This window comes from Cricetulus griseus, chromosome 3, assembly GCF_003668045.3.
Source record: "Cricetulus griseus strain 17A/GY chromosome 3, alternate assembly CriGri-PICRH-1.0, whole genome shotgun sequence".
Classification (NCBI taxonomy): Eukaryota; Metazoa; Chordata; class Mammalia; order Rodentia; family Cricetidae; genus Cricetulus; species Cricetulus griseus.
Window position 1 is genome coordinate 49028954 of NC_048596.1, and position 121524 is coordinate 49150477.

Genomic DNA, 121524 nt, shown 5'->3' on the forward strand with positions numbered 1-121524 from the left:
AATTTTAAGAACATATACCAAGAGCTGGTGCAGTAGCTCGGCAGTAGAACACTTGAGTGGTACACACAAGGCCCTGGGTTCAATCTCCAACACAACTGAGGAAAAGAGTCATTTACATATATGGACATGTTAACAAATCCTGGAGAACGAAAACATCAGATTTTTCTTGCATTTTAAAATTCATGTTCAGAATCATCATATTATTTAACTTTCTTATGTCTACTGAATCTGAGAAAATAGTTTTGCTTGGCTTTTGAACAATGTTTAAGAGTTCATGCCATTCAGCCATCCTGCCTTTTTTTCTCATTCGCCTGATCTCTGGAACCACCAGCTAAAGGTTGATTTTCTGCTCTTGAATGGCAGTTAATAAATCTGCCCCCCCTTTAAAGGAACTAGTTCAAATTATTTTCAAACTCTTACAAAAATTGGAATGAGAAGGATACACTTCAGAATCCCTTTTGGGAGCTAGTGTTTTTCTTATACTAAAGCCGGACAAAGATATTACAAGAAAAGGGAAGTAAGGGTGAAATTCCTGAGAATGTAATTTTAAAATTCTTTAACAACATACTAACATACTGAGTATGGCAGCCCGTAGGAAAGAGTACTCAGCATGGTTAAGTGGCATTTGTTCAGAGATGTAAATGTGGTTTAATACATGCCACTGAGAAAGTATGAATTCCCTTTATTAATGATGGCACAAATCCAAAACAGCCATTCCTTGCTATTTTTTATTTCTTGACCAATATCTTGCTTTTTTTCTTCAAGGGTCTGACTCCCAAATTTTCTTTTCACATTAAAAATACTCATTTGCTATCATTAATTTTAATGATATAGATTTATGCTCATACCTGTCTTTTCTCAAAACTTTCTAGATATCACATAGGGAAAGGGACAAGTCTATGCATTTACACATGTCTTAAATCACAGGTCATTTGTTACCAGGGCTTTTCCCATTGGAGTTTTTCACATGCATTAAATAGTAACACTGCAGCCATTCCATACTTACAAACTGAACTGACAATGTCTTCCTCTTCTCTGAGCAGTTTGTCATCTCTGGAATTCTGTCTGTCATCACAGAGAAGAAGATGACTAAGCCTTTGGTGAGTAAAGGAGCCATAACCTACAACCAATGAGGATGGAACCTAGCGAGAACACTTCCGAGCCAGTTTCATCATATTGAGAGCTAGAGGCTAAGTTTCAAACAGCTGTTTCTTTGCCTTAGGAGCCAACACTTTCCAGAGTGTGTTCTTCCTATCATGGTGCCCCAAATCAAAGTCTGTATGATACTCATGATCGGTGTCTAGGAATCTCACACAAAAATTCTGCTTCCGTATGCTGCTGTTTCATAGGTAACAGGTCTGGTGGTTCACTTTGGCCATCATCTTTATTGCAGTAGGGCACACGGAGAAGATTAGGCATCACACCTCCGAGACCATTCTGAGCATCCAGATGAGAAAGTGTCAGCTTTTTTCTCTTTTATTTGCCACAATGTCAGATTTTCTACTCTGCCAACTCCTTTCTACAACCATGGGTTGAACCTGTGAACCCAGGAGCCAAAATGTTTCATTTCTCCCTTAGATTGATCATATGAGGCATTTTCGTCAAAAATCTTCCTAAAAAAATCAGTTTTTTTTTCTTTTTTAGTAGTGGCACAAAAAGGCTTGTAGAAAAGGTACGTGTGTTGTGGATTTGCTGTATAATTTCACCTACTAAATTAAAAACTTAAGAAAACCAGATGGGATTTTATTTCTTCATGAGGAGTTTTCTTCCATATTTGATCTATCACATATGAAATATGCTTTTGTCAGGGCTCACTTTCAGTGTCCAGATTGTGGACATTGATCAAGAAGTCCAAGGATATGACTTGTTACTGTTCAAAGCAACAGAACTAAGTGACCTAGTATACTCTAGTACCTTCATACTCATGTCCATAACTTTTAGAAAGGTCTTAGCTCAATTCTCATATTCTATAAGCCACTCAAGAAAAAAACTGCTTCCAAGATCAGTTTATTTATCTCCCTACCTCATGAATGTTATAGAGATGAGATCTAGGGTGACAGTTGGTGGAAAGTCACTGAGGAACTGAGTGTACAAGGACACTGGGAGTCTGGGGAAATCTGGTCCTGTTTCCTTTTTCATCATGCTATTTCCAAATATTGTGTTGACAAAGAATACAGCCTTCTGTACCTGACCCTTAGTAGAGCCAGTCATATGGGTAAACACAGTTCAGGGCTTGGCTGATGCTAAGAACCATGTTATCACATTCCTGTCTAGGTGCATGTGCTTTTGAGAGAGAGAGATAGTATACCAGCTTAACTACTTTACTTGCCAGCCCTGTGTGTTCCTAAAGGTTTCCTGGGTGTTTCCAAGTGTATGAGTCAGTTTTTTTTTTTTTTTTTTTTTTTGCAACAAAAATATGGGATGAACACGGGGAAGGGCCTAGGCCTATCCCAAAGGATATGACAGACTCTGAAGATCCCCCATGGAAGGTCTTACCCTCCCTGAGGAGCAGAAAGGGTGTGGGATAGGTAGGGTGTTAGTGGGGGGCAGGGGAGGAGGGGAGGGAGAGGGAACTGGGATTGACATGTACAACAAACTTGTTTCTAATTTAAATAAAAAATGAAAAAATAAGGGATGAATCAGTTTATGAAGAGGAAAGGCTTATTTGGGCTCACATTTGGGGCATGGATGTTTGGATCTGTTCCTTTGGAACCAGTAGAGAGGCAGAAGCAGGTCGGGAAACACAATATGACAAACCTTCAACCAGGCTACATTTGCTAAAGGCTCACATTATCACTCACCTGGAAATTAGGTCTTCGCCACGTGGGCTTTGGGGGCATGTCAGATTCAAATTATACTACAGAAGGTGTTGAGAGATAGGGGAAATCTGGCATCTACCCTTCTACCTTTGGCTACATTCTACTGGGGATCTTTCAGACTCGCTTCTTGGGAGTCTGCTTGAGGTTGTGAAAGAAGCTATTAGGAAGACTATTTTTTCCCTGCCTCTGAAGTGCTGTCTGGGATGGGATTCTATTTATCTAATCACAGTTTACCTTCTGGGCTCATATATTTGTAGATACTTAGATGACATAGAGAAGTAAACAATTATGTTTTTAGATCCTGGAGCAGACAAACAGCTGGGACTGTTGCACTGAAAAAGAGGCTTAAAAGATATATGTTGTCATTGCAGGTTCACAGCAGCCTAGTCCTGAGCATCTTGAGTGCTCTCTTTGCTCTCATAGGCATCATTATCCTCTCCACCAACCTGGCTTCTTTAGACTCTGCCTTGCAGCAGTGTAAACTGACGGCAATACCAAATCTAGCCACAACCACAACATATCACCATTTCCTTCGCCCATATCTATCTGATGAGAACTGCTTTAAGGCCAATGATACTTTGACTGTAAGTATTTCAAAATGATATGTTCCAGTTTTTAAGGATTTTTGACAGCTGATTTCTTCTGCTCCCAGATTGGAAACTCTCTATCCATTCTCTGTTATTGTTTCTATGTTAAAATAATTAGTTTTAAAACAAAGATTCAAATTAGTTGGTTTCATTATGGCATTTTCATCTGCATTTTGTTTTTTTAATTTTAATTCTTGTTTGTGTATTTAGGTTAAAGCCAGAGCCATGGAAGACAGAGGCAAGAATGAAAATATTATTGAAATGCTACACAAAGGGGTCATGTAGTAATAGCAAAATGTTAGGTAAAATTACCAAATTAAGTAGATGATAAAACTATATAGACCACTTTTTCATTTCTTAAGGGTTATAGAAAATACTGCAATTTTAGAGGTATAAAAAATGAGGTTGTTAAACAAAAGTCTTGATTTATGGAGTGGTGAATGAAGACAGGCAGACATACCAGAAATAAAAAAGCAGGTGATCAGGAGATGCCAGTGAGGGAATCTGGTGCATGTGCATGGTACAGGCTGTGGAACGAGCTGAGCAAATCTCAGCCAGTCACTGAGAGAATGGGAAGTACAGGGCTTGGGAAGGTGGGGGTAGACATGTCAGGGATTCTACTCCCTCCAGTAATTATACTAACTAGGAGCACCTAGATTTTGTGGAGGTGATCTCACTGCTGCTTCCAATAGAGTTCAAAGAGTTGAGATTTATTAAATGAGGAGAAAAGAAATACAGAGACTCACAGAAGAGTAATTGACAGTGATGTGAAGGAGTGCCATCTTATTTAGAAGAACATTCATTGTCCCCTTTTGATAAAAGTCAGATAAGCCAGAGACACAGTGGGAGGAGGACCAGACAGTCAGGTCTGGTCAACCTCAGGCTTTCTCATTTCCTTATGGAGCTGGGCTCAGGGTGTCTTCCTTAGTTAAGAAACCACAATAAGAAAGGGTATACACAGATTAGATGCAGAACAATGGGAGTAAATTACCATCTGGAATCACTAAGCCTGACTTTAGAAGCCTGAAGCACTGAGGAGGAAACTGTGTGGACCACAAAGTATGAGGGCATGATGGGATAGTTTCACATTGTGAGTCAGAGTGGGCTGAGTGTGTTTGCTGGGACAGTGTCTAGATAATGGAGGTGTGCTCCATTTCCATCTTCAATTCAAGCAGCCTTCATAAATATCATCTCAGGATGGAAGTCATGGGCTCTGTGTTCTTAACCAAGGCCCTTCTTCCAGCTGATGTGTGGTGTTACAGACTGTAGAAACTGGGTTGTTTCACCATCTTAACGATCACACAGAAAAAGCCCAGAGAAACACATCCCAAGGAAGAAGATTCTATCGATGCTAACTTTTACAAAGAGTCAGAACCTCACTAACCCTCACAAGACTCTGTGGAGGAAATAAATATTACACACACATGAGAAGGTAGAGAAGCAGAGACTTGCCCAGCCTCACAGTAAGACAGCCAAGAGCAGAAGCTGTTGACTCTGTCCTGGCAGTTACTTCTCCACTCTGCTCCCTCACTGAGTGAACAGTGTGGTCAGGGTTTCCTGCCCAAGATGGGTGAGAAGCAATGGCAGAAATGTCTTTGTTGATTTAGTTTGTCTTTCTCACCCATTTCCCCTCAAGGACTGAAGGGGCCAGGCATCGATTTAAGCCTAGGTTTGGGAGGATTCATTTTCCTTCTGGATGGTGTCCTTTCTTCACTCTCTGATAGTGGAGATGCTTTCTTCTCTATAGTCACTTCCCACCAAAGCGTGTGGGCGCCTCAGCTGACTCAGTCACTCCGACCTCTCCTCTCCTGAATCTAGGGAACCCTTTCACTGATGCTGATCTGCAGTGTGTTGGAGCTTGGCCCGGCTGTGCTCACTGCCATGCTGTGGTGGAAACAGGGTCACTCTGACTTCTCTGGGGTGAGTATGCTAGAGGCCTCCCGGAATCTTGTCTGGTGTTTCTCTGGCATATATTAATTAATTAATTATGAATATCAGACAATATAGTCAGCTATTTTGAAATGTATATCATGTGGTTTTCATAGTGAGGGAACCCCAGTGGATAATGGAGAGAGGAGACAGATGTATAGACGATGAGGTATACCTGGACTAGAACTGGTTGTACATTACATATGTCTCGGTTCTTTCTTTCACAAATAAACAATAAGATGTTTGGGGAAGTTAAATGTATCTCATGGCATTACACTGTGTTTACCTGTGTTCAGAATGCTAGAGCTTAGCTGCCTCCCTTTGGATCAGGAACACTTTTTCTAGGAGTGAGGATCCTCTGACCCTCCTAGCATTCTCATCTTTGAATAGAGATGACGTCTATGTAAAACTTCAAAGGGAATTATATTTATATCTGTATCTATTTATCTGTAGGTAAAGATAGATGCACATCTATTCAGTTAAATTTGAGGAAAGTCTGAATGTTGATGTATTTTCTTTTTTCTAGAATGTGATTTTCCTGTCTCGGGACTCAAAGAATAAATTCAGTGTATCCTCACAGTCACTTTGTAACCCTGAATGTGAGAAAGTACAGGTTTCTTAATAATTAAGCAGAAATTACACAATAGAAGATCAGTCTTTAGTATAATTTAGAAAAGCCATACATCGAATGACAGCAAAGCTTGAATGTCTTAAAATGTGTGTTGGTTATTCAGCCACTATGAAAAACGTGTTGAATGGCTGGGTTCAGTAACATGCTCTTTATTTTGTTTCAACCAAAGCTCAGACCTGCACCTTCCAATTTTATGTACTGGTCAAAGAGCTGCACACATTTCTCAGAAAACTAGCAAATGTTTCAGAGGCTCACGGTGGGGCAAAGGGGCAGCATTTCTCCTTATCCTTTGCACTTGGCTGCAGGAGGTACATGTCAATGCCTGTGATCTGAATCTGTGTACATGGCATGGGACTTTGCCATATCTATTTTATTCCTAAGTGCTATGAAGTCTCAAAGAACATACATGCTGTTGGCCTCAAAATAAAGTCTATATGTAATTGCATATTTCACTTGTATGGTTTGGTTTTGCTTTTTAGCACACAGCATATCACTAGTGATAGGCAGGTCAAGATATAGTCTCTTTATTCCCCACCAAATACAACCAAAAGTTGCAAAGAAAAGCTAACTAAGAATACCCATCATCTACTAAGAAAGAATCAGGGTATCTTTTTTTCTGATTTCAAACGACAAAGGAACAGTTGTATATTTTAACGTTTTCCCAGTGTTCAAGCAAATGTTTGTTCTCCTGCTCATGCATATTTCCCCTATTTCTTTTTCTATTGTAAATTCTATCCTCAAAACTGGAAGAAATGCCATCAAGATAAAAATGTGGATTAAAATGAATCTGAATGAACATCCAATATTTAGCAATACTGGGTACCAGGTAGGATACTTGATTCTGGGATCACCAGAGTTAACACGATAATATTCTTGGCTTCAAGTCATTCATAGCCAAATACTGGAAGTGGAGTTAACAATAAACCTAGGATTGTATAGTCCAGGGCATTTATTCAACCTTTGTCTAGGATAAAGTCTATTTATTCTGCCCATATAATGTAGGAATTAGGGAAAGAGGGGGTAAGAGGGAGAGAGAAGGAAAGGAGAGAGAGAGAGAGAGAGAGAGAGAGAGAGAGAGAGAGAGAGAGAGAGAGAGAGAGAGAGAGAGTGTTGGACAGTGTGCAAGTCTGTGGAGCATTTTCTTGATTGACTATTGATGTAGAAGGTCCAGGCTCACTGTTGGCAGTGCCACCTTTGGCCAGGTAGTACTGGATAGTATATATATATATATATAAAAAAGCAGGTTGAGCAAGCAACAGAGAAAAGCCAGTAAGCAGCATTCCTCCATGGCCTGTGCTTCAGTTTCTGCTTCCATTTCCTGCCTTGTCTTAACTTCATGATGGACTACAACTGTAAGTTAAAATAAACTCTCCATTCCTCAAGTTGCTTTTGGTAATGATATTTATCACAGAAACAGAAACATAATTAGGACAGTATCAACCCACTCATCCACCCCAGTCCTCTTTCTCCCAGCTTCCTCCTTCCCAGTCTCTAATTGTTTCATCCTATTTACATATCACTGGGTCTTCTTTTAAAACACAATTATTTTTATTCTTTGGGAATTCTACATCATGCACCCCAATCCCACTAATTCCCCAGTCCCTCGGTATCTGCCCTTTACCTTTGTAGTGGCCCTCCAAAGGAAAAATAAAAAGATAAAATACAAATAAGGATAGTCATTAAAAAACAAACAAAACATAACTAAAAATAATTAAAAGCAAAACAAAACAGCAAACAAAAACCCACTTCTTTCCTCCTCCTTTTCTGTGTCTCCATCACCTCTTCATTCATCTCAGTGGCACTGGGAGCTGCTGTGTATCATGTAGTATACCCTTTGGTCCAAAGAGTATTACTTGCAAATGTTCATTGTGTAATGTCTTGTTGGTACCAGGCATTTGGCTTGGTACACCATCAGTCATAGACCCTCACTGAAACTCCTCTTGGATATCCTGCTTTTGCCCCTAATCATGGAGATCTGAGACGGGCCCCTTCATGTAATCCAGCAGGTCATAGACGGGGTAGGTGATGGGGTGAGCCAACTCAAAGCCCTGGATGTGTGTCTAGGTGGTAGCTGAGTTGGTCTGGCTGGGCCACTGGGGCCACCCCTTCAGTGTGAGGGGCAGAGCCATCTTCCTACACTCCTGGTGAGGGGTGGTGCCAGCTTTCCCAAGAGGGAGCAAGGAGAGAGGGCAGATCTCCTATTCCAGGCAGGGCCTGCTCACCAGTGCCAGGGTAACTGGATTCTATTATCCCAGAGCCAGTGAGGGGTCAGCTATCTGGAACACAGGCCCCAGCTGTGACAGGACTATGGATTTCAGCAGCAGCAACTTGGATCCAGATGTCACCACGGTTCTTGGTGGCAGCGCAGGCCTCTCAGATTGGCATGTGGCTAGCAGAAGTATGATCCCTGGACTTAAACATGCCACCAGGTGGCAGCCCAGACCCTGGGCAGAGGCATTGCCTTTCATGGCAATAGGAGCTATGAACCTCAACACAGATCCTGGCTGTAAGCAGGCCCACAGACATGTAATGCCAGTGAACTTGGGGTGGTGGCCACACTTCGGGGTGTGACTTCAGGTGTGTGGATGAGACCCCTTATAAGAAAGAGGAGTCACTGGCTCAAGCTTGTAGGGGAAGCTGTAGCCTCTTTTAGACTAAAAGGGGAATTGTAGGGGAAGCTGTAGCCACGCCTACTTAGGGGCTGGCTACAGCTTCCCCTACACAAGCTCTCTTGGGTTGTGGTGAAAGGATCCTGAAGGGCAGAGGCTGCATCTCCAGGAGCAGCAGGAAGACCACCGCAGTTATTTCCCATTATTGTGTGAGTGCTCCCCTAACAAATACCTGTTAATTCTTTATATGGGTAATTGTGGACTTTAAAACCACCTTCACAGACTCAGACATGGCCCTGGGCAGCAGCCCAGGACAGGACCTCACCATGACCCTGGGTGTCAAACAGGTCCCCCACATCAGCCCATTCCTTACTGCCTTTGCCTCTTCAGATCTGCCTCTCCGTATCCATAAAACTAAAGAAAAGGGAGGAGTGAAAAATGCCATGCCTAAAATCTTGCTGTGAGTTAGCAATTAGCATTATTTTTAATCTGAGAGGAAATCACAGGTTTTTTTTTTTTAGGTTTAAGATTATTGCTTTAACATTCACATTGCTGAGGTCAGGCACATAATCATGCATGATTTATTTGAGCTGGTGTTGTACCCAGACTCTCGACCCCAAACCACCAAGAGACCAGATCCAATGCAAAAGCAAAGAGTCTTTTTAATTTATGAGTTAATTCGGGTCCTCTGTCTGATACAGTGGGTGGAGTAGGAGGGGACCCTGAGCAGCAGTGGGGCAGGACATATATTGGGGGTAGAGCAAGGGGTATGGGTATCTGGGAGCCTGCTAGTTGCATAGTAACAGTCTCAGGATTGGTGCCCTTCCAGGCTGGGGAACCTGTGTTGAGTTGATTGGTCAACTGTAGCTGCAGAAAGGTTGCTGTGCCTGGAGGCCATGTTGCTGCCTACTGCATTCCACTATTATCAGTAAAGCACCTCCAAAGGTCCCCAGCTAACTTCTGAGTGGTTCTTTACCACATGGAGGGTTTCTGGCAGTTTCTTCCCAGTAATTAGGGCAAGGTGGGTGGGTCCTGCTGGGTCAGGAGCCAACATTTTCCTGGATCTTTTCTGCAGCCTGTCATGGCTGCCAAAGTAGGATCCTTCACTGGCTTCTTGGAAAAGCATAGGAATTAGGCTACAAGGAATATACAGGACGTCTTTAGTTAAAACAAGTAGAAATCAGATATGATTCTATCCTTAGAAACTACGAATCTCTTGAGGCTTTATATTAGCATTGATGGGAAATGAGATTTGAAAGTGGTCTGAACTGATAAATGCTTTTTTGTCCCTGATAAATGCTTTTGTCCCAAAGTAGCAGCTACATATGCAAGGACTACACAAACAAGGACTACTACTCACAATTTCCCATGGAGTGAGAAGGACTTTCAACTAGGTTAATCTTTCTGAAGGGGTAGGCCCTGGTTGTGGTGGTGAGCATGAGAACAGTGTGTAAGATTGGGAAAAAGCCCAGGAATCCACAAGGATGACACCAGCTAAGGCTCCAAGTAATAGTAGTGAGGGTGCCTGAAATAGCCTTCCCTTATAATCAGATTGATTACTACCTTAATTGTCATCATAAAGATCTAGTTACTGATGGAAGCAGATGCAGAGATCCACAACTAAGCACTGGGCAAAGCTCCCAGAGTCAAATCAAAGAGAGGGAGGAGCAATAATATGAGCAAAGGGTCAAGACCATGATGGGGAAACCCACAGAAACAGCTGACCTGAGTGGTGAAAACTCACAGACTCCAGACTGACAGCTGGGAACCTACATAGGACCATGTTAGGCCCTCTGAATGTGGGTGTCTGTTTATGGAGCCATTGGTAGTGGGACTAGGATTTATCCCTAGTGTATGAACTGGCTTTTTGGAGTCCATTCCCTATGGAGGGATATCTTACTCAGCCTAGGTACAGGGGGAGGGCCTTGGTCCTGCCTAAAAGTGAAATGACAGACCTTGTTGATTCCCCATGGGAGGTTTCGCCCTCTCTGAGGAGTGGATGGGAGGTGGAGTGCAGGGGAGGGAAAGTGAGGGGGTGGGAGGAGGGAAAGGAGAGAGAACTGTGATTGGTATGTAACATTAAAAAAAATAAAAATAAAAAAAAGATTGGGGAAAATACTACTTCCTGGCTAAACTATGGTGACAGGTAATTTTAGTTTTATACATCATTAATTTGGTGTATACGGACCTAACAAATCCTAATATGATTGGCTGTCTCAACCTTGAAGGGTGTCTGCAATCAACGTGAAGGCACGACTGAAAAAGAGTAGTATCCTATAAATTGGTACAGAAATGTGTGAGAGGGTCCTGACAAAATGATGAGACTTAGGACATTGAACTCTCAGATTATGATGGGTCTATTCTGACTGAGGAACTGACTTTTCACTCTTAGTAGATTCCCAGCCTGACTGGAGTCCTACTGTACCTGTGTGTTAAAGAATTAAACAACCATTGTCTGCAGAAATAGCAGTAAGCTTTCCTGAAGGAGATCCAAGGAAGACAATGCTGATTTTCCACAGGTGCACACTCACAACCCAGTTTTGTTTCTAGATATATAACCAGACTAGTGAGTGTGTTTCCAAATGCATCCAGTGATTATTTCCTCAGTTGCTATGTATAATTGGAATAAATGTACTGAGGAGCTGGTAGAATCTCCACATAAGTTCTGTGACCTGTGGAGTGTGGTATATTGTGGTTAGAAAGGCCAGTAGAAGCTATTGTATGTGTTTCTACTTGGGAAAATAGTGAGTCAAGGTCAGTAATCATATCCTTGGAGAAGCTATGGAGAGAGTACCACCACCATTAATGTAAAAGATGCAGGGTAATGGTTTCAACCACATCTCCATTTAACTTTCCTGTTTGGCCTGTGTAGAAGACCAACAGACCTTAGAGCATGACAGCTATGTGTAATGAGATGGTGTATTAAACTGCTGCTGCTGCTATACATTGTGATTTCCTTTTTTTTTTTTTTTTCAGTTTAAGTTATCTCCTGGTACTGCATGCAGCAACTGATTTGGTAAATACTTTTTTTCCCTCCATATCTGTCTGTAAGGTCTACCAGAACCAATTTACTTTCAGATGGCAAAGCCAGCAGTATAATTCCACTGTCCAGTCTCAAAAGTCTATTAATTGTCTCAGAATCGATTTCTCTTTGCACTTTGTGTTTTCTGAGATATGGTCACTTTTGCTGTTTTAATGTTAGGTGTCTGTCAGTCTTTGTTAAGGTTATGCTGCAGTGTTAGTGTTATCTGAAATAACAGCTTAATAAGTGAGGTGTTGGAGACTTCTAGTGAATGCACCCCTTATACATACATTTACTTGTCAAGCTTGACTTGTTCAATTATTTTTGGGATCTTGGTGCAATTCCAAATGGGGTCCATGTGCATGCACAGGAGCATACACACACACACACACACACACACACACACACACACACACACACACACACACACTGTAGTCAAACACTTTTGTTAAGGATGTTCTCTGCTACAAAAAAGAAAAAAATACTCTGTATATTTCTAAGAGGAGTTTGTTGTTGTTGCTGTTGTTGTTTTAAAGGAGAAGCTACTGTTTTTCGTTGAGGGAATTTTATAGGTTATTTTTTGAGATTCCTAGTATTGTGTTCATTTGGGTACCTGAGTTGAACTCACATGGTTCTGAAAGAAAACCCCGATAGTGAGCAGATAGTTCAGATGCATAGATAGATACACAGGTATTTACTAATTCGTAAACTCTTTAACTATGTAAATTAGAATGCAAGCATAAACAATATGACAACAATAATATTTAATTTTATAAAAAAGGCATAGCACAAAACTTGAAGGAACATGTTTACATTTTAATTTATATAAAAAGTTGACAGCTTGGCTTAAACATGAGAATATTATATGTGAGAAAAATCAGCTAAACCCATGCCAACTTGAGAAATTATTGACAGTGCTAAAAAGAAGTACGAGTTTTAAAAAATAGAGATTTGGGGGCTCAAAGCCTCCTGATGCCACCCACAGGAATGCTGCCAGTGCCAACATGAGGCTGGCTATGAGAAGGCAGAAAGGAGGTCCCACATGATATGGTCTTTGCCCAGATTGTGATTGACACTATGACAAAAGAGGCATTGACAGAATAGATGTAAAATGTACTAGAAGTGAATTTTTCCATATCTCTCATTTCATTTCATGTTTCTGCCTTTGATATCTGGACACTAAACTCATAGAATAAGATGGGCATGCCCCATACTCTTTTTTAAAAATTTATTTGTAAATGATTGGTATATTTATCTTTAAATATTGAAATTAATTCACCTGCAAAGCACTCTGGGCCTAAGTTTCTCTTGTGACTATTGCTCCAATGCCTGTACTTGTTATATGACCATTCATATTTTAAATTCTTTTATGGTAATTATTATTGGGTTGCTTTTCATTATTTTATCTTCCTATTATTTGTTCTCATTTCATTTAATAGTATAAACTACACAATGGTGTTCTCTGTGTGACTTTAAGTCCTATTAGTTTCTGTAGAGTTGGTAATGATGTCTCCTTGCTCATAATAGGTTTAGAAAGTTTGATACTAACAGTGATGGCTGAGCTAAAGTTGGGGATGCACTGATGAAAACACCAACTATGATTTCTAGGGGGTAGGCATTCCTTCCTTTCCTGAAACAAGTTGAGTTACATGACTGCAGTAGACAAGGGTTGGGAGACATGTCTTCTTTCTGCTTTTAGGCAGAAAATAAGAATAAGTGTACTTTATTGTAGACTCAAATAGAATAGATCTTATACAATATGATACTAATTTTACTGTCATCCCCTACTTTCAATATTTTATTACAAGTTTCTTTCTAATATGTCTTTATGTTCTACACATATTTTACATGGATGTATGTCTGTGCGCTACGTGCCTGTCTAGTGCCCACAAAGACCAGACGAGTGTGACAGATCATCTGGAACTGAAGTTACATATGTTTCTGAGCTTCCATGTGGGTGCTGGAAATTAAACTCAGGTCTTCTACAGGACTAATCTGTGCACTTAATTGCTGAGACATCTCTCAAACCTCCTATAAGAAATGAAGAAATGTCTCTTATTTGCTCTGGTAATTATAGAAATAAGTATGTGATCTGGCACCTGAAAAATATGTTGTTAAACTTTGAATGTTCATTCAGATTCAGTTTAATACATGAACACTACAATACTCTCTCTCTCTCTCTCTCTCTCTCTCACACACACACACACACACACACACACGACAGAGATATATGCCTAGTTGTCTTTTCCATGCCTTTTTTTTCATTAAAAGACAACAAAGGGATATCAAAATAATGTGTTTATGTGTCACAGGGAGCTTGATCTGTGTTCAAAGGCAAAGCAACAACAAAAACCCTTACTAATAGAATTCACAATCACAAAACACTTTATTTTTAAACCAACATGTATAGTTATTGAGACTTCATTGCAGTTCACTTGTTTCTATGTATTAATGAATAAAATTGAAATAATGAAAAACCCATGCCACCACAGGGATTCTGAACACAGGGATAAAATGGTTGACTATTGTTGTTAATGGCAGGGGACAAGACAGTGTTGCCCCTTTGCTCCATCATGATCCCCTAAAACATTCTGTTAATTTTCCGACAAATATCTGGGGTTCTTTGGCCACTATTTGCAGGTCCGAGCTTTGGTTGAAGCCAAGGTCATGAAAGTCAAGAGGATGTCACTGGACACACCTATTCACCACATTACTGGTATTCAATTTTTAAACAGCCATATTTTAGGAAACATAAGCATTGCTGCCTTGTGATGGTTGGATTTTCTGCATTATCATGAAGACAGGCTCTCCGCTGTATATTTCCATTTTTTTTTGTTGTTCTTAAGAAACTAATTGTTCCGAATATGCAGGGTTACAAAGTGACTTTGTTTCCATGCTGGGTTCATTATTTGAGTTGTGAGACATGAAAATCACATTCTAGAATAAAGAAAATATGTTGTTTCAAACTACAAATGAATATATATGTGCATATATATATGCACACAAGCATATATATGTAATGCAATAAGAAAGTAGATAGATACATAGACAACTGTATATACATGAAAGAATTCCATTTGGTGTTGAGCATAGAACTTATTGGTGTTCTAAGATGAGAATAACACCATATATATATATATATATATATATATATATATGGTTTTTTGAGACAGGGTATCTCTGTGTAGCTTTGGAGCCTATCCTGGCACTCACTCTGAGGACCAGGCTGGCCTTGAGCTCACAGAAATTCACTTGCTTTTGCCTCCTGAGTTCTGGGATTAATGGTGTGAGCCATCAATGCCAGGCTGAGAATAACACATTATTAAGTTATGCATATATTTGATGTATATCACCTAATCTCCTTTCTACACTCTAAGTAAAAATCTGGCTAGAGTAAAGCTTTTGGTTCAGTTACTGAAGACATGCACCATGAGAGCTGGCTGAGAAGGCTTACATGCAACTACTAAACATCATTGCCTTAATATCTTTGATTCAAGAAAAAAATTAAGATCAGAAGGAATGAAGTAGAGCCTAAGATGTTGACTAAATTACGTTCAAGTGTACAATTTGTCTTTACCAAGTCAAGGCTTTTAATGAGACTAGTCTCTGTAGGAGAAAGTAGTCCTACTAAGAAGAGAAGCAACCAGGCTCCAGCATCCTGAACACAGGCAAACCTGATGTGGGATGTCCTTATGTATGCTACAAATATGTGTTTCTATTATCGGTTGTTGAATAAACTGTTTCAGCCAATGGACAGACAGGATTTAGCCAGGCAGGAAAACTGAACGAAAGCTAGAGAAAGGTAATAGGCGGAGTCAGGAGACACCATGTAGTCACTGGGGAGGTAAGATGTCTGATCATTCTCCGAAAAGAAAAGGCCACATGAAGATACACAGATTAATAAAAACGGGTTACTAATAAAGAGAGAGATAGCCAGTATAAGCCTAAACCTGTGGCCAAAGAATTAGAAATAGATATTAAGTCTCACAGTGGTTATTTCATAGTGGCTGCGAGGACCCAATTGGGTGGAGAGAAACCAGTCCAGTGGGACCAAGACTAAACAGAGGAAAATCTCCTTTCTGTACAAACTCAACATCATTCCAGGTGATACATTTCACTTCCCAGAGTCTCAGTTCCATTGTTTGCAAAATGGAAGAACCAGGTGAAGTGTTAGGGTCACCTATTATCATGTTCAAATAATTCTTTTCAGCTACACAATTGCCTTCTATGCCTTCATCTACTCTCCTACCTGACTGTCCAAACCACCTACTGCTTATATCGTGGGGACTGATTATTCTATATGCCATTCATAGCAGCAAAGATCAGCACATCCCAGAGAAACACCAGACAAGATTCCAGGAGGTCTCTAGCATACTTACCCTAGAGAAGTCAGAGTGACTCTGGTTCCACCACAGCATGGCAGTGAGCACAGACAGTCCAAGCTCCAACACACTGCTGATCAACATCAGTGAAAGGATTCCCTAGATTCAGGAGAGGAGAGGTCGGAGTGACTGAGTCAGCTGAGGCGCCCACACGCTTTGGTGGGAAGTGACTATAGAGAGGAAAGCATCTCCACTATCTGAGAGTGAAGAAAGGACACCATCCAGAAGGGAAATGAATCCTCCCAAACCTAAGCTTAAATCGATGCCTGGCCCCTTCAGTCCTTGAGGGGAAATGGGTGAGAAAGACAAACTAAATCAACAAAGACATTTCTGCCACTGCTTCTCACCCATCTTGGGCAGGAAACCCCGACCACACTGTTCACTCAGTGAGGGAGCAGAGTGGAGAAGTAACTGCCAGGACAGAGTCAACAGCTTCTGCTCTTGGTTGTCTTACTGTGAGGCTGGGCAAGTTTCTGCTTCTCTACCTTCTCATGTGTGTGTAATATTTATTTCCTCCACAGAATCTTGTGAGGGTTAGTGAGGTTCTGACTCTTTGTAAAAGTTGGCATCAACAGAATCTTCTTCCTTGGGATGTGTTTCTCTGGCCTTTTTCTTTGTAAAAGACAGTGAAACAACCCAGTTTCTACAGTCTGTAACACCACACATCAGCTGGAAGAAGGGCCTTGGTTAAGAACACAGAGCCCATGACTTCCATCCTGAGATGATATTTATGAAGGCTGCTTGAATTGAAGATGGAAATGGAGCACACCTCCATTATCTAGACACTGTCCCAGCAAACACACTCAGCCCACTCTCTGACTCACAGTGTGAAACTATCCCATCATGCCCTTGTCCTTTGTGGACCACACAGATTCTTCCTCAATGCTTCAGGCTTCTAAAGTCAGGCTTAGTTGTTCCAGATGATAATTTACTCCCATTGTTCTGCATCTAATCTGCGTATACCTTTTTTTATTGTGGTTTCTTAACTAAGGAAGACACCCTGAGCCCAGCTCCATGAGGAAATGAGAAAGCCCGTGGTTGACCAGACCTGACTATCTGGCCATTTTCTCGTTGTGTTTTTTCTTATCTTACTTTTATTTCCATAAGCAGATGAATATTCTGCAGTATCTTTATTGTTATTTTACCTAATTTTCTCTTTATGTGTTGTGGGCCAAATGTATGCTCTTGGATGTTCTAATTAATGGCATGTTATTACTGTTATTCATTTTGCATTACTTTCTTCCAATAAGATGGAATTCCTTCACATCACTGTCAGTTACTCTTCTCCATGTCTCTGTATTTATTTCTCCTCACTTAATAATCCCACGTCTTTGAACTGTTATCAAAGTAGTAGTGAGCTTGCTTCCATACAGGCCTGCTGCTGGTTACTGTGATTACTGGAGGGAGTAGAGGCCCTGACAAATTACACCCACCTGCTGCACTTCCCACACTGAATCTCTTATTTCTTGGCTGAGGTTTGCTCATCTCATCTCATCCCTGTATCACACACATGTACCAGATTTCCTCATTCCCATCTCCAGAGCACCTGAGTCTTTTTGGTATGTTTTCCTATCTTAATTTACCAATCTGTGGACCAAGACTCTTGGATCAAGCTCTCATAATTTATGCTTCTAAAATTGAAACATTTTTTTCAATTCTTAAGGAACTCTAATGATATTTTGGTTTTACCCACCTACATTATTTGGTAATTTTCCCTCATCTCCTCGCTATTACCATGCAACCCCTTAACCTAGACTTTTAATTCCTTGCTCTTACTTACCTTTGCTTTATTCAGCCTTGACCTTTTCCTAAGATCTCTAACAAGATTGAGTGGAAGATTTTCAAAAGATAGGCAAAAGATCATTATTTTCCAAAACCAGACATTTTCAATACAGACTTCATAAATACTTACAGTCAAAACAGCCTGGGGGGCAGAGCAGGGACTTCTTTGAACATGGAAGTGATAGTGGTAGAAACTACTTTCAGTTGGTCTAAGTGCCCAGCTCTTCTCGCACTCCTCTAAGGCAGGATGCAAACCAGCCAGGCTGACAGTGAGGATAATGATGCCCATGAAAGCAAATGAAATACTCAGGATGTTCATAGTCAGGCTCCCATCTACCTGAAATGAGTAACAGCTTTCACTTATACCTCTTTTCCAAAATGTTGCACCAATTCTCTTCATCTTCATCAGCAGCTGAAAGATTAATAATTCATTTCTCTATTCTCCCTAACTCATAATTGTGATCACTAGAAAGAGGAGAGGTCCTTGTTTTTTACCCTTATTTTTCCTAGACTCCATTTCCTAGATGATAATTTCTCAGACCACTTTACCCAACCTCTACCATATGTATTAGGCCCAAAGAATGTCTAGGAACACATAAATGGCAATTGAGTGGAAAAACAGTATTTCAATGATGAGAAAGAAAATATTCCCCTGGAGAATTCACCTATGACTTTTAATGGAACCCTGTAATGTAAAACTGGACAATTCTCAAGACAGTGTGAGTAAAGGAGGAGGTGCAGACACCAGCTGTGTTCCCTGTACCTCAACATTCTCAGTGCTATAGTTTGGATTTGATGGGGCCTGAGACCCACATGTTAAAGACCTGATCCCCAGGTAGATGATACTGTGAGATGTCAGAAGCTCTAGGAAGTGCATCCTGATCAAAGGTTCCTCATCAGAGAAGAGCCTGTGAAGAGGGAATATCAGAAATAGTAACTTCATCTTACCCTGTCTTTTCTTTCTTGCTGCTATGACACATACCTTTGCTCTCTTTAGCATGAAACATGCCTATCTACAAGCTCAGAACAACAAATGGATCCACCAAAAGCATGCACTACTAAACATACAAAATATGAGCCCAAATAAAGCACTCCTCTTTTTGAGTAGAGTTATCCAAGAGTTGATCTTAGACACCAATACTGGCTAATTCGCTCAAAATACCATGCCCTGCCCATAGCCCACACATGGATGTATCAACTACACAGAAAAAGCAGGTGAAGTAGTTCATTCCTTACATACTACTCAGAAGTTCATATGATCAAAGGTGTTGGGACTTTGTTCTCATTTTCAGTAGGATTATGATTGGCAATGACCAGGGCCATGTGGGGATGGCTATAGATGGAAATATAGACACATGACTAAGGATGTTGTCATTTGTGGAAACAGCATGAGGCAGAAAGAAACAGGATGGAACTAGATGTTGGTAAATTGATGCCATGGTGTCAGAGTTCCTTGATCTTTCATTGTTCTTGAGTACATAGTCCCAATGTTCACTTTGGATCTCATCTCTACAACATTTATAGTGTCAGTGAAATAAATAAACTTTTCTCAATAGTGACTTCCTTTCTTCCTCAACTTATAAAAAAAATGAAAATTGAGCTAAGACCTGTCTGAAAGTCATGGTTACAGGTAGGTGTCTCCAAGGTGTACCCAGCTATCTTGCACTGGAGTGATATAATTTCAGCCACTTTTATTTTAGACTGATTGTATAAATCACTCAGAATTTGGTGCTTTGGGGTGCTACTTTCTACACATAGTGACTAAAGTTAAACTCTTGGACTCCTCTAGCAATAGTTGTAATCAGGATGCTGGTCTGATATATTCTTAGAAAAACTATGTTTATTCTAGCTGTCATTCTTCTTTAGTCTCCCATGGGATGAAAGGAGCATTCTTCAGCATATATTAAGTGTCTTTCATTCTTATTCTACCTCATTCTACCTAGAGACTACCTATATCCTTGGTTGCTTTTAGTCATGGTATTTTACCACAGCAACAGAAAAGTAATTAATGCTCTATGTATTTGAAAGACTGGTTTAGTCATATCTCAACAAGTAAATTCTCAGGCTATTGCATTACATGATGTTCTCTCATGACTTCCTGGATCAACTCCTTGAGGAATGTGAGTTGACTGATGGATGAGTCGGTGAATCTTTAAATATCTCAAAAGCTTCCTCCTATTGTCCATCTTTCTTCTCCCAATGACTTCAGTTTTCCCTGGAAACTGGTAGGTAAAACTGAACTCTTAGCCAAAAACAAATAACTGAATTTCAGAATTCAAATATTCTGCTTCTTGGTTCAAAAATGTATGCTCAATCTCAGCAAAATCATTACTGTTATGGAGATGTAGATGGAAGATGGTTCTCACGTGCACATTTTGAGATTATATAGGATATCCACAACAAACTTAACTCTTTATAAGTAAGGACATTAGCTTCACTACTGAAGAGTAAAATTTGAAAGGTTTTTGTTAGACTTTTCATTGGTATGACAAAATGCTTCACATAAACAACTAAGCAACAAAATATATTTGGCTCACAGTTTCAGAGTCTTGGCATACCAGAGTGAGGCTGGTGTGGCAGAGAAGAGCAGTTCACAGCATGGTGGTCATAGCAGAGGTCATTGAAACATGGTGAGAGGATATCTGTGCCAAGCACATGTCAATTTCTCCTGCCTACTCCATCTGAGTCTTCATCTTAAGGCATGACACTATCACATTTTGGAAATAGAACAGCCTCAGAGGTATGCTTTATTAATCTCCAAGGTGTTCCTCAATCACCTCAATCAAGTTGTTGATCAAGATTAATTATCATAGCCTGTGGCCTACAAAATAGAATCGTAAGAAAGCAGGAGTTTTACGTGAGATTCCTTGGCACTGGTCTTGGGCCTAAGGCACAGTAAGATTTCGGTCACTGTGACAGGAAGAATGTGCTCTATATAGGGATATTTAGAACCCAGAATCAGCTCACAAATAGAACAAGTAATTACTGAAGGGCTTAGCTTGCAACTTCAGTGTGGAAGCTGAGCCCTGAATAGTTCTCTCTGGGTTCCATCCTCATCAGTTCGGGGTTATGGATCTTGTACTCACCAAAGACTTCTTTGACTTTGTCTCCGTAATGACTGTCAGAATTCCAGAGATAATAAACTGCTCAGACAAGAGGAAAACATCGCCAGGTTAATTTCTATGTACAAAGTGACTACGGTATTACTCTCTTGGCTTTATGAGAAATTTCCATGGGAACAGCCCAAGAAACAAATGACCAATGATACACTTAGGCTCCCATAGGAGTCCATGTACTATTCAGAAAACACAAAAAGGTAGACAAGAGCAGAAATCTATCCCATTAAAATAATACTTTAAAGGTAGTAAAAACGTATCATGTTAATTGGAAAGGAAAAATTTGGAATTAGATGATTCTAGATCCTGAAGCATTGGTCTACAGGGAAAGAGAATAGAAAATAGGTTTGGGTTATTTTTTTTATCATCCTCAGTGCCTTCAACAAAGCCAGATTCTAAGAATGAAAGTGCTCCTTCCTGCCAGGTAGTCAGTCCACTGGGTGTCACTACATTATATAGAAAGCTCTAGATCACATGGATCTCATTTTCTGGATGTTTTACTCAACCTATAGAGGCCACTAAATTCATCATAGCTCAATAGGTGGGAAGAAAAAGATGATATTCGCAAGAAATGCTTATTTGAACTAGATGAATAGCATCTTCAGAATGGTGTAACCTCTGCCCTAATACATTAAGACTTTCTGTGGATGACACACAGAAAAAACAGATCTACCACCCACCTCTTTCTCACAGTAGACAGAAACTGAGCTAGGTGATAGCTCCCTCCTCTGTTCTCCCATCTCGCTCCACACAAAACTCTACTTACAAACAAGGATCCTACAAATGGGTAGCCAGATTTTAACAGGAGAGAAAACACTGGGGTAAAGTGTATGGTGTTTGGAGTAGATGCCAAAATGATGCCCAGACACAACACCATCACACCACACATGATCTGGATCGCCTGTCAAAAGAAGAGAGATGGGAGATTAAAACCAGCACTGAAAGAGGAACCTCTCCCCTCCTCCGGTGGTACTTATGTATTGCCACCTTCTACAATGTCACTGTAACACACAGACACTGTAAAAGCTCTGGGGTGAGAGGAGGGCAGTTCATTCTGAAGGGGAGGTGGCTCTGCTACAGTCTCAGGCCACCTTCAGGTGTTTGTGTTCATGAACCCCTGGCATGCTCAAAAGACCCTAAGATCTCCTGGCTGGGGCTGAGCTGTGAGTTCATGGTTAGCAAGTCTCCTGCTCCCTCTTGTGGTAGGAAGAGTAATCTGAAAGCCCTTCAATTGACCTCTTGCCACATCTCCCAGAGCCCACAGAACACCACCATGAGCTAGCCTATCTGCCCAGCTCCACAACAACTTTAATCTAGGTGTCCATTCTGGGGATCCTTAGCCTCTGTATTAAAAGGGCAATCGTGTCTTTCTGTCATCCTCATTCACCCATAGACTCTCAGCCCTTTTAAGTTTGGTTAAGCAATTTAAAAAGTTTTTGTTACATGTACTTCAAAGCAATTCATATGATTGTATGCACAAGGTAAGGCCATTGGTTCTATTAAGCTCTGAAACTGGGTAGCACAGAGGCCCATGTAGATAGTGTTGGCAGAGACAACACTGAAAAACAGCCTCGGCTTTCTTCACAGCACAAAGTATTTGTTCTTTCTCATTTCCTCCCTTTACCCAAAAAAGTCCCTTTAGTAAATCTGGGATGAGAGCAGAAAAGCAAACCAATGTTTTTTTTGTTTTGTTTTGTTTTTGTTGTTGTTTTTTTTTTTTGTACTGCCTCTTCTCCCTAAAGAGGAGAAAGGTATTTTACACCCAGTGAGCGCCTAGAATGTATCTACAATTTATTTCTATAAATAAAATACTAGCAAGTATTTTAAAATACTTTAAAAATGAAAACAAAAAAGAATTAAACAACAAAATCTCAACGATTCATATTTGCAATAAGGGAAAAAATATTTGTTAGTTGTGGAAAGTCTTGGAGATACATGCAGTCTGCCAAGGACTGGTCTACAGACCACTCTGTGATGACTTTGTCAAAATTGAAGACTTTCCATACCCCAAATCTATTTCTAGTCCTAAGACACAGTGTCTCTTCCTTCTGCCCTCCACCCATCCCAGAGCAATTTGACTTGCGTTTACCGCCATCACTTTGATTTCTGCCTTTAGATATTTCTTCAGGCTGTCTTGCTTCTGCTGGGCAGGCTGGGGTTTGTCTGTTTGGGGAAAGTCAACTCCATTTGTTGAAATCACTGTGACAGTCTCATTGGTCACGACTTGTGGGATCATAATGGAGCTTCCACAGCTGGAAGAGAAAATGAACTCAACTCTTAAAAGGAACTGTTCTCACTGTAGCAATTTTTGTTGTTTTGTTTGTTTTGTTTTGGGCTGTTTGTTGAGAGAAAGAAGGTATGAAATTGGATGGGAAGGGAGGATCAGAATATATTGTATGAATTTTCAATAAAAAAACTAAATGCTTTACTCTGAATACAAAATGTCCAACCAACAAACAAAACGATATAAGCTCTGCTCCCAGGTTCTGCTGCCACCTCCCAGACTGTGTGCCTTCCTGTATGCTTGATCTGTTTTCTGGTAGATGTAACTGGTAGTACAGAGAAATGAAAACCTAACACACCTTGGGTTCCTCAGGTCTTTCCCAGTAATGTTGGACTGATTTTAGATAATAAACACATTGTAGGTAGAGATAGCATGAGTCTCTAGAGGTTCCTGTGTCCATACCTAAAAGTTCACACAAAATTTGCAAAATGTAGCTGAGCTCTTTCCTCAATTCAGCCTATCTTAAGTGCATTTTCTTTATTCGATGACATTTACCCTCAAGTTACTCTGCTAGTCATAAGATATTAAAATGCAATCTTCAATGTTTTCCAATTCATGCTACATACCACTCAAAATACTTAATCCCATTTGTCTGTGAGTCTAATAGTACCATTTTTAGAGTTAGCACTTCATATTTTATCATATTTAATAGAAGTTATCTCGCAGTGTTTTTAATCCTTGAAAAACCCTTCCTGTTAATTAATAAAATCATAATCAGTAAGAAAATTCAGAGTCAAAAGTTTGATATACATGTGGAAGTAATTCGCATTTTGTTCAGGGACATAAAGATCAATGTTAGATAAATATTTAGAGTTCTTATTATATTATCTATTGCTATTTATTATAAACAAATTATTTAATATTATATTAATAGTAATAATACATGATTATTAATCAGTTGCCTACACACAGTTGGGTGTTGGACCCCAGCTGTCTCTGACTCTGCTTCTTCTCCCCATTTCCTCCCTCCCTGCTAATGGCAGCCCGTGTCTGAGTCTCTTCAGTATGGAGAAGCAGCTGAATGCACTGATGTGAGAAGTCCTGGAGTCATAACCTGGGGTTCAAGGTCAGAACTCTGTCTTTGTTAGTTGGAAAGACTAAGTTGCCTATGGAATTGGTTTCCTAGCTCAGCTTGGTGTTGTGGGATATTTTGATGGCACTCTGATACTCCAAAGACTTCCTAATAAAGTTATACCTTGAACCTGGTGGTGGAGTTGGTGACTAGCTGATTGGAGTTGGCCACAGAGAAGCCAGCAATTTCGATATGGAAGACACACAGGAAAGAAAGGACAGGGATTGGAGTATGAGCTTCCTCTTGGTTCTGGGACAAGGAAAGAGAACATGTCTCGCAGTATTTCTGGCCAAAACTCAAGGTCAGCTAGTTGCTACTCAGTCTCTCTGAGCTAGCAGGTTTTCAACCCAGTCTTTGACTTCTGAGTCTTATTAATAAATAGAATAATAGAAACTTAATTCAAACCTACATATTGTGGTAGTAACAGAGCCGGGGCCATGGGACCAGAAGCCCCACCAGGCCATGGCCTGAGTGGCCGGCAGGGTGTGGCTGAGGGGCCATGGGATGGTAGATGATAATTAAAGAATCAGTAGATTCATGTGTCACTGCTAAACCAACAGAAAAACTTCAGCTTGGCTCTCTTTCCTCTGTACCATTCTCAGCCCTTAGGCTGCCCAATCAGCGAATGACCTGAGAACCTTGCAGTACAACAGTACTGATCCCATGGATCACATGGCCTTAGGCCAGTGACCACCAAGATCATGCAGCTAGGGACAGCAGGGACAGAGGTAAGTCAGATGCCTCTTCCCTTTCCCCATTTAGTTCTGAAGTGCCCAGGATCTCCACCGCTGTCACAAGTATCAGAACTTTCCCGTAATGAAGTCCAGTATAGAGTGCTGTACAGGGGAGAGCCTCTTCAGGGATGCCTACCTTGCCTGTGTGCCTCCCTGTCTCCCCAAGCTGGGCTCTCGGGAATCTCAAGATCTTTTAATGATCGGTTGGTTCTTTCAGTCTGATTCTTGGTTCTTAGTTGTGAAGTTCTGACTGGCCCAGCCCTTCTTCTTTCAGTGTTCACTACCACACAGGATGTGATGCTTACAGACTGTAGACACAAGAAGGCAGTTGCACTTCCTATTTCAGAAACTCCCAGTAGTTTCAGAAAAATCACAGTACTGGTAGAGTGTGGGGTGGTGAGCTCCAATAGTCAGCAGCTCCATGTAATGACCAAGTCCATGTTCTTGAACCTTAGTTGTCTAAGTGTTAGAGAACAGCAACAAGCTGGGGAAAGCCATGAAGATGAGATAAAGTGTCTTTGAAAGGCCTGCCTTGCATCTTAGGATTTAGCGACCTGCCTTGGTTACTAATGATATTTCCAGTCACAGTAATATTGATGAATAAAACATTTCACAATATACAATAAAGTATAATGATAGTAGTAATAATTATACTTAGGCTTTGAGGGAATGTTTAATAATATATAATCATTGTAATAATTGAACATATTACAATACTTATGGTACTTGTTTATTTATGCTTTGCTGGTTTTTTTTGTTGTTTTTACTAATTCCCCAGCCTCTGAAAAAGCTACAAGCAGCCATTCAGTAATCAAAGATTAATTGATACCCACTTTAGAGCCCTTCTGATTTTCTTCTTCCAACCCACTTCTAGACCACGGGACTTCTCTAACAATGGAGGTGCCCAGGCAATAACTGGACACTACTAAGAAAGTAACAGATCAGGAGAGAAGCACGTGGGAAAGTTTCAACACACAAGAATGACTTCAACTATCCCGCAGTCAGGATGCTGTCATGAAGACAGCTGTCCTTGTGACTTTCAGGCACAGTTCAGAAGCTGACTGATGATAATTAATTGTACAGGAGAAACAGAGCCACATTCAGCAACTCCACAGCCACACTCTGGAAACTTCCTTCTTCTTTTCCTTGAAGTCAGCCAGTAAGAACTCAGGGCTCCAGCATGAGCTGTCCCCGCCACATCAGAGGGATGTGGATTCTGCAGCTCCCGCATGAACTCTTCTGATGAAGACACAAGAGAGGACATGTCATTTCACCTTTTGGAGTCGCCTTTGTTCTCAAGGCCAGATCCTCACAGAAATAGATAGAGCCCTGCTTCAATTTACAGAAGATTGAGAGACCAGATTCTCTAAGACAACCATGGAAATGGGCTTTCTGGTGTTGGGTCTCCTTTCCCAGGAAGACTATTGTCACTGCCCTTTCCCATCATGCCCTGCGTACTCATGGCTGCCTCAGGACCCAGTGAATTAGTGAGGTGCAGTGACTCTTCTGAGCTTTGACAAAGTAGAAGTGAGGCCTTTTGAGGGCAGCCACACCCACCTTTGTCTCCAGGAGAATTTGCTAATAAACAAATTAAATCTGTCCACCCAAGATTCCCTCTCCTCTATCTTTCCTCTCCTTGCTCTCACAAGTTTAAATGTACTTAGAGACATTTAATAGAGTACATGAAATAATGCCTGGAAGACTACTCTAACGAAGTCCTTCAAAGTGACCTGAGTGGTATTTTTTGCCATACTACCCCATGTCTTCCCCATCCAACTCTTCCCACCATCAATCTCCTCTTTTCCCCAACATAGGGCTTTTGTGTTTTATTTGGAGAGGGGACTTCTACACTCTGAGCAAAAAGCTGCTCTCCCTAGTCTCAGCTTAGATCCATCCTGCCCTTACACCCTCAAGTGTTCCCAGAGTCTGAGTCTGGCACCTGTACCTGGAGACAAAAGACTAATTAACAATAGCACACTCTGCTTAGTCATCTGGGACTCTCTAGTCACAATCTCCTATTCTCTCTAAGCACCTTTGCAAATGTTCTGCTCCTTTGGCCCACTACCCCCGACGCCAGGAAACGCCTCTTCATATTTTGCATTCATTTAGGATTGCTTTTTTCTCCTATTTTTCCCAAGCCAACGTGTACAGTCTCTGGTGATCAATTATTTTCTCTTTGCTTAACTTTCTCCACCATATGCTACCTGCTCTCTGATCTTTTGTAATACTCTCTTCTGACCAATTTTTATGCTTTCTGGATTTGATCCTTTCTTTCCCCTTCTAAGTATAGGAGTTTTGTTTTTTGTTTTTTCTTTTTGTTTTGTTTTTCTGAGACAGGGACTCTCTGTGTAGCTTTGGAGCCTATCCTGGCACTTGCTCTGGAAACTTGGCCTCCAACTCACAGAGATCCGCCTGCCTCTGACTCCCAAGTGCTGGGATTAAAGGCGTACGCCACCAATGCCGGGCTTAAGTATAGGAGTTTAACCTGCCTTAATTCTATCTCAAAATAGTTCTCCTATTCACTCTTATAGTTCGTTTAATCACTCTTATAACCTCTCAGAATTAAAGTCTAAGAATAAGCTTATATATGTAGTTTGCCTCTGCTACTCTTCCACCATTCAGATTTCTATATTACTGCTTCCCTTTCCCACAATGTTATTGATATTCAGTTTTATTAAAGACTCAAAAACTCAATATATCAGCCAACTGTTGTCGGTTTAACTATCTTTTAAGGTGTTAACAACTTGAACCAATTTTCTCTTTGGTCCTTTGATGTAGGATCCTGTGTAGCCCAGGTTGACTTCTAACTCACTATGTAACAGAGGCTGACCTTGTACTGGGATTCTAGGCATTCATGCCCAGACCTACCAAATTTGTAGTAGATATTTATCTACATGTATTATACATGACCTCTTCTTGTCATTTCCCTTGACTGCTTTTCAACTCATCTTCAATTTATTCATCATCAATTTATTATTCATTTACCACATATGTCTTGCTGAACTACATATACACTCATAGTTTTCCTGATTTTACCTATCCATTTCACTAGACTGAATGACTGAATACCTGCTACTGCAACTCACTAATTGATAAACATCACTGAACAACAACTGTGTTAGTAAATGTACTGATAAATCAAACAATATGCATCGTTTTTGTAAAACTTTATATCTTTGAAAAACCATTATCATTGAGGATGCAAAATATTTCCATATAGAAAATTATTTATGTTAAATATATATATATATATATATACATATATATATGTAGAGAGAGGTGGTTTTAGTAGATTATAGATGCCCAACTACAGCTGTTGAAGTTTCTAAAAAGAACAATGTGCCAAATATTGCCAGATTAAGTTTAGTTAAATCCCCAGCCTACTTCCTCATTTTACTTTTGTTCATGGTTGCAGACACACAATAAAATCTAAATTATTCCTCGATTACTTCAAGAAGGAATGTATGTAAGACTGTGACACCAAGCAAGAAAATAGGAGTAGACTCTGGAATTACTCAGAAACATTTTTGAGATGCTTCTTCTCTGTGTGTAATTTCCCAGTTAAACCAGTTCACTGTTTGTCCTTTAGAACTCAGCATCTCTTTTTGCCCTGGTCACTGAAGAACTGCAATCGCACCAGTGGGGAGACAGTAGGGTTCCAACACTGTGCTGTCTATTTCCTGTCATTTTTCTGTGTCAGATGAGAAAGAAAACAGTCTTTTAGACCATGTCACCATGGTCCAAGCATCTCCTTTTTTGAGAGAGAAGCACAGAATTGTGTTTTCTTCGAAGCACACTTCCAGGGTAAGAGTGAAGACAGGATAAGAAAATTGAATGAATTCTTTACAATTTTAGTAAATGAAACCTTGTAGGTATAGAAAAATGTTTTCCTTTCCTCTGCTTATACTTTCTATTCTCTTGGTAAGGAAAGAACAAAAGAAAAAACATGCTTCAAATGGAGAAGGAAAAATGCATTACTTTGCAATAACGTTGGTCTTGTTCATAATGTCTTGTGGCTAAACTGTGATTGGGAAATAGGAAAGATGCAATTGCAAATGCAGCCTGACCACCTGCTCCTGTGTCGGCCAGATTCAGAGAACAAAGGCTGAGAGTGTAACATAAGCACTTTCAATACTGACTGGGATGTCCCATCCTTAGCTGAGAACTCACTTCCCATAAGGAGAAGAACAAGGAAGTGACACAAAGAACAAAGAGAGAACTGCTTGAAAGGAAACAGAATTGAGCAAAGTGTTGGGATTCTTAGTGAGTGTGACACATTACAGACCAGAAACACATCTGCAGCTGTGTCTGACTCCAGAGGCATTTGAGTAACCCCAGTAAGGGAAAATGTCTCATTTTCTTACTTGAAACAGTTTCAAATCGATCATTGTCTTATTGGTACTGGTCTTAAAACGATTGCTTTGTGTTTTTGTCTGCATCTATGGACACTAGCATCATTCATGAGTGATCTGCTCTCCTACCTTAGACACCCCATAAATTCTCTGTAACACTGGAAGTTAGAATATCAACATCTGAATTTAGGGATATATTTCAAAGACATGGAATATTTTACAAAACAGTCAATCCATACTAGCCCTCTAAATTACAAAACAGTGCAAGAACAGATACAAAATGAAACCAGAGTGAGAAATGGCCCAAGCATCTAGATGATAGCACTCTTAAAAGACCAGAGAGGCAGCTTTATTTATAAGCCAACCATATTGATTTGAATATATGAGTAAATGTAAGATATATTCTAGCCAAATTATATATAATATACATATAAGTTGTGAACAGTGGTGTAAATTTAGTAGGGATTTTTTAAAAGATTTTATTCATTTATTATGTATACAACATTCTGTTTCCATGTATATCTGCACACCAGAAGAGGGCACCAGATCTCATAAGGGATGGTTGTGAGCCACCATGTGGTTGCTGGGAATTGAACTCAGGACCTCTGGAAAAACAGCCAGTGCTCTTAACCTCTGAGCCATCTCTCCAGCCAAGTAGGGATTTTATACTAGATTATGTTAATAAACTTTGGAATGTACTACTGATAATAATAAGTAAGTATATTAATTACGTTCCTGATCACTCCAGTCAAAGTACAGATGAAAGGCAAATAAAAAAGTAGAAGTTTACTTTAGCGAATGGCTTCTGCAGGTATGGTGCCACTGGGAGGAAGAAATGGTGGGACAGCAGTCACATGTGACAGAGTCTCTCAGTGAGGCTTGCCCCTAAGCAGAAAGCTCATGAAGAAACGGAAAGGCAGTATGTACTGGTGGCCATGCCAGAGGAACAGCAGGTGGTAATTGAAGTTCAAGGTGCCAGCCCACCAGGTGGAAACTGTCTGATGGGCCAATCTCAGACAGGCGAAGCTCAGAGACCACAGACCTCAGAATGTCTTTTGCTTCTGCTGTGCCTTTACCTGTGTAGTGCTGCCATCTATTTCTGGTATCTGGCATGGTGTGAATGGGTGAGGGGAGATCCCCACTGCCTGTAATGTAGTGTGTTTATCTCATGGAAACATCCTATGTAATAATCATCTAAGGGAGATGAAAAATATGTTTTTGTCTATATTCATTATAAATATACTGGGCTTTTTTTTTTTAACCTGTGGATTATTATGAAGGTGATTCCTCCCTAAGCTGTATTGTCTAACTGATAATAATGTTAGCTTATACAGAGTTTTGATAAATAAAAATAAATACAAGGAAATGTTACACAGCTAAGGCCTATGAGTTGCATTTAAAGAGCTGCATAGATTACAGCTTAAGTTAATGGTTAAGGAAAACCACTGAGTCCCAGGAGCCAGACTGGCTCAAATTCCTTTCATCTTAATGCTGAGAGATGCAGTCACAGGTTTCAGGGTGTATCGTGAGATGAAACAAAGCCTTAAATAACTTCAGGTTATATCAGATATTTTGATAATAGCTTTAAGATGAAAAACCCCAGAAAATAATCTAAAGTTCACAATGACAAATAGTTGAATTATAAATTCATTAGATTAAGGTCAAAAATATAAAGTATCCCAATTGTTGCTAGCTGACATACTTTCCTTGCTAGGTTTGGTTGGTGATCAAAGACGATGATTAATTCTTTGTACCCATTCCTGCCCTCCTGATATAAAAAAAATCATTGATGAGTGAATATGCACCCTAAAGCCTTAAAGTACAGCTGACTGAGTGTTTCTTATGTGAAAAAGTTCAGGTTTGTGATTTCTTTAAGACTCCTTTATTAATTTTCAAGATAAATAGTAAGATAATTGATTCTTTTCTTTTTGTGTAACCTCAATATGCAGTATGCCAACAAAAGAGTTGTCTGAGAAGAAATACTTCCTGTTTGCTCATGTTCTGTTAATCTGTAACAAGCCACCTAGATGTAAATGTATATTGGTTATTGGGGTGACTTTGTTTTTAATCATGTAAGGGAGATGAAAAATATGTTTTATCTATATTCATTATAGTCATTCACGTGAAAAGTAGAATCTAACCACATTGTAATCCATACATATATCCCAAACTTTGTTGGGCTATATAAGCTTTAGAAAAGAAGTACATGGAGGAATAAAAGAAGAAGGATACTATTAAGAGAGGGTGTAAATGTCTTTTTCCTTAACCCCCTTTGATAGAAAAATCTAGTATACACCGATGCCTTGATTCCTTTTGAGCCTTGTGCTATCTGGAGGCTGGTTCCCCAGCAAGTGGAACCTCTTCAAAGCCAACCTTTAGTGACTTGCTTTCACAAGTTAGACCTCATATCTGAAAAATTCAGCAATCTCTCAGAAGAGCGGCACCATTTTGAGACCAAGTGTTCAAACATGTAAGCCTGTAGGGGAAAGGTGTGTGTGTGTGTGTGTGTGTGTGTGTGTGTGTGTGTGTGTGTGTGTGTGTGTGTATTAGGGATCAGGTATTCTGATTTCAATCACTTGTCTTCACTGTAACTTTTCACCATACCAATTAAAGTGTACACTATGGTATTCTGTGATGCACATGCACATAGAGATTTAAATTGATTGTTTTAGTTAGTGATTTAATATGCCTGTTGTCTTATATACTTTGTCTCTTTACATGATCACGAGTAACTAAATCTACTTATTTAGCAAAAGCCCCAAGTAAAATGTGTACCGTAGTCTTCACTTCTTGAAGAACTCATTTCACTAACATGTTTTTTTTTCAGTTCACATTCAAAACTTCTTTGCCAATTCAATATCCTGTACATACAATAAATGGAAGATATTCAGGTATTGTTGGCCTAGTAAATGCTTGGGTTTATTTTTTTATAGCAGATCTGATATTCACACCAACATGCAGTGCAGTGAAGTGTCAATTTCTCAGGAAACAAGTAATGAGCGCACATGTGTGCGCACGAGCACACACACACACACACACACACACACACACACACACACACACACACACACACTTAGAATAGGAATCTTTCTCCAGTGGGATTCTTGTATAGATTTTCTGGAACATTTCTTTCTTGGTATACTGGTGGTACCAATGGTTGAAGTATCACAGGAGGCACTGTTGCTGGCACAGCAGGATTTGGTGGTAGAATTACAACAACCTGTGAAATGAATCAAAATGTCATTGAGTCACCCAATATACCCAGCGCTTCCTTTTCCTTACCCCATGATGTCACCTTTACCAGTGTCTACAATGTTGCTACTGAGAACAATCACACATCACCCCTGTTGGTGTCTCAGGCACCACTTAGATCAGGTATTGGACACATAAGATACTCATTCTATGGCAGAGTTTGACCAGAGAAGCTGATGTTGGCAGCTACATCTTGGAGTATCAATTTTCCAGGCAAATGGCTTAAGTGAAACAAGGTGTTATGGGAAATGATAATAGTGCTCTTTCAAACTAGTTTACTCCTGCAGATAGCATCACATCCAGACCTCGATGTGACAGCCATGAACAAAGCTCTGCACATGTGACAGTAACCCAGAATGGCAGAAGTATCATGAGACTTGAGAAAATTCTGTCCTTCACAACTCAAGAGATGTGGGCAGTGATAGAATGAAGAAAATGTATGCACTTAAGCATCTTGTGCCCCTAGGCCCCTGCTCTTGTAGGTTAACTCAGAAGCTCATCAGGAGCAGCAATGCTCAGATCTAGGGAGAAATTACTGGGTTTCACTTTCTCTACTTGAAGCTCTGAAGCTTTGAGGACACATGGTCTACTTCCTGGTCTGTTTCTCCTGAGTCTGTCACTTTGTTATGTGACCTTCTTTCTTCTCAATGCTCAAGAACATCTGCTTCAGTCCTTGGGGAAAGACAATGACCAGGTGTGCACAAACTGAAATTTTCTGATAAACAACAGCCCAGTCAACTCCCTGAGCACACTTTATACAAGACAATAGGGCTTGGAGTGGAGAAAATGGGGCTGGATTTGATCAAAGCACATTAGATACAAATATGGCATTCTCAAACAATAAAAAAGATTAGCACATGAAAGAAACTTGTGTACAGAAGACTGGAAACCCTTCTTCATCTGGGTTTCACCTAAGGAACATAGCGTGCTAGGTTGGGACGATTGTCAGTGAACCATGCGATACAAACAAAAAAAATGCAGAGTCTGTAACAGTCCTGTAAAGGATGCTACATTCTGTAGTTGGATGCCTTCCATGTTCTTTCTACAGCTCACAAGCCCACTTCTATTCTTAGAAATACTTCTTTTAATAAATGATCTCTATTTCTATTTCTAAGCATGAGACTCTGGTACAGTCTTTTGCTTTGCAAAGCAAGGATCTGGAATTGGGTAACCTCTGAGTGCAAATCTGTGGCTTGGCAATCCTACACATGTTTTCCCAGACTCTTTGGGTTTTCTCGATCTTTCTCTCATCTCCCCTCTGTCTGAAGGCTGCATGGATTTTCAGATTGTCTTTCCTGTTGTTTTGCTCTCCCTCAAACTGTCATAAAAATGTTCTTGAGCTTCCTATTGAGTCTGATTCTAAACTCTTTTATTAATAAAACTAAGAACCACAAAGGGAATCTCAGTTTCCCTGGTAACATAGCCTTTTACATCTGAGCAGGGGACCCAGATAAGCTGTTGTTGGTCTTGACTTGAGAACGCTAAGAGACATGAAGATGTGTCTTTGAAAGCTACTAAATTTGTGTGACTGATTACAGAGCAATAGAAACCTACTAAAAATCATCCAACAAGGACTGTTACTTACATCATTGGAGTTACAGCAGGATGCTTTACATCCAAAGGCAGAGATGGATACAGCAATGCAGAATTCTAGCATATTTAAAATGAGCATCAAAGCATCTATACCCTAAAAACAGATTTATACAAAGGAATGTGAATAGTGAGTGGAGATGATAAGTTTGAAATATGCAACCCCCCCCCCCCGACTACTGTTCCAAAAGAGGAAAGACCCTGGCTAGGGGTTTGGAAATCAAGCTTTTGATATGGCCCAACATTTAACACAATTTCCTGGACTCATGAATGTCATTTATTTTCTCACCTTTTTTTTACTAATAAAAATTATCAGAGACCCCAGAGCCTGCTATGCTCTGATGTTAGAAATTTCACAAGGAGAAAACAATACTATTATTTCACTTTTGAGGAGAATAGTCTTTCACGTTGGCTTTCTAACCAAGCTCTGGAATGGGGAGATCCTAGTTTTCAGTGGGAATGAAGGTTGTTTATAGACAATCTAGGCAGACGATCCTAGCCTCTGCAGGGTATCCAAGTTATTATAGCATCTTCACAAGTAGAAGCAAGATGCTGAAGAATCAAAACCCAAGTGACTGAGGATGCTGTAGTGCTAACCTTGAAAATTGAGGACAGAATGATGAGCCAAGGGATGTAGGTGGAAATACATGTAGATGGGAGGTAGAAACACAAAGGCCAAGAAAATTAACTTTCCCTAAATCTCCCAGGAAGGACAACAGCCCTGACAACATTTTGATTTTATGCAATTGATACTCATTTTGAACTTCTGTCATCTTGCAATACCTCTGGATTATGCACTAATTTGACAGCAGTTGCCACAACTATGGTAAATGATTGGAGTGTTGAACACCATGTTCTTTAGTATTCAATGTACTTGACTTTGTTTGATTCTTCATTAAGCCACAGGATCAAAACAGAGGAACAAAAGGTGTCTTATTTGTTCTGAATTCTCTTGCCTTGAACTGGTGCCTGGAATTGTTGGGTTTGAATATTCTGTCTTTTCCTCTCAGTGATCAGAAATGCTCCCTCTCCTATGAATTAGTCAGTTGATCAGGATCTTGGCACATTAGAGATACTGACTCAGTGGGCCCTGAGAATATTTGCATTTGTTGTTTTTATCCTTGTTCCTGCCCCAACAGATCCAGTAGCCTCCGTGTTTCAGGCATTGTGTGATGAGGGATGTCCTTCTGTATATGATTCTCTTATTGGGTTGATGATTAAAACACTGCGTGGCCAATAGAGGCAGGAAGTTAGGCAGGGCTAGGAAATGAGGAGAATTCTGGGAAAGATAGGCAGGGAGGCACCAGAAAGGATTACCACTGAGGGACTGGGAGGCTAGGACACACCAACCATTCTTTGGTAAGATAAGGCCATGTAGAAATACATAGAATAGTAGTTATGAGTTAATAATTAAGACAGAGCTAGCCAATAAGAAGCCCTAGCCATTGGCCAACAGTTTTATAATTAATATATGTCTCCATGTATTTATTTGGGTGTGAACTGACTGTGGAACCACACTGGAATGAAAAACCAGTAACAATTGTGGCAGGCACAAGTGGAGAACAGCAAGTAAAAGAGATGGTAGCCTGGTCCTCAGAAATGTGACCACCTAGATAGGCAGATTAAGAGTGTCTTTGAAAGTCAGAGAGTACAGAAGTTAGGTCTGTATGCCTCAAATTCTCCCTTACAAATATTTAATCACTCTCATATGATCTATAAACAGTATCCACATAACATATTTTAGTTCACATAAACAAGTACAGACTGGGCCTGGTAGCTCAGTTATATTATATTCCCAAGACTAAGATGAGATGGTAGTTTTTAATCCAAGGGCAGCCCAGGCTATAAAGCAAGACACCCCCCCTATGTCCAGAAATATCAAACAAACACACAAACTGAAAATAGCAACATAAACCAAACAAAAGGAAGATTTTCAACATGAGTAGCAGGTGTATATGTAGGAATTGTTATTTTTCTAGTCACTTTGGCTGATCATTGACAATTTCATGTGGCTTGTCTGATGGTTCCAGGTAACAAGTACACTATCTGTTCTTTCTTACAAAGAACTCATTGTTTTAAACCTGTTTTGTAAAATCATAATCTGTACAATATATCTTTTCTCCCAAGAGTTTTGGAATCCCCACTATTAGGAACTTGGTTTTATTTTGGGTCTCTTTGGGGTGCCAACTCAAGGTCGGACATGACATATGGGATCCTATGTGTGTGAACTATTAGCGGTTTTCTTTTTACTTAGTTATAGACAGAAGGGAAATATTCCAATGTCACCTGATCCCTAAATAACTGTTCTACTTCCCAATCATTCCCAGCTCCCCACAGTGATTTTTACAGTCATAGTGCTGATTGTCTTTTTTTTTTTTTTTTCAGGAATCAGTGAGCCCTTGCCTCCACTTTGCATCCCAACAGCAGAGGAAATACTTACCACAACAATTTTACCAAGTCTTTCAGCTACACTAACAGTCACACTGATGGCACTGATTATACTTGTTGCTGCAGCCACCACAGAACTAATGATGTTCAAACTTAGACTGCCGGCGACCTAGAAAGGCATAGGAGTCAGTTCATTCAACAGCATCCTTGGTATATAGCTCCATCAATATTGAAACACACCATGACTTTTTTTAAATGCATTTCATCCTCTTTTTGCCAAAAGTAGATGTGTCTTTCCTTATGGTATCTTTACTTCCAATCCCTTGCCAAAGTAAAAACATTTGGTTGTTCCTAAGACTAAATCCCCCAGACAATTCTCAAGGACACAAGATGCTCTTCAGATTTCCTAGTGAAAATTTCAGTCTTTGACACGTTATCTGGAAAGCCCCATCTGTCATTTCCCACCACACTTTGCTACAAACGCCGAGTGTTCGCCTTGTGTAATGCTAATAATCACTCACAGCCATATCCCTCTTGCGTATTTCCCCCTATGCTGTAGATCTGGCTCCACAATTTTCTTCCTGTTGTTCAGTAAAACCAGCTTTACTAAGAGAGGTAAAACCACTCAGAAAACTGAAACTTGCTGTGTCTCTAACTTGAGGTACATTTTAATGGTCAAAGCTGGTTAAAGATGCTAAGGAGGTAGATAGGAGCCCAGGTATAGAAAGGTCACTTCTACATCATGCTACAGAAGTTGACATTTACCTGTTGCAGGAAGGGAAATTCAAATTCATCTTTTAGCTAGTGAAATAATTGTTGAAATCCTGGCTATTGTATTTTATCAGTCTTTTGACAGAAATCCCATTATAAATGTCTTTTTGAGATCGTTTATTGTTTTATATGTATAAGGGATTTGTCTGCATGTACGTACATGCCTGGCGCCCACATAAGTCAGAAGGAGGCTTCAGATTCCCTGGAATTGGATTTCTATGAGCCATCATGTAGATGCTTAGAATCAAACCCAGGTCCTCTGCTCTTAATCACCAAGATATCTCTATGCCCTCTGTAATTAAAAACCCTATTGTTTTGGATACATTTGTAGAAGTCATTTTAACCTGTCAGTCAGTGATATTTCTCCCCTGAAAGTAGCTGGTGCCATTGTCACAGGATAGGTCTGAAGCTTCAAGGTTCACCTGTCTAACACAACTTGACATTCCTTCTCCAGAATTCACTTCACCAGAACCAATATTCTTCTAACAACTGCCTTGACGAAATATCCACTCAGATGAGACCCATTATGAAACAGTAGCTCAGCTACACCTTCGAAAGTCAGACCCTTCTAAAACTCATAGCCTTGACCTTAAGAAAATAGAATCAACCACTTTTACATTTTAGTAGAATATGCATTGATGAAATCATTCTCATTTTATGGCAAAATAAAACAAAATACACACCAGACTCTCCGTAGTTATCACTGCTGCTGAAATTGACAAGGCTCCTGAGAGTAGGAACTGGTCATAAGAGGAAAAATTAGGGTTAAATATCTTTAAATAATTATTATAAATTATAGCATGCTAAACTTACTTCTAAATCAACTAGATCTGTTAAGGTGATCAGTTGTCCTCACAGCAGTTTCAGTTGTCACATACTGTCCCCTTACCCACAAGAACTGAGGACTGAAGTCAGTCAATGGAAGAATGAGGGTTTCTTTTTTAATTACACAACTATCGTCCAATCAAAATTGTTAAAGAGCAATCCTTAAAACAAGATTTTGCTCACATGACTCCCAAACAAAAACAGAACAGAAATTATTCATGCTGAAAATGTATATTGGAAGCTATAAATAAAATAATGGCAAAAATTAAATTCTATATTAGATAATCACAAGAACATTGAAGCTCATTTGAGTCTATCAATTTGGCAATTATTTTCAATTTCTTCCTTTTTTCATTTACAACATGGTACTTATTAAAATAACATAGTCATAATACAAGGAGGAGAACATGTGGGTGGCTAAAGCAAATGGGTCTCTTATACACTGCACTGCCTGCTGAATTGACCTCTTTAAACTATTTAGTTGGATACATAGATGCCTGCATTTCTTTTCAAATTTTTGTTTAGAAGATTTACAAGTTAATGGGAGCATCAGTAGGATCACATCATTGAAATGAAAACTAAGATATAAATGTAAAGCTGGGGAGATTGCTGCCAACCAATTGTTTCACATGCAGGTCTGAACCCTTATAAAAAATTGAGCCCTTGGGTTCGATCCTCCATCATGAACTGTGGAAGTTGGTTTCCAAGTAGAGCAAAGGGGTCAAGACCACGCTGGGAAAACTCACAGAAACAGCTTACCTGAGCAAGTGGGAACTCAAGGACCCAAGTCTGACAACTGGGGAACCAACATAGGACCAAAACTGGCCTCCTGAATGTGGGTGTCAGCTAGGAGCACTGTGTAGTCTATGGGGCCTCTGGCAGTGGAACCAGGATGCATCCCTAGTGCACGATGGACTTAGGGAGCCTGTTGCCCATGGAGATAATCTCTTAGCCTAGATACACGGGGGAGGGCCTAGGTCATCCCCCAGATGACTTGACAGATTTTGACGATCACTCATAGAAGGCCTCAACTTTCCTGGGGAGTGGATGGGGGATGGGATGGGAGCTTGGTGGGGGTCATGTGAGGATGGGAGGGAGAGGGAACTGGGATTGATATGTAAAATAAGATTGTTTCTAATTTAAATAAAATCTATAAAAAAGACTTCATAGTAAAAAGCAAAAAACAAACAAACAAAAAAGAAATAAAGATAAAAGCACAAAACATTGGTGAGGAGATATATGAGATTCTGAGTCCTCATTCCTGGATTGAATACATCTTGAGTATATTAACCTTTCCTAGTCTCATTTTTGTCATTTATACAATGATGATGAAAGCAAATCTCTCAGAAGTTGTAGTAATTGGTTGAAGCAGAACATTACATACAAAAACATTTAGCAATATGTCCAGATTATAGTGCAGTGAAAGCTGTTACTGGTGTTTTGGGTGGTATTATCATAATCATTGATATTATTATTGATATGTCAAGTGCTGTGCAACTTTGAAAAGTATGGGAGCCTGTGGCATTCCTTAAATCTTTTTTATTTAAATTTAAAAAATTTACATGCCAGCCCAAGTTCTCCCTCCCTCACCTCTCCCCCACCTCTCCTCTTTCCACACCCTACTTTCCACTCCTCAGAGGGGGAACGGTCTCCCCTGGGGAATCAACAAAGTGTGGCATACTAAGTTGAGGAAAGACCAATCCCCTCCCCTGTGTATCAAGGCTGAGCAAGGTATTCCACCACGGATTGGGCTCCAAAAAGCTAGTTCATGCACCTGGGGTAAGTCTGGTCCCACTGCCAGAGCCCCCTCCAACAGATCAAGCCACATTCATAGGGTCTAGTTAGGTCCCATGCGGGTTCCCCAGATCCCAGCTATTGGGAGCTCAAGGACTATGGACTGACAGGTGGGGAACCTGCATTCCTCAAATCTTAAACACCTGTTGTAAATAGGAAGGGCACATCAAAGTGCCATGTCTACAAAATAGCAATTTTCTCATTCTCACATTTATCAATAACTAGAACCCTTATAACAGTTGAATGGGATTCTCAATTGTAGAATAACCAAGTTTATGCATTTTATTTTCCATTTGTCTGCTCATAATATATAGGTAAGAAAATGTTTGATAATTCATACTTGACACTCTGAACTCTAAAGAAACTCTCTTAAGTTTTATTATAAAGAAAGATTTTTTATCTTTTAAAAATTCTTATTCAAATTGTTGATTAGTTATTTTATTGAAAAATTGAATCAAAATTTATCTAGTTTTCCTATTCTCTTAAGATAAGCATTTACTGAGAGTTGACTAGCCAGACATTGTTAATCGCATGCTCAGCTTTGTCTCCTCTTCCTTGCTAACAACACCCTGATTTCATCCCTTTTTTCATGATCCTTTCCCAGCTACAGAAGTCAGTCTCAATTTCCCCAAGTTAGAGATGTGAGCTAATTATCCTTGACTTAAGAATACACTCATAAAATATTTATGAGCAGTGAAATAGATACATCAACAGGCAAAGTGCTCTGTCATCAAGAGGCGCTACCGAATAACCAACCCTAGGAATGATTAGCCTCCAGACTCCTGATGAAATTAGTTGTGCCAATGTTTAAGTAACTCTTGTGGGAGTCACAGTACATGAGTACATGATGTCACGGTATCCTAAATGGCATATTAAATAAGCAGGTCACCTAGTTTATGTGAATGGTATGTTGAAACTGCAACACAAAAAAAGGAAAAAAACCTGAATAAGGTTTAGATACACTGTTCCCAAACTTATAGACTACTTGAAAGAGCAGACTGAGGATTCCACCCAAGGTTCATGGAATCACAACAGAATGTTATTATCTCCAGTTATGTAAGATGGCATGTTACTCACCACGATTGAACCCCAAACTGGGGCCCATATGTGCATTGATAATGGAGAATGAAGAATATGAATATCTTTTGTATTGTTCACTATCATACCCAAGCTGAAGTAAATGAGAGCAATCATAACTTGAACAACCTAGACACAAAAAAGTGAAACATTATCCACCACAAAAATGATGTCCATGCTAAGTACTATCCAACCACTAAGTTACCTTTGTCTCCACCTTTAATATTCACAGATGAATTTTGAAATATTATTCTCTTGTCAATAATTTTCATATACAGATGGGATGTACTAACATAAAAATTTCCCTTAGAATCTCTCTCTCTGTCACACACACACACACACACACACACACAAACATGCCTACATTCCCCCACACACACATCCCCACCACACACTTGTTTCAATAATTTCAAGCTTAGAGGGGATTTATAAAGTTCTTCCCAGAGGTCCTTTTATGATACCCATGATGCATCTCTACCACTGAATTATCCTTTGTCACATGCTTACATATGAAAGACTCTGGAATTAGGAAGAAATTATTCCAAAAAGAAGCAACTTGAAGAAACAAAATTAGATGCAGAGTGAAGAAAATATGAAGAGCACACATGATCTTCTTTGGGGACTTGGAGTATGAGGAAGGGTTGTAAATATGGTGATCTAAAAACAGGAGAACCCCCATAATAAAGACTAAAGAAAATATAAACAACTTTTGAAGATGTGTGGGAGGAAATGAGAATGGCGCATAAAAAGAAATGCATAGGGCTATAGAAAAAGATTGGAAAAGACATTTACATATTTATGTATGTATATATATATGTTCATATGTATGTATACTTGCAGCAATAATGTTCAAAGAAAGAGATATCATGATTATGAAAAGAAATGGACAGCTGGTAGAAGAAAAGAGATGAGGGTAAGCTTATAATTCTATTTTAATTAATTTTTCAATGAAAAAAGACAGATCTAAACTGAGTTAATTTTCCACACTTTCATTTGTGGGAACCCCCAGAAAGGACAAGAATTTAATCCAAAGGAAAAATAAAAATAGAGTGAAAACCGCTAGAATTCAAAACAGGAAATCAATGTAGAAAACTTACAAAACCTAGGTTTATTTTCCTTTAAAGATAGATAAAATCAATTAGTTGCTAGGCAAGATAACTAGGAAGACAAATGATTAATACTATCAGAAATTGTCCAGGGAATAGCACTGTGGAAACCCAAAAGAAGAGGCCAACAAATCCAATATACTTAGAGGAATTACCTGAGAATACCACATACAAATCTCAGGGGGAAAAAAAGCCACTATGAATGGTCTTATATCACAAGATAGAACAATTAAAAGGAATTAATATTGCATGATATTACTATGATTTATTTTAATTAACACTTAAAGGAATTAATAGAAGAACACAAGCGCTAACCAAGCTCTCAGCACTGGGGAGTGGATACTGTAAACATAAAACTGCTCTCAATTTAAAAATTCTTATTGATATATTTAAAACACACAAATTCCATGTGAACATGAAACATGTATCATGAAAATGATCATTTTTCAAAATTTACAACAATTAGAACAGAGAAGTAGAAAAGAGACAGGTGTCTGTCTAACGACAGACCTTAAACCTGCCTAAGATGTTATTCCTTGAAGTTCTCTATTTTTTTTTAGGCACACTCTTCTGAAGACAGAAGTATGTGGAAAACAGAGGATTTCTCAACATCTGACTAGCAGGAGAAAGAAAGACACTGGAAATATATAAAAACGGTATGGGTTTGCCAGCCAGTGGGTAGGTGTGGGGCTGGACCACGGCAGCAGCTTGCATAGCTTTTTGTCTGCATTGAATTAGATGATCATCGTGGATGATCCACAGCCTAGAACATACCTGAAGTTTCTATATTTTAAACATAATTAAATTGAAAGTCTGGTGTGATAGGATAACATATCCATTTTCAAATGATAGATTTGAAAAACAAATGCTAGTGACCCCGGGATGTGTTGAAGGAACATGAGGCTCATGGGACAGAGTACTGGTGTTAGTTTTTTTTTTTTTTTTTTTTAACCATTTATATACTTATAAAATCATTCTCCCCTCAGAGCAAAAAAAAAAAAAAAGTCTTACCCCAAGGACTTTGGGTTCCCCCTTCAAGAATTTCTCTGCATTCTCTTTCCACATCTGTGGCCTTAAAATAAACCTCTCCGAAGTCTGAGCTCCTCCAGGGGCCACCTCTGTGGTGGTCTGTTCTATTCCTTTCATGGGTGTCATGGCAGCTGAAGCAGTGCTGAAATAAGAGAGCAATTTTGAATGAACTCCTTGAAATGACTCAATGCCAGGTTCCTGCCTTAAGGGTAAATTCCAAACTAAATCCTCCTATGATACAATAAAAATTTTAGCTTAGATAAGTTACACAAACAGTTTGAATCTCTTGGTAAGAGAAGCTCTTGTATTGTTGTTTTCTTAGCCTTGTTTTGAATGCTATGTTCAAACTATTAGAACATAGATAGCCATGACTTTGGACTTCATTTTCAAATCAGTTGTTGGAGCATTTGTACAAGTTGACTTCATTTTGGGGAGGTTTCCCCCAGCTCCCTATCTACTGCACCAGGACAAAGAAATCCACCACTCTTCTCATGCGTTCTCTGGTTTCCATCAGATACAACTTTTCCCTGCCTGTACACTACTCAAGGCAAGAGAGGATTCACGCAGCCTTGGTACTTCCTTTTCATGTTCCATAAGGCAAAGGTCTTCTTAAGGAAATGCAAGGTGAAGGGTGTAGTCCACTCCAAGGCAGGACTCATTCGCTTTTTATAAAGGGCCTTTGTGATGCCTCTCAGAAATACCTTCAGACCTCTGGGAATGCTGACTTTCTTGGTTGTCTATTAACATTCCCCTTGTGAGTCAATGACTAAAGAGGAAGACTAAGGGGAAGAATCTAAAGAGTGAGCCTCTCTTTTGTTAAATAGAAAACACACACACACACACACACACACACACACACACACTCATAAATCTCTACAATTTTCTGATAATTGATGGTGATTAGGAAATGAAACATGAGCAGGGAAAAGCCTGGCCTGAGATCTGAAAAACCTAGCTCTTACATGAAGATGTGAATTTCTGGTTATTAAGAGTCTCTGGATTACTTTGACTGCGCGCCTGTGTAAGAGTGCATTGGGCACCATTGTTTCCAAGCTTCTTTCTGATCTTCACACTGCTAAAACTCTGCTCAGTGTCTTCCACTGACAAACATTTGCATCAGCAACCTCATCTCATGGCCTGTGCCCCCCTAAAGGAAGCCAGAAATGCTAGTCCTGGTCACAGGCCAACTCAGGAGCAGACTAAGCATATCAGACTGGGCACTCGGGCTCCATCCTCTGTATCTCCACCAAACTCTGCATGGAACAGATACTGTCTTAACTGATGGATTTTCAAGATATATGTAGGAGATAGAGATGAATATTATGGAAGAATGTTATTAAGAGTGTGTGAAATGATCAGTCAATAATTTGGATTTTTGATGCCCTGGGACTAGAAAAAGAATAGAAAAGAAGACAACCTCACACAGTGCCCAGTTGGGACCTTTATCTTTTCTTTTACTTTCTTTATTTTTTAAATGTCACTATTTTATTTTTGAGAATTTCATACTTGAGTACTGTATTTACATCATTTACACCTCATCCTCTCCTCCCTCCAACTTTTCCCGTGTTCCCCCACTCTCTTTCATATTTATGACCTCTTTTTATTTATTATTGATATATTTGCATGATTATATATAATACAGAACCATATATAATATAGACATACATATTTATAAACATACAACCTGTGGGGTCCATTTAGTATTGCTCGTACGTATATTGTTTAGGGATAACCACCTAGGAGTGAATAACCCATCAGGGAGCTCATTGTTGGAGAAGACTGATTCTGCCTCTCTTAATAGTCAGTAATTGACCGGGTGGTAGTGGCACACGCCTTTAATCCCAGCACTTGGGAGGCAGAGGCAGGCAGATCTCAGTGAGTTTGAGGCCAGCCTGGTTTACAAAATGAGTTCCAGGACAGTCAGAACTACACAGAGAAACCCTGTTTCAAACAAACGAACAAACAAACAAAAAATAGCCAGTGATTGTCTGCAGTTCTTCATCTAAGGGTGAACATGGCAAGATATCCTCAGGGGTACAATAGTGGCATGTATGCCTTGGGGGTAGCCAAGAGCTGTCTAAATGGCTTTACAGAATACTCAATAGAAGGAAATTCATATCTGGTACTGTAAACCTAGCCACCTACCTGTGGCTGGTGAGGCCATAGACCCGGAGAACAAAATATTGCTGCCACTTTACCAAGCCTTTGTCTTTTCTTTATCCTTATTCTTTGCATTGAAAACTGCCTCCCCAGCTACATTTAAATGTCTGCTCAACTCCAAATCAAAATACTAGTGTGTGCAGTGAAAGGTGATCTCATTTTTTCCATCTAGATGTCCTATATTCATCTAATTAAAAGTCCTATATTCATCAAATTAAAAGTCATCACGTGGAAAGCCTAGGAAGCCAAATCCTTGCACCTACCTTCTTCCAGCCTGCAATGCCTGCATCTGTGTCTGCTGAAGGCCAGGCTCAGGGAAGTACCTCAGTCTTTGCACAGACCTAGTGCCCACACCACATGCAGCACCTCACTGAGATGAAATTTGCATGCTGCTTCTATCATCTTTCTAGATCATAAACACCGTGGTGTGGGTTTCTGAAAGAAAAACAGCTACTTCCTTTTTTTCTAAATAGAAATGGTTAACTTTCTATTTCTCAATTAGGGTGTATATATTACTGTAAGATACACTCAAAAAGAGTGGCTGACAGTTTTCCTTTTCCACAAGAAAATAGTAATGTTTATTGTGGTGATAAGGATGGAGACTTACTCTTTGTAAAACTCTGTCAAAGGAATATAAACAAAATGCTATGATAACATGAAAATATTGCATGACCCATTGTTTTGTATATTAAAATTAATAAAAGCAAAACTCAAACTAAATAAAACAGAAATACCAAAGTATAACAAATATACAATTTTAAAGACAACATACTCAGGCTAATGTCATTTAGATGGCCTTTCAACATCTTTTTGCAAAAAATTATACATTGCTGTTACTGTGCTTTTCTGTTTATATAGAATTTAAATGTACTAAGTGTTCATGAAACTCACTTTTGTTGTTGAGTAAAGGTATTTCAAAGTAGAATTGATGTATAGGTATATTGGCAAAGCTCTGTCCTCCATAGGGATGACAAAACATCTGGATAAGTTTTTCTATTGGTTGAAATAATGACACAGGTATTGAGAACATACATTTCTAATCTAAACTCATATGGGAATCCCTAAGATTATATCTTTATTAGTGTTTTGAAACTACAATCAGATTGTCAAAGATTCCATGACTATTTTGGGGCTATTTTGGTTTTTTTTGTAATGCAAATTCGTTTTTTTGTACTTCATACATCAGTACTGCGTTTATAGTATTTCCATTCTTTCTATCCCCGCTCTGAATCCTCTCATGTCCCTCCCAGGCCCTTTCAAATTGCGACTTCTTTAATTATTGTGAAACACACACACGCACACACACCCACCCACCCACCCCCACACACATACATATATATATATATATATATATATATATATATATATGTATGTGTGTGTATGTATATGTATATGTATATATATACACATACACACACACATAATGTGTATGTATATATACTCTGCTGAATCCACAGTGAGGGTTCCTCACTTAATCTGGCAGTTCAAGTCAGATATTGTATTTTTGTTTGGGCCTAGAAGAGAGTGAGTATTATAGATGTCTTCAGTTTTCACCAGTGTTCTCTTTCTCTCTTTGTGCAAGATTTATACTTTTTGTTTGTCTGTTTGTTTGAGACAAGGTTTCTCTGTGCTGCCCTAGAACTTTCTCTGTAGACCAGGTTGTTCTCGAACTCATAGAGATTCTTTCACCTGTCCTGCTTCCTGAGTGCTGGTATTAAAGGCTGCACCACCATCACCTGGCAAGATATATACTTTTTGTTCTTGATTTAATTTTCATATCAGAATATATTATTTACTCATTCACATATGTATTATAATTAAAATATAATTACATTATTTTCCCTTTTCTCCTCCCAACCCCTCCCAAGACCTCTCTCTCCAATCCTCTTGCTGCCCCCTCACTGTCTCTCTAATTCACGTTGTCTTTTCTTTAATAATTATTTTTGTAACAATATAGCATAAGTATATAAACATGATGTGTCAAGTTCATTCAGTGTTGCTGGTATGTGTATGATTTCAGGACTGACCACTTAGTATTAGATAACCAATTAGGGGCTCCTCCCTGGGGAAAACTAATTCTCCCTCTGCTGTCAGTCATCGGTTGCTGTCAAGAGCTTTGTTATGGGTGGTGGCCTGTGTGCCTCTTCCCAATCTGTGCTGGAATGTTGACAGGTTTGATCTCATGCAGGTCTCCAACAGACAAACTCAGTTGCAGTGAACTCATGTAGACTCCAGCCCTGTCATGTCTAGAAGGCTCTGTTTTGCCTCAGTTCTCCCAGACGACTGGCTCTTATGGTTTCCTGATCCTACTTCCACGGTGTTTCCTGAGCCTTGGTGAGAGGGAGTGTGATATAGATGTTCCATTTGCATCTGAGCACACCCAGAGACATTTGTTGTCTGTACTTTGACCAACTTTGGGTCTCTATATTAATCGCCGTCCACTGCACAAAGATGGGGGAGGGTAATAGAAGAGATGTGATATGAAAGCAGAGTGGGAGCCATGGCGGAGGCCTGGGATGGGGGGAGGTCAGGGGACAGGGGAAGAGACAGTGAGAAAGATAAATAAAAACCAAGTCTGAGCCGGGCGTTGGTGGCGCACGCCTTTAATCCCAGCACTCGGGAGGCAGAGGCAGGTGGATCTCCGTGAGTTCGAGACCAGCCTGGTCTAATAAGAGCTAGTTCCAGGACAGCCTCCAAAGCCACAGAGAAACCCTGTCTCGAAAAACCAAAAAACAAACAAACAAACAAACAAACAAAAAAAAACAAGTCTGTATTGGGTGCCCCAAGAAACAATCTGTAATCCGTAAGGTTGAGATATCTTTATTGAGATAAATACCAGCCAAACGCAAGCCAGAGCATGCCAGGGGCAGCCGAGCAGCAAGGCCAGAGGGAAGGGGCAGAAGAAGGGGCTTCCATGCGCTCTGTGGTCCCTTAAGAGCCCATGCTGCGTCATCCTGACCTCACCTTGACCATGCCATCACAGGCGTGGTCAGGCACACCTGTAGCCAGCTTCTAACAGGGGTGGCTTACTGTCCCCTACAAGTATGTATGAAAATGCCACACAAATCCCATTACCTTATATGCTAAATGTTTAAATGTATAAAATAAATTTTTGAGGCACAATATGTGACAACCAAAGCACTAGCTATTCTACCTGTGTTCTGCCAAATTACTACAGGTCAGTGGTCTAGGTTCTTAGTCATCCCTTGAAGAGGTGTGAGGCACAGGGAGATTTGGCTGTATTTCTGTTGTTTTCAGGGGTACAAGAGAGAAAGAGGGGGTATCTCAAGATGAAAACTCATGGTGTGATGTACCCGAAACCCCTCATTCTATTCCATTTTCTTTATTTCCTAACCTTAAAACTTAGATTATTTTCTCTAATATCTCATCCGAATTAGCAGATAACACATGGATGCAATGGTTTCTAACTTGTTTGTTCTGTAATCAAAAATAAAACACACTTAATGCATATCTAATAAATATGTCTAGCAATATTCTGACATTCATGGCATCAGAAAAGAGTTTAATTAGGTATCTTCCTGCTTAGTAGGAAGATAAGGGAGATAAAAATGAATTAAATCTTATCTACATGTCCTGATGTACATTCACTTAGACAGGGGTAGACATTGACCTTGATAGTCTGTGCTACATTTTTTATGGCATACAAAAGAAGCGGGGGCGGGGAGGAGAAGCAAAAGTCACATTTTTCATTTCTTGAAGGAAAAAAGAAACCACAGCCTTAAATCTGTTGCTTTAAAAAAAAAAAAAACAAAGTTACACAAACAGGAAGAGCATTAGACAAAGTAGCAGAAATGTGTAGTCAGTGTGAAAATCTAATGTGATTAAAATCATTTCACCCATTTACTTCAAAACCAACTTTGCTGATTTAAAGCACTTTTAAATTGTCATAAGTATGAATAAAACATGTTCAAATGCTATTTAGCTAGTAAATGGATGATATATGTATTGCTTTCTGATAATCTTATGAAGAGCCAGTGGAATGATCTATCAAGTTCCTGGGGAAACATGAGAGCATGTCATTGGAAACTTACACACACACACACACATACACATACACACACAAATACACAGGTATCCATATCAGAGCTGGAGTCTTGTGCTTCCCTGTGTGTGGTTCTTGAAAAAAAAAATCAACGCAGATTTCCTGGAACATTCTTTTCTTGGTGTGCTGGTGATACCAAACCTCCTTAAAGTGATGTAGGATATGCTGTTTCTTTCCTGGGAGGACTTGATGGCATAATTATCACGACCTGTAAAGTCAATCAGATGTTATTACATTATTCACAGACCCTCAGGGATTCCTTTCTTTACCCACATATTGTCACCATCACCATGCTCACCCTGTCACTACAGAATTGAATCTCACATCAATCTGATGGACTTCTCAGGCATCCCTTAGATCAGGCTACACCTAAGACACACATTCAGTTGTAGAATTTTATGCTTTAGGAACTTTGAATGTTAGAGTGGAACACTATGAGGTGTGAATGAAAGTACCCATGAGTTTGCTTAAAATGATGTTTTATAGAAAACACAGAGCTCTTTTCCCAAACCAATTTGCTAGTGCTGATGGCAGCAGGATACACAAACAATGACTTGGTTGCCATACACAAAGCAATGATAACTGGACTGGCTCAGAGTGTCAGGAAGCAACTTGAAAGCACGAATAAGTCTCATCCTTGTTCTGCAAAGTCGTCTGACATAGAGTTTGATAGGAATAGCTGAAGATCCTGGAGATTATTAGACTGACATTATATGTTACTTGCCATTGCAAGTCTAGACTCAGAGAACTTGGGAGCAATGCTTCTCAGCTTTACTACCATTATAGTGTTCACAAGAAGCTCAGACTTCCAAATAGTAGGTACTAAGGTCTGAAAGGTATGAAGGAGTTTGCCTATCCAAAAATGCTTCATCACTCAGTGAAATCACAAAATCTTCTGTGATACCCAACATACTTACAACTCTAGGACCTGAAATTGAAAACCTATTATACACTTCTCTGTGATCTAGTCCAATGCTCTTCTTTAGGCTGAGCCTGTGGATATGTAGATGTGGTGTTGCCTAGGAGCTCCCAGAAAGAGGAACAGAAAGATACAGATGAGCACCCAGTGATCTCATCATTTTATCATCACATTATTATTGGCTGTGAGTCCTGTCCATCACTTGGCATGTGGGCAATAAGACTATTGAGCGGCTGTGGGGTTTTACTACTACTAAATCAGTCTAGAGCCCTCAATATTTAGAGAACACAATGGTCATACTCTTGTGCTTGCCTACTTCTGTCTCTGCTCCTATTACCCACTCTTTGAGATCATCTTTCTGAACAGAAGTCAGAAGGATCTTATACAAGTATCAGGGTAAGCCAATGCCCAGGTGAGTACCAAGTGACAGAGAGGCCTTATTTCCAATGTTTCTTTGTAGCCAGAGAAAGATGCTATGATAAAAGAGTGGAGTAAATCTGGTACCCTCTGTGGACTTCTAAGATGTGAATTGTTCTCTGGTCTGGACTCTAAGGGGTTGTCACTTGCAAGAAAAAAAGGTAAAACCATACTATGTAAAACAGAATGTAAAACAAAAATCCTAGATGTCTTTCAGTAAGAATAGAAGAGCATATCGTTCCTATGAGTAGGCCATATATCAGTTGACTTTGAGCTAATTAACAATTAACAACATTCTAGATGAACCTGTTCAACTTGTGTGAATCAAAAGAACTCAAGACATCTGTCCCTTGGTATCTTCAAAGAAGTGACTATCCTACTCTCTATACTTAAGAGGATATGAATTGTGCCATGTGACTGTATAAGAGAAGCTTGAAGCTTTGACAGTTCAGATGATCCCACAGATCATCCAACTGCACAAACATGATCTTTCGAGACCTTGAATAGGAAACTCAGCTAAGCTGTGCCCATACTCCCCCCATGGGAGCTGAGAGGTGATGAGTGAGAACTGTGTCCAACTTTCATGTTCATGTGACTTATTACAGAGTGACAGAAAACATGAAGAGACATATTCAAATGAAAGCCAAAACTTACCCCACCAGGGTTACAGCACATCACTCTGCATCCAAAGGCAGAGAGAGACACACCAATGCAGAACTCCAGCACACTTAAAATGACCACCACAATATCCAGACCCTGTCAACAAATCACAGTGCAAGCATGTGAGGAGTTGGGGGGTCACATTCCAAACATTTCTACACTGAGAGAGTGGAGGCACTGGCCAAGAACATGATTTCTGGCACAGCCTGATCCTTAGCCAGTTCTTGGCTTTCTAAATGTTGCATATTCTGTCATTTTTTTTGAAGCACATACATTAGATTAGGCCCAATGACCCTGTTGTCTTTCAATAACACCTGTAGCTGATTCTTGCTAATTTCATGTAGTACAGTCCAGTTATTTCACATAGATATTTACCTGTTCTTTCTTACAAAGAACTTTCTTTACCTAACCTTTTTGCTTATAGTTTCATGCTTCATAATGTATCTTTTCTTTTTCACAAAAAGATGAGGGCTTCTTGAATTAAGAGAGCTGTTTCTTAACTTTCACAGTACTAACCCTGAGATCTTACAGAAATTATGTGCTCCAGAGACTTAGAAGATGGCTTAGCTGGTAAAATGCTTTCTATGGAATCATGATGAGCTGAGGTTAGATCCATAGCACCGCATAAATGCCAGGTGGGCATGATGGCCTGCATTCAATACCCACATGAAGGCAGGAGGTTCTTAGAATAAAACAAATTGCTAGACAAGCTGAATCTGAGAGTTGTGGGTTGAAGTGAGAGACCCTGCCTCAAAGTGGAGAGCAAGTAAGAAAGACACCTAACGACAATCTTTGGCACACACACACACACACACACACACACACACACACACACACACTGGCACACACAGAGACACTCATGAGAACATGTATGCATATATTCACATATAACACACAAACATAAAAGTGTGTGTGTGTGTGTGTGTGTGTGTGTGTGTGTGTGTGTGTGTGTGTGTGTGTTTCAAGGTCTGTGGAATAATGTCACTGGTTCCCAGATAGGAACATACTTGACACTTCAAGAATAATGAGGCCCTTCCTTATGGAGGACCTCTGATGGCGCAGCCATATCTGATGGGAACAGCAAAAGTCAATAGGCCAGCACAGCCACTTGACAAAAGTCCAGCAAAGCTGAGCCACATGATGGCTGTCATGCCTGTTAGGATAAAACATGGGTGACCTTGTTGGATTCCATGGAAGGTGAGGGGACAAACAAGCCAGTCAGATGGAGCTTTAGTGAAAAGTTTTATTAGAAAGTGAAAGGGGGGAAGGAATGAGAAAAGAGGTAAAGAGACACAGAAGGAGAGAAGGGACAGAAGAGAAGAGGGAGACAGGAAAAGTCCTGTCTGCCCCAGGGGAACAGTGGGAAAGAAAGAGCAGAAGGAGAGCATAAGTGGGTGGGGGTCCTTTAAAGCAGTCCTTTGCACCTGCATGCTGACCAGGGTACTGCCTGAGTGCATTCTGTCAAGTGACAGGGGCAGGTCAACATAATGCCTGAATTCTTACAATGCCACCTTTGCTTTTCATCTCTACCTGTTGCATATTTGGGTGACTTAGTATTTGTTACAATTTGGGGATATTGGATTGATGGAAAATTTCTTATGAATCATTTATGCCTTCTCCCAGGAATGCTGTTTCTAAGCTTCCTCAGGAAAGTCCTGAACATACTTTTCTGCTTTAGGGAGATATCCTTATCTGCTTGAAGGTCTTCCTTATGCCTTGGAGGCTGTGACACACATAAAGAAGCCAGAGGTCTCTTTATGAGGCTACGAGGCATTCTTGAAACATCTGTCCCTGTACTTATGCAGGAACAAGATATTCAAAATGAAATAAACTCAAAAAGGTCAATAAGATTCAGTGGGCTACAGGACTTGGCCACAGTTCAGATTGCAAGCCTTTTCCCACTATACGCTCAGGCAATTAATTATGTGGCATATACAGTGACAAAATCAGATTGGCTGACGTTACCTCTGCTCTACACAGAGACTTATATTAATGAGCAAAGTATGGAGTGGAAAGATGATAAAATAGTGAGATGTCAGGACCTTGCTTTCTTAGAAAAGTTAGCACATGCAAAGCCACTGTGGTGTCATATGACCAAGAAACAACAGAACACCAGGATTAGACATGTAGACAAATTCTATAAATATATAAAATGTGAACATTGTATTACGCCAGAATTTAAATAATAAGTACAGCAGCTTTGGCCTGAGAATATTTCTTGGGCACTCTGACCATTAAGTGTTAATAATACACTGCTTGGGACAGGAGATATGCCCAGGATGTCTTGGAGATTATTTTGGTCTAAAGTCCTTGAAGCCATAAAAGCTACCAGCTTGAGAACAGGCTGTTTATGTGTCTCTAGATTCTTAATAATTGGGTTATGGGGTTAATGAGTAAGAATGATTATAAAAGATAACTGTTCATCAATGATGTCAAAACTTGAGGGAAAATGATTAAAAATGATAGCTCTTCTGTCATAGTTTATTAATGAACAAAAGGAAGTGAACCACATGTCTGAAAACAAAAATGATACGATTTATGTTTTGGAACAACATGAATGTATCCCTGCTTACTAAACTCTGTATAAATAAAGATGCACTCTGGCTGCTGGATTCTCCCCACCACCATGGCCTGACTCCCTGCCTCCCTTGCCTACTCTTTACATCCCTTCCTGAGTCTCCATCTGGGATGAGCTTCCTCTCTGTCCGTCTTTCCTAAAATGAAAGAAGTGTCCTGTGTCTGATTTCTCCTGTCACCGCTCTTGAATCCACCCATATTCAGATGCTGCCCTCATCCAGAGCTGGACTCGGGCACTCTGATGTAAGATGAAGCAGGAATTAAAAGAAAAAAAAAAAGATTCACACCATTCAGAAGACTTCGTGAGCATAACAAGAAGATGGCTGATTGTGATGAAAGATGATTCCTTTGTACAGTGTGAAGAAAGCAGCAGATTTTACAGCAAGCACAGAGCTCTTTTAAGCAAGAAGTATTGTGTGAGGTCACAGGCCCTATGGCCAAGAAAGCTGCCTTACGCAGCTTTCAATTCTAGAGCTATGTTCATGTCATTGCACCCTGGAGGCCTATGAGGTAACAGGCCTTCAGAAATAGCAAGCAAGATTCTTCATCAGAATAACTACATAGAATAGGTAAATTATGGGCAGGAAATTCCAGAACTTATCTTTGCCAAGTTCTGAGTGACTTTGGAAAATTGTTTCATCCGCTAAACATTTGTATCTCGTTTTGCTTGAGTGCCTGGCGGTTGAAATGCTTACTATAAAGACTTATAGGATGTTCAAGGGGGATAATTAGTTATCGATGGCCTTCATGCAATTGTGCTGATGTAAATAAATAGGGCCTAATATTCATGAACTTTAACTTGGAATCAAATGGACAATGCAGTTTGTTTTGCATAAGGAGGGAGAATGTTGATTCCTTATATTTACCTGCATTTTCTTCTCCTTTGGTCTCATTGTACCCAGGGATCTGAGTGTGAGATGTAACTCTCATTCCTAAACAAAGGCTTGATTTGTTTCTCTATGGTTTCTAACTTCTTAGGGGGATTCTATAATCAAGGAGTGTTATTCTTGGTTTTGTTGAGTCAGTTTGCTCCAGCCTTGCTTCAACCATAATCCCATGAAAACAGAAACCACTCACCATTAAAATGAGCACGGTCATGTTGCAGCTTTCCGAAGAGCTTCTATATGTACAGTAGTAGTAATGGAAAGAATGAATGCTTGGGCTCAGTGAGCTGATTATGATCCCCGAGAAGGCAAACACAGAACTGGTGATGTTCAAACCTAGGCTACTTCGAACCTAGAAAGAATAAAATTGATTAATTCAGTATCCTCCAATATCCTCAAGTTTATCTCCACCCATCACCTTAAACTCTTTAATTCTTTCCTTACACATTTCATCCTCATTGTTTTGACTAATTCAAAAGTATTCCAATTTGTCTCTACTGTTATTTTCAACTAAAATCTCTTGTTGAAACAAAAATGTGAATGTCATTTCTACAATTAAATCTTTCAGATTACCCCTACAGACGCATGAAGCATACTCCAAATTTCTCCTACCAGGGATTTCAAAACTATTATATTTATTAAAAATAAGTTTATTTATTTGGATGTTTGTGCCTGCAGAGGTCAAAGAACTTTTGGAGTTAGCTTTCTCCTTCTTCTGTGTTGGGGTAGGACATTCTCTTGTAATTTCTGAAGCTTCATAGCTCAGCTCACCTCCTATATGTCCTGGGGCTCAAACTCAGGTTATAAGGCTTAACACCTTCACCTGCTGTGCTGTCTCCCTGGGCTGTCTATCATACTCCAGCTGAAGCAGGAGATCTCTATATGTGTCTCTTACCATTCTCTGTTACAAGATAACCCTGACTTCTGCTTAGATAAATGCTGCTGAGCGCTCGTTGTCCATCTCCTTTGCACATTTCCTTCTCTGCTGTTTATTCGTTTCTTCAATTCTTTTCTAGTATTGAAAGTATATCAGCTTTTCATAAGAAGCAAATCTTCCCAGGAAAGATTTGTATCTTGTGAGTGGTTTGGTGAGAATGTAGCACGGCAGGTATATACTAATGGTGAAACTACCAGATATGATGTGGCACAGATTTAGAAGTGTTTTAAACACACTCTAGAGTTTAATGCATCTCTTTTGAGTAAGGATATGCAAATATGGTCCTAGCAAGTATCAAGCTTGTTGAGATCTTGGTTTGGAGCCTTTTTCTTGGCTCTGTGACAGATATCCTGGCATGTTATATTTTAAATTTGTCTCTTCCTGAGAGATAACTCATTGTGAATTTGTTTTATTGAATATCCAAAATCTTTTCTAGATACAATTAGAACACACATTTTGATCAATCAGTTAATAAATGCTATGTCTCTAAAATGTTGAGTGCCAGGCTTATGGGCGTGGACAGTAAACTTCAAGGTAGAGTTGATTCATAGCCCTTGACTTGTTCTCCCGAATCTCCACATCTGTACCAAGATTCTCTTTGAAAATCACTGATACATATTCAACCTGTAGTCAGAACTTAGCTAATGTTTTGACTAAAAAATTTAAGAGGCAGATTCTTCTAGATGAAATAAAAACTCTCCTGGAACTAGCTCTCGTAGACCAGGCTGGAATCACAGAGATCCGCCTGTCTCTGCCTCCTGAGTGCTGGGCTCCTTTGCTTTTTAGAGATTAAGATTTTTTTTACATCCTGGTAGAACAGATACTTGGATTATATCCCTCCTCTTTTGACACCAAAATAGCATTAAAAAAAACCTCACCAAGCCTTTTGTAGTTCTTCTTCCTGCTACAATTGAGAATGATCCTGAAATAATAAACTAGAAATAAGAGGTAAAATCCAGGTTAAAATACTTTATACATTATTGGAAATTATAATATATTAAAGCCTACTCCTAAATTTGGTAATATATGTGAAACAGATCGATTATCTTGAAAGAACCACAAAAGTTAAGGAAGTTTCCCCCCTTTTCCTAGAAAACAGAAGAATTCTACCAGACAGGTAACTGGTACAATTCATCAATGTTCTCAATTCTTTGACAATTTCATCCATGTTTATATTAAGTGATGGTCACTTCACCTCCCCACCCCATTACCCTTTCTCATTTCTTCTTTTCTACTGAAGCTCTTCTTCCCAATAGTTTTTAACTATAAATAGACACACACACACACACACACACACACACACACACAGAGAGAGAGAGAGAGAGAGAGAGAGAGAGAGAGAGAGAGAGCGCCCAATGAACATCACTGAAGACTGAATGGAAGGACTGTAGGAGCTAAAGGACAGGAAGGAATGTGATGGAGTATAGTATTCTGGATACAACATGGCCATTGCAACCATGAACACATAGAATCTGTGAATTCCTATAGAGGCCCTAGAAAGTAGAATGAAAGGGAGTGAGGAAGGGAGGGAAGGAGGAATAGAGGGAGGGAACAAGAGTGAGACAGAGAGAAAGAGCAAAGACAGAAAGAAAGAAGGTGGAAGACTAGTTAGAGGAAGGTAGTTGTTAGTTGTGTGAGAGGGATGAGAGAGGGGAGTGCGGGGGCAGATGTAAGTACAGTGTACTATATACAAACATTCTATCACCTATTTTTCAAAATAATTAAATAAAAAGAGATAAGAGCCCTCTAATAAATTAATAAATACATTCAGGATCTTAAAAACAATGCTATGCTAGACCCACTTGTAATATAAGATATGCAACTCACCATCAGAGATCCCCAAATTGGGTACCCTATGTACACTGAAATAGGGAGTGCATCATTGTATGGCACAGTGGTGCTTATCATCATGATGCCTATGGCGAGGTTCATGAGGGCAATCACAATCTGCACAACCTAGATGTGACAGCAAAGAAATAAGAAAAGATCATTTACCACAATGTGTGCCTATGTTGCCTCTTTTACAACCACTAAGATACTCTCAATCTCCATTTTTGATACACTAAGATGCCGTTCTGGATAGTCTTCTCTTGGTGTTTTTGTCCATGTAGCTGTGGTTATAACAACTTATCAAAATTGTCTGACAGGAAGTCTATCATTATGCTAGTAATTTTAAAGCTAGAAGGAATATCCCCAAGTTTTTTCCAAGATGCATTTTCTGATACTCAAGGTGCTACTGACACAACTTCTCTCCTTAGTCCTATGCTCAGACAAGGGTGATCCAAGAATTAGTAAATAATGTCTTTAACCAGAAAAAGTAACTTGAAGAAACATACCTAGCAATAGAGTGAAGAAAGAGAAGAGTAGATAGAGCATTGTCTCTGGGATCTGGGACCTGAGGGGGAAATGTTAATAAAGTGCCCTAAAAATGGGAGAATCCACAGTTGGAGAGGTGGCTCATCAGTACACAATGCTCTTACAGAGGACCAGAGTTCTGTTCCCAGCACCCACATCTGAAGGCTCAGAACTACCAGTACTCTAGCTCATGGGCACCTGATGCCTTCTTCTGGTTTCCATGATCAGCACACACACACACACACACACACACACACACACACACACACACCTGTTTTTAAAGTATGGGTATTATATAACAGATAGTCCAATCCACTAGGATGCAAAAGGAATGGAAAATTATAAAAACTTGGGAGATTAAAGAAAGGTAATACATAAGAATATATATTATCACAATGTATTTGTTTTTAAAAGATGACAGAGAAACCCTGTCTCGAAAAACCAAAAAAATAAAAATAAAAAAATAAAAGATGACAGATCTAGTCAGGCGTTGGTGGCGCATGCCTTTAATCCCAGCACTTGGGAGGCAGAGGCAGGTGGATCTCTGTGAGTTCGAGGCCAGCCTGGTCTCCAGAGTGAGTGCCAGGATAGGCTCCAAAGCTACACAGAGAAACCCTATCTCGAAAAACAAAAACAAAAAAAGAGGACAGATCTAAAATTAACTACCCAAGTGTTCATATTTGGAAACTCAAAAAAGAAAAGCAAATCAAGAAAGGGAAATGAATTTTAGAATGGAAGTCAAACATTTGATAGAATTCACTTCAGATACCTTCTGCATTCACTGCTTTCTATTTTAGAATATTACTAATTTTTAGTTTATTTTATTTGATGACACCAGCCCATTCAGATTTTCTAGGGTTTTTGTTTCATTTTGAGTTTTGGTATATAGTGTTTTCAAAGAATTCTCCATTTCATCTGTGTTACCTACTTTGTAGACTTGGGAAGTGAAGATAAGAAAACAATGGACTGGAACAAAATCTACAGTTAATGTTTTTCACTGAAGAGACACAATAAAAATCTATTATCTGTTAATCAGACTAGATAAGAAAAAAAAGTGAGGCTACCCATTAGTAGTATCAAGCCATATATGGAAGTCAGATGGCCCTACTTAAACATAATGGGTTGCAGAAGACACAAACCTGGGAAGCGAATGAGATTGGTAAAATGAGAGGTGGAGTTGATAGGAAAAGGGAAGTGAAAGAGTGTTGTGGGAATTCGACAGCAAATTGTATTGGGTGTGGTCTTCTTTGGGGGTACATGACCCCAATACCCAATAAAAGGGACACTCTCTTGGGTGTAAGCGAGATGGCAGTGAGCCATAAGAACAAGCATGGCTGGTGGCTTGGTTCTCATGCCCTTTAAGGATGGGCAGAGACGGTACAAACTGCGAAGGTCTATCTGCTGGATCCCCAGGGGCAGCAGCTTCATTCTGTATTGCGAGTGTACTTTATTGATTGACACCTGTTAATAAATCTGACTTGATCACAGAGTTCCCTCCCTCTTTTGTCAAGTAACAAAATAATCAATAAAAATGGGGTATCAGTAGACATTAAAAGAAAAATAGTCTTCCCTAGGGAGGAGTACACCAATTGGTTATCCAATACCAAATGGTCAACCCTGAGAACATACATACAAGTAACATTCAAACCGAGCATCTTATATATTAGGAGCATATATTTATATACATATATGCATGTAACAACAATCGGTGAAAAAGAAGCCATGAATTTGAAAGAGAGCAAGGAGGAGGAAAGGGAAGGGAAAATGATATAATATCAAAAATAACGGAAAAATGAAAATGGCTAAAATTCATCATGTGAATATATAAAGGTGTCAAATAATAAAAAATAGGGAAATGACAAACATAAGTACTATTATTTGGCATTTGCTATGTGTAAATCTGATAGTGTGTGTGTATAAAATTGTACTCCATGTTAATTGATAAAAAGACAATACTGCAAAAAATAACAATTCTCACCTTCAAATAAAAATTCAATGAAACTTAACAATCCTAGTCATTGACGTTATAGCTCTCTAGAATTGATACTCAGCATGGGTTACTACATAGAGAGTTCCAGGCTGGCATTGGGTACATAGCAGTTGTGGAGCCACCGGAACTCTTACCACTCCTGTTTGAAATACTCAAGAGAGCACATGAAGGGTGGGCAATCAGGCAGCTTCTTTGGAAACTAAATACAGTTTTGCAAAAATCCAGGATTTAGATTAAGTTAGTAACAGAGACATTCAGTCACAAAAAACTGTCCCCAAAGTATGACCTAACGATTCTTTGGATTTTCTCAATGTCTGTTGTTATATCCCCCTTTTCATTTCTGATTTTGTTAATTTGCATGTTCTCTCTCTCTGCCTTGTCAGACCATTCTGGGAAAACCCATAGAAACAGCTGATCTGAGCAAGTGGGAACTCATGGACCCCAGTCCAACAGCTGGAGAAGCAACATAGGACCAAAGCAGGCCCCCTGAAAGTGGGTGTCAGCTAGGAGGCCTGAGCAGACTATGGGGCCTCTGGCAGTGTAACCAGGATGTATCCCTGGAGCATGAATGGACTTCAGGAGCCCATTCCCCATGAAGGGATACTCTCTTAAGCTTAGATACACTGGGGAGGGCCTAGGCCCTGCCCCAAAAAACTTGACAGATTTTGATGATCCCTCATGGAAGGCCTCACCCTTCTTGGGGAGTGGATGGGGGATTGGATGGAGGGATGGTTGGGGGGTATGAGACGATGGGAGGGAGAGAGAACTGATATTGATATGTAAAATAAGATTGTTTCTAATTTAAATAAAATTTATTTAAAAAGGGAGGAAGGAAGGAAGGAAGGAAGGAAGGAAGGAAGGAAGGAACTGTCCCCAGCATAGCAATGTTGAGGTAATGGAAACTTTAAAAGGCAAGTGTGATGGCTGGATTTATGTCATCTTGACACAAACTATAGACATTGGAGAGGAGAAAACCTCAACTGAGGAAATGCCTCCATAAGATTGGGTTGTGGGCCAGCCTGTAGAGCATTTTCTTAATTAGTGGTTGATGGGAAAGGGCCCAGCCCATTGTGGTGGTGCCATACCTGGGATGGATATCCTGGGTTCTACAAGAAAGCAGGCTGAGCAAGCCATGGAGAGCAAGCCAGTAAGCAGCACTCCTCCACAGCCTCCACATCAGATATGTCCTCCAGTTTCCTGCCCTGTTTATGTTCCTGTCCTGGCTTTCATCAGTGATAGATACATTGTGGCAGTGTCAGCTAAATAAACCCTTTCCTCTCCCAACTTGCTTTTTGGTTGTGATATTTTGTCAGCAATAGAAACCCTGACACCCTGATTAGGACAGCAAACAGGATATTAGTGCTGGAACTATGGATTGAATATGAAATGTCTCTCACAGGCTTATGTGTTGAATGCTTCATTTCCCAGATGGATGTGATATTTTGGGAAGTTCTGGAAATTTTGTAGGGGAGGCTTACTTAGAAGTAGATCACTCACTAATGGGTGGGTCCAAGTGGTTAAGGTTAGAATTCATCCTTGCTTTTACCCGTGTCTACATAATGTTCTTGTATACCATTAGATAAACAAGTTGTGTCATATGCTCCGCTGACAGGATGTTTGAGTCGAGAGGTGGAATGACACAACCATGGACTGAGCCTCAGAAACCACAGTCAAAATAAATCTTTTATCCTTGAAGTTGCTTAGTGACACATGTCAGAGTGATGAGAAAAATAGCACACAAAATTGATACCAGAGAAGTGATTAAACCTGGTAGTACTTCTCTTTGGAACTGGCTTATTGGAGGAATTTGGAAAAGCTTTGGAAAACCTAAAGCAGTATGTGCACAGATCCTAAATGATGGTTTATGTAGGAGCTTAGAAGATAAGAACACTGACAGCGACATAGATTGAAGATCTAGTTCATGAGTTCTGACCTATGGTATTGGGAACTGGACTAGAAGTCACACGTGTTAGATGTTGGGGAAAATGTATCTACAACTTCTCTATGTCCTGAGATTTTGAGTGAGGCTAGATATAAAAACAATAGGCTAATTATCTTGGCATAGAAAAGACAACATACATTCAGGATATGACATGGATATTGTTTGCTGGCTTTCAGATTTACGATGAGAATATAAGTTAATAGAATATAATGGGTTTTTTTGAGAATCTAAGTTCTGCAAATTAAACACCAATAACTCCAATACCATTTGATGCATCAAAAGGCTAGCAGCACACTGTGGTTGGTGTTACATTGGTCATCTGAGAATTTATAGCACTGTTATCCTCTCAAAATTAACATACCCCAAGGATTTTCGGTTCTCCCTTCAAGAATTTCTGTACCATCCGTTTCCATGATTGTGAATTCACATATAAAGGCTGTTGTCCCAGCTGCTGTGCATCATAGCCAGCTTCCAAAGCAGTCTGTTCTATTCCTTGTATGGTTATCATGGCAGCAGAAATAGCTGTAGAAGAAGAAATATAATTTAGGGTGACTTCCTGGAAACAGGGAGTCTAAATACAATATGACACATAAATACTAATTGAGTTAAATATGCTAAAACATACAAATTAAGGAAATACCATGATATCGTTCTAGTTAATGATGTATTAATCTACAGTCTGTATTCTGAATTGATAATGTATACTTACATCTACTTGTGAATTTTTTACATTAATAATCCTCATCATTATCATTACCTATTCTATAACTGGATATCTCCATCTAATATTTTCTGTAAAGTTAGTCCATAGTCATAGGTTCTTTCTTTCAGCACTTTGAGTACACCAATCTAGTGTCTCCTGGAACACAGTGTATTTTGCTGAAAAAAATTCACTGCAAGGCTAATCATAATTCTCTTGTGTATGGAATGTTTTTCTCTCAATGTTTTGAAAGTTCTCTTGTCTCTGCTTGTCATTATAGTAGGAGAAAATATATTTGGAACACTTGTGCTTACAATACCTAGATTTCCATGTCTCTCCTAAGACTTGGTTCTCATGAATAAATATTCTATTCTGACTTTTTATCATTTCTCCTTCTAGTTTTATAATGAGAAAATTTGTTTGCTATAGACATCTTAACAGCATCTTAGGATCTTTTCACACTTCAAAGATTCCTTTCTTATTTTTTTTTCTGCTGTGGAAAATTTCAAAAGAATCATTTTTTAAGTTCTCAGATTTTTAAAATTTTCTGCTGTTAAAACTATTGTATCTTAATTCTGTTTATTGAGTCTTCAAACTTTCTGGTTTTGTGATATGAATCTTTGTCAAAATTTTTATTCGTACCATGAATTTTCTTGTTGCATGAATTGTCCAAGTGTGTCCTTTTGTAGTTTACTGAATTTCTTAGGATTATAATATGGTATGAATTCATTATCAGGCAACTCATGTATTTCTAGTCCTGTAGAGTCTGCTATTGAAGAATTAATGTATGCTCTTGGTGGAGTCATATTTCCTTGATTTTCAGTTTCTCTAAAATCTTTGCATTTGTGTCTATATATCTTGTAGAGGATGTCACGACAGCAGGGTTGTTAAGTGGTGTACACATTATGCTATTGAGTAGTGATATTTCAACCTATCTATAGACTTTATCATCCCCTGAGCAGAACACAAAGTCTAAATTTGTAAAGGTTAGAATAATTTTAAATCTAACATACAGCAATGGGTGTATTTCTACTTGTGAAAATTCAACTTCTATGGCATCAATTTAAATCCTAATAAATCTCAAACACATTCATCCACACACACACAATCATTCATGCACGTGTGTACATTGTGCATGCTCCCACTCTAAGCACTCTAGCTTCATTTGCTTTGTGTTGATTTTAGTGTCCGTATTTTCAGTGTCCCCCAAAATAGAATAACAAGAGACAGATATGGCAAGAACCCTAAAAGTGCTGTGGCAATCTATCTTCCCTTCCTTCATAGAAGGCCCAGCAATTAACTCAGTCGACCATATTAGAAAACTGGTTTTCTATAATAGTTGTTCTTACCTGCCTTCCATGCCCAGTAAATAATTCTTCCAAATCTACATTTCCTTCACTTTAGCAAAGGAACTTGTCATCCTACCTGACAACCTTTAGGCATTCCTTGGGTCCATTTAACCCTTGTATGCTTATTCTTACCTCAATTAATAACCACAATGGCTGTTTTAAAATATAAAACAATTTAAATTTCTTATAAAGAGAAACTCACATTTTATTCCCTTTTTTCTTTTCCTTTCCTTTTTTTGTTTGTTTTTTGTTTTTTTTGTTTGTTTGTTTGTTTATCTGAGACAGGGTTTCTTTGTGTAACAGCCTTGGGTGCTCTGGAACTCACTCTGTGGACCAGGCTGCCCTCTAACTCACAGAGATCCACCTGCCTCTGCCTCCTAAGTGCTGGGATTAAAGGCATGTGACACATTTTAACGCTAATCTGTATTCTAATGTTACTTTTATTTTTTCCTTTTTGATTTTTGGAGTCTCAAATACATTGAATATATTTGTTTGTCTACATCGACAATTTTATTCCTGCACATTCAGCCACCTTGCAGTATTTTTTTAACCACATCCCTTTTCTGCTTTGCCACCACAACAAAAGCCCATTCTCATTTCTTCTTACACACTGATAGTATCACATGTGCTCTGCCTTCCTTCATACACAGCTCCCATCACACATGGCCAACAATGGTAAGGAAGTGCTTGAGAAATCTGTGTGACTTCCCTCATAAGCAATAGCAGACAAGGGTGTTGGGAAAGTAATGGGTATTTCTTTTCAGTCAAATTTAATGTGTACTTTGGTTTATTTGTGTTTTTTGCAATTATTTTTGTCCTTATTTTTCCAAACATGCATTCAGAGGATTTAGAAAATGAAGATTCTGTCTAACTGTAACTACTAAAACCTAAGCAGGTCTAGGGAGAGAGCTCTATCCACAAAGTGTTTGCCTTGCATGTAGGAGAACTTTCACATGATCCCCAGCACCCACGTTAAAAAATTAAAAGCCAGCACAGTGGCAAGGGTTTGTAATCTCTGTCCTGGGAAGGCAGACACAGGTGGATCATGGGGCTTTCTGACCCACTAGCCTACCCTAATTGGCAAGATCCAGGCCAGAAAGAAACCCTTAGCAAGAAAACAATTATATATAACCAGAGAAATGACACCCAAGGTTGACTGCTGGCCTCCATATGCATGTGTACACACATTCACCAGCATACACACCATCAATCATACATATGTATAGACGTGTGCGTGCACTCACATGCACACATACTATATAAATACTCTAGCTCCACTCGCTTTGGGTTGATTTTGGAAATCACTGTATTTGAAGCCAAGCCACTGAGCAGTGCAGTACTAGTCTCCTAAGATCTTTGCAGTAGATGTCACCTCTTTCTGGAATCTTCTAAGGAGCTAACACAGCTGCTCTTGGTGAATATTGTCAGTCTTTTGTGTCCCCAGATTTTGGGTGGAATGTTGCCTTTTACCTTCCTAGTTTTTGATGGGATATACTTACCCTAATGATTCATTTTAGGATAAACTAAAATGGCACAACCATAACACTTAACCTTCAGTATATTTTCTTTACATTTCCACAGCCCAGCATGTGGAACAGTTTTAGGCAACAGCTGCCTGTGCATCAGCAAAGCAGAACATTCCACATTTGTAACTCCCTGTCACCTGCACATGTTATATGTCTAAACAGATCCCCTGTATAAGCCTGTGTGAGCAACCCATAAGAAGATGGCCTTGTTGATAATAGTGACCGTTTTCCTTGGGCTGCCAAGCTTCAAAATCAATCTCTGTTTCTTGCTCCAACAACTGAACTTCCGAACACTGACCTTTTCAAGTGGCTGGCTATACACTTAGGCATGGCAATCGTGCATAACAGCCTTGGGGGTTCTGAGTTTGTGGACTCCTTTCTAGTTAGACTGGAATCTTCTCCAAGACAGAATCTGTATCAACAGTGTCCCCTACCATATTTTCATGATTCTTTGGTAAAGTGAGTTATGGTCTGGATGTTTGAGGCTGATGTTAGCTGTTTCTAAGGAACTCTGCAAGTACATTCATGCAGCTGCTCCCTACATTCACACCACAACAAATAGACTTTTTGACACAAGGCAAATAAATTCCTCAAAGACAAAATAAATTGTGTATTTATGTTCTAGAGCTCAGTGCTCCAAATTTCATATAAACCAAAGAATATTACATGGACATGAGGGATAGTTCTCCATGCTAGGGAGGGGTCTGTCAAGGTTTTACATTATCTATGACATTTATGAGACTATTGGCAAGGATAGTGTCTTCATTTTTTATCCATAGTACAGAGATACAGAAAAACAGGCAGCCCCAGACGTTCCAATAGCATCAAACTCCTTGAGGATCAGCACCAACACCAGTCACGTTTCCTCACTTTTATATGAACATCTTTCTCATGGGTCAGAATGATCTAGAAGAAATCAAGAAGATTGTCTAACAGGCCAGCCTCTCATAGGACAAGATTATAAAATAAAGTGGTGACTCAATAGGAAGTCTGAACCTAGATGACTCTTTGTACAAGGTAATGGTGGAAATGTGGGGAAAAGATGAGCTGGGGCTGGGGAGTCCTGGACTAAGATCCAGGAAGTGTGGGTTGTAGTTCAAGCACACAGAAGCTTCTAGTCCTTGTTTCTTCTGGGTATGTTTTGTCTCATCTGAGCAAAGACTGCACACAGATTCCTCTGACCCTAACCCAAGGGCCACACTAACAATCTTCAAGCCCTCTTCCATTCCTAGGTTTCCTATGAGAAGCTTAAGTTTATGGTCTGAGTGTCAGATGCATGAATAGGGGACTTACATCAGGTCACAATCTGTCTCAGGATTGGACTAAGTATGTTAGACAGGGGTCTCGACTTTCTCCTACATCTACATCCCCCACCTACATCCACCGCCTCCTGCACGTGGAGGTAGTTTCTTAACTGATGAACTGGAAAAGTAACACATACTGGAGGAGAACAAATACAGTGGGAGAAGGGACATTCAGAATCCATGAAATGATCAAAAATGAAAGCACTGCTTTCTGTTTTTAAAACCGAAAGCAGGTAAAATCTCATACAGAACCCACTTTGGGCTTTTACTGGGCCTTTATTTGTTTTTCTTGCCCCCCAGTATTGCCGCACAGATTGCTCCTCAATGCCCCCAAAAGTACATGTCAAAGTGAATTCTTCCCTCCCTTCATCCGGAACAGTGGCTTGTACCATGGGACAGGGCCTCTTTTTTCCTTCCTTAGTCTACTCCCAGGTGTCCTAGAACATGACATGAAAAAACCATCATCACAAAAGGCTGTGGAAGGCAAGTCTGCACCTACCTTTCTTCTCAACTGGAAAGTAAGACAAAGAGCAGTCTCTAGGAACTCGCGTTAGGTTCTTGGTTCAGATGTGGTGACCTTGCCCACAAGCCATGCGCCACTAAGCTTATGTTCATTACTTGTTCTAAATCCTGAAGGTTTCTGTGGGGGAATCTCTGAGAAACACAGTTAGTTCCCCTTTTATTAGCAGAAGTATCCACTGGTTCTGCCTCCTTGGTGTGTGAATGTTGCTTTTTGGGAAATGTACCGAAAAGCAGTGTCTGTCACAATCTTTCTGATGAAAACAACAGCACAGCTTTTACTGAGCATTATCAGTGTGTGTACTTAAGAGGCCATAGTTACCATCATTCCTTTCAACCCATTTGTTAAGCCCATTTCAGACAAGGTTGCTGGTGGATGCCTGGAGTCCTATTACCCAGGAGTCTGAGTCCGAAGGATTGTGACTTGTAGCCAACCCGTCATAAGGAGAACCTCTCTCAAAACAGCAAAAACTAACAAATGCCTGTTTATGACAGTTTCACATATTTTCATGTCACTGTTCTTTTTCTTAGAAAATTATCTATGCACACTTTTCATGTGGGATTTATTTTTAATGATATCTCACTATTTTGGACTTACTATAAATTTCCATCAAGTGGCAGCATGTTGATTGCAAAGAAATAAATAGTGCTTTGCAATTATGAAGTAAATAACCCCTTTCTAAGCCAAAGAAGTATTTAAAACAAATTCAAGTGCAATAATTTACTACATGATCTTGTCATCCCCCAGAATCTAGAATTGTTCACCGATAAAATGATATAATCCTTGACTTAATGTAAGAAGTACTAGTCTGTTTTCCATTACTGCAGCAAAATATTTGGTGTATGATTTATGTAAAAATGCATTTATTTCACTCACAATTTTGGCATCTCAAAAGCATTGCATTGGCACTTGCTGATTTTAGTTAGCGTTCTCTGGGGAAATGGTGGGAAAGTGGCTAAGAGGTGAAGATCACATGAAAAGGTGGGAAGATGATGATGTATTGACTCACCTCTAGGTCACACCTCATAAAGCTTCCATTTCCTCCACACTTCCCACTGAAGATCACGATCTCAACTCACAAACCCTTTGAAGGGCAAATGCATCGAAATCACAGCAAAAAGGAAAGGAAAGTGGCTGGCAACTTTTATTTATTCAAAAATTTCTTAAAGACAAATTTCCATACATTAAGCAATATGTCATGGTTAAGATGGTGTAGAAGGATATAAATAAACTTTGCTGCTGGGGAGTTTGTAAGCTACTGGAAAATTCAGACAAGTCAACACACAAACACGTTAAAATCCTGCCTTATCAGTTCTCTCCAAAGTAAGTAGAACAAACCGAGCCTCATAGAACCCAGTGACCTCAGCCTTGGAAATAAAGAAGAGACATTCCAGAGGCAATGACATCCAAAGGGAGACCAGATGAACGAGATAACCAGATGTAAGAGTTGGGGAAATACTGTGTACTGATTCAGTAGTCATTCTTTCAAACTTTTACAGAGGAGCTTTAACCAAGCAAAACTTTCACCAGCAGATGGACTGGAGGAAATGTGATGGTTCTCTGATTCCAGAGGACACTGGAGTGCAGGATGCTGGAGTGCAGGCTCTGTATGGCTTCCTCCATTCTGAAGAATGTCGTCAATGGGTAAAAGTGCCTCTGTAATTGAAACTGTAGAAGCTATTATTAGCAAGGTTTGGGGCAACACAGGTTTTCTTTGGAGCAATGGTTTGAGGGATGTTTGATTCTCATTTTCTCCATACTGGTGAGACTTAGCTGAAATGACCTCTCAATGGGTTGAATCTGACTCAACCCAGATGTAGTTATAGCAGCAGTAGAATACAAAGCATGTGTTCTCAGAGTCATTGTATATCCTGGACCTTGGGCTTAGTGATTTGTAAAGCTCTATTTAGCACTAGAGTTATTAGGGTTAGAGCCCTCATGGTCTTAACCAGCTAGACACTACCATTCATTCTCAATTGGCCAGTTAAAGACAGAACTAATAGTAAAGACTTGAGAAAGGAGATTTATTCCATGTAGCTACATTGAGAGAACAAGAGGTATAATGAGCTCCCCTTCCCCCCAAGTTCTTTGTCAGGGTCTCCACATGAGGTTTAAGTTGAAATCAAGGAAAACACTTATCTAAGCAGTCCTGGCCCAGATGTGGTTCCCTCACTGACTCATCATTGGTGAACTCCATTCTGCCCTGCAAGATGCAAGTTCTTGTCAGAACTGCAAGAAATCTCTTTCCAGGAGACAAATCCCTCTTCTGCTTTTGTGCCAGGACTTTACCCATTCTTTAGTCCAGCACAAAATTCATGGGAAATTTTTCAGTTTCTTGGGACCAATTGCCAAAGAAAGAACACAAGTGTCTCTTTAAAACATTCCCTTTTTCCAGGACAGTCACATGTCCACCACCTGAAATTGAGGTGTATGTTCAGTCTCTATGTTATGGTGGCTAACAACCATACACAAAGTCAGGATCTGTAACTCTGAAGCATCCTGGAAGCTCAGGAAACAGTGTAGTCATAGTTCTGACTCTGAAAGCAGGGGATAAATACTCACATGGCTCTAGAAAAGAAGAAATCTGGGCTTGGGGCATCAAGATGCAATTGCAATTTGGATCTAGAGCCATGGGGACTCAATAGCAATTGTACCATTCAGTGGTGACTATCGGTCTTGCCTTGGTTGGACAAGGCAGGGATCCAAGACTTGTGAGACCAGGTACACAGGGATCCAATTTTTAAGATAAGCAAGATACCAACAAAACATGGGGTTCAGTGATATGTCTGCTTGTGGTGATAAATTATTTATGATTTATTAAAGCTTGCCTGAGAATTCAGAAAGCAAAGTCAACCACAATCTCTAGAAGCTAGTCGATGGTGGCACACACCTTTAACCCCACCACTTGGGAGGCAGAGGTAGACAGATCACTGTTAGTTCAAGGCCACACTAAGCTACAAGAAATATATCCATTCCTAAAGAGAAATAGCTCACATAAAGATGATCTCAGCACTTGAGCTCACATGCCTTTAATCCCAGAACTCACAAGAGGTATTTAAGATAGGAACAGGGTCTCAGATCTGGATTCATTCTTCAGCAACACTGAGGATAAGAAGACATTCAGTCTCAAGATTCTCTAGCCACAGAGGAGAGGCAGCAGTCTGAGGTTTGGTAGAGCCAGGATCGTCTTTCAGTCTGAGGTAGAGATAAGAGCTGACTGCTGACTGCTTTGCTTTTCTGATCTTCAGCTTGAAGCTTGAACCCCAATATCTGTCTCTGAGTCCTTTTATTTTTCATGCTACATCTGCTTACTACCTGGGTAACAGAGGACCACTTTAGCCCAGATTCTAGCTATTCCAGTTAGAGCAAAGCATGGTGTTCTGGCTCTTTACTGTTGTGGAATATTATTTTAAGATGTGTTACATCTATTTTAATGATGCAAAGGTGTGTTGCATTCTTTTATGTTGCATTTGTTTAACTCTGTGAAGCTGTGTTACTTTGCCTGTCTAAAACACCTTATTGATCTAATAAAGAGCTGAATGGCCAATAGCAAGGCAAGAGAAAGGATAGGCAGGGTTGACTTGCAGAGAAAATAAATAGGAGAAATCTGGGGAGAAAAGATCAAGGAGCAAGAAGAGGAGTAGGATACCAGCGGCCAGTCACCCAGCTATGCAACAAGCCACAGAGAAAGAAGTAAAGAAAGGTATACAGAACAGAGAAAAATAAAAGCCCAGAGGCAAAAGACATATGAGATCATTTAAGTTAAGAAAAGCTGACTAGAAACAAATCAAGCTAAGACCAGGCATTCATAAGAAAGAGTAAGACTCCACGTGTGATTTATTTGGGGGCTGGGTGGTGGGTTCCCCAAAGAGCAAAGAGTAAAAAAAATCCAACTACAATTTTCTCTTGATATTATAAGGGAAACCAATAAAATATTTTAAGAACAGACATAGAGGAAAGCTTGAGGACAATTTTACAAGCATTTCAAAAAAAAAAAAAAAAAAAAAAAAGCACTCCAAAGCAAGCAGGCTCTGTAAATCTCAGCAGCTGCCTGAAGAAAGGAGCTAGAAAAGAGGAACAGAGAAAGCCAAGCCATGCCATTTGAGTTGAGAAAGGAAGTCAACTACTACATGGAAAATAAGGAGTCTCATGGCTCACGGAAACACACACACACACACACACACACACACACACACACACACACACACACAGAGAGAGAGAGAGAGAGAGAGAGAGAGAGAGAGAGAGAGAGAGAGAGCAGAGAGAGCAGATGAGGGATTTGGAGAAGGAATAAGAATGTCCAGAGTACCAGAAAAAGTATACTTAGGCTCTTACCAGTGACTGAAAGAAAGACAGAAGAAAAAACAGTTATGCTTTTCTGAGTCAGGACTCAGAAAGATGGGCAGACTCAACAGAAGTTTGTGGCAGCTCTACAGCCATGCACAAGAGTCAGGAATTCTGGAAAGGAGAAATACATTGTCTCATTAAAGGAATAATTATTTTTTTATCTCTTTAGTATGCCTTAAGATGGTCCTACCTTCCTGAGGAATAGTCCCTTATCAGGAAATTGACCTGCCCAACTCAAGGTGTTAGGTCTCCACCCAGGCCAGAGATTGCATTTCTCTTGACCAGAAAGAAAGAGTTTGCCCATAATTGGTCTTCACTGCAACACAGAGAGCAGTGAATACATCTCAGCCAGCCCCCCAGTTCTCCAGGAGGAGAATGCTCTTAGACGTGCAACTGCTTGACTCAACAATGGCAGCATTTCCCAAGTAGACAAGGCACTATGTCTATTCATGTACTGGGAGAGAGGGATGGCTGTTTTGTTCTGTCAAGACTCCATACCCCCAGAGTGGGGAATGTTGTAACTAACTTGTAGGAGGCAAGGCTGTGTGTATGCAACCTGGGATCCATTTCCTGTGACAGCAGAGCAGCAAAGATCATGAAGGTCCTGGTTTTACTAACACCCCCTCCAAAATAAAATACAGCCACCTAAATAACTGTGCTCTGTATGACTTACAATATCTATGTCCTCTTTTACTTGTTTCCATGAATATATTTGATTAGTCATTGTTTAGGTTTTTTTTTTTTCCTTTTTGGTAAGAGGAATGAGTTCTAAAAACTTCTTGTCAACAATCTTCCTGGAGTCACTTCTTTAGAAATTACTTAGAAGCCAGGCAGTGGTGGCACACTCCTTTAATCCCAGCACTCGGGAGGCAGAGGCAGGTGGATCTCTGTTAGTTCAGGGCCAGCTTGGTCTACAAGAGCTAGTTCCAGAACAGCTAGAACTATACAAAGAAACCCTGTCTTGAAGAAACAGAGAGAGAGAGAGAGAGAGAAAGAGAAAGAGAGAGGGGGAGAGAGAGAGAGATGATTTAGTAGTATATATGTTTGTATTTGTGTGGGGTATGTTGTCTGTATAGATTAATATCTAATGTCATCTGATAAACCCTTGAAGAACAAACATAAATCCTATTTTGTCTTACTACCACAGCAACAACAAATATCTGAAGACCCAAGAGGTATCCAATCAAAGGAAGAAATGAGTTTATTTTAGGATGTGGAGAAGGGTAAAGTTTGGTAAGCTTTAAATGTAGTACTGTTCAACTGACTTACACTAAAGGATTTAAAACAAGCCTGGCATAGAACAAATGTGTAATGTTCAACTTCATTATCCTTTCAGTTCTGAGTCAAAGGATACCTTACTCACCCCTTTATATTTTTACAAGGAATAAAACCTAAATTTCAGTGTGTTGTTTTGTTCTTGAGTAGATGTAATAGAAAGAATAATTAATGCTTTTAAAAATCTTCATGCATTACATTTAGATCAGTGTGTCTACTATATAATTGATTTTCATAGGAATGTGGAAAACCTTTCTAAGCCATATTTTTGTGTCAGTTTGTGTTCTTTCTTTAAATAAGATCAGAGTCTGTGATAGAGTTGTAGTGTTAATATTTCAGTTGGAAAAAACATAAAGCATAGACACTGTAAGTGTGTGACTCAATGATCACAAAATAAACACATCTATATGTCTACTTCCCAGACTGAAAAATAAACCAGAAGATGCCTGATGTTCTGAAGACATGATTCCTTTTTGCTCTTTCCTATATTATCAAGGATAGAGTCTCAGCCTCTCATTCCTGTGATGTTTCATCTAGGTTTGATGTTTTAATAATAGAATCTGTACTCTGTAAATGGAAGATTCTGTCCCACCTTGTTGGGCAACTGTTTACTCCCAAATAAACACACAGAGGCTTATATTAATTACAAATCATTTGGCTGATGGCCTAGACTTCTTATTAGCTAGCTCTTTCTTAATTATTAACCCATTTTTATTACTCTGTTTATTTTCATGTGGTTTAGGCTTACCAGTGAGGCCTGGATTTCTTGTTTTCTTGGCAGCTGCATGGAGTCTCTACCTTGACTCCTCTCTGCATTCCTCCTCCTAGTCTGGTATCCCCACCTATACTTCCTGCCTGGCTACATTCTGCCTGTCCTTTGGCCAAAACAGCTTTATTCATCAACCAATAAGAAAAACATATTCACAGCATACAGAAGGACATCCCCCATCATCTCCTCTTTTCTGTCTAAATAAAACAGAGGGTTTTAACTTTAACTTAGTAAAATTATATATAACAAAACATTTTTCAAGCAAGAACTATAGTTAACAATATTTAGTTCACTAACATTTGGCAAAATTTTAAAAAATATTCTATCATCTATCCTATCTTTGTGTCTAAAGATTATATGTAACTTATCTTTTATCATAACTAACCACAACTATCTGTCTTCAACTGCGTCAAAGACCTCAGAAGGATAATATATAAACTCTAGAATTGACAGAGACATCTGGCCACCTGGAGAGACACACCAAGTTTCTCTGTAACGTTGGGGCATCCCTCTTTAACCCATAGGCCATAGTGTCTGGCAGACTTTTTAATGAAGTAGGAAATTTGAAGATCTGTTCTGTCTTGCATTGGCAAAGTTTGTCAGTTGCTTTCTTCTGTAAAGCAGGAAATCTGAAGGCCCATTCTGTCTCTTGGCAAGTTTAGCAGTCACTTTCCTTTGTAACCTGCTAATCCAGTTTGGACAGCATGCTTACTGTCAGCAGTTGAAGCAAGGACAGTTCTTTGCCCAATAGGCCAGTTTTGCCACATTGAAGGCAAACTCCATAATGAGTTTCTTCTACGCCCATCTTACTCTCTGACATAATTGATGTTGCCAGGAGCAGTTGTTTCTCATTGTTATAAAACCCTAATAAATCATTTTTAAATGCCATATTCTGTAGGTCTTTGAAAGGTTTTGAAAAATACCTATCCATTTCAAAACATATCTCGGTATATCTAGAAAACCTAACTTCATAATTTTTTACTATTATAGGTGACTACCTATAATCTGTATTTAATTATACATTACATTTTAAAATGAACTGTATAAACACAATATCTAAACAAGAGTAGCAATATACATATAACAAAATTGACCTTAAATTTGTATCAATAAACCAAAAACCAAACCAATGTAAAGTATTCATTTCTATATCATATTCCCTTTTTTCTTTAGAAAGAGATTGACTATGATCATTAACCATTTATAACTAATCCTGTTTAAATGAAAACAAACATTTATAAACAATATTTGGGAATATGGGCATAGTTCTTTCCAAACTTCCTGCTGCTTGGGGATACTGTCAATCCCAAGGGGATCCTAAGAAAACCCAGAACCTTGGCCAAATCCTGCCTGTAGAAGAGGTCTGTGAGGCTGCAATGTCTCAGCTGTTTTGGATGTTGGATCACGTGGGCCACTGTTTCAGGGGGTCTTGTTTGATTAAACCAAATTAATCTGGAAGGAATCCACAGTTTTTCATCTTCCATGGAAACAAAAGCAGGACCTCTTTTCCAAAGTAAAATGTCCTTAGACTTGGCAAGAATTTCCACATAAAACCTGAAAAAAAATCTTTAAAAAAATAAATAAATAAAAAGGTTCTCAACACACACTCCAGAAATGGAGCCACACTGGGCATTGGGCTTCCTAGTCTCAGTCTCATGCAGGCCATGGCACAGAGATGCTGTGACAGTAGGGCTTGAGCACAGCATAGCAGACTCCCACTGCTGTACACAGAGGCCATCTCCAAGCCTCACAGCATGCTGCATGGCAGATTTAGCTTTGACTCATACAGACAAAAAAAGGTTCATGGGCAGTGTTCTACAAGTTGCTTGCTGGCAGCATAGGCCAAAGTCAAGGTGGTGAGTACAGCTCCCAAAACTGGTGGTAAGCATACCCCTGCCAAGTTGGAAAGCCTAACTGGGTGGAGCCAGCAGCCAAAACCTCAGCTTTAATCCTAGCCTTGCAGTTTAGCAGATTAAAGACTCATGTGGTCAAAAAAAGATAGAGATATACACTAAAGACAGATTCAGATGGAAAGAAAACCTCTAAACAGTTTACACTGTGTTTAAAAATATACGTAGCTCAGTTGGTAGAGCATGAGACTCTTAATATTAGGGTCGTGGGTTTGTACCCTACATTGGACACCACTTGTAAATAGAAGTTTCTCTCCCACTCATTCCTGTAGGAAACACTGTAGCCAGCCTACCCAAGCTGCAATCACCCTGCCCAGGTGCCCAGGCCAGCTTGCCTGAGCATGCACAGCAGGCACTTCCTCCCTGAGCCAAGCTGCCAAGCCTGCCTCAACACCCAGAGACTGCTGATGGACCTGACCCAGAAACACCAATGAGGAAAGGACAACTCAGCAGAGTCAGCCGCCTGAGCCAATAGGACCTTGGGAGGGGTATAAAGGCAGGTCTAACTTAATAGATGAGTCTGCAATATGCTCTGCTACTCACTGATTCCCAGTGTCTGAGTTATTGGTGCTTCGTCTTCTCACCCCCTCCCCAAAGGGGTGTCTGAGCAGGGTAACCCACAACACGGTCCCACAACCATTTAGTCCCAAATAAACACACAGAGGCTTATATTAATTATAAACTGTTTGGCCAATGGCTCAGTTCCTATTGGCTAGCTCTTTCTTAATTATTAACCCATTTTTATTAATCTGTGTGTCTCCATGTGGTCTACGCTTAGCCAGTGATGCCGAGATCTCTTGCTTTCTCGGCAGCTACATGGTGTCTCTCCCTCGACTCTTCCCTGTGATCCTCCTCCTAGAATTCTCCTAATCTGGTAGCCCACCTATACTTCCTGCCTGGCTGCATCCTGCCTGTACATTGGCTGAAACAGGTTTATTCATCAACCAATAAGAGAAAAATATTCACAGCATACAGAAGGACATCCTCCATTTTTTTATATCCTTTCTTTGTTATTGTATTGCATTCCTGGATAACATACAACTAAGAAAAACAAAACCTTAAGGATTGAGATAGATGCAGTAGTTTGTACCTAAAACCCCAGCATCATCAGATATAGATGGTGGAGGATTGTGAGTTCAAGGCCAGTATGGTCTGTATTGGGAGATCCTATCTTAAAAACTTCTCATGGATTACATTAAATATATATTATCTGTCTCCAGTTATGGGGGGATTTTAGTAAAAGAAGAAAATTATGTTGAGAGGTTTAAATTTTGGCAACTATGTTTGGTTTTGTTGCACAAGAAAATAAAAAGGAGAAATTTCCTCATGAACATGGGATTGCTACAGGAGAAGCTGATTTCCTAATGACCTGTTGCAATTAAAATATTCATATACTCTTCACATGGATAAGAGAACCTGGAGGGTGGAAGTCACTTTGAGGTCTTGACTGACTTTCAGGAGTGTTAGATGGGGAATCAAAGAAAAGGCAGTTCCCAAAAACAAATTACCACTTTACTCTAGATGTAACATTTGATTTCATTTCATCTTTACAGGCTAATAAAACTTCACAAGAACTATATTCCTTCTGGGAAGAGAACTTCAGCTAAGCCTTTCCCATGCTTCCAAGGAAGACTAAAAAAACCCAGACATTAATTAGATAGAGAGGAAACAGGTAAGACAAAAAGACCCAAATTCTAAAACAGGTTGTCTAGTTCAGGATGTCAAGGTACCAGATTCCAGGGTTTCAAATTCTGGGCCTTAGCAATAATGCACCCTGCTTGGTAACTTCCAGTTTCAAATTTTCTGTTGTTTGAGAATTTCTTAATACACATCTATTTTGACCAAGTCTACTGTCCTTTGCCCCTCCTCCAATTCTTCCATAACTCCCCCATCACCTTTTCCTCCAAACTTCTTACACTCTTTCCTTTTCAAACCCACTGAGGCTACCTAGTGCCATCTGGATGTACATGGGTGTAGAACAATCTCCTGGAGCATGGATAGGTAGCCTCTCAGAGTCCTCAGCCCTGAAGAAAAGTGACTCTCTCTCCTTCAAAGTCATTAGCTGTCAATAGCTCCTCAGCCAGTGGTGGGACTTCTGAAGCATCTCCCACTTCCATGCTGGAATTTTGCTTGGCTTGATCTTGTGTGGGTCTTATTATGTAGTTGCAACCACTGTGACTTCATATATGCAACAGCCAGATCACATCAGGAAAATATTTTGTATGCATTTTCAGGAAGTAGTGTTGTCTGTATTGCCTCAGCAGCCATGAAATCTAGAAGGAAGCTGCAACCATTTCATCAGCCTCCTTCAAGAGACAGACAGGGCCAGGCGTTGGTGGCGGATGCCTTTAATCCCAGCACTCGGGAGGCAGAGGCAGGCGGTTCTCTGTGAGTTCGAGGCCAGCCTGGTCTCCAGAGCGAGTGCCAGGATAGGCTCCAAAGCTACACAGAGAAACCCTGTCTCAAAAGAGAGAGAGAGAGAGAGAGAGACAGAGAGAGAGAGAGAGAGACAGAGAGAGAGAGAGAGAGAGAGAGAGAGAGAGAGAGAGAGAGACAGAGAGGTTAGCATGGGCTTGGGATATGGTACTGCCTAAGAGCCCCAAAGAAACAAAGGGTACAAATTGATGTAAGTTAGTGCTGAATACTCTCATCAAACCAGTATCATTTTATCGTTGGCTCTGAGTCATGTCTGTTTCTAAAGAGCAGCTCCATGATTTTCCTAGCCACTTCTTTACCCTAGGACCAGCAGTGCTTAGAGAATACACCTGACATATTTTTTCAATGACCTCCTTTATAGTCTCTTCTCTCTTCCCATTTCCACTTCTATCTCTGTGTGTAATATTACATTTTCTAACAGCCATGAGAATCTGCAGTCTGTCTCAGGGACAGATGAGTGTGTATGAACTGATAGAGGATCTTGATCACTAACATTTCTTAAGTAGCCAGGAAGAAAAATGAAGTCCAGCACCTTCTGTGGATTTCCAGGATGTGAACTCCATCCTGGTCTGGACTCAAGCGGGGGGGGGGGGGAGGATATCCTTTTGGAACCAAAATGATGAAAAGTGTGTATTCTTTATTCATTATGATATGAATAAAGAGTGGGCAGGACCTCTGGATAGGGTGGATACTACTGTGCAGTGACTTTGTATCAGCAAACACAAATCATGGGAATTTTTGGAAAGAATCCAAAAAGAATTTGATACCTTTGTTCCCTGCTGTCAATGTAAAGTGTTACAGTTTCTACATAAGAGAGGAAATGGATCTTATCCTGTGACTGTGGAATAGGGTCAGAAGCAGTGAGACTACAGCACAATCAACCCCAAGGTGAAAATCCCTGTAAGAGCTTAGGCCAAGACCCAGTTAAGCTGAAATTAGAGTCTTCGTCTATGGAAACAGAGATTTTTGAAACACTTTCTTTTAGTCTCTGGTTGTAGCATTAATTCCAGTGCAACAAAAACAGATATCTTCAAATAAAGGTCCCTACTCACCCCACCAGGGTTGTAACAGGTTGTTTTGTATCAAAAGGCAGAGAGGGACACAGCAATACAGAAATAACATGAGCACCACACCACCCAGATCCTGAAAATGGATTCCTAGCAGAGGACTATGAAGAATGGAAGACACAGGTTCCAAACTCATGCTACAAATTGCCTGAGCAGAAGAGAAAAGGCGTAGACCTGGGGTCTGGAAACTTGGCACCTCATACAGTTGAATCTTTGGCCAAGATAATATAAAAAAGGATTATTCCGTGAATACAGAATTTTTCCAGGTTAAGTAAGAAGGTGACAGAAAGCAGTTTAGTCAGCAATTCTATTGCTATAAATCAGTGTTTCTCCTAGTGCTGTGACCCTTTAATACAGTCCCTCATGTTGTGGTGGCCCCCAACCATAAACGTGTCTTGTTGCCACTTTATAATTATAATTTTGCTACTGTTATGAATCATAAGTATCTGACATCATGACCCACAGATTGAGAAACCCCTGCTACAAAAATAATTAGAAATAGGCCTCGATATCCTTGGGGAGGTAGGGTGGGTGGATTGGGGTGGCTGGTGGGGAGCATGGGAGGATGGGAGGACAAGGGAATGGGGGATTGATATGTAAAATAAGATTGTTTCTAAAGTAAAAAAAAAAAGAAATATCAAGGAGAATAATTAGATTACCAAGAGCTGTAAAGGGGCTGCTTCCTGTTAAACATGAACTTTAAAAACTTCAATAAATACTACAGAAACATGGAATTCCATCAGAAATTTCTAGCCTCTCCAGGGTTAACGTCTTCTTCTAATTTTAGAAGGGATAACAGTATCTGTTGGTATGTGTTTTGAGATTAATGAAAATTGATACAAACATCTGATGCAGTGATTTATAAAGAGACTGATCTATTGCTGTGAACTTCCTCTCACTTGGCCTCAACTTATCTAGAGGAGGAGGGGGAATGAGATATAGACTTGGCATCTAGGTAATAGACTCTTCACTATTTCCATCACTTGTGATTTCTCTAAATGATTCTGCTGTTCCATAATGTTGTTAGAGCCAATGCTCCTCAGATTTGTTTCTACCATAAATTCATGAATACAGGAAGCACTGACCATTAAAATGAATTGCTAGGTCACACAGTAATTATACAGCTATCTTAACATGAGACAACCCAGAAGAATTAAGGACTCTTCTGATAGATTAAACCAGTAGAAAAGTTGTATTTGGCATTACCATCTTGTGAATAAAAGTGGCTGTTTCTTGCTGTAGATTCTTCCTGTAGCTTATTCCTTTCTGCAACAAACTTGGAATTTACTTCCCACAGTTTAGCACTATCTGATCATTTACTGGGAACACTTTCCTCCCATGCAGCTAGAGTTTACTGATTACATTCCTGAGCTAAGTGTGAGACCTGGGTCCTTGTTCCCCTTTCCTATGTAATTGCAGAGATCTGCATTCCTTCAATTATCCTTATTGGCAGGCATTTGGTCAAAGTTTAGGGCCCAGGCAAAAGCATCCCATCTAAGACTTTCCCAAATATCCAAGGTCATAGAATTACTACACACCCAAAGTTGTTAATTCATAGCTGCCTAGATGGATTAAAAAAAAAAAAAAAGCATGCCCAGGTTTTTCCTCACTGGCAGATAGAGAAGCAATAACCTAAACTAACCCTGCACTAGAAGATTCTCAAACTTCTTGTATTAACTCAAGATTTTAGCTCAGAGATTTATTCCTCCCTCCTGTTTCCCCTGAGAAGATAAAGACAAAGATAATCAGCCCATTTGTTCATCCTCTGGGAAAAGCAAACTTTCCTGAAGGCCTGTGCCACCACTGAGGCCAGGTGCCAGGTTCTGTTTCTTGTGCAGATTAAACTTGGACCCTCTCCTTGACCACAGCCCTAAGCAATCGGTGCTAAAATTTTCTCCTAGCAGTTTTTATTGCTCTGTGTGTAAATCTTATCTGTCTTGATGACCCTAAAAACTCAAGCTTCACATTCTATTGCAAAAAGATGAGAAGAATAAAGGAACATGCAGAGGAGCCATTGTGTGTGAGTCAATTCCTTTTTTCCCCTCAGATTTTAGTTCCTTCACTTATTTATAGTTCCTTTTTTTTGAACCCTGAGTGAAAATTTTAAAAGCAGGCCTTTTAAAGTTTCAGATAATGAATATGCTTGTGGAACATTTATCTGATATCAGATTCTACTGCAGTCCAGGAAGTCAAATGAAAAGTCTCATGCTGAAGACACTTTCAAAGATCCCCTATCAGAACAGAGGTCAACAGAGCGGGTGATGTTCCATCCTCAACTGCCTTGAGTGTGAACAAGAATAGGAGTCAGTTGGGTATTCATCCACATTCTCGGGAATGCCTCTGTCTATCACTTTAAGCTTCCCACCCTTTTTCCAATCACATATTTCTCTTGTTATTGCTATTTATTTATTTACCCAGGGAGAGTGTCTCTCCCCTAAGTATTCTTACTTCTACATCCCCCTAATGTGTTTCTACCTTTGCTCTGTCTCATCTCTAATCTCTTTCAAAAATGGGATCCTGTTTCTTCCCAGGTTGAATTCTTCAGATGGCATGCTGGCCTAAGAGGTAAACTCCAAATGTAGTGTGAATTTGAAAGCTTTTACACTAAAGCTGTGAAGCCCTGGCTATCTCTTACCTATTATGGTCAACTCTCGGTGCTGATCCAAAACTTTTCTAGATATCGTTCACTGTATTATTCTAAATTGCCATCCATAAACCGAATTACTTGTATACTATGTGAATCATCCGTGTATTGTAACCAGTTAGTGTGCCTATTGTTCATGCATTGTGCATATTGCTTATTCATTATGCTATATTATTTGTCTCTACTGTGCATTACTTTCTACACATTCTCTTCTCATCATGAAAGTATGGAAGAATTTCTATAAAAATTAAATCTTAGTCTCTATATGGTGGTTCATGGTTGTAACCTCAGCACTTGGGATAATGAAGAAGGGGTATTGAGAGTTCACCTGGAGTACATATTCCAGACTAGCAAATCCCAGACCAGCATGGACTACATAATGAGACACACCCCTGGGCAGGTAAATAAATAAATAAGCAGCAATAACAATATATCAACAGACCCCTAAAGCTAGAATTTCTCATGAAATTGTCATAAATACTAGAACTGACCATGAAAGTGCAAATGGTTTGGTGTGCATGTGCCACAAGGTGAAGCTTGACTATTATCTGTGGAGATGCTGCAGGGTAGGTAAAAACATTGGTAGAAAAGGCATGATAATCAGAAAGCAGGTTTTTCAAGCAGAGAACACTCAAACTTGGTCTTTCTCCAGGAAAAATTACAAGGTCTGAGCTTGTCCACTTCGTTGATTCTTTGTGTATTGGCATAAATGTTAAGTTTTAAACATCATCTTCCTAAGTACTAAGTTATAATAAATTATTTCATTGGAAACTCAAAAATTCATTTTGATATGATTGGAATCCATATTTTGATTTATCTGTCAATAAAAATTATGTCACTCCAATACTTGGTGTCATGGACCATCATGGACCCCCTTAAGCTTCAGAATTTGTCTAACTGCACTTGACATTGATTCTGCAGAGTTCGCTGCATCTTCACCAAGCTTCTCTTAGCAACTACCTTAAAACAGTATGTTTCAATATCCATGCCAGCCCTCAGCTATAAGCCAATTGTTTAACTATAATTATAAAGATGGTTCCTTCTAGGTAAAAACTCAAAGTTTCTCTCTGAGAGAGAGAGGTATACAGATTAGATAGATGATATATATGTAGATAGATAGATAGATAGATAGATAGATAGATAGATAGATAGATCGATAGATAGATAGATCCTATACCCTGGAGGATGTGCATTTGAATTTGACTAAGTCCTTCTTTGGCTGCCAACATAAGATAAAAGAAAGCAACACTCACCAGAACTCTTGTTCCAGTTGAAATTAACAAAGATCATCAATCAACAAACTAATAACAAGAGGACCACTCCACATAGAGGGATATACTCTCCAGCCTAGACACACAGGGGAGGGTCTAGGCCCTGCTCCAAATGATATGACAGTCTTTGAAGATCCCCCATAGAAGGCTTCTCCCCACCCCACCCCACCCCCGGGAGCAGAAAGGGGTTGGGACAGGGGGTCGGTGGGGGGCAGGGGAGGAGAGGAGAGGAGGGAGAGGGACCTGGGATTGACATGTAAAAGAATCTTGTTTCTAATTTAAGGAAAAAATAATTGTAAAAAAAAAAACAAGAGGAAAAATTATTATTGGAAATTAAAATTTACAAAAATATCACTCTTGTAAAGTGTTGAGTAGACCAGTTGTCTTAACAGAAGCACTACATTTACAGATGGATGATTGAACTCCCAGGAAGAGTGGTGCAGTTCCACATACTGGATCTATTGAAAATTACCAAGGTTTTCCCAAGAAGAGGGCTATTCAAATTGTTTAAGAGCACTGAAAGATAAGGCTTCCAGATTCCTGAAATGAAGTAATGCTAATGTGGCACCAAAACCGAATAATATATTTTAAAAATAAAACTAAGAAGTATTCTCATTTACAATACTGCTACTAAATGATGTAAATAAGACCCATCTCAAAGAAAACAAGTAATTCCACACTGAAGGATGACTGGAAAAATCCTAGTTCATTTCATTTTTTTTCTTCAGTAATTCTATGAATAGCCATAATGTCTAGAATCACTCTGGTAGGATTTTATACTTTACACTACTAATCATTTGAATTCTTGTGTTTGTATGCTAAGCTTGATTTTAGAAGGTTTAAAGATGATAACCTAATACTCAAATGGCTTTAATGAAACAGCTTAGTTACTACCATCTTCCTCAGCACATTTCTAAGTAAGCAATGAAAGTAATTCTTGTGAATGAATTCAACAATCTCAGGGGGAAAATAACAGAAAGTAAAACCGTCCATCTTTCTATCTGAAATAAATCAAGAAGATGTGGACTTTTTCTTTATTTAAATGGCCCTGAGTTTAGACCTGAGTATCCCTCTAAGACCCTGTGTTACAGGTCTAGCACCCACTGTGGTGTTGTTGGGCAGGTGTGAAATCTTAAGAAAGTGGTTTTAGTGAGATGTCTGAGACCATTGGTAGCATGCCTTCAAAATTAGAGCAGCAACTAGCACCCTTCTCCTTCTGTATGACCTACCAACCGCAAAGTTAACGGTTTTTTTCACCATGGCTCTTTGCCATGAGGTGCTGTCAGAGGACCTTCCCACCCACACTGGGAACATTTCATTATGGACTGATGGGCGTTTAAGGAAAAAAGAAACACTTTACTTTTCATTTTGTTAGTCTTTCAGAATTTCATACAATGTATTCCCCACCCCACCCCCAGATCCACCCGTCTTCTCTACCCACCCATCTTTGTGTTTTTGTTCTTATAGCTGTAGTTTCACCACTTCAAGTCTCAACCCTTATCAGAGAAGCTTCCTTTTGCAGTAGACGGTGATTGACACAGAGCCCCACAACTCATCAGTGTGCAAAGGATAAGGGACTGAAGACTTCCAAGCTCTAAATTGGGGTATCTGTAAAACACATCCTTCTCCCAAGATTCAGGGATCACTATAAGAGAGGAAGCAAAAAATTGAAAGAGTTGAAAGAAGCAAAACTTCTCTCTTCACAAGTTATCATGGTTGTTTTCCATGCTGATGAAAGCTGGCAAATGTAAACATACAAATACTTATAATGGGGAAATATGATTGAAATTTATAAAACTCAGGGTGGGATTTGAGAGGTTTGCTCAGTAGTTAAGAGGATCAGAATTCAGTTCCCAATAACCATGTCAGTAGACTCATATCTGACCTTTTCTGGCTTCTACAGACATGCACATGTACATATACAAACACACACCAACGCATATATTAAAAATAATAAAATGAATTGTTAAAAAATTAAGGAAAAAGTTCTATGCAACTTGATATACTTATTTACAATGCTAGTTAAAGCCTCACTATTATTCAAAATTATTGTTCATTTAAACATAGATGAAGAATTATATTAATTATATTAATTATATTAATCATGCTGTGTGGGCATGTATTGATCTGAAACCCTTTATCATAAGTAAACACTTAAAGGGAAATAGTTGAAATTAAAATTAAAATCAGTATAAAAATGGAGATATCCCATGATACTATTCTGCCAACATTAAGGAAATGCTTTTAATTAAATGTTTGAAATTACTTTTATTTAAATATGAGTGAAACTTTTAAAGCCATTAGAAACCGAACAAGAAAACCAGTAAGAAACATTTTGTAGAGAAATTATGGAAATATTTAATTTGCTAATGTGCATGTGACTTTCAAAGAATTGAATAGAGACACTCTTGATCATATTAGCAAAATGTATATCAAGCATCTCAGAGGACTATCATTAAGAAAGAATGTGAAAGATACATAATAAAAATATATGAAGTACCTAAAGTAAACACAGGAAACCAGAAAAAAAAAAAAAAACCTCTTGTGGAGACATTTTTCGGGTTTCGTATAAGGTGGAAACTTCGTAAGTCAAAGCTAACTGGCATAAACAACTAGTGCAGCTGTACTACATCAAAGAGAAAAGGGTAACACTTTACAGATAAGGCTTGAAAACAAAGTGGAAACGTGATTAAAGGAACTGCTAACATATTTCTCAGAATTGAACAAAGGCTCATTTGGGTGGCACCCACCTTTCAGAGCCTGTGGCACCATGGTTGACACTCTGCATTCCAAAGAATGTTCAACGTAGGTAGCTGTGGTGAACTATGTAGAAACCCTATTCTGTGGTCAGAAAGGGGAAACGAAACTGAGATCAGAAAAAATGAAGTGGTTAGGCTAGTGAATGCCCTGTTGTGGAGACAGATTGGTTCCTGGATCCTGTATTTTACACTTTGAGCCCCCAGATTCGTCACAGTGATGGTAGCTTGCAGCGATTGTTTGAGATGGAATTGCACAATAAAATGCCCGGAGCACAGCACACACTGGGTAAAAAGCTGTTTAGTATTTTAGCATTAGTATTGGTAGATGCATAGTTATATACCACTTCCCAAAGTAGGTCCCATCTGTATTCTTCAAACAGAATCTCTTGCTGCAAATGTGGGGCAAATCAAACTAAAACTCTAAACATTTTCCTTCTCCATCTACAGATAAATAGAACCCGCCATCCTTGAGAGATTTCTCTGATTCCAACCTACCCATTTACTCCTTGTTGGTGAAGCCTGATAGTTTAAACTGTTACATTCTGAGTTTGTGAGAATGCCCGTATATGATTTTCTTATCAGGGTTAGAATTTTACCCATTAAAAAAAAAATCAGCTCACAATGTTTAATTTACTTCTAGAGTTTTTTTTAATTAAACTTATATAATTAATTTAACTACTAGCAATTCCTTTTCCTTTGTGTGTGAGATGTTTGTGTGTATGTGTGTGTGTGAAATGTGTGTGTGTGTGTGTTCGTGAGTGTAATTTGCACAGGTACACACTACAGCACGTGTGTGTGGTCCTCAGCCTGTTCCATGCTGCAGATGTCTGAATAGCTGAACCATGAGTCTTCAGGGCTTATGCCTCCACTTCCCATCTCAAGGCAAGAGCACAGAGATTACAGAAGTCCTATGTCCATTTTTACTTAGGTTCTGGAGATCCAAATTCAGGTCCTCAAACTTTCCCAGCATGTGATTTGCCCACAGATTTGACAACTTAGATGGAATATCTTTTTTTAATTTTTAAATTTATTTATTTATTTATTTATTTATTTATTTATTTATTTATTTATTTTTGAGGCCTTGGACTAATTTATTTACTATCAAGTTGGGTAGAGAGTTCTTTTTTATCTCCGTTTTTTATTTGAATTAGAAACAAGATTGCTTTACATGTCAATCCCAGTTCCCTCTCCCTCCCCTCCTCCCTACCAACTAAAACCCTACCTATCACATACTCTTTCTGCTCCCCAGGGAGGGTGAGGCCTTCCATAGGGGGTCTTTAGAGTCTGTCATATCCTTTGGAATAGGGCCTAGGCCCACCTCCCTGTGTGTCTTGGCTCAGGCCCTCTATGTGGAATGGGCTCCTATGTTAGGAATAAGTACTGATCTACTACAGGAGGCCCCATAGATTTCTGAGGTCTCCTCACTGACATCCACATTCTGGGGTCTGGATCAGTCCCATGCTGGTTTCCTAGCTATCAGTCTGGGGAGCCAGAGGTCAGCTGTTTCAAGATATTTCATCTAGAAGGGGAAAGGGGCAAGATCTCCTAGATAAAATACCTTAAATCTCAGAAAGAAAAGTAGCCTTGAGTGCTATGGAATGCTATGCTCTGGGCACATACTAAATTACAGAATTTATAGTTACCTGCATGGGACTTGCACAAGATCCATCAGGCTAAAATTTCCAGCATACAGTAGAAAGGGGATCCTGAGGCCCCCATCCCTAGCTGAGGAGGTGTTGGCTGTTCATGACTGTTGGGGGAAGAGCAGTAATTTTTCTTTAGTGGGTGTCCACTGGTAGTTTTTCATGCCTCAGTAGATGACTCTATACCCTTATGCATACAGGCAGGCTATTGCCATATTTTTTGGCTACTTTTCAAATTTGACAGTAAGACCCTATTGCTGAAGACAACACACTAGAATTAAAAACATGACCAAGTCCAACTGCTAATGACCGGAAAGCTTCATTCCTGGTGGCTAGCTTTCATAGTGCCAGAAGGTGTTATGTCTAAATTATAAACAGTAGATTAAAGAAAAAAAGCATGAAGTTGAGAGGGAGATGTGTGTTGGGGAGAGCCTGGGGCTGAGGTAGAAGGATGGAGTGAAGAGCGGATACCATCAAATGCATTTAGGATTAGAGAGATGATTCGGTGGTTAAGGGCACTTGCTGCTCTTACAGAGGACCAGAATTCTGTTTCTAGCAGCCATGCCATAAGAACATTAAAGAAAGGAAAGGAAACAGAGGTAAATAAGAGACAAAACTGAGAAAATTCCCTTATCTTTACTAAGAGTACAGAATGGGATGGAGGTGGAAGGAACCAAAATCATTCCTTGAATTAGAGATTGTAGCTGTATCTGTCATTGTCACATTTAGCTTGATAATAACTGTGATAAATGTTCACTCATTCATGAGTGTTCTTACAAGCACCTCTCAACATGAGTAATACCTTTAAAACTGAGTTTCAATGAACTGAATTAATATACCTGTAACATATTCCCCAAACATGAGAATGCCACTGGCCAGAGCCAAGGCTGCATGTCTTAATGCCCCGCACGAAAACCTCCCAGAGTACCAAGGTTAGCTAAGAATTCAGAACACACATTCTTGTCCACCACCTCCCTCCTGTGGCCCAATTAAATACACCACTTAATGTCAGGTATAAGGAAAGGAAGCAGCAAACAAAAATAAAGCCAGGCACAGTGGATTGATTATAGACACTCATTGTCTTCCTAGCACACAAGTCATTTTCTTTCCTCGGATCATAATTTATCATATTTTAGGGTAAGAAAGAATATATAAAGATCTCTAACTCCCCCTTCTCCTTCTGGCCACTGTTCTATATTTATAGCATTTGGTTCACATCTCTCAGATACAACCTAGTCCCAGTGCCTCTTTGTTATAAAGTGTGTGTGTGCGTGTGTGTGTGTGTGTGTGAAACAACTTCTCAGTGAGCTTCCTCATGACTTTAGATTTGCATCTAAAGGAAAAGGAGAAGATCTATGCAATGCTAAGTTCATCAGTGCGTCATTTGTCCATAGAAGGGCAACCAAGGGCCCTTGAGGACAATTCCTCTCCTCAGAAAATGCTCATTGTTTTTGTCTTTGCAGTTTTTTTTTTATTTGAATTAGAAACAAGATTGTTTTACATGACAATCCCAGTTCCCTTCTCCCTCCAGTCCTCCCCTACCATCCTCCCCCAACTAAATCCCTACCTATCGCATATCCTTTCTGCTCCCCCTGGATGGTGAGGCCTTCCATAGGATGTCATCAGAATCTATCATTTCCTTTGGGATAGGGCCTAGGCCCACCCCCCATGAGAAAATGCTCTTAAAAGGAAAAAAAAAATAGAGGCTCCAATACTTGATCCTAGGTTTTCTGGCTCTACACTCAGGTGCATGTGTCTCATTCCAGATTGAAATACACACACACACACACACACACACACACACACACACACACACACACACACATATTCTGTTGGGTCTGTTCCTCCTCTAGAAAGCCCTGACTAATACAGTGTAAATCATAAATGCTCTGCCATATAGACTGATGTAGCAATAATTATTCTATGGAATGAGAAGGATTAATGAATAACACAAGGAAATATTTGGTTAATGGCAATAAAGCTGATTATCATTTGTAAGCTTATAGGAAATCGACTTGAAAGAAACTAACATAGAACTGCATGTTTTTACATTTTAAAACAGTGTCATTGCTAACTGTATTCTAAATACGTACTCTTAATGCCCACGGTTAAGTGTAGCCCTCAGCCCTCATCAGAGAAGCTTCTTGCAGTACCTGGAGACTATTACAGAAAACCACAATTGGTCAAAATGGAGTGAACAACTGGCTATAGGTTGTTCCAAGAGTTCCAAACACAAATTGATATATCTATAACCGAGTCCCTGTACTGAAGGCTTGGGGGAACACTATGGAAGAGGGGACGGAAAGATGGAAAGAGCCAGAGGACCAAAATACTTTCTGCTAGATAGAGTCTTCTAAACATGACTGGAAAAGTGTACCCATGAAATTTCAATGGTCTGAGTGCCTGAACAAGGCTAACAAGACACTACTAGTTGAAATACCTACGTGGATAGGGGGAATTTCACAAGACCCCACCCATAGATAAAGGCTACAGGCTATCAATGGCTGCTGAGAGAGATTCGGTCTTTTCCAAGGACACGCTCCAATCCTAATGTATCAACCCTCAACACATATACATATGTGCACGCTCAATAGACTAGTACGGTGTGTGTGTGTGTGTGTGTGTGTGTGTGTGTGTGTGTGTGTGTGTTAATATTAATTAAAGAAGAGGTCATGAATTAAGAGAGAATGGGAGAACATAGGAGAAATTTGGGGGAAGGAAGTTAGAAATGAGATAAATATTGTACTCTTATATAAAATCCTTTAAAATTAAATTTTAAATAAAAAAACCCCAGAATTTTCAAGGTATCTCAAAGGAGGGGGGGCTTAGAGTAATTCTTCTTGAAAGAATGCCAAAAGGTTGAGCCAGCATGAGTTTCATGAAACAATATTTTAGAAAGAAAGGTTAAGAGTCATGGCAAACAGTTAAAGGTCTAAAGAAAACCAGGACATTTTTCAACAGTATTGCCCAGAAAAGAAGAAAGCATGAGACAGGGTCTGTGACTCAAGATTGACAGTAGACCTTGAAGAGTATTAGTTCTCTGGGGAAGCCCACTAATGCTCACACCATGGTCCCCACAAAAACAACTTTTTATCAATTTACCCTTCGAAAGTCACCATCAGACTCTGACCAGGTTAGCAGGCAGGCTAATTGCCTTCTGTCCTCTAAATCTAATACTCTCACTCCCGCCTTGCCGCTCCAGCTCTGTAGGAGACCACCCGCTGGCTCCAGTTCTGTAGCAGACCACCCGCTGGCTCCAGCTCTGTAGCAGACCACCTGCTGCCGGTTCCCCTTCCTCTCTGCTGCACACCCAGTGGATCACAGGGATCTCCCACTCACTGCTTTAATCCAGTCCCAACTCCAGCAGGCATTCTCAGGGATAGCAGGCCACTGCAGCCAAAGAAGCAGTCTCCCTCCTGCCGCCAAATCCATTCTCCCAGCCCCATCCCCAGCTCTATAGGGGCCCCTTGCTTCAGTCTCTCCTGAACACACACATACCCTCCCCGACACTCAGTGAATCACACAGATCTTCCCCTCCAAACCCTCCCCCCCCACACACACACACTCCTTGCTTTATCCCAGTTTCCAACTCCAACTGATTTCCCTAGGAACTGAAAAACCACTGGGGCCAGGGAAGCAGATAGGTTAAATTGCACGTCCTCACTTCTCCTCCAACCCTCCAAACCCAATCTCCTAATGTCGCTCCCAGCCTATAGCAGACCACCTAAGCAGTCTCCTCTGCTCCCCTTCCCCAGCTCTGGTCATCACACAGATCTTCTCCTTCAATCTTTCTTTCCCCCAACTCATCACTTTTTCCCAGGCCCCAATTCCAGGAGGCACCACAGGAGATGGTCAGCCAAACGTGCTAGAGAAGCAAATAGGCCAACAAAAGCAGGTAGGCAGGCTTCAGATCTTCACTCTCCATCCTCTCCTCCAAATCTAATGCCCCAATCTCCTCACCAGCTCTTTAGCAGACCGCCTGCTGTGGCCTCTTCTCACTCTCTGACCCCATTCCCAGGGAACTAAGCAGACCTGTCAGAACACCCTGCTGTCCTTCATCCAGTAGATTCCCAGCTCCTAGCCCACCCTCATTCCTCAGTGTCAGCTCCTAATACATAAACTCATTGTACCCAGAACATCCAGTTCTGGAACAGTACCAGTACTGGTACTGATGAAGATGCCAGAAGAATTCCCTGGCAGGAAACACACAGCCACCACACCCTCCTAAGAACAAGAGAGGGCAACAGAAAACAAGAAACAAAACATCCATCCAATAAAGACAAGACCAGATATCAGCACCTCGAATTACAATCTTCTCAAACTCCGATACCTAGATGGCAGCATAAAAACACAATCAATAACCACCAGGACAATATGTCTTCACTAGGAACAAGCAACCCTACCACAGTGGGCCTGAGAAATGCAACATAGCTGAAGCACAAGACAAAGACCTTTAAATAGCCTTTATGAGCCAGGTATGCTTTAATCACAACAGAGGCAGGCAGATCTACAGAGCAAGGTCCAGGACAGGCTCTAAAGCTATACAGAGAAACTCCGTAAAAAGAAAACAAAAAAGCTTTATGAATGTGATAGAGTCTTCAAAGAAGAAATAAATCCCTTATAGACATCTATGGACACAAAAAACAGTGCAAGGAAAGGAAATGAACAAAACAGTTCAAGGCCTAAAAGTAGAAATAAAAACAATAAGGAAATCCAAATTAAGGGAAATCTGGAAATTTAGGAACTCAAATAGGAACCACAAAGGCAAATTTACCAACAGAATACAAGAGATGGAAGAGTGAATCTGAGGCACTGAAGACACAACACAAGAAATGGAGACCTCAGCCAAGGAAGATGTTAAAGTAAAACAACACACACACACACACACACACACACACACACACACACACACACACCATCCTGGAAAACAGGGATACTATGAAAAGACCAACAGACCAAATATAAGAATATTGAAATAGAAGAAGGAGAAGAAAGCCAGGCCAAAAGCCCAGAAGACATTTTCAGCATAATCATAGAAAAAAATTTCCCTAAACTAAAGTACTTGCCTATAAAGATACAAGAAGCTTATATAACACCAAATAGACTGGACCAGAAAAGAAAGTCCCCTCACCACATAATATTCAAAATACTCATACAGAACAAAGAAAAAATATTAAAAGCTGCAAGGGAAAAAGACCAAGTAACATACAAAGGCAGACCTACATGTAACTTCTCAATGGGGACACTGTAAGCACACAAACCCCCCATTCCCAACCCAGAAAGAATTTCCAAATGATAACCACCTGCTTTTGAAAGTTTAGTTTTCTCCAAGGGAGTCTCATTGGGTGGACAAAGTAAGCTTCAGGATATACTGCATGCCCAGCAGTAGATAGGAAACAGAAAACAAACTGGGTGGCATTTTTGGAGGTTCCTTGTCTCATAACATTGGGCAAGGACTTTTCCTTTTTGAAAATTCCCTCTTGTTTTTTATTTTATTTGTGCATTTATTTTCTTCTCTCCTTTTACCCCACAGGTCCTTTGTGTATGTATTATGACTTCCAGTGTGATGCTCTTATGTCATTCATGAATGAGTGAACAAGTAGCTCTCTGTTTCTATATCTGTTCCTTGTGCTTTTTCTTGGGCTCTTTTCCTTCTGTTTGTTTTGCCCCGTTCTGATGTGTTTGGTTTTTATCGTATCTTCTATTTCATTATTATCCCTCAGAAGCCTGTTTGTTTTCTAATGAGAGACAGAAAGGGGTTGACATTAGATGGCAAAGGAGATAGGAACTGGGAGGAGTAGAGGAGTAGGAGGAGGGAAACCATAAACAGGATATATTATGTGAGAAAAAAATCTTTCAATACAAGGAAAAGAAGAAGAAAAAGAAAACCAAGCCAAGGTCCCAGGGCTAGGCTACTCTCAGCTCAGGGACACCTCTTCATTTGCTTTCCCTGTATGGCAAAGAGCCACAAATGCTCTGTCCCCATAGGCTCAGCTTTCTCTCCTCTTCCTCCTAAGTACACTAACTGCCCTGCACTGCTACTCTTCTGTGAAAGTTACTCTCAACAGTGTCAGAAGCAGGTCAGTGGTCTTCGGTCTCCTAGAAGTGGCTTCTGCCAGACCTGCTTTCCCTCTGCATCTTTTAGCCGGGCATTGGTGGGGCACGCCTTTAGTCCCAGCACTCCGGAGGCAGAGGCAGGTGGATCTCTGTGAATTCGAGGCCAGCCTGGTCTCCAGAGCAAGTGCCAGGATAGGCTCCAAAGCTATACAGAGAAACCCTGTCTCAGAAAAACAAAACAAACAAACAAAAAAAACAAAAAACAAAACAAAAAAAACAACAACAAAAAAAAACATTCCACCTCTCCCTTTGCTCCCCATGTCATTTTTACTGATTCTTCCTCCAATCCCTGAGTTTTTCATATCTGGGGATCCTGGAGCTTAATTCCTAGTTGCCTCTGATTCCTGCCTCACAGGTTCTAGTGTCCCATGTGGGTACTGACAGATTCCATGGATTTCTCCTGTCCAGATATTTCTTGTGAGTTTCTCCTTAGTGCACATTTGCTGACACTTGGAAGTCTAGTGTTTCCTGTGTTCACAACAAAACACCTGCTCTGGACTGCAGGCTTAATCCAGCCATGACTCTGTGCGTGTGCGTGTGTGTGTGTGTGTGTGTGTGTGTGTGTGTGTGTGTGTGTGTGTGTGTGTGTGTGTGCGCGCATACATGCACTCGTGTTTCACAAGTGTGGGGATGTCAGAGGACAACCTCAGGTGTTATTCCTCAGACACCATCCACCTTGTTTGAGACAGAGTCTGTGGGGATTCATTGTTTATGATTTAATAAAGCCCCTGGAGATGAAAATGCAAAGCTAGCCACAGCCATAGAGCCAGGCAATGGTGACTAACACCTTTAGTTCCACCAGCCACACTAATTAGCTATAGACGTTGGACAGTGTTGGTGCACACCTTTAATCCCAAGACTCAGGAGACAAAGGCAGATGGATCTCTGTGAGTTCAATGCCACCCAGGGTTCCATTAGCATGAATCAGTCTAAAAGAAGCAGCTCACACAAAGGGGATCTCAGCACTTGTCATTCCATGCCTTTAATCCCAGCCCTAGAGAGGTATATAAGATAGGAGTGGGACATTCAGTAGTCAGTCTCAGAGATTTATTCTCCAGCCATGCTGAGGACAGGACAGCCCTTTCAGCCTGAGGAAGAGGTAAGAGTTAGTGGCTGGCTGCTTTGCTTTTTTGATTTTCAGCTTGAATTCCAATATCTGTCTCTGGGTTTTAATTATTCATGCTACAAAAGTCTCAGTGTTCTGGAGTATGCTAGGCCGGCTGACCCTGAGTCCAGGGACCTGGCCCTCTCTGCCTCCACAGCACTGAGATTGCAAGTGTGTGCCACCATTCATTCATGGCTCTTTTTTTCCCCCTTGGCTGACCTAGAACTTATTGTGCAGACCTCAGGCTGGCCTCAGATTCTAAGAGTGCCAGGATTGAAGAAGGTATGTGTACATCTGTCATTATTTGTATTTGTTTTTTAACATGTGCTCCTGGAATGAGACATATACTCTCAAGGCAATCTATTTTTTTCAATTAGAGTCACTGATGGTACTGGACATTTATTGACTATATAAATATTCAATAATAGACCACAGTCCATACCAAATAAGCAACAGCATACAAGGATTAAGGAAGTAACTATTAATAAAGGAGAAAATAGGAGCAGAGGATGGGCAGTGGTTAAAAACACTTGTTCTTGCAGAGAGCCAGATTTCCATTCCCAGCACCAGCATCAGTAGCACATAACTGCTTGTAAATCTAACCCGGAAGAATGTGACTCGCTCTTCTGCCTCTGGGCATCCACACTCACATGGCATGCTCACATTTACACATAAATTAAAACTAAATTAAGTTATTTAATTATTTTCTACTATTCCCGAAAGAATAAAACCCTGGTGTTGTGGTTTTCTGGGTCTGGGTCTTCAGGACATGTTTTTGACAGAGAATCTCTGGATATGTAACTCTGGTGTCCCACTTCGTCATCCAGCATTCCCCAATTGCCCTGAGAATCCCCCATCCCTGAAGGCAAGACACCAATGCCCTGCTGGGAACCTGCAGCACAGCTGTAATCGCCATCACTGAATGAACACAAATAGCACACAGCTGGGCTTGGGTTTCACCACTGGCCCCAAACTGACCACACATGTGACAGATGACATCACATCTTCTCCTTTGGAACTTGGACTCCAGCCTCTTCCTGCTGATCTTTCAATGGGCTTGTTATTGCATGCCTTGTCTAGCTTCCTCAACATATTGTCTGTTCCCCCTTCAGGCCCACTTAGAGCCTTTCTCGGTGACATCCTTTCTGGCATTTTAAGATATACCATTCATTTATCTTATATTTACTATCATTTTCTTTCAAATTAACAGATTTGCACTGGAGAAACATGATGTCCACTGCCTAAGCCATGTGATTAAAGTCAATGTCAATAGTGATATTTATTGTATCCACACTGAGAAGATAAGCACAATGTCCAACCTTACAGATCAGGGTCATGCAGCCCTCTCTCCCAGAAGTCACTCAATTCTATCACCCACATGTATGAAGCTTTATCCTGGGTAACTTTCTTAGCTGTTCAGTGCCTTCCTCTGTGTCTACAGGATGCAGACAGCTTGATGGAAGTTCTCCAAGGAATAGAATGAAGAAAGCAAACACAAAGCTCTATACAGCACAGGAAAATTCATATCTGTTCCCCTCTCCTATCACCACACATAGATACAATCAACATCCTCAAAATCACTCACACAACTTTCTCATATACTCTTACATCAAACAAGAACAGTAATACATGGTGCAAACATGTGCCCTAATTATTTATAACTTTGGTAATGTGACATTTTATCTGTCTGTTTTGTGTGCAACTTGTACTCATGGTGTATGCACATGCACGCGCACACGCACGCACGCACGCACACACACACACACACACACACAGAGAGAGAGAGAGAGAGAGAGAGAGAGAGAGAGAATGCCACCCCATATGAGTGCTCAGGGAAACACCCTGAAGCTTGGGACTTTATATGCTTTTTTGCAACCTTCATGGATTGCTGTAGTCTTTACAGCAATTACCCAGCAGAGGGTAGCAAAGCTCCTTGGTCTCAAAAAGCCATTTCTACTTTATTCATACAATGAAATAGGAAAATTAGAGGTCTGAGTGTCCATTCAGAGAAGATAGGACATGGGCAGGAGACTGTTCAGTTTTATCTGAGGTCCAAGGACAATAGACAACAGAGACTTGTGCTAACACCAGGCCTGGGTGAGGAAGGGGTGGAGTCTGCTCCTGGGATAATTAGAACCCAGAACATTATTTTTTCCCCCTGAGAGATCTGTTATTACCTGTATTGTTAAGAATCATCTACATATGAATGTTAAAAGGCAGGTAGCTTGTTTTAAATGTTCTGCCTACAGTGCTGACCCTTACTTCTGTAACTAGAAGGGCCAATTCTACATTTCTTGTTATTAGTAGGCAGGGAGATAGCAATTTACAAAAGGAAACACCATGCACCCAAGGGGAAAACACAAAATAAGTAACCAAAATAATTATTTTTTTCTTTTTCCACCTATAAACAAAGTTTAATGATTAAGACACTGTTGTGAGATATTTGATTACACTTCGAAATAATATGTCACTGCCAATGGTCTAATAAAAAAGCTAAACGGCCTAAGAAAGCTTTAAAAGGAAAGTTCCAAACACACAAACAAGAATCCAGACATAGTTTCCTAGTCCCACAGTCTCTGGTGGGTCACAGTATACAGAGACGTGGCTCCTGGCTGCTGCCTGCAGGCTAGGGCCAGCCAGCAGCACCTTGTATCCTGTCAGCACCTTGCACTAGGCTGAGCCATGTGGTGGCTGACGTGACAATTTAAGATGTGTACCTTGTTGTCAGAGAATGCTGCAGGTACTTAGTAAAACCAGGTCCAGACACAGAAAATTTCTAAAAAGGTGCAGTATGTTTTAAAATGTGCTAAGATGCTGAAAAAGAAAACAAAATGGGTATAGACAGTTGTATAAAAATATAGTTTAAAAATAATAAAGTCTTTAAAGAGAGAGTGAAAGTAATTTTTTAAAAGCCATGTAAAGATAGGAAATACACAGGACATTTGGATCCTGTATGGTGCTTTGTTTACTTTTAATTTTTTGAATGTTAATGAACAAAGAATGGCAGTTGCTGAAAGACATTGGATTGTGGAAGGGACTGCTGAATTAAACCAGCCTATGTACTTTAGGGATGTCTTGGCTTCAAAATAGAAGCTGGGCAATGTGTTGTGTTGGGGGAGAGGTTATGCTCTTGTTTCCACAGAAAACAAGTTGTGTATTCCTTCAAAGTTAATCAACATCAGATTTGACTGGGGAAGAGCTCCTGAGGATCTTGGCTACAGACATGAGGGGTAAAAGCCAAGAAAGTCTACAAGACAGATGGTGTATAAGCTGATCCCTCAACATGGGAACAGCTCTGAGACAGGATGAGACATGATAAATGTTAACTACAGGGTCCTCATGACTTACTATTACATGGCATCCTTCCATATGGATGAATAGAGATTTATATTGCAGTGTGGTTATCCAAACAGGCTTATAAAGTTGACAGATGTCTTTTACCTGCTCAAACATAAAACAAAAATTATCTTTAGCTTACTTGTGGCACACTGAACATTCCATACTTGTGTTAATACAGATATATATGTTCCCTTTAAAAACTTATGTGTTTTCAGAGAAAAAGAACCAGACACCAATTAAGACAAGTAGCCCAGGTGATACAGCCTTTTGGAATGCTTCTGTTGCAGTTTCCTCAAAATTCTGCATCTAGAACAACTTCAAAGCTACTAGCTGAGATGGTCCAGCCTCACAGACTATCCAGCCAAGACTTCAGATAAGCCCTACACTTTCCCATCACACAGGTAGTAAACAAAAATTAATACAGCTAGTTCTCCCAGGACTTGACCATTATCCCAAGTTCCTCAGGGTCCTCTAAAGATGCTGTTGCCCCTCGACAACAGGAACCATTTTAAAGAACATGACACCCACATTCCCAAGAGGTGGGGTGGGTGGGTTTTAGTCATTCAGAAGGTTATAGATGCTTATCATCATTCTCACTCAATACACAGCTGATGAGATTGTCACATTGGCTAATTTTTAAGAAATTATTTATTTGCATTTTATATGTATTGGTATTTTGGCTGTATGTATATCTGTGTGAGGGTATCGGATCACCTGGCACAGGAGTTACAGATAATTGTGAACTGTATGTGGGTGCTGGAAGCTCAACCCAGGTCCTCGGAAGAGCAGCTAGTGGTCTTAACCATTGAGCCATCTCTCCAGCCCTTGGATAAATTAAAAAAAAAAACATTTTATTGATTTTATGTTTTAGCTTTTTGTTGTTTTGTAATTAACTCCTTCTTAAAACATTTAATTATTTTTAGTCGTGTGTGTGTGTGTGTGTGTGTGTGTGTGTGTGTGTGTGTGTGTAATTATTTGCACATTGAGTTCAGATGCCCTTGGAAGTTGGAGGAGCCAATCTCTTTGGAACTGGAGTTACAGGTAGTTGTGAGACACGGGATATAAGTGCTGAGAACTGAACTTGGGTCCTTTGCAATTGCAGTAGTCAGTCTTAACTATTGATTCCTCTCTTTTCCAGGCCCTTGCCAGCATAGTTTTTTGCTTGCTTTGGTTTTGATTTTTGTTTGTTTTTTGTTTGTTTTGATTCTGGTTTTTCTTTTTAATTTTTATAATTGTAATTAGACCAAATTAAATTAGAAACAAGTTTCTTTTACATGTCAATCCCAGTTCCCTCTCCCTCTTCTCCTGCCCTGTTCTCCCACCCCTTATCCCAACCCCTTTCTGCTCCCCAGGGAGAGTGAGGCCTTCCATGGGGGAATCTTCAGCGTCTGTCATAGCATTTGGAGCAGGGCCTAGACCCTCCACAGTGTGCCTAGGCTGAGAGAGTGTCCCTCTATGTGGAGTGGACTCCCAAATCCATTCATGTACTATGGTTAAATAGTGATCTACTACCAGAGGCCCCATAGATTGCCCAAACCACCAAACTGATATCCTCATTCAGGGGGTCTGGAACATTCCTATGTTGGTTTCCCAGCTATCAGTCTGGGGTCCATGAGCAACCCCTTGGTCAGGTAAGCTATTTCTGTGGGTTTCTCCAGCCTGGTCTTGACCCCTTTGCTCATCACTCCTTCCTCTCTGCAACTGGATTCCAGAGTTCATCTCAGTGTTTAAGCTGTGGGGTTTCTGCTTCTGCTTCCATCAGGGTGGCATATAAGGTAGTCATCAATCTCATTATCAGAGAAGGGCATTTAAGGTAGATGGGATTGGGGGAATAGGGATTTGGGGGTAATGGAGGAGGAAGGACTGGGAGGGGAGAAGCGGCGTTTAAGGTAGCCTCTCCACTGTTGTTTAGAGATTGTTAGCTGGTGTCATCTTTGTAGATCTCAAGACATTTCCCTACTGCCTGATTTCTCTGTAAACCTAAAATGTCTCCCTCTATTATGGTATTTCCATTCTTGTTATCTTCTATTCTTCCCCTGACTCAACCTTTTGGCTCCCTCATGTCCTCCGCATCCCTCCTCTTCTCCCCTTCTCATTCTCCTAGCTCCCTCCCCCCCCTTCCCGTGCTCTCAATTTTCTCAGGAGATCTTCACCCATTCCCCCACTCTAGGGGACCATGTATGTCTCCCTTAGGGTCCTCCTTGTTTACTAGCTTCTCTGGCAGTGTGGATTATAGGTTGATAATCCTTTACTCTATGTCTAAAATCCATATATGAGTGAGTACATACCATGTTTGTCTTTTTGTGATTGGGTTACCTCGCTCAGAATGGTTTCTTCTAGTTCCATCCATTTTCTTGCAAATTTCAAGATTCCATTGTTTTTTTTTCCACTGAGTAGTACTCCATTGTGTAAATATACCACATGTTCTCTATCCATTCTTCAGTTGAGGGGCATCTAGGCTGCTTCCAGTTTCTGGCTATTACAAATAGTACTGCTATGAACATCGTTGAACCAATGTCTTTGTTGTATGAATGTGCTTCTTTTGGGTATATGCCTAAGAGTGGAATTGCTGGATCTTGTGGTAGACTGATTTCCATTTTCTAGAGGAGTCGCCATACTGATTTCTAAAGTGGCTGTACAAGTTGGCACTCCCACCAGCAATGGAGAAATGTTCTCCTTTCTCCACATTCTCTCCAGCATAAACTGTCATTGGTGTTTTTTATTTTGGCCATTTTGACAGGAGTAAGATGGTATCTCAGAGTTGTTTTGATTTGCATTTCCCTGATGGCTAAGGATGTTGAACACTTTCTTATGTGTCTTTTGGCCATTTTAGATTCCTCTTTTGAGAATTGTCTATTTAGTTCTGTACCCCACTTTTTAATTGGATTGTTTGGTGTTTTGGAGACAGGCTTCTTAGTTCTTTGTGTATTTTGGAGATCAGCTCTCTGTCAGATGTGGGGTTGGTTTTCCCATTCTGTGGGCTAGCATTTTGTCTTGCTGACTGTGTCCTTTGCCTTACAGAAGCTTCTCAGTTTCAGGAGATCCCATTTATCAATTGTTGATCTCAGTGTCCATGCTACTGGTGTAATGTACAGGAAGCAGTCTCCTGTACCAATTAATTCAAGGGTATTTCCCACTTTGTCTTCTAATAGGTTCAGTGTGGCTGTATTTACATTGAGGTCTTTGATCAATTTTGACTAAAGTTTTGTGCATAGCAATAGACTTGGATCCATCTGCAGTCTTCTACATGTCCGCATTCAGTTATGCCAGCACCATTTGTTGAAGATGTTCTCTTTATTCCATCATATAAATTTGGATTGTTTGTCAAAAATCAGGTGTTCATAGGTGTGTGGGTTAATATCAGGGTTTTCAACTCTATTCCATTGGTCTACCAGTCAATTTTTGTGCCAATACCAAGCTATTTTCAGGACTATAGCTCTATAATAGAGCTTGAAGTCAGGGATGGTGATGCCCTGAGAAGTTCCTTTATTGTACAGGGTTGTTTTAGCTATCTTGGGTCTTTTGTTTCTCCATATAATGTTGAGAATTGTGCTTACAAGGTCTATGAAGAATTGTATTGGGATTTTGATGGGGTGTTGGATTTTGTTAAAGGCTTTTTCGTCATCTAGTGAGATAACCATGTGTTTTTTTTTTCTCCTCAGTCTGTTTATATGATGGGTTACATTGATGGATTTTCATATGTTGAACCATCCTTGCACCCCTATGATGAAGCCTACTTGATCATGGTGGATGATTTCTCTGATGTGTTCTTAGATTCGATTTACCAGTATTTTATTGAGTATTTTTATATCAGTGTTCATGAGGGATATTCGTCTGTAGTTCTCTTTCTTAGTTTTGTCTTTGTGTGGCTTGGGTATTAAGGTTATTGAAGCCTCGTAAAAAGAGTTTGGCAATGACCCTTCTGCTTCTATTGTGTGGAACAATTTGAGGAGTACTGGTATTAGCTCTTGTTTGAATTTCTGGTAGAATTCTGCACAGAAGCCATCTGGCCCTGGGCTTTTTTTGGTTGGGAGACTTCTGATGACTGCTTCTATTTCATTAGGGGCTATAGGTCTATTTAAGTTGCTTATCAGTTCTTGATTTAATTTTGGTAAGTGAAATCTGTCCAGAAAATTGTCCATTTCCTTTAGGTTTTCGAATTTTGAGGAATATAGGTTTTTGAAGTATGACTTGATGATTCCCTGGATTTCCTCTGTGTCTGATGTTATGTCCCCCTTTTCATTCCTGATTTTATCGATTTACATGTTTACTCTCTGCTGTTTGGTAAGTTTGGATAAAGGTTTGCCTATCTTGTTGATTTTCTCAAAGCACCAACTCTTCATTGTATTGATTCTTTGTATTGTTCTCCTAGTTTCCATTTTATTGATTTCAGCCCTCAATTTGATCATTTCCTGGCATCTGCTCCTCCGGGGTGTATTGACTTCTTGTGTTCTAAAGCTACCAACTTTCCTCTTAGCACTGTTTTCAAAGTGTCCCATAAGATTGGGTATGTTGTGTCCGCATTCTCATTGAATTCTAGGAAATCTTTAATTTATTTTTTTATTTCTTCCTCGACCCAGGAATGGTGTCATTGGGTGTTACTTAATTTCCATGAGTTTGTAGTTTTTCTGCAATTTGTGCTGTTGTTGAATTCGAACTTTAAAGCATGGTGGTCTGATAAGGTGCAGAAGGTTTTTTTGTACCTGTTGAGGTTTGCTATGTATTTGAATGGAATGTTCTATAGACATCTGTTAAGTCCAATTGGGCCATAACTTCTATTAGTTCCTTTGTTTCTTTGTTAAGTTTCTGTCTGGTGTTCCTGTCCAGTGGTGAGAGTGGGGTGTTGAAGTCTCCCACTATAAGTGTGTGCAGTTTTATGTGTGATTTGAGTTTTAGTAATGTTTTACAAACATGGATGCCTTTGTATTTGGGGCATAAATGTTCAGAATTGAGACTTCATCCTAATGCATTTCTCCTGTGATGAGTAGGAAGTGACCTCCTTCATCTCTTTTGATTGATTTTAGGTTAAAGTCTAATTTGTTGCTTATTAGGATTGCTACGCCTGCTTTTTTTATTGGGTTCATTTGGTTTGAAAATTTTTTTCCCAACCTTTAATTCTTAGGTACCATCTGTCTTTGAAATTGAGGTGTGTTTCTTATATGCAACAGAAGGATGGATTCTGTCTTCTTATCCATTCTGCTAATCTGTGTCTTTTGATAGGCAAGTTAAGACCATTAATGTTGAGGGATATTAATGACCATTGATTGTTCATTCTTGTTTCTTTTGGATTTGGTAGTGGTGGCGAAATTATGTGTGGGATTCTATCCCTTTTCCTTTTGGCTATTGGTAAAATGGGATTATCTATTGCCTATATTTTTCTGGTTGTAGTTAACTTCCTTGGGTTGCAGTTTTCTTTCCAGAACTTTCTGGATTGGTGGATATGTATTGCTTAAATCTGGTTTTGTCATGGAATATCTTGTTTTTTTCTTCTATATTAATTGAAAACTTTGCTGGGTATAATAGTCTGGGCTGGCATCCGTGGTGTCTTAGGGTAGGTAGAATATCTTTCCAGGACCTTCTGGCTTTCAGAGTTTCCATGGAAAAGTCAGGTGTAATTCTGATAGGTTTGCTTTTATATGTTACTTGACCTTTTTCCTTTGCTGCTCTTAATATTTTCTCTTTTTTCTGTATGTTGGGGCTTTTGATTATGTGTTGAGGAGACCTTTTATTTGGTTCATTCTATTTGGTGTTCTATAGGCTTCTTGTACTTTCATTGGCATGTCTTTCTTTAGTTTGGGAAAGTTTTCTTCTATGATTTTGTTGAATATGTTTTCTGTGCCCTTGAGTTTGATTTCTTCACCTTCTTTGATACCTATTATTCTTGGGTTTGGTCTTTTCACGGTATCCTATATTTCCTGGATATTTTGTGTTAGGGATTTGTTGGACTAAGATTTTCTTTGGTTGATGAGTCTATTTCTCCTAGTGTAGGGGACAGTAAGCCACGCCTGTTAGAGACTGGCTACAGGTGTGCCTGACCACGCCTGTCAAGGTGTGTTCAAGGTGAAGTCAGGATGATGCGGCATGGGCTCTTAAGGGGCTGCAGAGCACATGGAAGCCCCTTCTCCCTGGCCTTGCTCCTCAGCTGCTCTTGGCATGCTCTGGCTTGCTTTTGGCTTGTATTTATCTCAATAAAGATATCTTGACCGTATGATCTATGGATGGTCTCTTGCAGTCATGCAATATACTAGTGTATCTTCAGCTCCTGAGATTCTCTCTTCCATCTCTTGTATTCTGTTGGTTATGCTTGCATCTGTAGTTTCTGATCATTTACCCAGCTTTTCTATTTCCAGCATTCCCTCAGATTGTGCTTTCTTTATTGTCTCTATTTCAGTTTTTAGGTCTTGAAGTGTTTCCTTGAGAGATTTGTTGATATCTTGTATTTTTTGGTTTGTTTTTTCTTCCATTTCTTTATGGAATTTTCTCATGTCCTCTATCATTTTCATGGAGATGTTTTTTAAGATCATTCTCTTCTGCTTCATCTGCACTGTGATGTTCAGGTCTTGCTGGTGAATAGTTCCTAGTCTCCAGTGGTGCCATATTGAGTTTTCTGTTGTTGGATGTGTTTTTACCTTGTCCTCTTCTTGTCCTTTCTTCTGGTGGGTGTAGCAGGAGTCTCTTCCTCTCCTGGTGGGTATGGGACAAGGGTTCCCTTCTGATACATGCAAACAGTTCCAATACTCTGATGTCAGTCCTCTTCTTGTGGATGGAGGTGGCACTGTGACCGGGGCCTCAGCAGTGTCTAGGTGTGCTGGATCCCGCCACCGAGTTCGGATCTGGTGAGCAGACCCCTGGTGTCAGATGTCCCCGAGCAGGGCTGCAGAACCCTTGTTTTTATTTTTAACTTATTTTTGGAACTTCTTTTTTATTAAAAATATTTTTATTGAAAATAAAATTTTGGTATCCTACAGTATATTCTGATAACTGTTTCCTCTCCAGCTTTTCTCACAGATCTTCCCTACCTCCCTACCCATCCAACTCCACATCTTCTTTCTCTTTTTAGAAAACAAATGGGTCAATACAAAAACAGAATAAAACAAAGGAAACAGAAAACCACAGGAAATAAAAAGAAAACCACAGAAAGCACATACACATGTGAGACCTACATACCCACATACACATGCAGAGACATACATACCCCATACACACATGCAGAGACATACATACCCCATACACATGCAGAGACATACATACCCCATACACATGCAGAGACATACATACCCCACACACATGCAGAGACATACATACCCCACACACATGCAGAGACATACATACTGCACACAAATGCAGAGACATACATACCCCATACGCATGCAGAAACATACATACCCACATACACATGCAGAGACATACATACCCACACACACATGCAGAGACCTACATACTGCACACACATGCAGAGACATACATACCACATACACATGCAGAAACATACATAACCCACACACACATGCAGAAACATACATACCCCACACACATGCAGAGACATACATACCCACATACACAAAACCTGTAAAAACACAAAATCAGAAACCATAATGGTTAAGCAAAAGACAAGAAAGGTTAAAAAGGTGCCTAAACAAAGCATGAGATAAAAAATAAATCTCCAAAAATACCATTCGTTTTGCTTTGCCTATCTACTGATGGGCATGGGGCCTCCCCTAAGTGTGGTTTGTATACTTGGTAGACTTCATTGGAAGAAACTAATATCTATTTTTGTGAGCAGCTTTTGAGATTTCATTCTAATTTTAATTAGAAAGAAGATTATTTTACATGTCAATCCCAGGTCCTTCTCCCTCCCTTCCTCACCTGTCCTGCCAACTAACACCCTATGTATCCCATACCATTTCTGCTCCCCATGGAGGGTGAGATTTCATTCATAAGAGTAGTTTCCAACTAGCTGGCCATTACCATCATTTCCAAAGGCTCTATGAAGCATTTTACCTGCAAAAATGTTTGCTTAAAGCCAGAAGATGGAGAGGCATCCCCAGAAGGAGCATCAAGGGAGTTTCCACTGACCCTTTCATCTTACAGAGAACCTGAAAGAGGACTGCTGGTAAACTCCCAAGGAAGACCTGAGATGTTCCAAATCTTGAAGTCAACTTGAGGAGGGAACTGGGAAACCCCTGTATCATTGAAACATTCCTTGCCCCGTGAGTCACTTACCCTTCTGGAACACTGGACTCTTTAAAAAGATCTAAGGATGCTGTAATCAATTGACTGGAGATCCTTGATCTATTTGGAGTTCTTTTGTGCAGGATACTAGATCTATGAAACTATTTCCATTCTTCTACATGAAGCCACCAGTATGACCGGCATCATTTGTTGAAGATGCTGTATTTTTTCTATTATGTATTTTTTTTCTCTTTTGCTTTGTCAAAAATCATGTGTCCATACTTGTGTGGAGTTATGTCTGGGTCTTCAATTCTATATATTGAGATGTATGTTTTCATGTCAGTGCCATGCTGTTTTTATTAGTATTGCTCTGTAATACAAATTGAAATATGGAATGGTGATGCCTCCAGGAGTTTTTTTTTTTAATTCAGCATTGTATTAGCTATACTGAGTTGTTTTGTATTTCTATATGAAGCTGAAAAATTGTAATTTTGATGGAGATTGCATTGAATCTGTAGATTACCTTTAGTAGGATGGCCATTTTCACATATTAATCCTACTGATCCGTGAGCATGGAAGATCTTTCCATCTTCTGGTATCTTCTTCAATTTCTTTCTTCAATGTCGAGAAAGATTACACAAAGAAAAATTTGAAATTCACTCAAATCTAAATATATCATTGTTATTAGCAATAATTCTCTTTTATAAACTCTTTACTTCATTTCTCATTAATTCTGCAACAGCCAGATGATTAAATTACTAAAATCCATGCCTCATTTAGCAGATAAGAAGACAGATTTAACACAACCAATGTGCTTGCTTCACTCCTCATAAGAGTGCTGGGAATTATTTCCAACGGGCCCACAACTCTTTCTTTCGTGAGATGCTTTAATTTTGTGCTATTTTCCCAAACCTCAAAATTCAGAAAGGGGAAGCAGAGCAGTTTTTCGTCTGCTAGCTGCTTGTAATTACCGCAAATTCACATCCTGAGTAATCACGAATACCTTCCGGGGAAAACACACAGACTGCCTGAGTGTCGAAAGCAGACAGTGAAACTTCTGGAGAGAACAGCTGGTCGGAGGTTGAGCCTGAGAGCTCTTGGGACCTGAGTGAACCGGCACAGGAGCACACAGGACAGGGCTGTGAGAACAAGTAGGTACTTTAATGGGTTAGAACCCCTAGGGGAGATTTGCTTCGGATGGGCAGACAGGAAACTAGATTCTCATCTGTCTTTTTTGTTGACCACCCGGTATCTTAGTTTGGAATCTAACCTCTGGGGGAGATTGTGCTTTGGATTGACTACCAGGGAACTAGATTCATATCGGTCTTTTCTGTTAACCACCTGCACGAACTGGTGAGTCAGATGCCCACTTGGGCCTCTGTTTACTTACTTGCTAAAAAGCAAATTATCCTTAGATTTCACCTGATACTTAAAGTGATGCTCTTCTATAGTTCCCCGTATCTCCCCACTGTTCCCCAGTCTGTCTTACAAAATGTGTACTTGATGAAGACTGGGGTGCCAGCAAATGTTAAATTTGGAATCTATAATTATAATCTAATATTATAACACAGAAAAGTATTCTGCAGAGCTGTTTGCCTGAATAGTAGCAGTTTTTGATCCTGTTTCAAAAGCTGCGGGCCACTCCCACTTCACCTTGTTACAATGAATGCTAAGGGATAAAGCACCCTCTCCATTGTTGGATTTGGAGGCAATGGTGTCAGTTGGCAGACAAATAAAACTTTAAAAAAAAAAGAACTTCATTATGTGGAGTTGCTCCTAAAATAACTATACATATCCAAAATAAGCACAAGAGCTGAAATTAAAAAAAAAAACCTACATGTTGTCATAAGGATATAATTTAATAGATAAAATACACATAAATTCTACAATGCTTTAAAGTGCATAGATGTTTCCTACAGCATTGTTCATAGCAGTAAAAGAATAACAGAAAAAAATGATCATGATCATGTGTCATATTTAATGAATCCAGAAATATGCATTCATTTCTATTTTTAATTAGAGTTAAACTCTACTTACATACTTGTGGCATTCTAACCACAGGAAACGTGTAGTCCAGTGGCGTCAAGTTCATTCACATTGTGACGCCCTCACCACCTTGCAGCTACAGAACTTGCTCATCTTTACTAAGTGGACCATGTCCACTAAACAGCTGCTCCTCAGCCCTTCCCCAGTCCTCCGCAGCTACTGTTCTACTTTCTACAAAGTTAAGCAGAGTAGTTGGGGTAGCTCATAAGTAGAACAGCACAGCATCTGACTTTCTTTGACTGACTGACTTCGCTTATTTTGTTTTTGAGGTTCATATATGTTGTGGCTTATACTTAAGGCTTTTATACTAATTAGTTAAAGATGTCCACTGACAAATCAGTGAAAAGAAGTTCTAAATGTATGATGTTGTAATTTGGGTAAAGTCATACACAAGAGGAGAGAGAAGCTATGAGAGGAAAAAAAAAAAGAACATAAACTGTGAAACTGATGATTTCATACTAAATGTTGAGGAGTCTAGAACATTTAGATTCACGCAAACTTTATTTAGTTTTAGTTGAAATTGTTGATTTGTGGTCTTTAAAAAAATTGGTCAATTTTAAAATAACAGCAGAAAGTAAATGCACATAGTGTTGACAAGCTAGAGAGAATCAACCAGGCTTCCAGTTCCTAACATAGGGCTTAGAATAATGTGTAAGTTAGAAGTTCTTGGATGTGAGTCCCAGGAGTTAAAAATCATAACCGGAGAGATTGGTCAGTAAGATTTGTTGAAAGGAATTGTGTTGATGCATTTAACAACAAAAATCAAGTCAAAAATCCAGGTTTCCCAATACGGGAGCAGCTCTGGAAAGAGACACCTTTAACACACTTCCCCAACATCACAGCCATTCGTAGGGGCAGACTTTTCACTCACCAGTGACAGCCAATGCTCCAGATGCAACCAGCATTCCTCTTCCATTGTGGTGCCATCCCCACCTCCCCCACTAACAACAAGATTCTGGGGTTCATTTTGGTACCTTTGACTCGGTGGAACACTGTTTTCTCCAGGAGTGGAGAAATTTCTCCAGGAGCTGTTAATATTGGGAAGGAAGAAGAGGCAAGGTGAAAGGAATTAATGTTGCATAGAAGAAAATATTGCAAGGTCCTGAGCCCAGTAGACACAGCCCAGGTACATGCAAGTTAGGCAAACAGACTAACAATATTTACATTTGCTACAGTGCATTAAACACATGTAATGCATCAGATAAGTGCGCTTTGTGACTTTCAGTTAATGAAATAAGCTTATTATTTCCGGAGTTTCTAATATATGAAATATACTTAACATCTAGGGTATAAGACCCTTAGAAGGATTAAAACCTTAGGTATTCTAGTGCCTGGAATTCAACATGAGTTTTTTTTTTTTTTTAAAAAAAAAACGTGGTGCACATTCTGGATTAGACATGTTCTTTTTATAGACTCACCCAATAATTTAACGGAGAGAAAATGAATAGTTTAAGACTAGAGAGCATAACTGCAGCTTCAGTGTGAGGTTCTGGGAGATGTGATAGAGTATTGAACTATAGAGAAAGGGGCTAAAATAAAGGCTTTGCAGGACAGGCAGTGAGGTGAATACACTCAGGGCTGCAGAGCAAATTCTGTTTGAATTACTAACCTCCAAAATGTGGGGTTCCTTGAAACGTTTGCAAATTTCCCCAATACCATGTTTCTTTCTCATCATGGGTGAAGTGCAGCAGCAAGCAAGCTAGCTCTCCCATGCTACCCCTGAAACTCAGATCCAGTTGTGTTTGTAGAACACAAGCCAGTCTATGGTCGTCACACCTGAATGTACCAAATTCTCATCTAAAGAGAAGCCAGCCTTCTTCACTCCTTGCAGACTCTGGTACCTGTGAGTGTCTGTCAGTCAAGCCCTAGGAACTAATGAGTTCAGTGCCTCTTCTAGCATCATCAGTATCATACTTGACATCAAGAGGATTTAGGGACCTGCTTTCCAATGGACATTGTTACTCATGAAAGAGAGAAAGCTGGACACAACTACCAAAAACGAGATGACCTGCTGGTTGGTGTGCCTAAGGAAGCCACAGTTCTTGGGGTAAGTCCATCTCATTAGGAGAACACACAAAGATATTATAATTATGTCCACACTACGGAGCTATAGTGAGCAGTTGAATGTTTTTCTCTGTTGTGATGATCCTCCTGGACTGGTTTCTCTCCTGCTCATGGGTCCCCACAGCTGCTTATGATATAATTATTCAGTGGCTAATATTAAGTATAATTGTTTGGCTGATGGATCAGGCTTATTACTGGCTATCTCTCTCTTCTAAATTAATCCATTTTTAATAATCTGTGTACCACCACATGGCCATGGCATACGGTAATGTTCTGGCATCTTACCAATTTGGCAGCTACATGGCATCTCCCAACTTCCCCTTCTTCCTCTCCACAACTCTGTTTGGATTTCCTGCCTAGCTATATTCTGTCTGACCATTGGTCAAATCAGCTTTATTCATCAACCAATAAAAGCAACACTTCAGCATACAGAAGGACATCCCACATCAATAGTGGGTCTGGGTGCATCCTTGACTTGTTTCTGGCTGATTCCGCAATCTAACCAGAATGTGAAGTGGAGCTGTTTGGAACTACATTCTCCTAAGGCTTTCTTTTAATTAAATAATTAAAACCATTTGTGCTTTTTTCACCAGAACACTGCATAGTTAAGATATTAATTTCTTCTCATTTGTCTTTAGTGTAGACTTATGACTTAGCCATATGGTTTTATTTGGTCTGATTAAGTTCAGTCTTATTACCTGAAGTTTTTTGTCCAAACATTTTCAGATGATGTCATCTGGATTGCTTCCACCCACAGGTTTCTCTGTGTCCACGTGGGCTGCTGTGAGACATCCCAGTATCCATCAACATCATTATCCCTCATAAGCAGGAACCTGTTTATCATGAGGTTCTGAATAGTTGCTGTTAAGACCTATCTTCAGACACCTTACCAAATGTGTCTTCTGGGATTCAGGCTCTAGTAACTCCATCATACCCTTTTAGAAATTAAGTTTAATTGAAATGGAATTAAAACCTCTACTGAAATGGTTGGACAAGGTAGACTAAGTGACTCCCAAAACAATATAGATAATGGATGTAGCCCCTTGGTTGCTTCTCAGGTTCTGGGGAGGGTCCTTACTGCTGAAGACTTAGGACTCAGGTGATTCAAGATGGGTCTGAAAGCTTCTTTCCTTTGGGTTAGTTCCCATGGTTCCAGAAAATACTCTCCCAAGGAAAGGAAATAAGCAGTCCTACCCAACTGCATTACTTATGATCCACAACTATCCAGAATAGCAAGAGGTGAATAGAGGTGAAATAAGTGGCACTCCCATGTCAGTGGCACCCAACAGCTGTCTAATTGGACCTACAGCCAACTCAGCTTGAGGGAAATGGTGTGGAAACCTAACCATCCACTGAGGCTAGTAAGGTTATGGGTCTTAAAAAAAAAAAGTAATCAACTATAGCCACTTAGCTATACCAGCATAACCCCTTACTGTTGTAATTTAAAAATCGGTGTGAGGCAGAAAGACGCCATGTGACAGAGCTCATGTGGAGGGTTTTTTTTGGGGGGGGTGGATGGGAAAAGGAGGGAGGGGAGGATGGAGACCAGCCTCTGGGACAGGAGCAGCAAAAGAGAAAAGAGAGGCAGGGGGTAGAGACAGAGAGATAGGCAGAAAAGCAGAGAGGGGGGTTCCCTTTTAAAAAGGGAACGGAGTGAATGTGCACAGGTGCGAAGCTGGTGCTCTTAGTGGCTGCAGTTGAGGATGTATCCTGTCAGAACCCCAAGGGCAAGCCAGTACAAATACCTGAATACTAACATTTACATCATCTTAAATCTTAATCATTAGATTCTTTACCCCTCTTTTTTTTTTTTTTTCAAATGCCTCTTCTTTGTTGAGCCAGCAGCACATTATTTCCAGAGGGTGCTTCATCAGCAATTCTCACCACAGGTCACTGTAAGGAAGTTAGCATTGTTCTTTTAGCTGTCTTCTCAGCCCTGGAAATTCCCACTTTAGAAACTCATGTCATCTTACTCAGTGACCGTTTCACTAACTGTGCACCAAGACCTTGTCCCTTACATCACTACCACTGCTTCCAGCAGATAGAAGATAGATAGATAGATAGATAGATAGATAGATAGATAGGTAGATAGATATAGAGAATTATGTATACATATATATATATTCATATTTTCTTGATGATTATATTCCTGATCCTTCCTACCGTCTTGGTGGTTTTCTTTCTCTCCCAAATATTTTACCACTGCTTTTTTACCACATGTGTGGGCACACATGTGTGTGTATGTGTGTGTGTGTGTGTTTTGTAGTAGAGAAAACATAATATTTGTCTTTCTGAGCTTGTCATATTTATTTAGTATGTTGTCCTTTGTTCCACCCATTCCACAATAAATGACATTATTTTATTCTTCTTCTCGGTTGAGCAAAATTACATTGTATGTAAAGACCACATTTTGCTTTTCCATCTATCTGCTGATGGACATCTAAATGGTCTCATGCCTTGACTATTTTTGTGCAGCAATGAGCTTGGATGCGCAGGTCTCTCGGCGGTATGCTGACTTTGAGTTCCTTGGGGATATACCCAGGAGTCATCATCTGGATCCTATGCTGGCTCTGATTTAGTTGTAGTTGTTTGAGGAACCACCATGTTGATTTCCACAGTGGCCACACTGGTTTACATTCCTAACAGCAGCATTTAACAGTTCCTCTTTCCCCACCTCCTCATCAGATGTGTGGTCATTTGTTTTCTTGATGATACCCAGTTTGACTGGGATGAGAAGGAGTCTGAAATCAGTTTTTATTTAAATTCCCCTAATTAATCATTAGGATGCTGTTTTTTTTTTAATAATAAGTCCTTGTGCAACTCAACTCCCTCATGCTCCTCATCTGTAACACAGATGTGACAAATACTACTGACAATGCAGACACCTTAGACATGTAAACTAGTCTGACACCTGGTGCATGACAATCACGGTGATTCTTAAATTCAAGTGACAGATAAAAATGGATGAGTGGCAAGACTAGGAATAAGATGCTCAATGACTGTCGGTTAAAGCTGAGGCCCGCATCTACACTCCTGTGGGAAGTCCCTTCTCCTTATTCACCTAACTATGCTCTAGTCTAGACAACTTTTCCCAGTGACTCTTCCAAAAAGGAAATGTTTTGTGAAGTAGATTTTTCAGAATTACAACATTCACATCATCACTTCCTGAGTTTAAAGAGCCTTTCAAAAAAAATAAAAGAGGTAAATTTTGGATTTTTCTCTTAGAACAGCTTACTTTTCCTTGTGGGATTTTCCCACCTTTTGATACAGGAAATCATTAACTATTTTACACTCCTTATAAGTCAGAGTGTATTCAAATAATCCTTTGCATCTACTTAAAGCATATTCTAGAAATCCCTGTCTTGTCTGTTGCAGACCATCCAGATACTATGTGCCCTGACGATTGCAAGCTTGGGGGGCATTTTGGTGTCAGCTTCCTACTCTTCCTATTTCAACCCAGCAGCCTTCACCACTTTGATGACTGGGTACCCATTTGTTGGATTCCTGTGTGTAAGTAAAGTTTTATCTACAAAAGTGACCATGGTCCCTGCTTGGACACAATTACACATTGTGCAAAAAGGTCTGCACTTGTCCCCAAAGCACAATTTGCCCTGGAGTTCACTGTCTGACCAGTGATGGCAGCCTCCACAACTCATTAGTGAAGCTCCTACTAGTTCATTTTTGGTTCTCATTATCTGCGACAACTCAATACTCACTCCACAGGCATAATCAATGTTTCAGCTTCCCAGACCATCATCCCTCTACTTGCTGGGCCCCTAGTACCACTGTGATCAAATACTGCCTTCTTGGTGGCTATAATCAAAGTTTCATGTCAGAACTTGACCTCCTGATTTCATAAACTTTGGGTAATACATATTCCACCTACACCAATAGCTTCAACTCCATATTTTTCTGTCTCTTGTCACATGAGAAGCTCCTTCCTAGGTGCTTCTCTTGGTTTCCTTGTCTCCATATTGTCTCAAGTCTCAAGTCATTGATCTTCCTCGACCTCCCCTTTCAATATTAGTAACATCTGTCAGGAATTTGTTGAATTTTGTCTGCAGTTACTGCTTTCCAATAATATAAACCCGACATCCCTGAGCAGGTGTCTATTCTCTAAAGTCAGAGTAACCATCCCAAGTAGATATGAAGCCTCCCTAGCAATATGGACATGCCATTCCTGTAGGGCTGTCTCCCTAGAAGTTTCCCATTGCTTACTGTGAGTGATTTGAAAGCAGCTTAGGCCAATTCTTTCTTTTCTCTCTCTTTCCTGAACAGTTTGCCGTTACTGGATCTCTCTCGATAATCTCTGGGAAAATCTCAGTCAAACCTTTTGTAAGTATGAAGACCAATCTCCAGCTGTTTTAATAACTAGAACCTCATAGTTAATTCTTCTAGTTCTGTCCCTCCACTGCACAGTTTAGGGAAACAAAACTAAGGTTAGGGAGCATATGTTCTTCAACAGACCTCCTGACACACTTGGGATGTCACTTCTGAAGTGAATGTGTTCATTTTCCAGGTATGATGGGAGAAAAACTGAAACCCAGAGTAGAAAGGCACTTGCCTGGTCTCTGTCTGTCTGTCTGTCTGTCTGTCTGTCTGTCTGTCTGTCTGCCTGTCTCTATCTCCCCCCCCTCTCTCTCTCTCTCTCTCTCTCTCTCTCTCTCTCTCTCTCTCTCTCACACACACACACACACACACACACATTAGTAACAGCTGAGATGGGAGTCTACATTTCCTGATTACAAGCCCAGGATCATGACCCCATCCAATGCAGGGAACTCTTCAACCACTGCACAACTCCTGGGTTCATACCGCAGTTTCAGTCATCAGGGACATGTGCCAGCTCCTACACTACCTTTGTGTTCTCAGCCATAGCTAGCCAGACCCTATGGCTTCTGGAGTCAGGGGGTATGTGGTAGTCAGGGGGGCCTGCTACCCTCAGGGGCAACAATGTTTTATTGTTATTTTTGTTTTTGTTTTCTTGGTTTTTCCAGACAGGGTTTCTCTGTATTACTTTGGAGGTTGTCCTGGAACTTGCTCTCTAGACCAGGCTGGCCTTGAACTCACAGAGATCCACTTGCCTCTGCCTTATGAGTGCTGGGATTAAAGACGTGAGCCACCAGGCCCTGGCAGGGCGGCAACAGTGTTACTGTTTCCTCCTACTGTGTTTTTAATGCTACTGCCCACTCATTGTGTTATTGAAAGGTGGGCATAGCTAGAACCACAGGATCTAAGCCCACACACCAATACTTCTTGCCCTTTCTTGGAAGGTCCATTCCATATAGAGGAATACTCCCTGAGCCAAGACACACAGGGGGGTGGGCCTATCCCAAAGGATACAATAGACTCTGATGACACCCTATGGAAGGCCTCACCATCCAGGGAGAGCAGAAAGAATATGTGATAGATAGGGTTTTAGTTGTGGGGGAGGGGCGGGGGACGGAGGGAGAAGGGAACTGGGATTGTCATGTAAAACAATCCTGTTTCTAATTCAAATTTTTTTTAAAAGTTGAAAAAAAAAAAGAAAAAGAAGGTGCACATTGTCATCTGCTTGTCCCATGAAAATACCTTGTCTTCCCTTAGGCCCAATCTCCTTGCAGGGATTCTGTTAAAGGATCTCAGCATTAGGAAGGTTGAGAACCACTGTTCCAGGTTATCAAACCTCTTCAGTTAACTTTCATTATTCTCTAAAGCTGCTTCTTTACATGAGGTAAACTATAGTCTGGGTTCTCCAGAGGATGCCAAAGGCCATAGTGTAAGAGGTCTTCAAAGGACAGTTCTAAGAGCACTGGGGAAGTCAGTGGAGATACTGGCAGCAGGCTGAGGCACCCCACCTTGGTGTTCAGTGTCATGAAGAGTCAGGAAGCCAGACTGTGGGGAGCTGTTGACACTCTCCCATTCAAGACCCATTTTCTGACTGTCTCATATGACAAACTGCAGAGTGCTGAGCAATACAAAGACAAATTATCATGGTCTGCCCGATAAGAGGCCACAGACTATATTATAAACTACCCTGGGAAAGTACCATTGCAGTATAATAGGCAAAGGGGACAGAGCAACCTGCACCAAGTCTGAGATGAGAACCCCACACAGAACCTCTCTTCTAGGCACTGAGCAACTTGGCCTCCAATACAGCAAGCTCTGCAGTTGCTACAATTGGCTTCCTCCTCCTCACCCATAGCCTTATAGACATGGGGACTGCCTCTCTGCACTGTAATTCAGAAAAGGAATTTCTGTCTTTATTGCCTTATTCGGAATCCCACCATTGGATGAATGAAGACAAGAGCTGTCTCCTTGCTTATGTCAGTGCCATGGTAAGTAATTCCAAACTAAATATCTTGTCATGTAAAACCCCAGTTTCTCCCCTGTGGGCAATTTCTGCTTTTTCAGCAATCTTTGGTTTTGCTGGTCTGACTGTCTGGGGCAGACAGGAAAAAAACCAAACACATGTGGCAGAAAGTTAGCAAATTGTGTGTTGGGGATGCAGGAAACACAGCAGAAACAGGAGAGGGTAAGGAGATGAAGAAAAGAAAATACAGTGGAGAATTTTAAGTCACAATAGGCAATGCTATTTTTTTTTTTTTTTTTTTTTTTTTGGTTTTTGGTTTTTCGAGACAGAGTTTCTCTGTGTAGCTTTGGAGCCTATCCTGGCAGTCACTCTGGAGACCAGGCTGGCCTCAAACTCACAGAGATCTGCCTGCCTCTGCCCCACCCCCAGTGCTGGGATTAAAGGCGTGCGCCACTAACGCCCGGCGGCAATGCTATTTTTTGTTATTTGTGTTGAACTTGAACTTGGGAAGCTCTCTAGGGTTGTTGTATGGAGTTAGAATGATTCACCCATTAGTGATGCTTGCCTTTTGTTCACATGTACTCCGAGACTTGGAGCAGACACAAGTGCTTAATTCCCTCATGTACACATCTGCTCAGGGCTGGCAAAAAGGGAAAGAGGGTAGGAGGCAGCTAACTAGGAGATATGACTCCTGTGAAAACATCAGTGTTCCTGGGCAGAATTTCCTTGGCACCTTTCTCCCAAATTTTAACAGCCACCACCTATTGATAGTAACAATAAAATGGCTTAGTCCATTTTAAATGTACGGTTATAGTGTCTACACCATAACAATGTTCCTTGTTCCTTCATGACTTCTCCTAATGGGACCAGTGAATGACCAAGCTGGTATCTTTCATTCCCTGGTGTCTGTCTGACTTAGGAGTCTTGGAGAATGAGTGAAGGTTTTTGGACTCACATCCCTTTTTGAGTCTGACCATGTGAGTAGATCAGAAGTGTTTAGGAAGTGAAGAACAGAGACTTATCTTGATAGACGTGAGCCTGAGAAAGTCCAGGAGATCTCGGCAAGACAGACAGGGTAAAGCCATGTGAGAGAAGCATTCTCCCATTGGGATACTGGGGCATTGTTTTAATTGGGATTAATTTCAGTACATCAAATTGTCTGATACTCTCATACAGGCAGAGCCAAAAAGAACTTCCTCTCCTCAATATTAGAAAAATTGCAACATGGCAGAGTAAGCCAACCTCAGAGGGATGCTAATATTTAATAAACACAGCATTAACCTGAACAAAAAAAGTAATGCCGTGTGTGTGTGTGTGTGTGTATGTGTGTGTGTGTGTGTGTGTGTGTGTGTACTTAAGACTGAAAGAAAATAAAAAGGAGCTGGAGGGAGGAAGAATAAAGATGACGTATGCAGAAACTAATAAGGATCATCAAAGCAGAAAACAGGGCGAGTCTGAACAGACACAGGTGCTGGAGACAAGGATCCAAAACTGTTAATGCCCAGGGTAAGGGTTTAGGGTTGTTAGGCTCCTCTGCACACACCAAGAGCCCTGCACATGTATTAGAAATAAAGATTGAAAAGTCATTTGACTTTAGACAGCCTGACAGGAAATGGTACTCAGTACCCCCAGAAGGCTCACACATCCCTGCCCTCAGCTCACTCAACCCTGTACAGATGGCACATCTAAACTCACAGTTCCATGGACACTAGGACGGCTTCTGATAAAGGGGATTTAAAACTGCCTCTTTATCCCTGATACTCCTAAGGTCCTTACAAAATCGGACTTAAAGAAGCTGTCTAGGGACACATCAATAAATTCCACTTATAAGATTCTCACATATTGAAGACACACACTAATACCATCACTGTGGCATATGCACTTAAACTATGTAATGATAAACATATGAGAAAAACACTCAATCCTGTTTAATGCTGTAAGAAAGCAGGCTGAGCAAGCTGGTAAGCGATTTCCTCCATGGCCTCTGCTTCAGTTCCTGCCTCCAGGCTCCTTCCCTAAGTTCCTACTTTGATTTCTCTCAGTAATGGTCTCTCACCTGGAAGTGTAAGCTGAAATTAACCCAAGGTGCTTTGGGTCATGATGTTTTACAACAGTAAGAGAAACCCTGATTAGGACAAAACCAAAACCCGAAAACAGGACAGTATGATAAAAAAAAAAAAAAAAAAAAAAAAAAGTCAGGGGGACTTGTTAAAGAGGAACCATGACTAGCAATAAAAATAAAAATAAAAAAACTTAGAAATTAAGAACTGAGAACAGTAAAAAGCAGATTTAATGCATCTGAGGAAATATCTCATTAAATCATATTAAACTTGAAAAAACACATGAATGACACAGATGCTGAAGTTAGAAGGAAAGATTGAACATGAACATGAGTTCTAATAGAAAAGTTTGGAGGAAAGAGAGACTCTGAAAAAATAATTATCTGAGAATTTTTCAAAATCGAAGACATGAGAAGGAACCCAGAGAAGACCCTATAGGTAAGTGAATTCTAATCTACACCTGAAAATGGGATGAATGAAAAGCACCAAGGACAAAGGAAATGGTGAAAGCAAGTAGAGACAGATGGCCAGTCACTCTTACTTCTCATCTCTGTGTGGTCATTAAGAACTCCGAAAGAGAAAACAGAGAGAGGATGGAACCATTGTCTCTGCTCCTTCTGGTCTCCATAGTTGAAGGCTTCAATGCCCACCCCACCCCACCCCACCACACCCCACCCGGCCCCACCCCAGCCCCATCCCTGCCCCTATCTCCTCTCAGTAGGGCCCAAAAGCTTTGTATGGGGTCCCACCTAGGCCTGTGCTGCTTTGCAGAGTGGGCTGGCGGTGATGCTCGTCTTCACTGTGCTGGAGCTTTTGCTAGCTGCATACAGTTCTGTCTTTTGGTGGAAGCAAGTTTACTCCAACAAGCCTGGGGTAAGTTCTCTGATTATTTCTGTGATACCTGCAGTCTACCAACTCTGAGTTGCAATGATACAGGCCCAAAGGATCAGATGGAAAGTGACTTTAATAACGAAAATAAGAGTTCACTGGATAGAAACCTGGGATCAGATAGTGACTATAGGGCAGCAACATTGAAAGATAAACCCTCCCCCAAGAAACTAGCTGGTTCTAGACATTACTTCATGAGTGACCCAAAACTTAAATAAAATTACACCAGGAAGAAACAGAGTTTATACTGCCTTGTACTTATGCACACTGACATCTGTCTCCATGGCCAAGTGCTTGCTAACATGATTTTACCAAGACTTTATTATTTTTTTAATGTTTTCCTGCTCTTCCCCTTGCTTCCTCTTAGTCTCTTATAATTTCAAACTTTTTATTTCTTCTAAATGCTACAAAAAAGAAAGCATTATAATTTGAACAAGTTATGATTCAACTTCAAGGCTACAAGGAAGCAATATGATGAGGAAACGGAGGGTGAAATTTGCTTGAACTAATATTGCTGCAACTATATACTATGATAGAGTTGCAAAAGTATTACTATAAAATATTATAATATATATTATTGTATTTGAGGGAAATATTTTAAACCCTGCCCTCCAACTCAAAGTGTTGAAATCTATTAATAAATGTTATCCTTCTAGAGTGGTATTTTTCATGCCTGAGTCACAAGATCATACCCAAGTTGTCAAAAGCAGTTTGTTGAGGCCATGGATATGAAATACAGAAGAAGGAAGAAATTCAGTGTTCCTGGCAGAGCACAGCTAGACATTCCTGAAATCTCAGCCTTGGTAGATCCGAATAAACTTCTGAAGAGAAACTTTCCTGTGGTGCTTTCAATATGAGTCACTTCATTTCCAATGAAAACCATTTCCTCTAAATCCAAGTCAGCAAGATTTTATGATCCACCATTCCACAATAACCACAGACTTTATACAGTTCTCTAAACAGAGTGAACAGACAGTGTTTCATCTGTCTAAGTTAGATGTGAAAGTGTGCCCTCCTCTAGTGCTGGGGGCTGACGAGGTCCTGCATCTCGATAGGATCTTTCTCTGTGTTATTTACACATTTCTGTTGCTTAAATATTAGATGTCATACATTACTAGAACATTTGCAATCCTTTGAAAAGTGTGACAGCCTGTGCACGGATCTGGGTTCTATCCCCAGCAATGAAAAGTAATAATAAATCATAGCCAGGCATGATGGTACATGCCTGTATCCCCAGTATTTAAGAGGCTGAAGTAGGATTGCCCTGAGTTCAAGTTCAGCATGGGTGCAGAGGGCGACTCTGTTGCAAGAAAATGACTTATTTCTGTCTCACTTAATGATTTCACATATATTAGGGATGCGGTATTGAATTTAGGACCTTGCACATGCTAAGAAAGCACTCTACCACTGAGTTAGATCCCCAACACATTGGCTTTAATTTCTATTTGAATTCAAAGACTATAATTAATCATGATATACTCTCTCATCTAAGCACTAGACTGAATAAGCCATTGGACATAGAAAAGCAACAGCAACTTCAATCCTGGATTGGAAAAATCAACATTGCTCACCCAAGAGAGCTTCCAATATTGCTTTCCAGAGAGAACTGTGCAACTGAAATAAATATGTAAGGTTTCCAAACATACCGACACACTATGGAAATGCAGCAGTACATAGACCAGTCCCCTACATGCCTGAGAACAGTAAAAAAGACAAGTGAAATCTATAGAGAACTCAGAAAGCAGAGTGTAAAGAGAGTTGATCTCTTTCTCTTGGATTCACTTTGTGTGTGTGTGTATGTGTGTGTGTGTGTGTGTGTGTGTGTGTGTGTGTGTGTGTGTGTGCGTGCATGCGTGCGTGTGTGTG

General features: G+C 40.0%; 4 protein-coding genes across 4 annotated transcripts; 1 reads left to right on the forward strand and 3 right to left on the reverse strand.

Moving 5' to 3' along the window:
• Positions 1-21564: 21564 nt before the first annotated feature.
• LOC100764213 (membrane-spanning 4-domains subfamily A member 6D-like) lies at positions 21565-23113 on the reverse strand. Its single transcript, XM_035441361.1, is given in 3 exon segments — positions 21565-21613; positions 21615-21778; positions 22967-23113. Coding segments are annotated over 3 exon segments (360 nt in total).
• Positions 23114-32392: 9279 nt separating this feature from the next.
• LOC100759397 (membrane-spanning 4-domains subfamily A member 4D-like) lies at positions 32393-43268 on the reverse strand. Its single transcript, XM_035441578.1, has 6 exons — positions 43134-43268; positions 41017-41145; positions 38004-38060; positions 36602-36718; positions 34157-34258; positions 32393-32539 (listed from the first exon to the last, which is right to left on the reverse strand). Exons 1-6 carry the CDS (start codon positions 43266-43268, stop codon positions 32393-32395), a joined length of 687 nt encoding a protein of 228 aa, XP_035297469.1.
• A 6251-nt stretch (positions 43269-49519) lies between these two features.
• LOC100759112 (membrane-spanning 4-domains subfamily A member 4A-like) lies at positions 49520-62566 on the reverse strand. The gene is made up of 6 exons (XM_035441491.1): positions 62417-62566; positions 57596-57724; positions 56647-56703; positions 55025-55183; positions 51365-51466; positions 49520-49582 (listed from the first exon to the last, which is right to left on the reverse strand). The coding sequence occupies exons 1-6, from the start codon at positions 62561-62563 to the stop codon at positions 49520-49522; spliced, it is 657 nt and encodes a 218-aa protein (XP_035297382.1). The 5' UTR covers positions 62564-62566.
• Positions 62567-109237: 46671 nt separating this feature from the next.
• Positions 109238-120390, forward strand: Ms4a7 (membrane spanning 4-domains A7). The gene is made up of 7 exons (XM_035441579.1): positions 109238-109408; positions 110282-110401; positions 113794-113928; positions 114697-114753; positions 116529-116735; positions 119542-119647; positions 120317-120390. The coding sequence occupies exons 1-7, from the start codon at positions 109238-109240 to the stop codon at positions 120388-120390; spliced, it is 870 nt and encodes a 289-aa protein (XP_035297470.1).
• Positions 120391-121524: the final 1134 nt, after the last annotated feature.

Coding starts and splice junctions, on each gene's coding strand:
- LOC100759397 (XM_035441578.1), bottom strand. CDS start 43,268: ATGAAAGGAATAGAACAGACCACCACAGAGGTGGCCCCTGGAGGAGCT. Junction 36,719..38,003: donor TGATAACTACGGAGAGTCTG/GTGTGTATTTTG, acceptor ATGCCTTTCTAG/GTCGCCGGCAGTCTAAGTTT. Junction 34,259..36,601: donor GACTTGGTAAAATTGTTGTG/GTAAGTATTTCC, acceptor ATCTGTTTTTAG/GGTATAGATGCTTTGATGCT.
- LOC100759112 (XM_035441491.1), bottom strand. CDS start 62,563: ATGATAACCATACAAGGAATAGAACAGACTGCTTTGGAAGCTGGCTAT. Junction 55,184..56,646: donor GAAGAACTACAAAAGGCTTG/GTGAGGTTTTTT, acceptor TATTCTTTCTAG/GTTCGAAGTAGCCTAGGTTT. Junction 51,467..55,024: donor TGACCGTGCTCATTTTAATG/GTGAGTGGTTTC, acceptor ATTTGTTGACAG/GGTCTGGATATTGTGGTGGT.
- Ms4a7 (XM_035441579.1), top strand. CDS start 109,238: ATGCTCCAGATGCAACCAGCATTCCTCTTCCATTGTGGTGCCATCCCC. Junction 110,402..113,793: donor AGGAAGCCACAGTTCTTGGG/GTAAGTCCATCT, acceptor TGTCTGTTGCAG/ACCATCCAGATACTATGTGC. Junction 114,754..116,528: donor AAATCTCAGTCAAACCTTTT/GTAAGTATGAAG, acceptor CCTCTCTTCTAG/GCACTGAGCAACTTGGCCTC.